Source organism: Taudactylus pleione, unplaced genomic scaffold (assembly GCF_031769625.1).
Source record: "Taudactylus pleione unplaced genomic scaffold, aTauple2 ptg000155l, whole genome shotgun sequence".
Lineage (NCBI taxonomy): Eukaryota > Metazoa > Chordata > Amphibia > Anura > Myobatrachidae > Taudactylus > Taudactylus pleione.
Genome location: NW_028284557.1, coordinates 3,360,982 through 3,505,160, shown reverse-complemented (window position 1 = coordinate 3,505,160; position 144,179 = coordinate 3,360,982). Strand labels below are relative to the sequence as shown.

At 44.8% G+C, this 144,179-nt stretch overlaps 2 protein-coding genes across 3 annotated transcripts; one reads left to right on the top strand and one right to left on the bottom strand.

Moving 5' to 3' along the window:
• The first annotated feature begins 80,157 nt into the window (after positions 1-80,157).
• PCGF2 (polycomb group ring finger 2) lies at positions 80,158-104,698 on the top strand. Its single transcript, XM_088474602.1, has 10 exons — positions 80,158-80,233; positions 94,038-94,183; positions 94,501-94,597; positions 95,423-95,478; positions 96,212-96,262; positions 96,717-96,828; positions 96,963-97,005; positions 97,168-97,266; positions 99,795-99,875; positions 102,873-104,698. Exons 2-10 carry the CDS (start codon positions 94,072-94,074, stop codon positions 103,179-103,181), a joined length of 960 nt encoding a protein of 319 aa, XP_088330728.1. The 5' UTR covers positions 80,158-80,233; positions 94,038-94,071; the 3' UTR covers positions 103,182-104,698.
• Positions 104,699-107,610: 2,912 nt separating this feature from the next.
• CISD3 (CDGSH iron sulfur domain 3) lies at positions 107,611-135,131 on the bottom strand. Of its 2 annotated transcripts, none has more exons than XM_088474707.1 (3): positions 134,906-134,991; positions 123,653-123,766; positions 107,611-108,161 (listed from the first exon to the last, which is right to left on the bottom strand). In XM_088474707.1, the coding sequence occupies exons 1-3, from the start codon at positions 134,927-134,929 to the stop codon at positions 107,982-107,984; spliced, it is 318 nt and encodes a 105-aa protein (XP_088330833.1). In that variant the 5' UTR covers positions 134,930-134,991; the 3' UTR covers positions 107,611-107,981. The 2 variants fall into 2 exon arrangements, with proteins under 2 accessions (XP_088330833.1, XP_088330832.1); XM_088474706.1 differs by lacking the exon at positions 134,906-134,991 and adding an exon at positions 135,013-135,131 and having other exon boundaries at positions 107,612-108,161.
• Between the last annotated feature and the right edge of the window lie 9,048 nt (positions 135,132-144,179).

Genomic DNA, 144,179 nt, shown 5'->3' with positions numbered 1-144,179 from the left:
GCACGCTTGGCACTATTTTGTTGATGCACGTGCGGCTACTGCGCACACAATTCACAAACACAGAAAAAATATATTTTTTTTTTAGCACTTGGGGGGAGCACCCCTGATGGACAGAGCACCCCCTGGACAACACTACAGCACCCCTTTAGGACTGGGACACTGCACAGGACTTTGGAGTGGACACAGCCCCTATGGACAACTGACTGCACAACACAGACCAGCCAGCCCCTATGGACTTTGAAGTAGTGGACACAGCCCCTATGGACAACAGCAGCGCAGCACAGCACTACACTACACAGCCCAGCCCAGCCAGCCCTAACTCCCACCCTCCCTCTTCACTGTCCACAGCCGAGTGAGAAAATGGCGCCAACGCGGGTACCTTTATATAGGATTCAAAACCCACGAGACCCGGAAGGCGGGATGATGAAGTTTTGCCTCGATTTCAGATCCGAGTCAGGCGGGAAAAGTCGAGCCTGACTCAGATCGGCCTCGGATCGGGGAGGTTCGGATTTCAGAAATCCGAACCCGCTCACCCCTACTTAGTATGCACTTTACTCACCAAGGAAATCCCATATTTAATTGCATAAATTATTGGACAGCACAATAGATCTAAGAGGCACTTCATCTGGTACCTTTTTAGTGGTTTTCTAATAGAAACAACACAATAAGGGCCTCATTTATTAACGAGCTTTATCACCAAAACGAGTGATAAATGTCACTGTGAATGATAAATGGTGCTCCAGCCAATCAGCTCCCAACTGTCATTTTTCTAACAGTTGACAGTTGGGAGCTGATTGGTTGGAGCACCATTTATCATACACAGTGACATTTATCACTCGGTTTGGTGATAAAACTCGTTAGTAAATGTAAATCTGTTACATGTCAGTTTATTCATCTCTATGGACCTCAGTGTGAGTTGCACACATGCGCTGACGCTTTTCCATGCAACTGTGGCAGGCTACTTATGCTAAAGTGAAAATCTGCCCATGTATGCCAAAGAGCTGTGCGTGGGCATGTGGAAGCCTAGTCTGCCCCCACTGTTTTGATGTTTGCAGCTGCAACCGTCATCATTAGAAGCTGGATGCAAAAAAATTGTCGCTGAAGTTCTGTTTGCATACTTCCATATGACAGAACAGTTCAGTGCAATTTCATGTTTGCTGCATACTTCTGAACAATAGAAATAAGTGCGCTGTTGGAAATTGCTTTATATACTATGTATGTGTATATATATATTTTTATATATATATATATATATATATATACATGTTCACAGGGGTGGCACTCCCATGAGCGCTAATTATAAGCCCAGGTGCCCTCCAAGTTAGGACCAACAAAAGTAGGTCCCCAATACAGATATCAATCCGGCGGCACTCTGCTGAAATTATGAACACAGCACAGGAATGTGATAATTTCACCGACGTTTCGGAGCTTTTTATTACCCCATGATCAAGGTACCTTGTTGGGGCAATAAAGAGCTCCGAAACGTCTGTGAAATTATCACATTCCTGTACTGTGTTCGTAATTTCAGCAGGGTGCCGCCGGATTGGTGTATATGTGTGTGTGTGTGTGTGTATATATATATATATATATATATATATATATATACATATACACAGTCAGGTGCATAAATATTGGGACATTGACAGAATTTTCATATTTTGGCCTCTATTCACCACCACAATGGCTTTGAAATGAAACAAACAAGATGTGCTTTAACTGCAAACTTTCAGATTTAATTTGAGGGTAATTACATCCAAATCAGGTGAACGGTGTAGGAATTACAATGGTTTCTATATGTGCCTCCCACTTTTTAAGGGGCCAAAAGTAATGGACTATCAACTCAAAAGCTATTTCATGGACAGGTGTGGGCTATTCCCTCGTTATTTCATTATCAATTAAGCTGGTAAAAGGTCTGGAGTTGATTCTAGGTGTGACATTTGCATTTGGAATCAGTTGCTGTCGACTCTCAATATGAGATCCAAAGAGCTGTCACTATCAGTGAAGCAAGCCATCATTAGGCTGAAAAATCAAAACAAACCCATCAGAGAGATAGCAAAAACATTAGGCGTGGCCAAATCAACTGTTTGGAACATTCTTAAAAAGAAAGAACGCATCGGAGAGCTCAGCAACACCAAAAGACTCGGAAGACCACGGAAAACAACTGTGGTGGATGACAGAAGAATTATTTCCCTGGTGAAGAAAAACCCCTTCACAACAGTTGGCCAAATCAAGAACACTCTCCAGGAGGTAGGTGCATATGTGTCAAAGTCAACAATCAAGAGAAGACATCACAAGAGTGAATATAGAGGGTTCACCACAAGATGTAAACCATTGGTGAGCCACAAAAACAGGAAGACCAGATTAGAGTTTGCCAAACAACATCTAAAAAAGCCATTACAGTTCTGGAACAACATCCTATGGACAGATGAGACAAAGATCAACTTGTACCATAGTGATGGGAAGAGAAGAGTATGGAGAAGGAAAGGAACTGCTCATGATCCAAAACATACCACCTCATCAGTGAAGCATGGTGGTGGTAGTGTCATGGCGTGGGCATGTTTGGCTGCTAATGGAACTGGTTCCCTTGTATTTATTGATGATGTGACTGCTGACAAAAGCAGCAGAATGAATTCTGAAGTGTTTCGGGCAATATTATATGCTCATATTCAGTTAAATGCTTCAGAACTCATTGGACGGCGCTTCACAGTGCAGATGGGCAATGACCCGAAGCATACTGCAAAAGCAAGCAAAGAGTTTTTTAAGGCTAAAAAGTGGAATGTTATGCAATGGCCAAGTCAATCCCCTGACCTGAATTCGATTGAGCATGCATTTCACTTGATGAAGACAAAACTGAAGGGAAAAATGCCCCAAGAACAAACAGGAACTGAAGACAATTGCAGTAGATGCCTGGCAGAACATCTCCAGGGATGAAACCCAGCGTCTGGTGATGTCTATGCGTTCCACACTTCAGGCTGTAATTGCCTGCAAAGGATTTGCAACAAAGTATTAAAAAGTGAAAGTTAGATTTAGGATTGTTTAGTTTGTCCCATTACTTTTGGCCCCTTAATAAGTGGGAGGCACATATAGAAACTGTTGTAATTCCTACACCTTTCACCTGATTTGAATGTAATTACCCTCAAATTAAATCTGAAAGTCTGCAGTTAAAGTACATCTTGTTTGTTTCATTTCAAAGCCATTGTGGTGGTGAATAAAGGCCAAAATATGAAAATTCTGTCAATGTCCCAATATTTATGCACCTGACTGTATGTGTATATATATATATATATATATATATATATATATATATAATATATATATATATATATATATATATATATCTCAAAACCACAGGTACTATTTACGGCACTACACTCTAAATTTCTGAATGTCCAAATATCCGTAGCAGAAAAGTCCTTCCACAATACACTTCCCACGTTATGGTGGCAGCTGTATATTCTCCAATAGAATCGTTGTTGTACAATCCTGAAAATTCTGAAAAACAAAAGGTGAGAATGCAGCGCCTCATAGTGTAGTAATAGTGAAATTACTTGGAATTTGTTATATAAATAAGAAATGCGCGTACCACATGAATTATGATCAAGTGCCCATAACACTATTCTCTATACCGGAAGATTCCTCTTTGGGATAATCACTCTAGTGGCATCAGTCCATCACAGTTTCATAAGGTGCATGATGTTAGGCATATATAGGGAGAGAAAGAAAACTCTCATGGTGCAGTTTTATACACATTTATTGCACAATTCATATGAAGTGGAAAAAAATGTAATTACAATTGGGAATATCTTTAAAAGCTTATCTGAATTTTTCCCCGCTGGAAATGGCTGGACTTCGTCAGGAGTGTGTCTTTGGGGGTCACTGTCAGCTCTTTAAATACCTTATGCACTGATTATTATGCCCATATAATATAATATATACACTCACTTTTATCCCCCCCAAAAAAGTGAGTGCATATATTTATTTTGTATGAAGCAGGCACCGCATCTTTAAATAACTTTTTTCAGGAGTGCTGTCTTGTCTCAAAGTGTGTGTGTGTGTTTGTGTGTGTATATATATGTATGTATATACATATATATATAATCACAATATCTAGTGTCAGTAGATTATAAACATATCCCCTTCCATCTTCCCCCTAGACCCTATCCCTTCACGTCTCCTCCGCTACCTCTCTCCTTCTGCCTGCTCCCATCTTGCCCACCTTCTTAATCTCTCCCTATCATCAGGCACTGTCCCATCTGCATTCAAACATGCCCTTGTCTCCCCCATTCTAAAAAAACCTACCCTTGACTCTAAAGCTGGCCACACACTAGACCAACTTACATCCAACCAGCCAACTTGTTGATTGGTTGGAATGAAAATCTGGTAAGGAATAGGAGTAACTGATGATCAGCAATTTGCTCCTAAATGCCAGAAAACAGATGAAAATGATTGTTCAGACAAGTTTGTTAAATGTTTGATCTAAACTATTTGTTCAAACAACATTTTTGGTCTATTTTCCGGCGTTTGGGAGCAAAATGCTGATTGTCATTTGCTTTCATTCCTTACCAGATTTTCATTCCAACCAATCAACTAGTTGGCTGGTTGGACAGATAATCTTTAGATGTGTGGCCAGCTTAACTCTCTCTCCAACTACCGTCCCATCTCTCTCCTCCATTTTGCCTCCAAGCTCCTTGAGTGTGTTGTTTACAACCACCTTACCACCTTTCTTTCCTCCCATTCCCTCCTTGACCCTTTTCAGTCTGGCTTCCGTTCTCTCCACTCCACTGAAACTGCCCTCACAAAAGTCAGCAATGACCTCCTTGCTTCTAAATCCAAGGGCCACTACTATCTACTCAGTCTCCTTGACCTCTCTGCTGCTTTCGACACTGTGGACCACCCTCTCCTTCTGCAAATCCTTCACTCCCTTGGTCTACGTGACACTGCCCTTTCCTGGCTATCCTCCTACCTCTCTGACCGATCCTTCTCTGTCTCCTCTCATGACTCCTCTTCTCCCCCACAGCCTCTTGCAGTAGATGTTCCCCAAGGATCTATTCTTGGACCTCTCCTTTCCTCACTCTATACATCCTCACGAGGTGAACTCATCAGCTCTTTTGACCTCCAATATCATCTCTATGCTGATGATAGTCAGATCTACCTTTCCTCCCCTGACCTCTCTCCCTCTCTCCTCAATCATGTCTCCAACTGTCTCTCTGCCATCTCTTCCTGGATGTCCCAGCGATTTCTTAAACTTAATATGTCTAAGACTGAGCTAATCATCTTCCCACCCCCCCCCCCCTACATAACCACACTTCCCACCATTTCTTTATCAATTGATGGTACAACTATCTCTTCTAGCCCCAAAGTGCACTGTCTTGGAGTTATCCTGGACTCCTCCCTCTCCTTCAAACCACATATCCAGAATCTCTCACAGTCCTGTCGTTTTCATCTTAAAAATATTTCCAAGATTGGAACCTTTCTCACCCACGATGCCACTAAAACCTTCATACACTCATTGGTCATCTCCAGATTGGACTACTGTAACCTCCTCGTATCTGGCCTCCCCGACTCCCTTCTCTCCCCTCTCCAGTCTGTCCTCAATGCTGCTGCTCGGCTCATCTTCTTCTCAAAATGCTCTGCATCTGCCTCCCCTCTCCTACAAGCTCTCCATTGGCACCCCTTCCCTTTTAGAACCCAATTTAAGGTTCTCACACTCACTTACAAAGCCCTCAGCCATTCCTCTCCCATTTACATCTCTGATCTCATCTCACTCCACTCTCCTGTCCGCCCTCCTCGTTCAACAAATGCACGCCGCCTCTCATGCCAATTGATTACTTCCACTCCCACCTCCAAGATTTTGCCCACCTTTGGAACTCTCTCCCGTATCCCATCAGACTCTCCACCTCTCTTCAATCTTTCGAATGGGCTCTCAAGACCCACTATTTCATCAAAGCCTTCCAGCTCTCATCTTAACTTGCTGCGACATACTCCTTCCTCCTGCCTACCCCATCTGTGTCACACCTTTCTTGCCTGTCCCTCTCCTTTAGAATGTAAGCTCCTATGAGTAGGGCTCTCTATCACGACCAGAGTTTCTCGCATGCTGGTCGACGGGTATTACCTGTGGGGTCACTATGGCGGTGGCACTGGTGTTTGGCGAGGGGCATTGGCTGTGCGTGGTTCTGTGCGGGCATGTTGTCACTTTGGGCTGGTGAGGCCTGGTGGTGCTTCCGTTCCGCTCTGGCATGGGCACCGCCATCTTCCCTCCGGTTACGTGACCTAATCGTCCAATCCTGATTTGTCACATGCTCTCTCTGGCCAGTCACTTGGTATTTAGGGAGGTTCAGCGCCTAACTTCATTGCCAGTGCAATGTGTTTCTCAGCATAGCTGAGAGAGAGTTCCCTGTGCTCACCATCTGTTCCTGTGTAACGCTACCTGCCTGCCTGCTTGTCTTCTCCTACCCCGCTGGACTACCCTGCATCCTCCTTTACCTTCCCCTTGCCTGAGAACCTGAGTCTGCTGTTCACCCTGCACCTTGCCTCCACTGACATTCTGCTGGATGATTTTCCCTCAGCCTGCATTTATCATTTCAACCACTACACCTGATTTCCCCTGCCTGTCATTAACTGGACATTTCCATATTAACCAGAAACTCACACTGCTGGACAAGTCTTTTTCACCACCCTCACAAGACCCGGATACTGGACTGCTCCTATCTGCCACTACCTGGACTTTTACTCATTGCATTCACCTCAGTTCCCATTTGCCCTTTAGTGCCATCCCTGGACTTATTTTCTCCCATTGTTCATGTCTGCCAAACCACTTATTAAAAGTTACACGTTTTGTTTTAAATCTGCTTCTGTGTTTGCTCCTATCACCACCCTGGGCCCACAACAAAACCAGGACTAAAGGAGGGTCAGGGGGGAGAATAGGGTTAGTTATACTTACCTTTGTAGCTGTCGGGATCTTCACCCCTGCCGGATTTCCGCTGTCGGGACTTGAACTTTACATACCGATTCCATCCGAAGTACGACTATCTTGCTGCTATTCCCACGTGTCTCAGCCGGTGTGTGTGTCATAGATGCGTGTTACTGGGAATAGAAACACCTTATTACGTGTTTCTTTGCCCCTTTCTCTAGCGGTTTCATCAGAGGGTAGTTCCCACTCATTACCAGTGTGTTATTTATTTATTTAAAATACCAATCACAGATTTATGGGAGTATCCAAAAAAAGGTAGGGAATTATACTTGATATTTTAACCATTTCTTTCCATTTTCAGACTTATTTATTATACTTATTTTTATAAGTAATGAAAAATAATAAAGAAAAATTATAATAATAAAAAGGAATGGAAACAATATTTCAATTAAACCAACCTTCCTAATAAAGGAGATACAGATAGACTAGGAAAAGGGACTATACCCATACAACCACCAAATTTCAAATAATCAAGGAACAGATTTTCTACTTCAGGGTCCATAGGGTATCCACAGGATACCTTGGGGTATAGGTGATGATGTCAGGCATCGGGCACCATAGAGTTAAGTTTTCAGCCTCCCAGGATGCACTAGGGTCCCCCTCCTATACCCCGCCCCCGAGCCAAGGCATCTCAGTTTCGTTGGTGCCCGGCCGGAGTCGGATGCACCTGTTTAGAGGGGGGCAAAGGATAGCCCCTGAAGTTTTCTACAAGGCAGCTGTAGCTGCACATCTGAAGGTACAGCATGGACAGTCATTCTTGACGTCCATGCTGTCTTGCCTACACACCTGCCGGTACCAGAATGCCGGTACTGATCCGGGGATGCTGGTAGGCATCTGGGGTCACAGCTAGCGGTGACCCCAGATGTTTGGGACCATGGCCGGATTCAAGGGGGACAGCAGGTAAGCAGCGGGGTCCCGCGATGGGTCCCCGCTGGAACATGGTCCAGAGTCCCCAGGCAGGGGGCTCCCTGGGGACTGGCTGCAGCGTGGAGCCAGGTTTCGGACCTGTGCTTCCACTACCCCCCTGGGACAGCGGACCGCAGCTGAGCGGTAGCGTTGCAGTGTCCCAGGGGTTAATTGCATGCCAGGGGACCGCGCCTTCCCTGTAAACAGCCGGCGCCTCCCCCGCTGCACACAGCCCTCTCTGCACCTGCCGATTGGTCCTGTGGCAGCGCTCCTTCCCCAGGCCGGCCTCCTCTCTGCTCCTCGGTGGCCATCTTTATGGAAGCATGGTGAACGCTGTTGGAAGCTGCTGATCGGTGGCATCGTGGGCTGGGTCCCCCAGCATACCTCTCCTCTGTTGGAACAGGTCTGTGTATGCAGCGCTGAGTCCTACCAGGCCCTGTGTCTGCATAGTTGAGGATCAGCGCTGATAGTGCAGGGATTGATTTCTTTGCATTGTATGTGAATGCTGCTAGTGTCTGCTGCCTGTACTTTCACTTTCTACTGTCAGCTTTTTCACTGTCCCTGCTCTTCTTCTGCTAAAGCCCTTGCAGTGCGGTGATTGCAGAGCGGTTCTCTCACTATACTAACGCGTATCAGTGAGAGGGGTCACATACTTGCCATCATGTCTGAAAGTGATTTTCCTCTCCAGCTTCTGTGTACTACATGTAAGGTACCTATAGCGGAGGGGGAGGGTAGCGCGGAGGGGCTATGTCGGCCGTGTTTTTTATTGACGTGGCCAATTACTGTGACGGCTCCGGTACAGGAACCGCCCTGGGCTTGTTTTGCTAAAGCGCTTACAACCCTAGTGGGCCAGTTAGCTCCGCAACCTGTGTTCTCTCAAATGGGATTGTCCCAGCAGTCAGTGGTGTCGTCACCCATGCAGGGGTTCCCAAGACAACTGATGGTACCCCACAGTCTCCCTATTTCCCCTCCTCAGGTCTCTCAGGAGCCCGCGTGGGTTAATTCTCTGACAAGTTCTGTGCAGCATTTGTCAGACATGTTACAAGGGGAGTCCGTGTTACAGCCTCACAAGTGGCCGGTGGCGTCTCTGTCCACTCCTTATGAGGATGACGAGGGGACGACCGATGATGGGGAGATTCTGGATCTGTCGGACCAAGAACCTCTCCGTACTAAAGAGTCGGATGCTAAGTCTAAGGTTTATATACCTGGCCTTATTCGTGCAGTCCGCACAGCTTTAGTTATTGAGGATGATGAACCTCCAGTATCAAAATCCAAATATGCCTTTTTCAAAGATGTTAAGGGTGACGCCACAGTGTTTCCTCTTTCGGGTCAATTGGTGGACCACTTAGAGGAAGCGTGGAAACATCCTGGCAGACGGTATCAGCCTCAAAAACCTTTAGCAGTGGCTTATCCGTTTGTGGACAATTATTTTGCTAAGTGGGAATCCCCGCCACAGGTGGATTCTCGTGTGACACGCCTGGTCCGAAGTGCCACGTTGCCCATGCCCTCCATGTCCTCCTTAAAGGATGCCATGGACCATAAGGTGGAAATCTGCCTGAAGTCCGTTTATTACCTCGCGGGGAGGGCAGCCAGGCCGGCTATGGCCATTTGTTGGGTACCCAGAGCTATGGACCGCTGGGCTGATAGTTTGGAGGCTGAACAGACCGAGTTGATAGGCAATCTCCGGGATTCAGCCACTTACATTAACGAAGCGGCTTTAGATATCAGTACCCTGACTTCCCGGGTTTCTTCAGCAGCTGTGGCGGCTCGTCGCACCTTATGGTTGCGATCTTGGAAGGCGGACGCTGATTCCAAAAAGGGTTTGGAAGCTTTGCCTTTTAATGGAGAAGTCCCATTTGGTCCGGATCTGGACAAAATTGTAGCCACGCTGGCGGCAGCCAAATCGGCATGTCTCCCGTCTGCTGCAGTTCCTTCCAGTTCAGGTACATCATCCTTTCGGCCTTACAGGGCCCAGGGTAGGCCTAAAGCACAGTCCTTTCCCCTTCAGGCTGGCCCCAAAAAATTAGCCAGGCCCCGGAAGCAGGCCTGGAGTACCAGACGTCCGGCACCTAAGTCCGATGACAAACCTGCGGCCTGACGGTCCGGGCCTCCCTTTGGGGGATCCCAGAGTGGGAGGCCGCCTGCTGCAGTTCGCCCAGTGTTGGTCGGTTACCACGACAGACACTTGGGTTCTCGAGGTGGTTTCTCACGGGTATGCCCTCTCATTCCGGCACAGGCCCCCGTCCCGATTCTTCACCACGGGTCTTCCATCAGACCGGAACAAAGCCATGGAACTGCGGAAGGTTTTGCACACGATGCTCCAGGCTGGAGTTATAGTGCCTGTTCCATTCTCCCAGAGGGGCCAGGGTTTCTATACCAATCTGTTTTTGGTGCAGAAACCCAATGGGTCGTACCGTCTGATCCTCAACCTCAAAGCACTCAACAAGTCCTTGCGGGTGCCGAGGTTTCGGATGGAGACCCTACGGTCCATCTTCCTGGCGCTGGAACCTGGGGATTACATGGTGTCGTTGGACATACAGGACGCTTACCTGCATGTCCCTATTCTTTTACACCATCAACAATTCCTCAAGTTTGCAATCCGCAACGCTCATTTCCAGTTCCGGGTGTTACCTTTTGAGCTGGCAACAGCACCACGTGTGTTCACCAAGGTTATGGCGGTCATGGCGGCTTCCCTGCGGCTGCAGGGAGTCCGCCTGTTGCCATACCTGGATGACCTTCTGTTGGTAGCAGGATCTCCAGAGCTCCTTCTACGCCACTTGGACCTGATGATTGCAGTACTCCAACAGCACGGCTGGTTAATAAACTGGCAGAAGTCCACCCTGATCCCCTCTCAGAGGATTCTGCACCTCGGAGCCTTATTGGACTCCGGACAGCAAAGGATCTTTGTGAAGATCTCTGCCTTACAGTTGAGGGTGCTCAGTTGTCTGCAGAGTCGCCGGGTGTCTCTACATTCGGCAATGAGGTTACTGGGCTCCATGGTGTCCGTATTCGACATGGTGGAATATGCCCAGTTTCACTCCAGACCTCTGCAGCAATTGCTCCTGTCCAAATGGAATGGACTGCCTCAGAGTCTCAAGTCCCAGACGATGGTGCTCACTCCGGAGGTTCGCCTGTCCCTTGCCTGGTGGTTGCAGACGACCCATCTCAACAAGGGTCGTCCGTTTTGGGTGGCGAACTGGGTCCTATTGACGACGGACGCCAGTCTTCGGGGCTGGGGAGCGGTCTCGGGTCCACACTTGTTCCAAGGAGCTTCGGATAAACATCTTGGACCTCCGCGCCATTTTCAATGCTCTCCAGCAGGCCCATCGGGTTCTCCACGGTCATCCCGTGCAGGTCCAGTCGGACAACGCCACCACCGTGGCCTACATAAATTGGCAAGGAGGAACCCAAAGTCGGGCGGCACTCGTAGAGGTGTCCCGCTTCCTGATCTGGGCGGAGCGCAATCTCCCGGCCATATCAGCGGTATTCAGCCCGGGAGTCCTCAACTGGAAGGCCGACTTCTCAGTTGCCAGGACGTTCATCCGGGGGAATGGTCTCTGCACCAGGACGTCTTTCAACTTCTGGTGGACAGGTGGGGTCTTCCAGAGATCGACCTCATGGCGTCACGGCACAACAACAAGTTGCCGGTGTACGGGTCTCGCACAAGAGACGAAAAGGCATCTCTGGTGGATGCTCTGTCCGTCCAGTGGACATTCCGGTTTGCCTATCTCTTTCCTCTGTTTTCCCTTCTTCAAACAGGAAGGAGGGACGCTCCTGTTGATAGCTCCCGCGTGGCCCAGACGGCACTGGTTCTCAGACCTTCAGGGTCTGTCCGTGGACATCCCTCTCCAGTTGCCGCTACGACCGGACCTACAGGGTCCTTGTCTTCACCCGGGCCTGACTCGGCTGTCTTTGACGGCGTGGCTGTTGAGACGGCCATGTTAAGGTCCAGGGGTTTTTCCAGCTCTGTAGTACGCACTATGCTGAGAGCTCGGAAACCGTCTTCTGCAAGAATATACCATCGTGTGTGGCATACGTTCTTCCAATGGTGTCGACCGAGGGGTTATGCACCTCGGGAGTTCCGTCTGTCTAGAGTGCTAGCCTTCCTACAGGCGGGACTAGACCATGGGCTTCGCCTTGCTTCTTTGAAGGTGCAGGTGTCTGCCCTGTCCGTCTGGTTCCATCGTAGGATTGCTACAATCCCTGATGTGCGCACCTTTATGCAAGGTGTTCTTAGAATTCAGCCGCCATTTGTTCCACTGGTGGTGCCTTGGGATTTAGCTGTGGTCCTGAGGGCTCTCCAGGGACCGCCGTTTGAACCACTGGGCTCAGTGGATCTTAAATGGCTGACAGCTAAAACAATTTTCCTACTGGTCATCACTTCAGCCAGACGTGTTTCTGATTTAGGGGCTCTCTCTTGTAGACCCCCTTTCTTGATTTTTCATGGGAACAGGGCGGTGCTGCGCACTCATCCTGATTTTCTTCCCAAAGTTGTTTACCGTTTTCATATTAATGTGGAAATCGTTGTGCCGGCTTTTAACTCACCTGACCTGTCAGTGGGTGAGACCACTTTGGACGTTGTGCGGACCTTAAAGATTTATGTTGACCGCACTTCTTCGTTTAGAAAGTCGGAAGCCTTGTTTGTCCTCTATGGCTTCCGTAAAAAGGGTTGGCCTGCTTCAAAGCAAACTTTGGCAGCTTGGATCCGTATGGCCATTTCAGAAGCTTATCTTCATGAAGGCCTGCCGGTTCCATCCTCTGTGAGGGCTCATTCCACTAGGTCTGTGGGTCCTTCGTGGGCAGCTCGACGTGGTGCCTCTGCAGTCCAGATCTGCAAGGCTGCCACGTGGTCCTCGGTCCATACATTTGTGAGGTATTACGCGTTTGACACCTTTGCCTCTTAGGATGCTTCCTTCGGGTGGCGGATTCTCCTTTCAGCACAGGAGCATCCCCACCCTTGAAGGATACTGCTTTGGGACATCCCCAAGGTATCTTGTGGATACCCTATGGACCCTGAAGTAGAAAATATGAGATATGGTAAGAACTTACCCTTGTTATCTTTATTTCTACGAAGTCCATAGGGTTCCACAGGACTCCCGCCCTGTCACACCTCTGCTGCAGATGGGCTTTACTCTGGTCACCGGTTTTACCATCTCCCTCTGGTGAGAATGTGATTCTTGTGTGTGTCCAGATCTTTTTTCTCTCTCTTCCTTCTCCTCCTCCGGCCTATTGCTTGGTACGTAACTGAGATGCCTTGGCTCGGGGGCGGGGTATAGGAGGTGGACCCTAGTGCATCCTGGGAGGCTGAAAACTCTATGGTGCCCGATGCCTGACGTCATCACCTATACCCCAAGGTATCCTGTGGAACCCTATGGACTTCGTAGAAATAGAGATAACAAGGGTAAGTTCTTACTATATCTCATATTATCATTAAGGGAGGCTAGAAATAATAATAAGTGGGAGGAGGTACAGCATTTTAATCAAGCTTGAAGGGACGAGGGCTTGTATCCATCTAGGAAAGGAGAGAGTGTGTGTGAACCATGCCAGCCGTCATGTGTGCGCACAGTCTCAGATTCCCATGGAATGAGGCCCAAAAGGGGGAGGGGGGATCTATGCAATTAGAAATTATTGAGTTCCACAGATTAATTTAGGCCACAAGGGTTGAGGCTTTTTATTTTAATTATCCAAAAGGCTTCTCACCTATAAAGGGAGGTGAATCTATCATGTCCTTTTTTGTGGTTTTGATTTGTTTTATAGCTTTTACTGTAATATTATGAATATTCCCCACATCACATCCTCGCACATGTCTGGATACACTGTGGTTAACACCAAGAATGTTTTTTCTGTGTTCCAGAAATCTCTCGTTGAGTATGCATATGGTTCGCCCAATGTACTGGGCCCCACACCCACACTCAACGAGGTAAATAACAAAAGTAGATGAACAATTCATAGAACATTCGACATGGAACTTCTCTTTTCAAACAAATGATGTGAAATATATACATTTTCTCAGTGTATATTTGCATGTAATGCATTTTCTCTTCCACATCTGAAAAAACCTTGTGGTTTATCAGGTAATTTCCAGATATTTTTGGCACCCTTTCCATCTTGCATTTTGTTCTTAAAAAGACTTGTGTGCCAAATTCTGTTTGAGGTTATTCGTTCTTCGATACACTATTTTTATGCCCTCCTCAAATCCAAATCGTATGTTTATAATCTACTGATTCTAGATATTATAATAAAATAAAGATTTAATATTTTTTCATATATATATATATATATATATATATATATATATATATATATATATATATAGAAACCCAGCAAGCTGGCACTCTGCAGGCAGCTGGAACCTAAAAAAAGACTTGCTTGGGTGCCTCCCTGGGGCTGATTCACCCCTATGCAATACAATGAACAGATGTGGCACTCCAAGTCTCTTTTCAAATGGTGAAAAAATAAGGTGCTTTAATCGACGTTTCGGGGTCCAGTCCCCTTCCTCAGGACACATAATAGTGACAAAAATGCGTAACAAACTTAAATACAAACACCAAAGAACTCACCCGCCTCCTCTGCCACTGGTCCCCGGCGCGCAATGTCGCACTTCCAGTCACGGACGCAATCTCACACCGGAAGTGACGTCAACCCCGCCAGGACAACGCGAGAGGAGAACCGGCCTAGCATACAATGCAACTTCTTGTGTTTACATCTCCATTTCAACCGCTGTGAACAATGTCCAACAGCATTGTTTACACAACTATGACAAAACATTCTAACCTAAAAATGACATAACTAAATAATGAAAAAAAACTGTGCATAAAACTTTGGCTGGAGTGAAGCATATCATACATAAAATACGTATACGTGGCTGTTTCATGTGTGTTCAATAACCAAAAAAGAAAAAAGAACCCACATGTGTACTACTACTAACCATCACTAACAAGCCTCCATGTGACTATAACTCACTCTAAACTGTAATATCAATAATTTGAAGCTATATACAATAGGGGATGTATTGGAAGGCCTATATATTTTGAGAGCTGGTATCATCTTTTATATATATTCCTCAATAGTATGCAATAATGGGTGTCATTTTTCTGTTGGTATTTTTTACCTGTTTCTTCTGCTTTTGCTTATATATAGCATAGTCAATATATGGATTTGTTCATATTTTTGATATTATAGTTTAGAGTGAGTTATAGTCACATGGAGGCTTTGTTAGTGATGGTTAGTACACATGCATAGCTCCCAACTGTCCCGCATTCAGCGAGACAGTCACGTTTTTGTGGGATTGTCCTGCTGTCCCACCCGTGTCCACAGTGTCCCGCGGAGGGGGGGAAGTTGGGGAGAGCATATACCACATATACGGATGTGCAGAAGGTGAACAGATGCACACGGCAGCTGTTCGGTGTAGGGAGAGCCTGGGGGCTGCCCAGCATCTCGGAGAATGCTGGGCATGCCCCCTATAGTGACACAAATGGAGGTTGCCGTGAGGCTCCACCCCGTTTTCAAGATGCCCCGCCCATTTTCAGGAAGCCCCGCACCCTTTACATGTGCGCGCCATAGGCACGCAAGGGGTCCCTCTTTGACTTCAAAAGTTGGGAGGTATGCACATGTGGATTCTTTTCTTTTTTGGTTATTCAACACACTTGAAACAGACATGTATCCGTATTTTATGTATGATATGCTTCACTCCAGCAGAAGTTTTATGCACAGTTTTTTTCATTATTTAGATGTGTCATTTTTAGATTAAGATGTTTTGTCATAGTTGTGTAAACAACACTGTTGGACGTTGTTCACAGCGGTTGTCATGGAGATGTATACACAAGAAGTTGCATTGTATGCTAGGCCGGTTCTCCTCTCGCGTTGTCCTGGCGTGATTGACGTCACTTCCGGTGTGCGGTTGCGTCCGTTACTCGAAGTGCGGCATTGCGCTCCGGGGACCAGTGGCAGAGGAGGCGGGTGAGTTCTTTGGTGTTTGTATTTAAGTTTGTTATGCATTTTTGTCACTATTGTGTGTCCTGAGGAAGGGGACTGGATCCTGAAACGTCGATTAAAGCACCTTATTTTTTCACCATTTGAAAAGAGACTTGGAGTGCCACCTCTGTTCATTGTATTGTATATATATATTGTGGCAGTATCACCAGAGGTGGTACTGGTGAGCAGCAGATTCTGTGTGAGGCAGGGGAGATCCGCCCACACAGACTAGAAAAGCATTATGGGAAGACTCCTAATTGCTGCCTTGTGGATAGAGCTCAGCTGTGGGCTGATGGGAAGGCCGTGGGAAAGAGCCTATGTGGGAATGTGGCAGCCAGAGAGCCCAGTGAAGCTGAGCAAGCCATTGGGGGCCAGGAGGCCTGTGTCTGGACTTTGCAGAAGGCAAGGGGGGACCACAACTCTCAGACTGTGTGACAGGAAGGCAGTGAAGCTGCAGGCTGAGGAGGCCATGGCCTATATCTGTATGATACAGGGAAAGCCATCAGGACTGACTGTATTTGTGTAGCTGTGGCAGCCAAGCCAGGCTGGAGCCGGCGATAGACCTGCAAGAAGCAGGAAGAGATTTTGTTGGCAGACTAGCTTCTCCACATTAGAGAGGGCTCAAGAAGTGAGTTAGACGCCCTAAACATGGGCTAGGTTATTTATTATTTTCTGGTCCTTGTGTTGTACCTGTTTTCCCTGCTGGAAGTAAAGCACCATCTCATTTGTTTTGCTTGAAAGCTGTGTGTGGACCCTCATTAAGCACCTGAACACTGCACCAATCCACCCTCTGCCGAGCTAATTACCCCCAAGATACCACTATATATATATATATATAATTTATATATATATATATATATATATATATACAGCAATTTTCAAAAGTGCATTTATTTCTATTGTTCATTTGTATGCTTCTAAAACAGGTGCAGAACCTGTTCTGTGAGTGCAGCAGTGGGTTGCTATGTGATTATATTACCTACATTAGTGCCAACTTTTCTTTTTAAAATTTTGCTGCCTACTCTCCCTAAACCTACTGGAGGCTTTTGATTCTTTTGGGTAGCGCCCCCGCACCCTCAGAGGGGTAAGCACTTCTCCTACATCCTGCCCACTTCCGAGTGAAGTGGGCAGAATGGGAAGAATCCTACTGGGAATCCACGGTCTGGGCTTAATTATGTAATTCTATCCTAGTTGTGTCATTTGACCCCGCCCTCTATTTAAATCTGCTTGATTTGTGGCATTTCATCATAAGGCATACTTACCGACATTCTGGCAGACCCCTCTTGCAGTGCATGGTGGCTAAAGTGGTCAGTGCGGGGGGGAGGGGGGCGTGTCGGCACGATCAAGTCAATGCGGCCCCGTGACCGCTTTAAAATGGCGATATTACCAGCATTATAAAGTAGAGGGCGGGGCTACGATGACGCAATACAGCGCAAAACGCATCATCTGACCCGCCGGACAGCTCATTTTCGCGTGCGGACACGAGTGCCGGCACCCATTCCGGTAGACTTGCCTACTCTTGCGGGGGGCTGGGAGTGGCACCCAATTTTCGAGAGGCTCCTGGCAGTCCTGGGAGAGTAGGCAAGTATGTCAAAAGGTGGCAGGGCCTAATGACACTAATAGTCTGCCCAGTGCATCCCTCCCCTGACATCTGGGGTGGTGAGGATTGCAGTGCACGCAGCGAAGTCACGCCTTGGCAAAAAAGGGGATGTGGCCTTGTGTCCCAAACCCCCATTTTAGTCACTCCAGGGTTCCCAGAGGTGCGGACTGCCCCCCGGGGACCACTCTGTGCGCAGTGCCATTCCCTCACTGTGTCAGGAGTCGAATGCTGCACACAATGCTACAGTGCAGCACCCGTCTCCTATCACCAAGGAGGAGTCGGCACTTTGGTATCACTCCTCGGTGGGTGACATCCGCTAGCGGACTGCACCTCCTTGTGGCCACGGAGTCTGCCCCAGCCCCCATTACTGTCCACCTGCATCTCATCTTCGGGCTTCTCCTGAAGAGAACATTTCAAAAGTAGCTAACTATGATTTGATGCTCAGTTACTGGCCAGAAACGCCCATTGCGCGGAAATTGTGGTCCATCGTCAATAAACCTGTGCGCACTAACAATCTCGTGCGTATGCCTGATCTGGTGCACATTCAGTCGTCAGTTTCTTACGCTGGAGCATGCACAGTTTGGTAAGATCCTTATGCATTTACACGTAAACCCTATGTTTTTTAGTATTTCTAGAATCTCTCTATTGCTTGCTTGATTGCTCATAATCTGTTTATGTATATAATTGTTCAATGTTATTTTTCCTAATCTACAGAATGACATCCAGTAACCTGACAATAACCTAGGTGTCCATAATGTTTTACTTTTTCAATTATTAATCCTCACAGTGTGATGAGTAAGAAGCCAAACTGGTTTATCTAGGTCAGCTGTACATTCTGGAACACGTCCTAGAGGGTCAGGTGCTTAATATTTAGTCTTCCTTCAGAGCAAAGCAATGCTACTTCAGAAAATGCTGGGTTGCTTGTAGTTTACTTTACACGCTGCACGTTGAGCATTCATTATAGAAAATCTTCAGATATTGTTTAGAAAATAAATCGTGAAAACCATTTTTTTTTAGAATTGTCAGGACATATGATGTTTTTGTCCAGGTACATTTTGAAATGATAATATTCTGATAATAGCAAAACAGTACAAGACATCGAACTGATCTTGTTGAATAATGTTTTGCTTATTAAAATAGATTAAAGGTTCCACCTGCACCTACTGATAATTTTACTAGTCAAAAGGTATTCCTGGGAATGCAGTTACCTACATGTCTGCTTCAGTTAGCTAAATGTAGACGATCATCCCTCTGTGTATTAAATGTCTGCATCATGTAATGGTTCCCTGGTTGCCATATGGTAGGTATGCTGCGAGACAGCTGTCTGAATCAAGTTCTACACCCTCTGGAACATTAAGATGGAGCTATGAGCTATTGTGCTCCTGAACACTTTGCTCTTTAATGTGAACGAAGTCGTTCACAGACATATACGATTTGCTGTGCAGCACAGCAGATAAATATATATCTTGCAGCTATATAATTTCACCTGCTGGTGTGTACAGGCGACCTGCCTATCGCCGGTACCCATGCTGCAGGGACTCGGCAGTGAGTGACAGCTCAACTGGGTGGTCAAACTTAAATGCCTGTCTGGTTGTGACGTCAGGCCAAACACATCGAGCAGACCAGTGGCGTCACAAGGGGAGTGCGGTCCGCACCCGCCGAGGGGTGACACCAAGGTGTAGACTCCCCCTCACTGACAGGGGCCGGGTGTTGCACTGTAGCATTAAGTGCAGCACTCTGCTCCTGTCACTGAGGGAGCCGGCCGGTACTCCACCCAGGGACCTACTACACCCCCCCTTCCTCCCAAAATAATAGGCACAGGGGTTCGGATCACGTGGCCATGCCCCTTCTGATGTCGTCACGCCCCCTTTTTGGCGTTGCGCACTTATCATCCCTCCCCGCACTGGGTGACACTGCTGGGAGGGACGCCACTGGGGCAGACGATTGGTATACTTACCAATCATTAGATAGGTCGGTCAAAAGTACTGACCCGTCGGTCTAGGGCAGTGGTGTCAAACTCGGGCCCTCAAGCTGCAGTGGAACTACACATCCCAGCATGCAGTGTCACAGTTTTGCTATTAGGGATTGCTAAAACTGTGGCAGGGAATGCTGAGATATGTAGTCCCACAAAAAGCTGAAGGGTCCGAGTTTGACACCACTCGTCTGGGGTGTATCCAGCTTAAGGCAAAGAATTAGAGAGGAGACACAAAGCCTGGACATAGTGCATCCGTTTACACTACATCCACTCACTGACTAACCACATATTACCTCTGCACATACCTTCAAACAGTAGTTTGGCCCTTTACACACCATCATATAGTCATACTCACTACGATGACTGCTCCATCCCTATTCAGTAACCAGCAGGAGTATTTATTGCATTAATAGCAATCTGGCACTTTAGTCTGAATTATAGATATAGCCATTATTTCCTCATTTTCCAAATCGTATACCTACCTGAAGCTCTATTAAGTTTGTAAATGTTTTCCTCTGGGACATGGCCTCTGTGGTCCTAGACGATGCAGCAGTCAAGGGACTGCTAATGCTATAGGTATGTCCTTGACAAACAAAAAACACGTCAGCACATCCTATGTGGTAAAACATGCTCTATTAAAGTTCTGAGAACCTTGCCCATCCCTTTCTTTTCCTTGCTTTGTGATCTATTGTAATTGTGTTCTTTTGAAAATAAAGGTGAGCTGAAGATGGCGGACGCATAGTTCCATATCAGACACTGTGTATAACACACATCACTACTTAATACCATTGTAGACCAGGTGTCCTCATCTGGTGTGCTCCCCAAGTCAGCCTCCCATTTTATCTTGTAGTTCAGGATGCCAGTTTTTTTGGGCAAAGGTTATAAAGAGCAGAGATAATACCCTTCCAAGAGTAAGCTATGAAAAAATGCTCTCCATTTTTAACACTTTGGGCTCAATCCTATTAACCGCGGGTTCCCTCACAGTGCAAGTAAAGTGCGGCTGTATGCCGCACTTATGGTACCTCTTGGCTCACAAATTGTTGTTTGCAGCCCCGTAGAGCTGCGAACAAAATAGTATGCGAGTCTGCGATGAAATCAGGCCGCAAGGGGGGCAAGTTGTAGGTACACAAACTTAACGCATCTGTAGGCAGTGCTGCGCATGCGCTGGTTTTACAGATGTAACAGCGCATGCGAAGCACTGTTTCCAGATGCGATAAGGTAGTGTAGGCAGGGAAAAGTATCTATTTCCCGAAAAGGTGTCATCGCAAAAATGACAGCTTTTCGGAATAGATACTTATGGAGAGGTGAAATGATGAATTCCACCTATAATTAGCTAGAACTCCATGAGAGTTCTAAAGCTAATTATCTCCAGAGAATTTTTAGGTTTAATGAATAGGCCCCATAGAGGGGTATTCAATATGAAACGTTAACTTCACTGTCGAAGTTAACGTTTCATATCGGAGTTTTTACCTGCGTTAAAGTATCGGGCGTGCGCCCGGTTATCCCCGTATTCAATATAAAAGTAACGAAAACGGGAGCCTCCGAAGTTGGATTTGCGTAAAGTTACGAATTTTTCCTTAAAAAAATTGTAAGACTCCCCTAAAGTTGTAAAAACATGGGGGATCACTATGGGTACCCCCGTTTAAGCCTTTAAATGAAAGTCGGGGATTTAAATAGCCGCAGCAGGTGTTTTTTCTCGACATTGTGATGCAGAAGAGAACTTAGGTTATTTTTTTGTTTTTTTTTAAGTGGTCCCATCAAATTTGGGGTACATGAATTGGGTAGTAGCATATTATGATGTCCCTAAAGTAAGTTTTTAAAAATTCTGCAATTGTGCACCTGCCGCTATAAATCTATTCTAGAAAACATCTGCCGCATACTTGCAGAATAGCCCTGAACCTATTTCCCTATTTTTAAACAATTTTTTCCCATTTTTTTTTTTCACCCCAATTTTTAAATTAATTTTTTGGGGTGTCCCTATTTTTTAAAAAACTTTTTTTTGACACAGTTCTTTTTTAAATGTCATTCCCAGGGGTGCAGGCTATTTTTTTTAAGCCTGCACCCCTAAACCCCAATTCTGCACTTTTTTTCGACACCTATTCAATGGTGAAAAGTTATCCCCGTTTTTAGCAAAGACTTTTCGAACCTGCGATAAGTCTTTGAAATTGAATACGGTGTAAAAGTCAAACCTGCGATAATGACGTCAAAAGTGCGATATTAACGCAAAAACGATGTTTTCGCTCCCATATTGAATACCCCTGAAAGTCTAAATAGGATGCAGCCTTTTCTTAAGTTTGTTTCACTAGCTTTCCAGTTTTGCTAATACTCTGTATCTAACCTAGACACAGCCACTCCAAATGCTCTGCTAGTCCTCTATACATAGGGCCATAATCAATTAGGCTGAGAAAAGCCGTTATCGGCTAAACTCTTTTGCCAATGAAGTCATTCTCGTTGATTTCACTTATCCCCGTATTCAATTTGTCTGACTTCTCGCCAGTACGAAAAGTCTAAGCATTGGGACCAGCTAAAAAGTATAACCTATGAATAGGTGGCGAGAACAAGTGCAGAATTGGGGTTTTGGGGTGCAGACTTCCCAAAACCACCCTGCACTCCTTGGACAGGCTGCCAAAGGTATTCTGTGTAAAAAAAATTTAAAAAAAGTACCACAGGACACCCCAAAAAAGGTGCTTTCATGTTGGGGGAGAAAACAAAAAAGTTGGAGAACAAACTTCTAAACTAGCGAAATAGACTCAGGGGGGGTCCCCAAGTAGGCCCAAGGTGTTTTTTTTTTTATTGCAGGTGGTTGCGACAGGTGGTTTTTTTCATGATTTGTAAAACTTCACATTAGCCACTTTAAAATATGCTAGTACCCATTTTCATGTACCTAAAATTTGATGGGACTACTTATTTTTCCCCCAAAAAGCTGCTAAATGCTGTTCTTCACCACTTTACCAAAGACACTAAATAGCACCTATTGAGACCATTTAAAAAGCCCAAATACCTTTAGCAGGGTTATTCGGGGGTACCCATAGTGAACCCCCATGTCAGAGCATCTTTAGGGGGGTGTCATGCTGATTTTCCCAAAAATGACAGCACTTTTCGCTTATTTCGTTAACGCCGGCTCCCATTTTCGCTGTTTTGGAATTGAATATGGGGATAAGCAGGGAATAGTGCGACGGGAAAACCTCCGTTGATGGCAAAAAGTCTGGCAACTGACTTTTTGCTTCAAATTGAATATGCCCCATAGTATGACTGCAGATGTTAGGCATAGTTATACCTGCAGCCAGAAAACCTGTACTGGAGTGGAAGGGAGCATGCAGCCCACTCCATATCTTCCACCTGCTGCAAGTTTCAGAGCACCTACTATAACTTAACCCAGAGGTTCCCAAACTGGGTCCTCAAAGCGCCCTAACAGTCCAGATTTTAAGGCTATCCATGCTTGACCACAGGTGAATTAATTAGTGCCTCAGTCAATTTGATTTAACTACCTGTGCTCAACCATGGATATTTCTAAAACCGGAACTGTTGGGGTGTCTTGAGGATCGTGTTTTGGAAACTCTGACTTAACCAACAATTTATTTCCCCCCAAAAAACGGTCAGAAATTTAATTTTTTTTATGTTTTAATTATTTAAAAAAAATGTTTTAATAAAGTTTAGAATGTATTTTTAAAAATATTCCTAGGTGGTGTTTTGTACCCCCTGTGTCCATGGGTCCCAGGGCCGGCAACAGAAATCTTGGGGCCCGGTACACGGTTATCTTTGGGGACCCCGCACCGTTACACCCACAACCTCGGCCACACACACACACACACACACATGTAGAGGAGGGAAGGTTAAGCAGTACATAGGGGGGGGGTTGCCAAAGTAATCTAGATGGGTGGAAAACAGTGGTGCGGATGGGGGGAAACAGAGTGGCACGGTTTGGGGGGACAGCGAAGTGGATGGGGGAAGAGAGTGGCATGGACATGGGAAGACAGGCAAAGACAGATTGGTGCGGATAAGGGAATACAGACTAGCACAATAGGAGAACACACAACAGTAGGGATTGGGGAAGACAGATTAGTGTGGATGGGTAGGAAGACAGAGTAGTGCGGGTGGGGGGAGGAGACAGAGTTGCACAGTTGGGGGGGACAGAGTGGTGCATATGGAGGAAGAAAGAGTGCCACAGAGGAAAGGAAGACAGTGGCGTGGCTTAGGGGAAGGCAGTGGTGCAGAAGGAAACAGAGTGGCACGCATGCAGGGCGGTGCAGATGGAGAAAGACAGATTGGTATGAATGAGAGAACACAGACTACCATAGTTCGGAGACCACACAGCAGTAGAGATTGGGGAAGACAGATTGGTGTGGATGGGGAGGAAGACAGAGTGGTGCGGGTGGTGGTGGGGGAGACAGAGTTGCACGGTTGGGGGATCAGAGTAGTGCAGATGGAGGAAGAAAGAGTGCCACAGATGAGACAGCAACGTGGCTGTGGAGAAGGCAGGGCGGTACGGCTGGGGAAAAACAGATTGGTGCGGATGAGGGAACACAGACTATAACAGTTGTGAGACCACACAGCAGTGGGGATTGGGGAATATATAGCAGCATGGAGGAGAAGAAAGTGTACATGCATAGATAGAGTATGATATTTTTAAAAATAAGGGAGCTGAACGTGTATTCTAAATTACATAAATGTATGCAGTGAGAAGAATGTTGGAAGCCAGTGAGATTGTTTTGGTGATCAAATGGGAAGATTGTGGGCACTGAGTGGGATGTGGGAGCCACATAACTTCTCAAATCTCAGTTGCATAGACTGCATGTGTGTATTCCAATGAGCACACAATTCTGTGAATTAGCAGCTCCACCATTTTGTGAGTGACAGCAATCTCACTCTGTGAGAGTGTTGAATCTGCCGTTAACCACAGGGTGTGATGGCATACCATATCTGTATTGCGCAAGGAACACGTACTTTCATTGCTTTTTGGAGTTTGAGTGGCAGAAAATCAAAAGGTTTTGTGAATTTTCAGATCATGTCTAAGCAGCCTTAGTGGGACATATGAAACCGTAAGGTTTTTTGTCTATGGAATTTCATAGCTTTTTTAAAATTTATTATCTATCAGGGTTTGGATGAGCAAACCGGGCCACCTCCAGGGGAGAAGGGCAACAAAATGGTACTCTAACGCAGGTGGAAGAGGGGACAGCACACAGGAGGTTGGTTTGGGATGTGCAGAGTGCGAGACGGCTGTAGGCGTGTGGGGTAGCGGCAGCAGCAGTGGTGCAGAGCAGTGGCAGCGGTGCAGTGCAAAGGGGGCATCAGTGGGCGACAGAGGGCTCACTGGTAGTGAGTATACACCTGAGAAAATAAAATCAATAAGTCATAGATGGACGAATGCAGCAGTGAGATTTACGCATTTATGTTAAACCCCCTAGAAAACAACCAGCCCCGGGCTTTGGAGCCCCAGTACTGGTTGTGCTAAATACAGGGGAAAAACGACATAGGGATCCCCTGTAATAAGCACAACCAGCACCAGGCTCTTGAGAACCTGTCCTGGTTGCCAAAATACGGGGGACAAATGACATAAGGGTCCCCCATATTTGGTGCAACCAGCACAGGGCTCTGAGCTGCTCCTGAATCTGGAAATACAGGGGGGAAAAAATGCATAGAGCTCCCCCTGTATTTCCCAAAAACAGCACCGGACTCCGTCTAGCAGGGGGGTGATGCCACAGCCAGGGGAGCCCTTTCACCGGGCCCCCCAGCCACAGCATCACCCCTGACCACTAGTCAGCCCAGGCTGGGGATCCCTGGGGAGTTGGGGACCCCCCCAATAAAGGGGTCCCCCTCCTCAGGGCACCCCAGGCCCAGGCTGATAGCCCAGGGCTATCCCCGGCACCCCTGGGCGGTGGGTGCCGGGTTGATTATGTATAGTGTGGTGCATAAGAAAATATAAATATTGTTTTTTGCAATAGTACTACAGGTCCCAGCAGGCATCCCCGCATGCTGGTGCTTGGAGAACCACAAGTACCAGCAGGCGGGGTATTAAGGGCCTGCTGGCACCATCAGTACCCCTGCAAAAGAAATATTCAAATAAAACACAGATACAGTCTTCTAAATCTTTTATTTACCGGTACCTTCACCTGGAGCACGGCGGCCAGTAAGCTCTTTTGCGCAGCCGCCGCTCATCCAGGGCTTCCCGTCGTCTTCATTCTTCAGCTGGTCTCTCCAGCTCTCCGGCCGATGACTGAATAGACGGGGCTCACGCTGCTGGTTGTAGTTAATCCAGCCGAGGGGGCGGGGCGTTGACGTCGCGAGCCGTGATTGGCTCGCGGCATCCATCTTTGAATTTCAAAAATGGCGCTGAGGCGCCATTTTTGAAAAGGGCACGCTCGGTTCTCACCATTGAATTCAATGGTGAGAACCGCTCATTGGCTGAGAGGCGGAAGGCGTATTTCTGTACTGAAATCCCGGGTGAAGCTGTCAATCAGGCAGCTCCGCTTAACAACGTTTTTTTTTTTTTGCCAAGACCCTGGATTGTGTGCAGAGGACCTGATCCACGCATAGGTGGAGTATGGAATTTTTTTTCACAGGTAATCCATTGGATTGTCTACAGGAGAAGAGGACAGATTGGCTTCAGGGATACATAGGTGAGTATGTGAGATGGTGTGTATGCATGTGTGAGTACATGTGTGTGCATGTATGTTTTAATAAAATTAGACTTTTCTACAGTGTGTGTTTTTTTTTCAATATTGCTTTTGCTGTGGAACTAAAGGTACCAGCAAGCCCGTAATGCCCCGCATGCTGATACTTGTCCTTCTCCAAGTACCGGCATGCAGGGGAGGCTTGCTGGGAACTGTAGTTCCACAGCAAAAGCCAATATTTATATTTTCAAATGCACCACACTTTACCGGGGATCTGGAGAGACCAGCTGAAGAATGAAGACGACGGGAAGCCCTGGATGTGCGGCGGCCGTGCAAAAGAGCTTACTGGCTGCCGTGCTCCAGGTGAAGGTCCCGGTAAATAAAAGATTAGAAGACTGTGTCTGTGTGTTTTATTTGAATATTTCTTTTGCTGGGGTACTATAGGTGCCAGCAGGCCCTTAATACCCCGCCTGCTGGTACTTGCGGTTCTCCAAGTACCAGCATGCGGGGGATACTTGCTGGGACCTGTAGTACTATTGCATCCCCCTCCATAAGGGTGTCCCTTTCCTCACGGCACCCCAGGCCCAGGCTGATAGCCCAGGGCTATCCCCAGCACCCCTGGGCGGTGGGTGCTGGGTTGATTGTGTTGTGTGGTGCATTTTAAAGAATATTTTCTTTTGCAGGTGAACTATAGGTCCCAGCACGCAGTGGCATATCTATAATGGGTGCAGTGTGTGCGGGGCACACTGGTCCCAGGTCCAGGGGGGCCCCGCACCGCACACACTGCACCCATATTATTTTAGACTTACCTGTCCGTGGTCCCACGTCGGGTGTCTGCGCTGCTCAGAACACCGGAAAATGGTCATCGTGGCCATATTCCAGTGTTCTGTTCATGCGCAGTAGACTACGGGCACTAGAGTGTGCCCGGAGTCTAGTGCGCATGCACAGAACGCCGGAAAAATGGCCGCCATGGCCATTTTCCGGCGTTCTGCACATGCGTAGTAGACTCTGGGCACTCTAGTGTCTACTCAGGCTCCGGTAGCTGGCTAGCCGCAACAGTCGGCTGCCGGCCACCAGAGAGAGAGGAGGGGGCCCCGCACAGGGAGTGCACACGGGCCCCCTCCTCTCTTAAGATGCCCCTGCCAGCACGTCTCCCTGCATGCTGGTACTTGGAAAACCACAAGTACCAGCATGCTGGGCATTGGGGCCCACTGCTACCTGTAGTCCACCTGTAAAATAAAAATATTAAAATAACACAACACACTTTAATATTGTAATTTTTTATTTTACAGGTCTTCACCTGGGGGACGGCGGCCTTTAAGCTCTTTTGCATGGCTGCCGCCACCCCAGGACTTAGGCATCTTCACCTGGCGGGTGCCAACCCGCCAGGGCTTCGGCGTTTTTTGCCTGGCGGGCGCCAACCCGCCAGGGCTTCGGCGTCTTCACCTGGTGGATGCCAACCCGCCAGGGCTATGGCGTATTCGCCTGGCGGACGCCAAACCGCCAGGGTTTCGGCGTATTTGCCTGGTGGGCACCGACGACTTCACCTAGTGGGCAGCCTGTGATAGCTCTTTTTCGTGGCTGCTGCCCACTAGGACTTCCGGCGTCTTCGCCTGGCAGGTGCCATTTTGCCAGGGCTTCAGTGTCTTCGCCTAGTGGGCGGCAGCCTGTGATAGCTGTTTTTCATGGCTGCCTCCCACTAGGACCTGGTGTCTTCGCCTGGTGGGCACCAACCCGCCAGGGCTTCAACGTCTTCACCTAGTGGGCGACAGCCTGTGTCAGCTTATTTTCATGGCTGCCACCCACTAGGACTTATGGTGTCTTCGCCTAGTGGGCACCAACTCACTAGGGCTTCGGCGTCTTCGCCTGGCAGGCGCCCACCTGCCAGGGCTTCGATGTCTTCACCTAGTGGGTGGCAGCCTGTGATAGTTCTTCCTCGTGGCTGCCACCCACTAGGACTTCCGGTGTCTTCGCCTGGTGGGCACCAAACCGCTAGGGCTTTGGTGTCTTCGCCTAGTGGGTGGCAGCCTGTGATAGCTCTTTTTCGTGGCCACCGCCCACTAGGACTTCCGGTGTCTTCGCCCGGCGGGCGCCAACCAGCCAGGGCTTTGGCGTTTTCTCCTGGCGGGCGCCAAACCCGCCAGAGCTTCGGCCTCTTCACCTAGTGGGCAGCAGCCTGTGTCAGCTCTTTTGCATGGCCGCCACCCACTAGGACTTCTGGTGTCTTCGCCCAGCGGGCGCCAAACTGCCAGGGCTTTGGCGTTTTCTCCTGGCGGGGGCCAACCCACCAGGGCTTCGGCCGCTTCACCTAGTGGGCAGCAGCCTGTGTCAGCTCTTTTGCATGGCAGCCCTCCACTAGGACTTCCGGTTTCTTCGCCCGGTGGGCGCCAACCCACCAGGGCTTCGGCGTTTTCGCCTGGCGGGCGCCAAACCGCCAGGGCTTCGGCCTCTTCACCTAGTGGGCGGCAGCCTGTGTCAGCTCTTTTGCATGGCTGCCGCCCACTAGGACTTTCGGTGTCTTCGCCCAGCGGGCGCCAACCCGCCAGGGCTTCGGCGTCTTCGCCTGGCGGGTGCCTGCCAGGGCTTCGGCGTCTTCGCCTGGCGGGTGCCCACCCTCCAGGGCTTCTGGTGTCTTCACCTAGTGGGCGGCAGCCTGTGTCAGCTGTTTTGCATGGCCGCCACCCACTAGGACTTCCGGTCTCTTTGCCCGGCGGGCGCCAACCCGCCAGGGCTTCGGCGTCTTCGTCTGGTGGGGGCGCCCACCTGCCAGGGCTTCTGGCGTCTTCACCTGGGTCGTGGCTGCCACCTCCCCAGGGCTTCTATGGTACTCTGCAGGTGCCACCGCCTCCAATGACGTCACGAGTCATGATTGGCTCACGGCGGCCATCTTTGAAAATCAAAGATGGCCGCTGCGAGCCAGTCACGGCTCGCAATGTCATCGTCGGCGGAAGCTGCGGGACCGGCGCCTGTTCGGGTGTCGGCGGCGGGCCTGGGTCTAGTCCCCGCCAACCATTCTGCCAAGTACGGCTGGTGGAGTCTGAATCCTCTCGGGGCCAGGCTCGCCGCCAACACCCTCACTGCTGCCGGACCCTCCGCCGCCGCCGGACCCTCCGCCACTAACACCCGCGTCCCCCACCGACAACCGCGACCCGCCACCGAGGTCCCCACCACCGCATCCATGTCCCCGCCGCTGCTTTGCCCGCTACCGCCCACAAACGACGGCCATCTTGCTGCACCCATGTGAAGCCACTATGACTACGCCTGCTGGAAGCTCCTACTGCGGCTGCGCAACAAGTTGAAAAGTCCTAGCTTTATAATGACGCATTCTTGAGGTAATAGTTTAAAAACGGTGACTTTCTAATTTACCTGAACCCCAAAAGCATGTACCCTGGCACAATAGCTAGCTAATAAAACAAACCCCAAGTCTAAATTCGCCCCCTACCCTGAGTTATGCCTTCCCAAAAATCCCCCATAGACTACTGCACAAAAGGGTTCCTAATTGACAATGTCAGAAAAAAGTGACAGTTACTTTACTTTTTTACTTTTTTTTACTTTACAGTTACTTTAGATTACTCCCAAATGCTCATTTTTTGTGTTTGCCCTGAAATTTGGCATGCAGCACCGAGCGACAGTTCTACCCGGCCATGCCAAATTTCAGATCCGTACGTCCTATAGCTTTTGAGGTGTAGCCCATTGAACACCCTGCCCCCCCTTCAGAATTCTCTATGGAGAAATCCGTTTTTTTAGATGCAGCCTTAATATAAGGGCACGACTGTGCCCTTATACACATAAATATATCTCACTGCATTTACAGTGACACGCAGGCATACTCAGGCTGCTGTGCTGCACTGTCAGTCACTTTGGCTCTTGGGCAGGGCTGCTATGCAGGAAGAGTGTCTGAAGGCGGAGAGTGCTGGGCATGCAGCTTCATGGTGTTGTACTGTCACGGAATCAGTACTATGCCCAGCGGGTCGTGTTTACTTCCTACTCCCTATTTCCTATTCAGCAGAGAAGTGCTCCTCTACTGTGGGTTGCGACAGCTGGGGAGGGCCAGCGCCGGCCACAGCGTCATGCACAATAACGTCACGCGTTGTGACGTCATTCTTATGCCGCACAGTGTCGGATCAGACCAACCCAATTGGCAGGGGTAACCAGTAATCAAGGGGTTTATTTTACCTACATATACATGTAGCAGCAGCACCATTCTAAATAACTGTTAGGCTCTACATACCCATTTTGTGCCCCTGAACCTCAGGGCCCCTCTGAACCTCGGGGCCCGGGACGAGTGTACCCTTTGTACCCTCCTGACGCTGAGCCTGATGGGTCCTATTGTAAAATCACTTCCCACCTCCCAGTAGAAATAGCCCTGCCACACACCCCCCATAGCAAAAGATCACCAACAGTATCACTCCCAAACCACTAATGGTAATATATCCCAGTGGCAGAGCCCCCGTCTCCATTGTCAATGGTACCACCTCTCCCCATGTGTCACTTTACATATAGTTGTATATTTGTAATATATTCCCCCAGCCAAAAATATTTTTTGTTAGTCATAACCCACATAACCCACCCTCCACCAGTGCCAAATGATGCTTTCTCCCAATTACCCCCCTCCCCATGTGGCATACCCTCGCCCCTCACCTTATTGCAGAGTACAGCAGAGTGTGGGTCAACAGGGGGCTGATAATCAGTCCCCCTGCTTAAGCTGATCTCTGCACATGCTTTAACTGACATATACCTACATTTTATATACAGTAGATGGTGTACAAATAGCAATGAAAACTGTCAGTTATGGTGGATATATGGATATCTTGGTATGTGGCTGAGATAATGGCTTGATGTATGATCCATAGCATACTTAAGCTGGTCATACACGATGAGATTCAAAAGTTGGTCAGATCAGTTGTACGATTTCCCTTGAAAAATCTTCCCTCAGGACGATTGGAATGTAAAATGCAATGATTTCACATAAGACAATACGATTTGATCAGTCACATGACATAATGTGTGTGAAATCGTACACGATCGGTTGAGGTCTCTCTGAAAAAACCGTCTGATCTGTGATCCAACTATACAACAGCAGGGACGCGCATCGGGGTTGCATAAGACTCAATATACAACTATTTTCAAACGATTGTTCTGTCCAACCTGTAAAAACTGCCAAAATCGTGTGATCAATCATCCCGTGTATGGCCAGCATATCTTAGAAATAGTGTGGTAATACAGTAAATAAAATGGATTGCTAGTACTTATTATGACCTGGCTGTAGGCCACAAATATTTAATCTGTGTATTTATCATATTTGTATAATTTTTTTTTTGCTTACGATTGTAGTGTATGGAACATCTATCATGTCCTTGTGACATATAACAACACAAACGCATATAAAGTAATCCCTGTAACCATTTAATGAAGGGGCTAATGTGTCTTTTCTTTAGTGATCACACAGCTCACATTAATCGCTCAGTATAGAAGCTACTTGGCGAGTGCTGTCATAGTCCTGTGAAATTTCTCCCATTGTCTCTGTACTGACTTTGGGGGTGATTCAGCATCGGACGGAATTGCGAAGCTACATGCAGGCAGCTTTGCAATTCCGTCCCTGCTAATATGTAAATGCAGCAGGAGGTGTATGACACCCCCTGCTGCATTTGCGATCTCAGCACTGTGACCGAGGTCCCAGGCTGGGATCACCATCGCGACCATTGGTGGTCCTTGGTAGCCATGGTGGGCGGCACTGGGCCTCCGGCCAGCTGAGTAAGCCTCAGCTTACTCAGGCTGGCTGGCTTGCGAGGCCAGGAAACTGCATCCGTTGATGCAGTCCCTGGCCTTGCCACTCCCAGAAAATGGGAACGCCGGCCGCCCCCGCACCGCTCCTTAAATGCCTCTGCCTGTCATTCAGCCAGAGGCATCGAAGGGGCAGCGTGCGATTACGCAGGACCCATTCTACACACTTGCAGAATAGGTCCTGCGCATTCGGTATACAAATAAACCTGTAGGCAACTGTATGGTGTAGCAGACTTTTATAACCTTTAGCTATTTATTTTTCATTCCTTGTAAACTGTACACAGCCAATACAAGAGGGATATAGCGCTGTGTATTTCCAGCTATAAAAGCGTAGCGTTCGATAGCTGTAAGCCACTCCTGTAGTGGCAAACTGAAATTAAAGAGAAATTCTCCTGTGCCCTCTGGCAAATGCAGGATTTCGAGAGGGGGTTTCTAAATGCTTGATTTTAGGGTGTGGCCAGTCCATGAATATGGCATAATTAGCACTTATCCAGCTATAATATGCATCATACAAAGTGTATTGTGTGTCATAATTCCAGCATATGCAGGACCAGCAAGCTATTCAGTAGGGCCATCCTGCCTGAGCTGAATATTTTTATTTCAGATGTGGGCTCCATTCTAGAGCATTGGAACAAGATCGGGAGTCTGGGGGAGCAGCAGAAGAACCAAGCACTGTCCTGGAGATATATGTACATAGTGACTTTGAATCCGTAAGGAAAGAAGGTGAATGTGCCGCTCTGCCTACCTGGGTGGGATTCAACTACCCAGTACTGATCACAGATAGTACATACAGAATTTTGACTATTTTTTTGAATATCAGAGGTACGAAATCTGCTACTTTTTGCTCAGAACCAAGCGTTTCCTAAGAATATCCATCGTTCCAGTATATTTGAGACCAATTGGAACTTACAATATGTATTCCTTTATGTGAAGGCACAGAGATTAACTCTTGAAGAGGGTAACTGTGTTTTTGATCCTAATTTGGTGACTACATCACTACGAATACATGCTTTAAACCTAAGGGTGAATCGTCCATGTTCAAATGTGGAACTTTGTAAACCTAATTAGTACCGTCTAAAAGTATATTGGTACTGTACAAAATGGTTTTTTTTTTGAATTGTAATAAATTGTATTATGTTTTTATAAGGATGTCAACAGCTTTTTGTCCACAAAAACTACTAGGTTTTTATATGTGAATGTTTGTATACTTCAATAGTAGTATTTTGATGTGTTTATCCAGAAAGGCCGTTCCTTTATTAATTCTCCAGTATAAACTATAAAGTTACTCAAGGGCTCTCTCAAAGACCTTTTCTCTATTACTCAGTCCCACTAACAGGGGACTCTGTATGAGTAGCTACTATGTTTAATTCTCTATATAGGCGCAGGATAAGGGTGGTTTGTGTATATATATATATATATATATATATACACACACACACACACACTGTATATACATACACACACACTAGCAGATGTACACATTTTCACCTGGGTAGACCATAGATATTTACTGTTTCCATTTAATCACTTTAGTAACACATTAATCCTTTAACTCTATAGTAATGCATCCCCTCCCTCACTGCTCTAGTAAGACACTACCCTCCCTCACCTCTGGAGTAACACATTATCCCCTCTCATCCCTGTAGTAACACATTCCCCTCCCTCGCCCATGTTGTAACACGTTCCCTTCCCTCACCCAATAGTAACACATTTGACATTCCCTTCCCTCACCTGTGTAGTAACACATTCCCCCATACCTGTGTAGTAACACATTCCCTTCTATCATTTCTATAGTAACACATTCCCCACTCATCTGTGTACTAACAAATTCCCCTCCCTTACCTCTATAGTAACACATTCCCCTTTCACTGCTGTTGTTCTGCTGCAGCCACAATAGGCTCCATTCAATTGCCCGCGATGTAAATAGCGCCGGGAGATATCTCCCGGAGCTATTCAATTGTGCGCGGTGTTTAGTCGGAGAATGCCCGTTCTCGAGACTAAACACCCTGTTTAAGGCGTGAGAACAGGCATTCCCCTACCTAACTTCCCGGCGCGATGCTGTTTTCCAGGTGCGATGGGCAGAAAACAGCCTTGCGCCGGGACTTTTATCAGATTTCTGCTCGCATCCCCGGAGGGTTGCGAGAAGAAATCCTTAGTCGGGGTTAACTGTGCAGCGTATTGAATAGCTCCAGGAGCTGATTCCCGGAGCTATTCACTTTGCGCAGAATAGAATCGAGCCCAATGAGATAGTAGGTCAGGACATTGCATAGGGAGAGGAAACATTTTAGCCCTTTTCACCCCCTTAGGAGTAGAATTTAGGAAATCCCTTTTTAGTGGGTACCTACATCATGGAAGGAATATTCTCCTCGAATTTCATGTTTCTATGTCCAGGGGTTTGGGCTGGGCTTTGATGAGTCAGTCAGTCAGGACATATATATATATAATGGGGTGATATATTGAGAGAGATAAAACCAACATGATTGGACACACTAGATCACATGACCATACATTTTTCCCAACAATCGCATATCTCAGGCCTAGTCTACTGTAATCTAAACCTCATCACAGAGCCTCAGCTGTATCACTGCACAAGTATAAAAAAGTAACATCTCTCAGAGACACTGCTCACAGACATACACATCACTGCCATACACATTTCTGACAGAAGCATTTCAAGAAATGGACATATTACTTCATTACTCAATGGACCTTATATTAGTCCTCACCATCGAACTTGAACAGGACAACCAGTGAGCAGACATGCCAGCCTTGGCCTTGAAGAGGCATTAAGTCCTTCCTGCCAGTACAAGTCACTGTACAACACATTTTCTTTCCAAAATGACAGTAGTCTTTAATGTTCAACTGTTTTATTCACTTACATTGTCATCCAGTTTAATGTTTATTCATTGAAAATAACTAAAATTAAACAGCCTATTCTAAAGTATTTTCTCCTCCTACTCTGTATCTGTTTCTCCCTACATCATCTCCACATTGAACTGTTTTGTCACAACAGGGACCATTTTATAAGATAGATATTCCACTCTTGGGTGTGCAGTCATGCTTTGGTATATGCACGACTTTGGTGGTTGAGTATATCAGAGTGCCCCATCTGCAACTGCACAGTTGCTGACAATTAGGAGGGGTGATTTGAGTGCTGGAGCCTGGGGTTCTGGTCTAGCCATACAACACACACTGCACTCTGTCTGTGGTATGCTAACTTTGAGCTGCATTCATCTGATACTGAAAAGGACTAATGGTGCATACACACGTAGCGATTTAAAAGGACGATTTGAACGATAACTATATCGTTACCGTTATCTATCAAATCGTCCTTTTAAATGGTCCCTACCAACTTACCTTCGACCAGCAATGCGTGGGCACATATGGGCGATAGCGATATCGCCCACCGTCCCTGCATGCTGGCCAACCTGCTTGATATCAAGCAGGTTACTATAGGGACCCGCGATCGCTGACCTCGGGTCGCTATAGTTGCTGGCAAGTTGGTATATCGTATCGCTGGCAGATCGCTACGTGTTTATGCACCATAATAGAATAGGACTAATTGTCCTATATGGAGATGTAGTCACAAATCTCTGTAACAAGCATTGAGCACTTTATACTATATAGGTTTCTGTATTCTCTTGCAGTTAACACTTGTCAAATTAGTATGTAGGCACAAATAATCATTACAGTATCAACTAAACGAGTCTCAAGGTTGGCGTACCACAGACAAAGAGCAATGCTGTGTTTACACAGAATAAGGCTCACTAACTGCTCTGCTGGAATAATACATTCATTATTTCGCTGATACACACAACAGGGAAATAGTGCAGATCATTTGTACAGAAAGAAAAGGGAGTAATATGTATATGAGGAAAGATGAGGATCTTGGAGATTACAATTTATGCTTAATATAACCAGTAAATCTACTTGCACTCTTTACAGTGAATCCAGGCTTCCAGTTTACTAAGGTAAAAATGTCTTATTTATGTTTTAAGCTTTTCTACCTTTGCAAATTGGAAATCTGGATTTGTCTTCATTTTTTGTTACTGGCTTGCTGCATGTAGCACAGGATCCATTCTACTACTGTATGAAGGCCGGAGGCGCTGGGTTACTTCCATGTTCCAGAGGTGGCATATAAGGGGTGGCAATAATGTTCCTACTACAGTATCTGTTTATTGAAATATGTACTCGCATCTTTGTTTAAATATACATAGCCTGCTTTCTTCATCCATGCTCTTTTTTTTCAACTACTTAAAAAAAAAAAAAACATATGTCACATGAAATCAGCCCATTGTAATAAAGGTTGATTGTTTGATGGGTGTGGTAGCATGGATATACGATCTGTTTCTTATACTTCATACAAAACAGAATTTTGTAAATATTGGTGCAGAAACACAAAGTATTATTAAGGAGTATCCAACATATGTCTGGGTAAAATGTTCTCTTAAGCTGGCATGCTAATATGTCGATAATTATTAATTAATATGGGGTCGTATTCAATTAGCCACGATAAGTCAGTTTCTGCGGAGAAGTATTGCCGGTGACGTCATTTCGCCATGCGAAAAGTTCCTCCGTATTCAATTCCAAAGATTCCAAAACTCAATGCAATGGGACCTGCGATAAATTTTCTCTTATGAATAGGTGTCGAAAAAAAGTGCAGAATTGGGGTTTTGGGGTGCAAAGCTGCGGGAACCCACTCTGCACCCTTGGGACAGTCTCCCTAAGTAAAATCCATTAAACAAAGTTTTAAAAAGTACTTAGATCACCCCAAAAAAGCACTTTTGTTTTGGGGGCGAAAAAGTCCAAAGTTGGGGGACAAACTTAAAAACTAGCGAAATAGACTCCAGGGGGGTCCTCAAGTATGCCCCAGGTGTTTTTAAGTTTGCAGCTGCTTTCGGCAGGTGGAATTTTTACTAATTTTAAAAGTTCAATTTGGCAACTTAAAAATATGCTGGCACACGTTTTCATGTACCCCAATTTTGCTGGGACTATTTATTTTGAACAAAAAAGCCTTGTAAATGCTATTCTTCACCACTTCTGCAAAGACGCGAAATAGAAGCTATTGAGAGCATATAAGTAGCCAAATACCTTCACCAGGGCTATTCGGGGGTAGCTACTCTGATCCCCAATGTCAGATCATCTTTTGGGGGTGTCAGGCTCATTTCCCCAAATCTGACAGTACTTTTCGCATATTACAGTTTTGCCAGCTCCCGTTTTCGCCGATTTCTAATTAAATACGGCGGAAAGCATAGCAAACCAGCAAAGTGGTTGAAAGTACTGCATGCGAAAAGTACGGGACTTTTCGTCTGGAATTGAATGTGGCCCTTAGTATCCTATTAATGTGAACCAAGGAAACTGGAAAACCATTATAAAGTTTTTGAGTTTTTTCATACCAATTAGGGTTACCACATTTTCATGTTTAAACTTTAAATCAGGACAGGGGACATGGCCAAAACTTCAGTAGGGTTACCACCATTTTATATCTCAACTTTAAATCACCCCCATGCCCCTTATATGCCATCAGAGCCCCCATATGTCCCTTTACATGCCATAAGAGCCCCAGCATGCTTCTCTATATGACATCAGACCATGCCACATGCTACTTTATATGCCAGAGCCTACTCATTCCCCTTCTCATGCCGCAGAGCCCCCTCATGACAGTGTGTACAGTGTACTCCAAACAATTGCTCGGTTCTTCTGAATGGATGTATTAGCTTGCCTGAATTTGCAGGAAATTGCTAGAATGTGTGTGTGTGAATGTCATTCACATTTCATGTACATATCATTTCTAAGCATTTTACGTTAAATATCTTTAAAACCCAATATTTTCATTGAATGATGACTATATGCCACTCGTTAAATATCTTTCCATAGAGGTCACATCCTACTACATTGCTTCTGAGTCGGGACTCTTCAGTGAGCCATCACGTTGTCCGGATCTCCAGCAACACCCATAATACAGCAGACCCTGACCCCTGAGTGTGCAGAGGAGAAGAGGAGATAAGTGGGGATTTGCAAGCAGGAGGACATAAGGACATGCAGTAGCAGGAGGACATAGAGACAGGAGGCTGGCTGCGGGACAGACTGGAGTTGGAAGAGAGGGCCAACTGGTGACATCAGTGGTGCTGCGCCCCGCCATACGATTTCAGGACACGACCCTTCCGGGATCAGCAACCCTCTGGACTCCGGACAGCACTGTTGATTTCCGGTCTGTCCTGAGGAATCCTGCATAGGTATCAACCCTAATACCAATCCAACCCTTGGGAGATAGAAGTCAATGTTTATTAGGAATACAATGTTCAGAGATAACTGTTATCTTCAGACAAATATGTATTTTCCTGCACTATTTTGACAAGCACTTGGAAAAGCACAGTGCTTTTTGACTTCTTTTTTAATACAAGCTTTGCAAAAGGTGCAACATTCCTATAAAAATGCATGATTGGGAGAAAACAAATGCTGAGTGAGACCCTGTGCATTTTTGTGCCTTTTTGCTGCTGAAGTCGCAAATATAAGCATGCAAAATGATGCAAATAATATTTTTTTATGTTCAAGCACGGCTTGCAGTTCCATGAGCCTAAAACACTATTCTTGCATTGTACAACAACTACAGTAGGGAAATGGAACAAATAATCTACAGTCAAATTTTACAAGAAAACTAGTCACAGATTGAAAGTACAGCATGTTAAAATATGAACAAGCGCTCCCCTGTCAGGGTAATGAAAAGCAACAATAATAATAAGAATGTTCAACAGTATAACAGTACAGTCAGGATTGTTCCATAAATATCTCTTCTCCGGATGTCCAATCACCTCAAAAAGATAGAGATAATAATTCATGGTAATCAAAGATATGGCGTGTCATTTTCTCCTTTATGGCGTGTCATTTTCTCCTTTCTTTTCATTTTCGTTCAAGCCTTCGCACACTATGCTTTTATGCTAGTGTATTATGGGCCTGATTCATCACGGATCACAACTGTAACAGCGTACTCAGATCGGTCGATGGTGATTACTGCGCATGCACTGCAGTGCGTGCGTGAGTTGGCATTACGATCGCAGTGCGATCACCTATGAAGATAAAAAAACCATTGCAGATCAAGGGACTGGATGTCTGCATTTGGGGGTGGTGATGGGAGAGTGGTAAGAAAAACGCAGGCGTGCCTGTCCGTTTCAACGCCGTTACATGGGCATGCATAAATTAGCCACTGTGACGGCATAGGCAACTTTAGTACTTACTGCGTGTGACAAGGTTAGTAATTTTTGAGTAAGGTCAGACCTTTTGTAATTGTGCGTGATATGAATACCCCTAAATTGCTAAATAATTGCTTTCCAGACTTTGATTGTGGTTCCAAAGCACAAAAAGTTCTTTTTGGAACAAAAAGTAAGTTACACACTTTGATCTATCACAATTAGCGCATAGACAATTAAATACAAAAGGTACAGCTTGATACATACGCATGTGCATCGGTCCCAGTATACAGTCGTCAATCCTGAGGTCTGTGGTCATCCAAGAGAATGGCTACTGAATGGGACCGGTGCGCAGGTTATATACCCTACAGATCATGATAACAACAATGTAGACAGACAAACATAATTCCATTGGTTCTTGCTCTTGGTCTTTGTAGTACGCTGTAGTTCATAGGACAGTTCATATGTTGTCACTAGGGGTATGTCCCAATTCTCCAACAATGTCTTGAGATTACATTGTCTTTCTTTAACTTGTTTAAGACACTACATACAAAGTATACATTCTAACCAATAATTTCCTATAATCCATAACCATTGAATGCAAGATGCGACTCCCTCGCTGATAGATTTGAATATATGGAAAAAAACAGGGTGTCAGCATAGTACCAAACTTGCCATGTCTACCGTGTTGTATACCTTAAATATCATATATGCACACTTTATACCATAATGATTGTCTAATAAAACCTTTTCTATATGTGCTTGCATAAGTAAGTGAGATATTTACAGAAATACATAAGTATGCGTTGTGCGTCTGAGCACAGCGTAAATGTTGCGGTGCGTGTATGTATTATGCACAACGCAATTATGCCCTGTGTGTTTGTGCATTTTAGCTTACATACGCTAATTTATTTATTTATTAACAGTTTCTTATATAGTGCAGCATATTCCGTTGCGCTTTACAATTGGAAACATTTATAGACCAAAACAGGGTAATAAACAGACCGACATAGAGGTAAGAGGGCCCTGCTTGCAAGCTTACAATCTATAGCTAATGTGCGTTGTGCGTCTTCATATTAAAATAGTTACAGGGTATGTGCGTAAGCATAAGGGCGTCTGTGTGTTCACATTGTGGATACACATGCGATTGTCTATGTGTATGCATGTGTGTGCAAATGTACATTAGTGTTTGTGTCATGGATTAAAATTATATATATATATATATATATATATATATATATATATATATATATATATATATATTAATATATAGATTTAGCTTTATCCAGTAACTGGTATTTTTGATATTATATCCGTCTGAATCTAATTACAAAAGGTCATATAAAATGAAGTTTGTCCTGCTCACAGGTGGGGCAAGCCTTGGCCATAGTCAAGAAGTCTGATAACTTTAACAAAGGCTTTCTTATGCTTATTTAGAATACAATTGTCAGTACTGCTTAACCACATCAGCATTGGACACAAGGCATACATTTGCTAATGATAATCAAACTTCTGACAATTGTTTCTAACTCTACATTCAGAATACTTCCTCTGAGCATATCAGTGTCTGTGTTACACTTCAATTGCCACAGACATACTGTATCTGTATGCGGAGCTTCTCAATATATATGCAAACATTCACAGTATCTTTGTAAATTTTTTAATTACTTGTCACAGACATACTCCTGCTTCTTACACACTTGACTAAACCTTGAATGACATATTTCATGACATATAATCTTGAATTTGTGCGAATTGGCTTGCTTCCAACGCAGAGTAGTGTCCGATTTACTCTTTATCAGCCCATAAACGACTAGATCATCAGATAATAATTATAAACAATCATAACCAATTATTTGACTTCGACAGTGAGGGGCCGGTGTTACCGATGTATACGCAGGATTGCAAGGTATTACGAATGTCAGATAGCGGTAATATCTCTCTGCTGGCTTTGCGATTACAGACATTAGCATATTTTCGCAGCAGACAATCGCAATAGCAATCTGTAGTAAATCAGGCCATATGTTCGTGTCTTTTAAAAATGGTCGGACACATTTACTCTTCATCCTCTGTCTGTTTTTATTTACCATTCTTTGTACTTACACTGCATCAGCAGCAATACCTAATGTTATATCTGTTGTTTTCTTTTGTGTATTAATATACTTGATTTAAAAGTGTACTTCATTTTAAAAACCCATTAGACAAACAAAACAGTATAGTCCGAGCACACTTCGTCCTCTACATATAATGTATAGGTGGAGACTGCCAGGAGAAACGAACAGACCTGTACCCATGACAATTGGTGGGTCTGAGTCCAAAATCCTAAGTCAATACCACATTGTGATACAAAAACATTGCCAGATCTGTAATCTCACAGATTCAGAGAGAATGGCAATGTAACTTTCCCAGGTAAGGAACAATCTATCAACATTTGTTTCTTTATGCAGAGATGTCGTTATCCAGTCCATTCTAAATATATGGTATAACTTTGCACAAAATAATGGGAGTGGAGGGGGTGTACTCTGGGGTCAGACCTGTAGGACAATCTTTCTAGCTACTGCCGACACAGAGCAGTTTCTGACAGCCCCGATAGATTTTTTAACACTCAGTGAGGAATTCCAAACTCAGCCCACTCTGAGGACAAAGGAAAAATATACACCAAATGATCCTTGGTGAACTGCCAGATCTGGTACTAGAATTTTTCAATAACTTGGCAGTCCCAAAAACAATGTGCCAAATCAGAATTGGGAGGTTACATTTTGGCCAGGAATGGTCATCGGTTTACCCAACTTGGAAACATTGGAAGAGTGACAAGTAATCCCTGTGGTAAATATTGAGAAACATCTCAACATAAATCATTGACGGGAGAAGCTTGTACGAGTGCGCCAAAGAGCAAAGTAATATATTAGGTGATAGTTAGGGGAAATAGGGTGTTCATAGTGAAAGGCCAGATTTAGAGGAGACATAGTCAAAATCTTGGCGTAGTACTGAGTTATGCAATGAAATCACTCTGCGCCTTAGGACCAGCAACTAATTTATTGAGAGGGTTGTCCCAATATATCAGAGAGAATCTACATAGGATGGAGACTGTCAAAAAGCCAGACGGAAGAGCCAATAAAAGTAAATTTATCCCGGGTTATAGCAAATGTAAGAGGGAGTTGAGAAGACTTATCTAGAAGTTGTGAGATGGAGTAAATACCCACTGCATCACAAAAAGTGAAAGGATTGGCCACCATGTAGTCTTGTAAATCAGGATCTCCCAACAAGGGAGATAAACAGATACAAACAAAATTTGTGACGCAATGTTTGCCATAATTTTCTAATTGAAATAAGGAGGGAAATAAGGAGGGAATTATCAAGGCAGTGGTTGTGTAGGTCCTGATTGTGAAGATAGAGGACTGACGTTAGACTAATTTGAGGTAGAAATTTTGATCTAGAGAGGTGTTAGAGTATACTTCTGACCCTTGGATCCAGTCCCGCAAATGTCACAGGAGTGTATCTCTATTATATAATGTCAGGTTGGGTAAGTTGAGGCCCCCATGACTCTTGAGCTATTGCAGTTTAATTTTGTGACCCCAAGTAAATTTATGTAAAATCGAATCAATGTGTGCTGAGTCTCGTCTCATTAACAGGATAGGTAACACTTATAATGGGTATAGTAATTTCAGAAATAAGATCCTTTTAAGGAGACTAACTTTACCCCCATAGTAGATACACAGGTGACCCCAGCCCCCCACAATAGACTCAACCGCTGTGAGCATACGAGAGACATTAATGTGCTATAATTGGTGGATATTTTTTGGTAAACCATTCAGCCCAAGTGATAGTTATGTCATGTGAGCAAATGAGACAAGTTACCACCTGCTGAAGAAAAAGGGAGCTCGATTTCTCAAAGTTTACCGAGAAGCCTGACACAGTGCCCAAGTCTTCCAGTCTTCCATCAATGGTCAAATGGAATCCTGAGGGTTCGATATATAAATCATGATGTCATCAGCGAATGCAGAAAGCTTGACTTCTTTATTAGCAATTGGGATGCCCTAACTAGCTTCTGCTAGTTCTGAAGCACCCGCAGAATAGAATACAAGACCATATTAAAAAGGAAAGGGGATAAAGGGCACCCTTGACAAGTGCCCCTATAAATAGTTATAGGGTCACCAATCAAATTATTTACTAAAAGAGACGTTATAGGTGAGTTATAAAAAAAAACAATGGTACAAAACATTATAAAGAACAGGTCAAAATATAGAATCAAATACCTTCTGTGCTCCAAACTAAGCAGCATATGGGATGAGCGACCAGTCAAGGATGCCACAATTGCCGCAATAGCAGTACAAATCCCATGTACTGAGTGTCATCCAGAAACAAAACCAAATTGTTTATCCGTTAGAAGGGAGGAAATGATAGATTGCAATCTGACAGCCATAATTTTGACCAACATTTTACAATCCAGGTTCAGGAGAGTGATAGGGCGGTAGGATAAAGACAGCCGGTTTCAAAATCAATACGGTATGAGCATGGTTAAAATATGGACAAGAGGGAAGACATATAATAATGGACAAAAATAGTTCTAACAGTGAAAAGGACCCCATAACTTCAAGGTGGGGGTGAGCGGGTTCGGATTTCTGAAATCCGAACCCCCCCGAGCCCCCCCGAGCCCCCCCGATCTGAGTCCGATCCGAGTCAGGCTCGACTTTTCCCGCCTGACTCGGATCTGAAATCGAGGCAAAACGTCATCATCCCGCCTTCCGAGTCTCGCGGGTTTTGGATCCTATATAAGGTACCCGCGTCGGCGCCATTTTCTCACTCAGCTGTGGACAGTGAAGAGGGAGGGTGGGAGTTAGGGCTGGCTGGGCTGTGTAGTGTAGTGTAGTGTAGTGCTGCTGTTGTCCACTACTTCAAAGTCCATAGGGGCTGGCTGTGTTGTGCTGTGCTGCTGTTGTTAATAGGGGCTGTGTCCACTACTTCAAAGTCCATAGGGGCTGGCTGGACTGTATTGTGCAGTCAGTTCTCCATAGGGGCTGTGTCCACTCCAAAGTCCTGTGCAGTGTCCCAGTCCTAAAGGGGTGCTGTAGTGTTGTCCAGGGGGTGCTCTGTCCATCAGGGGTGCTCCCCCCAAGTGCTAAAAAAATAATATATTTTCTGTGTTTGTGAATTGTGTGCACAGTAGCCGCACGTGCATCAACAAAGTAGTGCCAAGCGTGCGCCTGTGTCATAAGTAAAGGGCCGGCTGGCTTGACCGTTAAAGGGTGCTGTAACCCCCAAAGTACACTCCAAACCAAAAAAATATATATTTTCTGTGTTTGTGAATTGTGTGCGCAGTAGCCGCACGTGCATCAACAAAGTAGTGCCAAGCGTGCGCCTGTGTCATAAGTAAAGGGCCGGCTGGCTTGACCGTTAAAGGGTGCTGTAACCCCCAAAGTACACTCCAAACCAAAAAAATATATATTTTCTGTGTTTGTGAATTGTGTGCGCAGTAGCCGCACGTGCATCAACAAAGTAGTGCCAAGCATGCGCCTGTGTCATAAGTAAAGGGCCGGCTGGCTTGACCATTTTTTCTGTCTTTGTGAATTGTGTGGGCTGTAGCCGCACTTGCATCCTCAAAGCAGCAGTGACAAGCGTGCGTCTGTCTGTTAAAGGATTACATCGGTGACAGCATCCAAGTAGGCATGTCAGACAGTCCGTACCTGTACTGGCAGGAAAAAGAAGCAATTTGGAGGTCCCTGTACAAACTGGCTCTATTTTACCTGAGTTGCCCCCCCTCCAGTGTGTACTCCGAAAGAGTGTTTAGTGCAGCCGGGAACCTTGTCAGCGAAAGGCGTAGGAGGTTGCTTCCACAAAATGTGGAGAAGATGATGTTCATAAAATGAATTATCAACTCTTCCAGGGAGACCAGCCTCCAGAACGTACAGAGGGACCTGTGGTTGTGGATTCCAGCGGGGACGAATTAATACTCTGTGAGGATGAGGATGTACACACTGAAGAGGGTGAGGAATCGGTGGATGAGGATGACATCTTGCCTCCGTAGAGCCAGTTTGTGCAGGGACAGATTAATTGCCAGCTTGTTTTGTGGGGGCCCAAATGAACCAATCATTTCAGCCACAGTTGTGTGGCAGACCCTGGCGCTGAAATGATTGGTTTGTTAAAGTGTGCATGTCCTGTTTATACAACATAAGGCTGGGTGGGAGGGCCCAAGGACAATTCCATCTTGCACCTCTTTTTTTTCTTTGCATTATGTACAGTTTGGGGCCTAGTTTTTCAAACTGCCATCCTGTCTGCCACTGCAGTTTCACGCCTAGATGGGTCACGTGTTTGTGCCGCCCACTCGTGTCGCTTAGCATAGTCATCCAGCTACCTCGGTGCAACCTTTTGGACATAAAAACATTATTGTGAGGTGTGAGGTGTTCAGAATAGACTGGAAATGAGTGGAAATTAAGGTTATTGAGGTTAATAATAGCATAGGAGCAGAAAAACCTACAAATTCTGTGATTTTAGCTGTTTTTATGCTTTTAATAAAAAAAAAAATACAGATCCAAAACACAAAACCCAGAACCCAAAACACGGAAGGGTGGTTTTGGCAAAACCAATCCAGATCCAAAACACGAAGAAAGATCCAGATCCAAAACCAAAACACAAAACACGAAAAGTGGCCGGTGCACACCCCTACTTCAAGGCAATTAAAGTATTCAGATATGAGGCCATCTGGGCCTGGTGCCTTTTGAAGACATAAATTAGAGATAAACAAAAGGTACCGAGACGTCTGCATCCAATTTTTCCCACTGTGCAGAAGTCAGGGGATTAGGTGGAGAAGCAGAGTATCGGGAAAAATAACATTTATTAAATTCTGCTGATATGGCCTCTCATCACCAACTTTAAAGTTTCCCAGAACAAGATGGGACCATCCCAGTGTGCCAAATTGTCATCCACATAATCAGACCACTTGAATTTGAGAAATTAGTGGAAATTATCTGAATGATAAAGATGCGCTGGGAACCTTTAAAGGCGGGAATGACTTCCAGGAACAGTAATCTGGGGGAGAGATCTTGCTTATTGTGTGATTAGAGATTCTGGAACTCTCTCCCTCTCCCTATCAGACTCTCCACCTCTCTACAAATCTTCAAATTGGCTCTCAAGACCCACTACTTCATCAAAGCCTTCCAGCTCCCATCCGGATCCACTGCTACACAACTTACCCCTCTTCCCTAACCAACAAAACCTACCTTAATTACTAGAAAAAACTTTCTGTCTTTAACATAAACCCCAACCCAGAAAATGAATGAATGGCCCACTATCCACGTGTCTCTGGCCAGGCCCTCAGGATCTGAAACAGGAAATGATGGTCAATAACAAGGAAGCATAATGCAAAGAAGCTCCCTAACCCTTGATAACCTCCACTAATGAGTACACACATGAGGTTCAGAACCCATAGAAGAGATGACAAACCTTAGGTCTATTAGGTCAAATTAATAGGAGTAGCAAATTTATATTGACTCAAGTGAAAAACCCCTCCAGAAGATCCCCCCCAAAAAATCCCAATATGCATGAACATCCATCTGCCTATTTGCCGGTCTATTGTAACTTCTACACAGTATGAAACCAGAAAAATACCCCAATCGCTTTAATATGTAAGAAAAAATGTATATCATGAAAAATGTATATAATGAATACAATATATATATATATATTAGGGGTGAGCAGGTTCGGTTTTACTCGGATTTACTCGGTTCTTATCGCCACTTTACTGCAAATTCGGATTTATTATATTGGCTATCCAAAACACATGATAGGCGATAGCCAATAAAATGCCGTTTAAAGATCCGAGTAAATCCGAACCCGCTCACCCCTAATATATATATATATGAATACATTTTAAATGCAGCAGCAGAAAAGCACATTTTAAAGAAAAAGCTCCCAAATATCGGTGCAAAACTAGTCAGAGCTGGGACACTGGACCCATATTTGTTATCTGCAGTCACCTGCCATTACCCCAGGAGATCCGGAGAGACTTTTACCACACAGCTTAATTGGACGCTCACTCAGCACTGAGGTCGAGGCGGGGATGCAGACGCGATCTACAGGACTGTTCACATATGCAAGGTAGTCACGGCCCCCGATCCTCCCAATGGAGATATTGCCTCCCTCACATGTACCTATGTCCAGCTTGAGCGGTTACCACTAGCAACATCCACTATTGTTGCCGGATACCTCCCATCGGAGAAGTGACAGTGTTCAATTTATTTCTTCTCTATTTCTCCTCAGTTGATGACTTCATGTGATTTGGTCTGGAAGCCTATCCATCCAATTATTATGTATGACATACAGAGACATACTATCAAGTACACTACTATTTGAATGCGACTCTGGTCATACTACAGGTGCGGATTATAAACTCTTGATTACTGGTATATACCAGTTCTTTTGTAGGATCCACCTCCTTTAGATATACTAAAGCTATTATCTGTGATTTATTTTATTTTTAAACTATTCCATTGTAATGTATATATTTTTTTTGTTTTATTTTGACCGGTCAAACAGATATATTGTATTAATGTCTGTCTGATATTAAATAATTTTTTTATAAATTATTTTTATTTTTAGACATATTTTCCAGTCATTTTAATTAGCGCATAGAATAAATTGGAGGTCTATTGTAACTGTTGCTTTTCCACCTCCCGAGAGTCTTGATGTTACTAATGGTAACCCTAAGACGACAGCAGTAGTTACTGCTCCATTCCAAAAAGAGTTAGAACCAAAGTTCTTAATATCCTACCTCAAGTATGAAATACATTTCTTGAACATCGCTAGGAATCAGAATTTGGTCCGAGGTGCAAAACAACCAGACGGACCTGTGGGCTTACTTTATAGATACATAATGGGTTGCCAACTGGAGTGGGCAGATATCTTGATTCTCATGAGGCAGGGAAATCCATTGACCTCTGCCCATCTGATCAGTTTTGGACCGGTGAATGTTGCATAAAACTTCAGACTCTCTTATGATGACATTAACACATAGTAAACCTATGTCAGTTGAGGCCCTGGAAGAAGCCACCAGCTCCCCATCCGAAAAGCTTCAAAGTAAAAAAAAAAAAGCCAAAGGGCAACCTCAAAGGGGCTGCTAGCTAAGGCACCAATCAAATATGATATGTTTGGGTCAATAGGCCTTTTAAATCTCTTTTTCAGGGTTGCACCTGCCCCAGCCATTCAGAGCCTTTGAGATAAGAAACCACTTAGTGACATCCTTCTGACCTTTTAAATACAGGAAAAAAGAAATACCTGCTAGTTCGCCAGCCAAGGATGCCTTAGAACACACAAAGCTGTAACTCTTCTGGATGTAGTCTAATAGCGCTTGCTTGCTGGCTTTACTTGGGTTCACCTCTAGGATCTCTAACTATGGTTTCCAAGCAGCACTGTACTTGCTGGTACATGGCAGGAGCTAAGGAATTAACTGCAAGGTCTTCAATGTCAGCTTGTGGATCTGCCAAACATGAGATAGAAATCCCTTGCCAACTAAGCAGGCTGAAGGAGCTAGGTGCCAGAGCCTATCCCATTGAAACTTAAACAACGCATCTGTCGCCAAACAAATGTTGCACTGTAAACATAGCATTATTCATCTATCATCCATCTGGGGGACACTGCAGTAGTACTTAGAGCTGGGGTTAGAGTCTGGCACAACGAGTTTGGCACTAACTAGTTAAAAATATAGTTCAGCCCCCCTACCACCTCCATTGGATCCTCAGTTTTTAGTTTAGAGTCTCAGGAGCAAAGCACATTTTTTTCAGCTTAGCTTTTAGTTTAATTTACCTTTTTCTTGGTCAGTGGTTCAGTCCCTGTTCACAAGTGACTCATTGGTCTGGTGGAGTGGGAGTTACAGGGTTAGTGTGCACCCCAGTCTCGCACTGCCTCCTGCCTCTGGGGGAGATCACCAAACCAGCTCTGTTGGTCTAAGGCTCTACTGTGCCAGGACACACTTCCGAGGAGGCACTTGGGGCTCTATTTATTAACATTATTTTTACTAAAATAAAGTGAAAAAGGGCGTTTTCACACCCTTTTCACATTATTTTAGTATCACCTAAAGTTACCAAAGGGCAATTGGAGTAGAATTCGTAAAATTCTACTCCAAGCCCTAATTTTCACTTATTTTAAGTAAGCAGATCGTATTTCCCATAATTGTAATGGGAAATGTGATCTGGCCAAAGTTACTAAAAATAAATTGTGAAAAAATACCAGGGAAAGTCCTGTGATAATAATGCCACCTGGAGGTGGCGTAATCCAGGGTCTTCCCCGGTTACCGGACTCCTGCTCAGCTCTAACGGGCAGAGCAGAGCACGGAGCCGGCCCCAGTGATCAGCTGTGTGGTCTAAACAGACCCCACGCTGATCTCTACTAAAGAAAAAGAAAGAAAAAATTGTAAAAAAAAAAATAACTTACCCGAGTCCAGGGACCGGTGATCGGGGCTCCCGTGATGTCTCCCCTCCGGTTAACTGGTCTCCCAGCCTGCACTGGGGCCCGGTCATCACCTGACTGGGTCCCAGTGCAGGATGGGCTGTCAGCTGACCGAAGCCACGGAGGACATCCTGGAGCACCGATCACTGCAGGTAAGTGTAATTAAGGGAGGGCGGGGCTTAGCGACGGTCGGTCGGCGCATGCGTCGGCACTTTCACGGTTTTTGTGAAAATACCATAAGTGTGCGGAGGGGATTCGCAGGGACAGAGCTTTATCGCAAGCTCTGTCCCTACAAGGAATTTTTAGTAAATCCCTGTGATATTGCCTGAATTCGCAATGCGAATTCAGTCGGTAATATCACACTACAATCTGCATTCAAAATGCCCTTGGTTAGGTAAGAGCAGCCACAGGCTACCCTGGTAGTGATGGGCTGTGACCCTTTAATTGCTGGACCTTGTACACAGCGCCGCATAGGTCCGTGACCAGAGGTCTCTGCCACTTCTTGCTGCTCACTCCGCTGTAGCTGCTCTGCTGTTGGGACGAGTTTGTTGACTGGGAGAGGGCTATGACATGTAAAAGAGCACCATTATAAACCCTGCTCCCAGCGGTGCACAGCGCTTTGGTCCACCCACATCCCTCCTTGGCAGGCTTCTGGGAGTCTGTTGAGCACCATTTAGCGGATGAGAAGACCGTATCAGCAGACTGTGGGGATGCTGCGGTCACAGATCTGGCAATATGTGGGATTTACAAGCACTTGATTGTTAACCTGCATATTTATTTCTGTGACATTAGCATACTTACATGTTCAACTTCTAACACCTAGGATAGACAGAGAAGAAAAAGTGGACACAAGAAGAATGCACCAGTTATCCCATCTCAGAGCTTCCAGGCTGGCAGTATGCCTCCTCCCTCATCTCAGGGCAGTCCCTTTTGGTTGGTGCTTAAGCCTCAGACATGGATCAAAGATGCTGACTTTTTAGCCATTTCATAGAACGAGAGACTTAAGCATTAGCTACTAAGTACTAGATCTGGTGCTGGTTATAACAGATGTGCACAGACCCCGTGTGTTGGGTTTGGTTCTAAATAATCATTGTGTTTTGGTTTTGGAAAAACCACCATCAAGAGTTTTGGTTTGGTTTTGGATTTTTTAAAAATTTAAATAAAAACAGCTAACATCATGTAACTTGGACTTGTTTTTGTTCCTATAGCTGTGGTTCCCAAACTTTTTTGAACCATGGCGCCCTAGAGTATCAGCAGTGTTTGGACGGCACCCCTCAGTTTAAGTTTGTTATTGAGAAATTCTGAAAAATAGAAAAGTGAAGTAAATTGTGCTTAGCTGTCATCCTTAGGTTCAGTTATGTGGTGGTGGACAGGTTTGCACTTCTGTTTGTTTACTTGTTTACATATTTACATTGACCATACATAATTTGATTTGGTGCTGGATCACCAACCTGAGGCACCCCTGCAAGTGTCCCAAGGCACCCCTTGTCAGAAACAGGGTTTCGCGGCATGGAGGTTTGCGGTCCTTACCGGTGAGGGCGCTGTGGCGCGGTCCTTCTGTTGGGGGAGCTGGCGTGTGGAGACTGGCATTGGCTGTACGCAGAGGTCTGCCAGCATTGGGCCATCCTGGCAAGGGTAAGTCTAGCGGCATCTCTGTGTCACAGATGTCTGGGCGCCACCATGTTGTCTTTGGCCATGTGACATAGCAGGCCAATCATCTGTAGGTCACCTGCTCTCTATTGCCTATCACGTTCCGCTACTGGGTACTTAAGGGTGTTTGGAGCTCTCTGCAGTCGCCAGTGCAACGTGTTCACAGCGTAGCTGTGAGAGTTCTCTGCGCTCCTGTAACTCAGACTTGTGCTCCGTTGCTTGCCCTAGCTCCTTGTCGGCCTCTGGCTCCCTGCATAGCCTGCATCGCTCTGCCTTGCCTTGCTCTCTGCTAAGATCAGCCCTGCACCTTCCACCAGACCCACTCCCGCCTTAACCTGTCTCCTCAGTTAACCCACTCCTACCTGAACCTGTCTCCTCAGTTAACCCATTCCTGCGCAGCCATCATCACAGCATTTCCGGATTTCCCTTTCAGCTATCATCACAGCATTTCAGGATTTCCCTTTCAGCCATCATCACAGCATTTCCGGATTTCCATTTTAGCCATCATCACAGCATTACCGGATATCCCCTTCAGCCACTATTCAGCAAACCAGGATATCCACTTCACTCTCACAGTCTATCTGGATTCATCTCTGTCACTGATCTGGACATTCGTTTACTCCCATTCACTACAGTTCCCTTCAGCCACATATATCAGTTCGTATATTACTGGACTTTGTTTGTAGACATGAACAATAAGATAAACTAGTCACATTAAACAACCCACCTTTCAGTTTAAACCTGTTCCGGTGTCTGCTCCTGTTACCACCCCAGGTCCACAACAAACAGAGTCGATCTCTAGATACAAGCGGTCTCTCTGATTGAGGGCGGCCGCTTGTGGTGTGAAGTGCGGCCTCCTGGTCACTAGCTAAGCTGTTGGTTACCACCCACAGCTCTAGCGAGCGACCAGGTTGATGGTCGTGATGGTCAGGACCATCGCGACCATCGGGGCTTGCGACGAGACCCTAAGGTTGGGTCTCGGCAAGCGCAAGCCCCAGAGAGCTTCCTGCTCTGATCGAGCAGAAAGCTCCCCACTGACATCATTGCTGATGTCAGTGGGGCCCCCCAAACGGCAAGCGTGCCTCCGTTTGGCCGGCCACCCCCCCTGCCCGCCTCCCAAACGGGGCGAGCTGTCAATCACCATTGACAGCTCACCCCCTTTGATGCGAGACCCGTAGCGACGGAGCGCCCATCGCTAGCCGGGTCTCGTGCATTCGTACGTCGGAGCCGGCTCCGACGTGAGCATGCCCAGTGGGCAAACATCGACCCGGCTGCGAGCGCTCAGCGCTCGCGACCGGGTCTGAATAAGGCCCACAGTCCCTAACACCCCTATAGTATTATTAACATTAATTTCCAGTCAATTTTGACCACCATACAGCACCTGAAATAATGAGGGAGAGACTTAAATGCAATCCTAAACACGCAAGATCTGGATTTTAGATCCGAGTGTCAAGAAAACTCAAGTCGAGGCTCAGTTCTAATCGGAATCCCAAGGTGATCCAAGCCGGGACACGGTTCGACTCAGAACCCCAAAGTTCAGTTGTATTCATCAAAACTGAACCGCTCATCTCTGCTTTAATGTGTTCAACTAAGTCATAAAAATAGATAAAGATAACCCAATGAATCAAATAACATACACAAGACACTACGATGATGTGATTCGGTGTGAATCACGTAATTGGCTGTCCGAACTGCCCATATAACTCATGGGTGGTGCTGGTGGAAGCAGTGTAGGACTGGGAGATTTGAATGCTTTTCCGGGCTGCTGGGAGCAACACCCAAGATTCAGAAGCCTCTCAGCTTTACTGGGAGAGTAGTTAAGCATGTTGTAATAGTGTCAGATATCAGTAAGATCACTTTAACCAGAGCCAGCTTATGTAGTGTGAGACAGTAGAAATGTCTAACGATATGGAAGAGGTGTGAGTGGAGAATAACAGAAACAGAAGAAAGGGGGGATGCAGGGCAGGGGGGGGATTTCATAACCTTCAAGAATTAAACATTGAGATACCGCAGATGAGACTGTAACACAACAAACTGACTAAGGACTCTATTTATTAACATTATTTTGACTAAAATAAAGTGAAAAAGGGTGTTATTTTAGTATCACCTATAGTTATTACAGGGCAATTGGAGTAGAATTCGTAAAATTCTACTCCAACCCCTAAGTATCACTTATTTTTAGTAAAGCAGATCTCATTTCCCATAATTGTAATGGGAAATGTGATACGACCAAAGTTACTAAAAATAAATTGTAAAAAAATATCAGGGAAAGCCCTGTGATAATAACGCTACCTGGAGGTGGCGTCATCCAGGATCTCCCCTGGTCACCGAGCAGAGCCGGGAGTCGGTCCCAGTAATCAGCTGTGTGGTCTAAACAGACCGCAAGCTGATTACTGTAAAAAAAAGAAAAAAAAAAATAGTAAAAAAAAAAATTTACTTACCTGACTCCAGGGACCGGTGATCGGGCCTCCGGCGATGACTCCCCTCCGGTCAGCTGGTCTCCCATAGTGCACTGCTGCCCGGTCATCAGGTGATCGGGCCCCAGTGCAGTATGGGAGATCACTTGACCGGAGGAATGGAGAACATCACCGGAGGCCCGGAACATGCAGGTAAGTGTAATTAAGGGAGAGGGGGGTCGCGGGGGGGGGGGGTCACGGGGGCGGGGCTTAGCACCGGGGGGGTAGTAGCGGCGACCGGTCGGCACATGCGCGGGCACTTAATAATTTTCGCAAAAAAATACTGTGCTAAGGCTCCGAAGGGGATTTGCAGGGACAGAGCTTTATCGCAAGCTCTGTTCCTGTAAGGGATTTGTAGTAAATCCCTGTGATATTGCCTGAATTCGCAATGCGAATTCACTCGGTAATATCACACTACAATCTGCATTCAATATGCGGATTGTAGTAAATAGAGCCCTAAGTAAGCAGTCATAACCACATAAAGTACATTGACGTAACTATAATATCCAGATGTATGGATGGGAGCATTAGTGTAGGAGGAAAAGGGCATAGGGTAGATGGGGATGTTAGTAAGTGGAAGGAGGTGACAGGGATGAAGGGATGAGCTTTACAGTATAATAATAAAGCTGGTTACCCAATGAGACCAGATATATGGAATTTGGAAAGGTGTCCATGGATAATGCTAGCGACTGACTTTAAATTAGGGGTGAGCGGGTTCGGATTTCTGAAATCCGAACACCCCCGAGCCCCCCCGATCCGAGTCCGATCCGAGTCAGGCTCGACTTTTCCCGCCTGACTCGGATCTGAAATCGAGGCAAAACGTCATCATCCCGCCTTCCGAGTCTCGCGGGTTTTGGATCCTATATAAGGTACCTGCGTCGGCGCCATTTTCTCACTCGGCTGTGGACAGTGAAGAGGGAGGGTGGGAGTTAGGGCTGGCTGGGCTGTGTAGTGTAGTGTAGTGTAGTGTAGTGCTGCTGTTGTCCACTACTTCAAAGTCCATAGGGGCTGGCTGTGTTGTGCTGTGCTGCTGTTGTTAATAGGGGCTGTGTCCACTACTTCAAAGTCCATAGGGGCTGGCTGGACTGTGTTGTGCAGTCAGTTCTCCATAGGGGCTGTGTCCACTCCAAAGTCCTGTGCAGTGTCCCAGTCTTAAAGGGGTGCTGTAGTGTTGTCCAGGGGGTGCTCTGTCCATCAGGGGTGCTCCCCCCAAGTGCTAAAAAAATAATATATTTTCTGTGTTTGTGAATTGTGTGCGCAGTAGCCGCACGTGCATCAACAAAGTAGTGCCAAGCGTGCGCCTGTGTCATAAGTAAAGGGCCGGCTGGCTTGACCGTTAAAGGGTGCTGTAACCCCCAAAGTACACTCCAGTCCAAACCAAAAAAAAAATTATTTTCTGTGTTTGTGAATTGTGTGCGCAGTAGCCGCACGTGCATCAACAAAGTAGTGCCAAGCGTGCGCCTGTGTCATAAGTAAAGGGCCGGCTGGCTTGACCGTTAAAGGGTGCTGTAACCCCCAAAGTACACTCCAGTCCAAACCAAAAAAATATATATTTTCTGTGTTTGTGAATTGTGTGCGCAGTAGCCGCACGTGCATCAACAAAGTAGTGCCAAGCGTGCGCCTGTGTCATAAGTAAAGGGCAGGCTGGCTTGACCGTTAAAGGGTGCTGTAACCCCCAAAGTACACTCCAGTCCAAACCAAAAAAAAAATGATTTTCTGTGTTTGTGAATTGTGTGCGCAGTAGCCGCACGTGCATCAACAAAGTAGTGCCAAGCGTGCGCCTGTGTCATAAGTAAAGGGCCAGCTGGCTTGACCGTTAAAGGGTGCTGTAACCTCCAAAGTACACTCCAGTCCAAACCAAAAAAAAAAATATTTTCTGTGTTTGTGAATTGTGTGCGCAGTAGCCGCACGTGCATCAACAAAGTAGTGCCAAGCGTGCACCTGTGTCATAAGTAAAGGGCCGGCTGGCTTGACCGTTAAAGGGTGCTGTAACCCCCAAAGTACACTCCAGTCCAAACCAAAAAAATATATATTTTCTGTGTTTGTGAATTGTGTGCGCAGTAGCCGCACGTGCATCAACAAAGTAGTGCCAAGCGTGCGCCTGTGTCATAAGTAAAGGGCCGGCTGGCTTTACCGTTAAAGGGTGCTGTAACCCCCAAAGTACACTCCAGTCCAAACCAGAAAAAAAATTATTTTCTGTGTTTGTGAATTGTGTGCGCAGTAGCCGCACGTGCATCAACAAAGTAGTGCCAAGCGTGCGCCTGTGTCATAAGTAAAGGGCCAGCTGGCTTGACCGTTAAAGGGTGCTGTAACCCCCAAAGTACACTCCAGTCCAAACCAAAATAATATATATTTTCTGTGTTTGTGAATTGTGTGCGCAGTAGCCGCACGTGCATCAACAAAGTAGTGCCAAGCGTGCGCCTGTGTCATAAGTAAAGGGCCGGCTGGCTTGACCGTTAAAGAGTGCTGTAACCCCCAAAGTACATTCCAGTCCAAACCAAAAAAATATATATTTTCTGTGTTTGTGAATTGTGTGCGCAGTAGCCGCACGTGCATCAACAAAGTAGTGCCAAGCGTGCGCCTGTGTCATAAGTAAAGGGCCGGCTGGCTTGACCGTTAAAGGGTGCTGTAATCCCCAAAGTACACTCCAGTCCAAACCAAAAAAATATATATTTTCTGTGTTTGTGAATTGTGTGCGCAGTAGCCGCACGTGCATCAACAAAGGAGCAGCGCCAAGCGTGCGCCTGTGTCCCATAAGTAAAGAGCCGGCTGGCTCATTTCTTAAAGGCTGGTGTAACCCACAAAGTGCACTACTCTCCAGCAAAAATAAAGAAATATTTTCTGTGTTTAGCCGCACGTATATATCAAATCGATATAACATAAATGGAGGACCAAACTTTCTCCGATAAAAATAAAATAGAGAAAGATCAAGAACCACTTCCTCCTAGTGCTGAAGCTGCTGCCACTAGTCATGACATAGACGATAACATGCCATCAACGTCGTCTGCCAAGGCCGATGCCCAAAGTCATAATAGAGGGCACATACAATCCCAAATGACAAAGTTCAGGAAAATGACCTTGAAAAAAATATTTAAATCAGCTGAAGATAAACGTAAACTTGCCAATATGCCATTTACGACACGGAGTGGCAAGGAACGGCTAAGGTCGATCCCTAGTATGTTCATGACTAGTGGTTCAGCTTCACATGATGATGGAAGCCCTCCTCCCACTAAAAAAATCAAAAGAGTTAAGCTGGCAAAAGCACAGCGAAGAACTGTGCTTTCTAAGAAGATATCACAAATCCCCAAGGAGAGTCCAAGTGTGGTGGTGGTTGCGATGCCTGACCTTCCCAGCACTGGACGGGAAGAGGTGGCTCTTTCCACCATTTGCATGCCCCCTGCAAGTGCTGAAAGGAGCACCCACAGTCCACTTGCTGATATGCAAATTGAAGATGTCACTGTTGAAGTACAACAGGATGAGGATACTGGTGTAGCTGGCGCTGAGGAGGAAGTTGGCAAGGAGGATTCTGATGGTGATGTGGTTTGTTTAAATCAGGCTCCGGGGGAGACAGTTGTTGTCCGTGGGATGAAAAAGCCCATCACGGTCATGCCTGGGCAGAAGACCAAACATTCCACCTCTTTGGTCTGGCAATATTTCTATCCAAATCCGGACAACAACTGTCTTGCCATATGTACCTTATGCAAAGGTGGAATAAGTAGGGGTAGGGACGTTAACCACCTAGGAACATCCTCCCTTATACGGCACCTGCAGCGCGTTCATAATAAGTTACTGTCAAGTTCAGAAACTTTGGCTAAGACCGTAAGCAGTCCAGGGACACCTAAATCCCGTTGTCCTGTTGTATCCAAGTGCCTGCAAACCACACCGTCAACTCCCTCCTCGTCAATTTCCTCCTTAGTCAGGATCGGAAGTAGTCCTGCAGGCCATGTCACTGGCATGACTGACTCTCCTATCCCGGATTCCTCCGGAGGATCCTGCATTGCTACGCCTCCTGCTGCCGCTGCTGCTGTTGCTGCTGCTGGGAGTCGTTCATCATCCCAGAGAGGAAGTAGGAACACCACTACTTTTACTAAACAATTGACCCTCCAACAGTCCTTAGCGAGGAGGATGAAGTACGACAGCAGTCATCCTGAAGCAAAACGTATAACTGAGGCCTTGACTGCTATGTTGGTGTTAGACGTGCGTCCGGTATCCGCCATTAGTGCAGTGGGATTTAGACAATTGCTGGAGGTAGTGTGTCCCCGGTTCCAAATCCCGTCTAGATTCCACTTCACTAGGCAGGCGATACCGAGACTGTACAGAAACGTCAGAAAAAGTGTCCTCAGTGTCCTGAAAAATGCCGTTGTACCCAATGTCCACTTAACCACGGACATGTGGACAAGTGGAACAGGGCAGACTAAGGACTATATGACTGTGACAGCCCACTGGGTAGATGTATCACCTTACGCAGCAACAGCAGCAGCGTCACCAGTCGCAGCATCTCAGAAACGCCAGCTCGTTCCAAGGCAGGCTACGCTGTGTATCACCGGTTTCAGTAAGAGGCACACCGCCGACAACCTCTTAGAGAAACTGAGGGAAATCATCGCCGAGTGGCTTACCCCACTTAGACTCTCCTGGGGATTTGTGATATCTGACAACGCCACCAATATTGTGCGGGCATTACATCTGGGCAAATTCCAGCACGTCCCATGTTTTGCTCACACAATAAACTTGGTGGTGCAGAATTTTCTGAAAAGCGACAGGGGCGTGCAGGAGACGCTTTGGGTGGCCCGAAAAATTTCAGGCCACTTTCTCCATTCAGCGACTGCGTGCCGAAGACTGGAGCGCCAGCAAACACTCTTGAACCTGCCCCGCCATCACCTGAAGCAAGAGGTTGTGACGCGGTGGAACTCAACCCTCTATATGCTTCAGAGGATGGAGGAGCAGCAAAAGGCCATTCAAGCCTATACATCCACCTATGACATAGGCAAAGGAGGGGGTATGCACCTGACTCAAGCGCAGTGGAGAATGATTTCCGTGTTGTGCAAGGTTCTCCAGCCCTTCGAACTTGCCACACGTGAAGTCAGTTCAGACACTGCCAGCTTGAGTCAGGTCATTCCCCTCATCAGGCTTTTGCAGAAGCAGCTGGAGAAAGTGAAGGAGGAGCTAAGACGGAGCGATTCCGCTCGGCATGTGGGACTTGTGGATGAAGCCCTTCATTCGCTTTGCCAGGATTCCAGGGTGGTCAATCTGTTGAAATCAGACCACTACATTTTGGCCACCGTGCTCGATCCTAGGTTTAAAGCCTATGTGGTGTCTCTCTTTCCGGCCGACACAAGCCTGCAGAGGTGCAAAGACCTGCTGGTGAACACACTGTCAGCTGAAGCGGAACGTGACACGTCAACAGCTCCTTCTTCATTTTCTCCCGCAACTGGGGCTGCCAGGAAAAAACTTAGGTATCCTAAGCAACCCGCTGGCGGTGATGCAGGGCAGGCAGGACCAAGTTTGGACATCTGGTCCGGACTGAAGGACCTGGCAACAATTTCTGACATGTCTACTGTCACTGCATATGATACTGTCACCATTGACAGAATGGTGGAGGATTACATCGGTGACAGCATCCAAGTAGGCATGTCAGACAGTCCATACCTGTATTGGCAGGAAAAAGAGGCAATTTGGAGGCCCCTGTACAAACTGGCTCTATTTTACCTGAGTTGCCCCCCCTCCAGTGTGTACTCCGAAAGAGTGTTTAGTGCAGCCGGGAACCTTGTCAGCGAAAGGCGTAGGAGGTTGCTTCCACAGAATGTGGAGAAGATGATGTTCATCAAAATGAATTATCAGCTCTTCCAGGGAGACCAGCCTCCAGAACGTACAGAGGGACCTGTGGTGGTGGATTCAAGTGGGGACGAGTTAATACTTTGTGAGGATGAGGATGTACACACTGAAGAGGGTGAGGAATCGGTGGATGAGGAGGATGAGGATGACATCTTGCCTCCGTAGAGCCAGTTTGTGCAGGGACACATTAATTGCCAGCTTGTTTTGTGGGGGCCCAAACGAACCAATCATTTCAGCCACAGTTGTGTGGCAGACCCTGGCGCTGAAATGATTGGTTTGTTAAAGTGTGCATGTCCTGTTTATACAACATAAGGGTGGGTGGGAGGGCCCAAGGACAATTCCATCTTGCACCTCTTTTTTTTCTTTGCATTATGTACAGTTTGGGGCCTAGTTTTTCAAACTGCCATCCTGTCTGCCACTGCAGTATCACGCCTAGATGGGTCACGTGTTTGTGCCGCCCACTCGTGTCGCTTAGCATAGTCATCCAGCTACCTCGGTGCAACCTTTTGGACATAAAAACACTATTGTGAGGTGTGAGGTGTTCAGAATAGACTGGAAATGAGTGGAAATTAAGGTTATTGAGGTTAATAATAGCATAGGAGCAGAAAAACCTACAAATTCTGTGATTTTAGCTGTTTTTATGCTTTTTTAAAAAAAAATACAGATCCAAAACACAAAACCCAGAACCCAAAACACGGAAGGGTGGTTTTGGCAAAACCAATCCAGATCCAAAACACGAAGAAAGATCCAGATCCAAAACCAAAACACAAAACACGAAAAGTGGCCGGTGCACACCCCTACTTTAAATAAATGAGAGTAAACTCACTATTAGTTTATTGCACCTAAAATGTCACAATGAGTAACCTCAATTCTAAATGACTTACTGTAACATATAAAAATAAAACATGACAACAGTGCTGGCGTTAAAATTATGTCAAATTTGATTGAATAGTAGTAATCCAAATTGGTGGCCGTATTAAAGGACGGACAGGACAACAAACGTGCACACAAAGCCAAATATTAGTGTTCAACTCACCCGCTCAGGTGGTGTACTCCTTTCCAGGACAGGACAATAAGCCAACAATTTTTCCCACAACAAGGAGAGCGCACCTATTAAACCTAATGCATGACTGTAACCAGATTACTATTTCTTACTGCCATACATAACCACAATGACCGAACCTAAATTGGAATGGGAGGGAGGTAAAACTGGAACAAAGAGGCAGTTAGTCGGCCTCACACCCACTAAAAACCAAAACGTTTACCCACACATAAATTCTATAGGCTGTTGCAACAAAATGAGGTTTATAAAAATGTAAAGGAGAACCCACACCAGCACATTTAAAGGGGTAACACTTACACCTTTTAGTTTATTTTCCACCGGTCTTTCAAAACAGCTTTTAGTTACACTATACTTTGTATTTCTCATGTCGTACCAAAAATGTCACAATTAAAAACCTCACAATTCTAAACTACTTCACAAATAATAAATCAAAATGGTGGTGGTATTAAAGAATGTACAGGACAACAAACATACACATCAAGCCAAATGTTGGTGTTAAACTCACCACTTATCATAAAACCCACCTATTTAGGTGGTGTAGCCATTTTTCGTACAGGACAGTAAACTACAATGTATCGCCATGCAAGCAGAGTGCACCCACTAAGCATAATACTTAACTTTAACAACCAGAATACTGTTCTTTACTTCCATAGCCAGGCCTAAGCTGATGCACAGCCACCATACTAAATCTCCAATACACCTAAATAAATCTTCATCAAAAATGGTCATACCAACAGAACTCAGATGAACCACCAGACCAATATAGTTGGGCATCCTTAAAATGAATTAAATCATGCTCCACTACAATGCCATTGTTGGCAAAAGGAAAACACACCATTGCTGCATTCATTGTTTTCCTGGCAACATCCAACCTTGCCCCCAAAATGCAGTATCAGAACCTAAGCTACTCCAAAAGACTGCATAGCCTCTATCAACTTCTTTTGCAATAAATGCCAACACATACCGCCAAACAACCCATGCCTGTGGGAATGAACTATAATCATTAGTCATTGGATTTGGAAGCCCATAAAACATAGGAGTGGTCCAAAACCCATACCAGTTTATTATCAAATCCAGATCACATAAAATTACAAACAAATCAGAACCACAAGGAAAAATGGGAAAAGAGAAAATACAGTGGCCTCAATCATACAAACAAGCATTCAAGACAAAGACACCTATGGGAAGTTGGGTGGTGGATTGAAGCATAGGTAACCAGGCCTGAGGCAATAACATAAAAAACCCTGGGGTGTATTAAAGAAAACCATTATATATTAAATTGTTTTTCCAATTAGGCACCCGGGAGAAAAATAAAATTCCTCATGGACTCCCGCAGTATGTCAGCAAGTAGTTAAGCCTCCGGTTAGTTATGAAGAAGAAACAGACAGAAGGAATGTAAGCCTTTATATTATGTGAAAATTCTATAAAAAATGTAATGAGAAAAAAAAACAGAAGGAAAAGACACAGATAAACCTGATCAAGTATAGCGATGAAACGCATATGAATGGCACTGACCCAGAGATTAAATCACCACATCTGAAAGAACCGTGGAAGCTGCTAAAGTAGTGGCTCCTATATGAAATGAATGAGTACAAAACTCACCCATAGAAAAACCTAACATGGAAAGGCAGCGTTTCAAGATCTGACAAAACTGGTACTTAGTAACTGGAGACCCCAGTGGTGCACACAGTGAGGGGTTCTGAGCACCTAGAAACGCCCCCTGTACCAATCCACTGCAAGTAAGGTGCCTGCTGTGTGTTTATATTAAAAAATAATTACTGTTTTAAAAAGTGGATATGTTCAAAAGATACAGTGGTGCTTGAAAGTTTGTGAACCCTTCAGAATTTTCTATATTTCTGCTGAAATTTGGCCTAAAACTACCTTAGATTTTCACACAAGTCGTACAAGTAGATAAAGAGAACCAAATCAAACAAATGAGACACAAAAATTAGACATGCTCATTTTTTTATTGAGGAAAATGATCCAATATCACATATCTGTGAGTGTCAAAAGTATGTGAACCTTTGCTTTCAGTATCTTGCATGAACCCCTTGTGCAGCAATTACTGCTTCTAAACATTTCTGGTAATTGTTGATTTAGTCCTGAACATCGGCTTGGAGGAATTTTACCCCATTCATCTGTACAAAACAGCTTCAACTCTGTTTCCTCCCATGAACTGCTCGCTTCAGGTCTTTTCACAACATTTCGATTAGGTTAAGGTCAAGACTTTGAAATGTCCATTCCAAAACTTTAAATTTATTATTTTTAACTATTCTTTGGTTGAGTGACTTGTGTGCTTTGGGTCATGGTCTTGCTGCATGACCCACGTTCTCTTGAGATGCAGCCCATGGACAGATGTTCTGACATTTTCCTTTAGAATATTCTGGTATAATTCAGAATTCATTGTTCCGTCAATGATGGCAAATCGTCCTGGGCCAGATGCATCAAAACAGGCCCAACCTTGATAGCACCACCACCATGTTTCACAGATGGTATCAGGTTTTTATGCTGGAATGCAGTGTTCTCTTTTCTCCAAACATAACGCTTCTCATTTAAACCAAAAAGCTCTATTTTCCACTCATCTGTCCATAAAATATTGTGCCAATAGTCTTCTGGCTTGTCCAGGTGATCTTTAGCTAACTGCAGGTGGGCAGCAATGTTCTTTTTGGAGAGCAGTGGCTTTCTCCTTGCAATATTGCCATGCACCCCATTGTTGTTCAGTGTCCTCCTGATGGTGGACTCATGAACATTAACCAATGTGAGAAAGGCCTTCAGGTGCCGAGAGGTTACTTTGGGTTCCTTTGTAACCTAGCAAATTATTAGACGCCTTGCTCTTGGCGTGATCTTTGTTGGTCGACCACTCCTGAGGAGGGTAATAATAGTCTGGAATTTCCTCTTTTTGTACACAATCTGTCTCACTGTTGAGTCCAAACTCTTTAGAGATGGTTTTGTAACCTTTTCCAGCCTGATGAGCACCAACAACTCTTCTTCTGAGGTCCTCAGAAATCTCCTTGTTTGTGGCATAATACAGACTTTGATAGATCCCTATTATTTTATAGAGACAGGTTGTCCACTCACACTTGATTGTCATCCCATAGATTGAAAATACCTGACTCTAATTTCATCTTCAAAATATCTGCTAAGCCTAAAGGTTCACATACTTTTGGCACTCACAGATATGTGATATTAGATCATTTTCCTAAAAAAAAAAAAATGAGCATGTCTAATTTTTTTGTCTCATTTGTTTGATTTGGTTCTCTTTATCTACCTTTAGGACTTATGTGGAAATCTGAGGTAGTTTTAGGCCAAATTTCAGCAGAAATATAGAAAATTCTGAAGGGCTCACAAACTTTCAAGCTCCAGTATGTATGTGTGTATGTATGTATATATATATATATATATATATATATATATATATATATATGTATATATATAATATATATCCCTTCCCCTTTGCCATATGCATCAGCTATGCTCCTTTCTGCTTCACTCTAATTTGCAAAAATGCTGATGCCAAAGGATGCAGAAAGAAATAATAGTTATAGTATACTTACCATTGATAAAAAAAAAAAAAAGGGTTAAGTCCATAGGGTCCACAGGGATACCATGGGGATAATGTGGTTGGAGTGATCCAGGCACCAAACAATTTCAGCTCCCAGGATGCCTCTGGTCCTCTTCCATATATACCCAGCCCACAGACATTCAGTTCTGTAAACAAGCCCAAGGCAGGAGAAGGAAAGAGGAGAAGGAAGAACAATCGTACACCAGAAACTCTCTCAGAAAATGATGGAATCTGTGCCCGAAAGAAAAATTAGCCAATGAAGTGAGGTGTGTCAGGGTGGGTGCCCTGGGGACCCTATGGACTTTGAAGAAAAATAGTTATCAATGGTAAGTCTACAATAACTCTTATTTTCTTCTTCAGGGTCCATAGGGATCCACACGGATACCATGGGGATATCTTAAAGCAGTTTCTCTAAGGGTTGGGGATGCTCCTGAGCAGAAAGGAAAACTCATCGCCCAAAAGGAAGCATTCTGAGAGGCAAAAATATCAAAGGCATAGAACCTAAGAATAGTGTGGATGTAAGACCACATGGTTGCCTTGTACAAATGTTCAACATAGGCACCACGATGAAATGCCCACGATGGTTCCATAGACCAGGTAGAATATGCTGTTGCCGTGTTTGTGACAGGGAGATCAGCCTTAGTGTAAACCTGGGAGATAGTCATACGTAACCATCGAGCCAGAGTTTGTTTGTTGGCTGGCCAACATTGTTTGAGGAAACCATATAACACAAAAAGAGTGTCTGATTTTATAGCAGAGTTTGTACGCTCCACATAGATATGAAGAGCACGAACCATATCCAGGAAGATTTCACCTAGAGAAAGATCTGAAGACTGAAAAAGCTGTAACCACAATTTCTTCATTCACATGAAGACGGAACACTACCTTAGAAAGGTAACCCTCCCCTGTACGGAGGACAGCTCTAACATAGTGAAAAAAATCATAAAATGGGGAGCAACAATAAAGTGCTGCCAAATCAGAGACTCTATGTGCAGAAGAGATAGCGAGGAGAAAAATATGTCTTAACTGTCAACCTCTTCCATTCTACAAAGTCCAGAGGTTCCAATGAGGGAGCTGGTAGACACTTGAGAGCCAAAGACAAATCCCACGGTTCTACTGGTGGTACTAAAGGTGGCTGAACTCTGAGAATCCCCTGAAAAAAAGAATTTGATCATCCGGCAAAGAAGCAATTCTCTTCTGGAACCAGACTGACAGCGCAGAAACTAGCCACCCTGCACTCCGAGGGTGGCTAGGCAGAGACCAAAGTATAACCAGCCTAGAAAAAATAAGTACCTGGGAAAACCTAAAACCTTAGGGTCATACTTTCTTGTGGGAACACCCAACAGAATGCCAAACTCTGTAACAGATGCGGGCAAAGGAAGGTTTTTGTGCCCTAAGCATCGTTTAAATCACAGAGCTGGAGAAACCTTTGGCTCTTAAGATGGAAGCCTTAAGAGCCACCCCGTCAAGGACAGACTAGGTAAATCCAGATGCAGGCAGGCACCCTGCACTAACAGATCTGGCCATAGAGGAAGAGGAAACTGACTATCTATGGATAGATTCCGTATGTCAGTGAATCAATGACATCTAGGCCAAGCAGGAGACAATAGTATCACTGTTCCGCCTCCCTGTTGGAATTTCCTGAGGATCCCTGGGAGGAGGGAAATCGGAGGAAAGAGATACGCCAGCATGAAGTCCCATCTTACTGACAGTGCATCCCTGAAGGCGGCTGAGGAGTCTTTGATCCTGGACTCGTACCTGGAGACCTTGTGGTTGTGACATGATTCCATTAGGTCTATGTCTGGTAGGTCCAATTTGTCCACCAGGAGTTGAAAAACCCCCAGGAGGAGAACCCACTCCTGACAACTTAGGAAGTCCGCTTCCCAATTGAGGAATCCTTGGATGAATATTGCAGATATAGTCAGAAGATGACGTTCTGTCCAAACCAGAATGTTTGTCACTTCCCTCATGGCTGTATGACTTTGCGTGCCTCCCTGATGATTGGGATAAGTTACTGTGGTCGCGTTGTCGGACTGGATCTGGACCAGCCTGCCCTGAAGCAGGTCCTGTTCCATGACGAGTGCTTTGTATACTGCTTGAAGCTCCAGAATGTTTATGGGCAGATAACTTTCCTGATTTGTCCATTTTCCCTGAAAGGTGTGATGACCTGTCTCCCTTCCGCATCCATGAAGACTGTCGTCCGTGGTGAAAAGCACCCCATCTTGGATCCAGAATGGTGGAGTCGCAGTGCAAGCATTTTAATACAGACGCTCAGCACTGCTAACTAAAAAATATAGAAAATAAAACATAAAATAAAAGCTTGGGACTGCCTGAGTGTCCCCTGTTACAAAGGTGCGTCTGAATCTTGCTGCACCAAACGAACAACTGAATGCCTGTGACCAGGAGCGGGGTATATATGCAGGAGGACCAGAGGAATCCTAGGAGCTGAAAGTTTAACTGTTTGGTGCCAGAATCACTCCAACCACATTATCCCCATGGTATCCTTGTGGATCCCCATGGACCCTGACGAAGAAATTTTACTGTCAGAGCATGGTTGATGTGAAAGCTAGCGCCCTTTACCAGCCTGGTCAGTCTTGGAACGCCGAAAGTTGCGCATAAAAACAACGGGTTGTACTAACCACATCTGAAAAAAATGAGAGGTGACTTGGCAAATTTAGGGGTTCCGGACTGTAGATAGACAGTAATTAGATAGACAATGTCTAGATAGACACCAGATGTTAGACAGTCAATAGGCCTAAAGGGACAAGAGGTCGACATGTAAGAAAGTCAACATGTACAAAAGATCGACATGGTCAAAGGTCTACATGGAAATGGTCGACAAATAAATGGTCAACATTATTTTTTTTAGGGTTAGGCACTTACCCCATGGTTAGGGTTAGGCACTTACCCAGACGGTTAGGGTTAGGCACCAAGAGGGAGGGTTACCGTTAGGCACTTATCGGAGGGTAAGGGTTAGGCATTTACTGGAGGGTTAGGGTAAGGCACTAGAAGGGACGGTTAGGGTCAGGCACATACCCCGACGGTTAGAGTTGGCACCAGGAGGGAGGGTTAGGTAGCAAGGGGAGGGTTAGGGTTAGAGTTAGGGTGATCTTTAGGGTTACAAAACAAAAAACATTTGTAATGGCCTGCCATTACAAATGTCAGCTTCGTTGACTTGATGAAGAAATACAAGATGAAAACAAGGTATGCAGATAGGAAATGTCGACAAAATAATTCTATACAGCCAGAGTCAGTTTTTAACATATTATTTTTGAAACAGCAATATGATAGTGGCATGTGGTGCGGGCACAAGATTTACCTCACAATAAATATTAGGAATATTTTGTAGTCCTATCGGTGCTGGCTGTAATCTTGTCAGTTCTGATGCATGTATCACCTCAAAGAAAGGAGAAAACAGTAAATGTAATATTATACTATATGTTCTATAAATGTACAGTGGCAGCAGTCTCTCCCCCCAGCCCAGCACAAGATGCTGTGTGCTGGACTGTGGAGGGTCCATGGAGGCTGTTGCCGTTTAGCAGCAGTAGTCTCCTCTCTCTCCCTGGAAGTGTTATGTAGAGAATGATCACACTGATCATTCCCCCCCCCCCTCAATCTACCCTGGCTGAAAGGGACAAATCCACACCCTTCCCAAAAAGTTTTCTGGGGGAAGGTGTAGGGCCACACCTCCCCAATTTGGACACGCATCCCCTGTACCCAGGCTCGTCACTGCCATCGACGGCCCTGTTCCCCTATGCATTTTTATGAAGTTCTACCTAACTCTACCTAATGGCAAAAACTAAAGCAATCAAATTCATAAATGAAAATCCTCCTCTGTGCATGATATTTTCAAAAAAGTGTAATTTTTTGGGGGAAAAAAAAATTGCGATGTTTGGTAATATTTTAGTTTGAAATATTACATGGCAGATATCTAATGCGTTAACCGTTTAATACATAATGTAAAAAAGAAATAAGCATGGAGACATTTTCACAAAAATTGCCCTGATACACCTGTCCCAATATGAAAAACTGATCTAAGACTTAATTTACTGAACAAACATTTTACTTACCTTCATTTCCAATTAGCTTCCTAATTCCCTCTGGCTCATTGCTGCTGGTAATAAAATGTGAAATAAAGAGAAAGGTAGTTGCACAAAAAATAAAAGTAAAGAAAGAAAAGCACAGATGTTATTGTGCACTGAGCTCCGGTCCCTGGTGAGTCGCTGGAAGCAGACATTAGTGTGAAAACTCGTTCTCTTTTGTGAGGCCTTTCTCATTTGTCAGCAACAGCTTCAACTGAAGAAATGCCAGTGACATAGGCGTGCGCTGGGGTTTTATACCCGGCCCATGCAGTGGGCACCTGATCATGGAGAATGTTGTTTACATTTAAATATGGCATGCAGGTAGCAGATGGTGATGGCTGTGCTTCACATCAGCTCTCTGCCCTATACCCCACATCATTATCTTTCCACTGACATTGCACAGTTACACAAGTGGGAAATCAGTGGGAAATTACAGGTTAGTGCTGTGGAGTCACCACACTAAGGGCTCTATTTATTAACATTATGTTTACTAAAATAAAGTGAAAAAGGGTGTTTTCACACCCTATTCACATTATTTTAGTATCACCTACAGTTACTATAGGGCAGTTGGAGTAGAATTCGTAAAATTCTACTCCAACCCCTAAGTATCACTTATTTTTAGTAATCAGATTGCACTTCCCATAATTGTAATGGGAAATGTTATCTGGCCAAAGTTACTAAAAATAAATTGTAAAAAAATACAGGGGAAAGCACTGTGATAATAACGCCACCTGGAGGTGGCGTTATCCAGGGTCTTCCCCCGTTACTGGACTCCTGTTCCGCTATAACGTGCAGAACAGAGCCCGGAGCCGGTCCCAGTAATCAGCTGTGTGGTCTAAACAGACCGCAAGCTGATTACTGTAAAAAAAAGAAAAAAAATTGTCAAAAATTTTTTCTACTTACCTGACTCCAGGGACCGGTGATCGGGCCTCCGGTGATGTCTCCCCTCCCGTCAGCTGGTCTCCCATAGTGCACTGCGGCCCGGTCGTCAGGTGATCAGGTCCCAGTGCAGTATGGGAGATCACCTGACCGGAGACATGGAGGACATCACCGGAGGCCCGGATCATGCAGGTAAGTGCTATTAAGGGAGGGGGGGTCGCGGGAGGGGTCTGCGATCATGGGGGGCGGGGCTTAACAACAGGGACGGGGCTTAGCGCCGGGGGGGTAGCAGCAGCGGCCGGTTGGCGCATGCGTGGGCACTTTGTCACAGTATTTCTTGAGAAAATACAGTGATTAGTGTGCGGAGGGAATTCGCAGGGACAGAGCTTTCTCGCAAGCTCTGTCCCTGCAAGGGATTTGTAGTAAATCCCTGTGATATTGCCTGAATTAGCAATGCAAATTCAGTCGGTAATATCACGCTACAATCTGCATTACAAATGCAGATTGTAGTAAATAAAGCCCTTAGGGCTCTATTTACTACAACCCGCATTTGTAATGCAGATTGTAGTGTGATATAAATTCAGGCAATATCACAGGGATTTACTACAAATCCCGTGCAGGGACAGAGTTTGCGAGAAAGCTCTGTCCCTGCGAATCCCCTCCGGAGCCTTATCACAGTATTTTCACAAAAAATAGCGTTACAAGTGCCCCGCCCATGCATCAACCGGCTGCCGCTGCTAACCCCCCCGTCGCCAAGCCCCGCCCCGTCGCTAAGCCCCCCGTGATAGCGGACCTCCACCCCACGACCCCCCTCCCTTAATTACACTTAATTGCAGTTATCGGCCTCCGGTGATGTCTCTGTCGCTCCGGTCAGGTGACATCCCATGCTACACTGGGACCCTGTCAGGTGACGACCGGGCCCCAGTGCAGCATGGGAGACCAGCTGACCGGAGGGAGGACATCACCGGAGCCCCGAACTTTGGTCCCTGGACTCAGGTAAGATTTTTATTTATTTTTTTACTTTTGTTTGCAGTGTATCAGCATGTGGTCTGTTTAGACCACTGCTTACTAAAAATATGTGATAATTAGGGGTTGAAGTAGAATTTTACGAGTTCTAAACTCCAATTGCCCTTTAGTAACTGTAGGTGATACTAAAATAATGTGAAAAGGGTGTAAAAACACAATTTTTCACATTATTTTAGTAAAAATAATGTTAATAAATAAAGCCCTAAGAACAAGGTTGTTTAGGGTACCTACCAAAACCATTTGAGTTCCGCATACATTTCAGCTCTGGGCCCATGCAGACCTTAACCTGGTACTGCTTCCTCCATGTGGCTCTGCTAAATGTATAAACTGATGATTCAGTGGAGGTGGGAGGGGCTAGAGTGGAGCAGAGTTATCTTTTTAACTAGTTAGTGCAAAACTCCTTCTGCCAGACTCTAAACCCAACTGTAAGTACTACCGCAGTGTCCCCCAGCTGGACTTCGAGGAAGGGATTTTACGGTGAGTACAAAAAAACTTACATTTCCTAGGTCAAGCCAGAACTAGGTGCCTGACATGGCACAATTCTAAAGGGGAAGCTTCTCGCTGGTTGTTACTTCTATGTACCACTCCTAAGTTGTCACATCAGAACACGTCTTGCAGGCAATCGATCCGAAGCTCCACTGCAACTACTATGGGGAAAAGCTCCATCACCAATAGGTTCCTAGCTAATCCCAGGGGCGCCGAGAGGGGGGGGGGAGCGGGTACAGATTACCGGGGTCCGGGCTTCCTGAGGGGCCCGGCAGGGGCCCGGGTCCGGCGCCGCTCCCCCTCCCTCACGGCAGCCCAGCACACAAAACTGCACAGCCAAACCGACTTGGGGCCGTATTCAATTAGTTCTGCACCTGCAATACTTTTTCGCATGACACACTTTTCGACGACTTTGTGTTTTAGCCGTGGAAACTTATCGTGATTGACTCCTCTACTCGCCGTATTCAATACCAAAGGATGTGAAAACGCGTCCCGGCGAAACTCTAACAGGTGAAAAGTGTTGGCAGAATTGGGGAAATCAGCCTGAAACCCCCAAAAGATGCACTAACATTGGGGATCAATGTAGATGTCCCCGATTAGCCCTACTGAAGCTATTTGGGGTACTTAAGTGCTGTCAATTGCTCAAAAATAGCGACTTTGCACAAGTGGTGAAGAATAGCATTAAGCAATTTTTTTGGGTGAAAATAAGTAGTCCTGACAAATTTGGGGTACTTGAAAATGGGTGCAAGCATAGTTAAAGTCAAGTTTTAAGTGCTGCAAAAAAACGTACCTTCACAAAACACCTGCAAATAAAAATACACCTCCCTCATACTATCAGAGCCCCCAAAAGTCTATTGCGCTAGTTTTTGCATTTGTACCCCCACTTTGTACTTTTTCGCCCCCATTTTCAAAGTGCTTTTTTGGGGTGTTCCTCTTTTTTTTTACGCAGTTATCCTGCGGGTCTGTCCAAAGGGTGCAGAGTGGTTTCCGTACCTTTGCAACCAAAAACTGCAATTCTGCTCTTTTTTCCGCTGGCTATTCAGAGGCGAAACTTTTTCGCCGGGTACATTGTATTGACTTTCCACATTGGCGAAAAGTCACAACAATTGAAAACGGCAGAAACTTTCCGCCTCACTCGCGAGACTTTACTGCGGATTCTGACTTTTCTGAATACGGCCCTTGGTGGGGTAAATCCTTAGCAGACTTACGGTTTCTAGGGGATCCCATCCAAATTATTGCCGATACGGGTAACTGGAATCCGAAACTATACCTCTCCAACAAGAAGGCGGCCATCTGCTAATCCGAGTACCAGACAAGACATCTGCTCTTCAGAGCCAGCAGGTTATTTGGGGATTTGGCCAACTGCAGGCGGCCCTCTGGCACCTCTCTTGTACCTTTATACACCTGTTCTGCCTCTATCTCAATCTTTGGCAGGGTATCACGCTCTCAATTGTGCACACATGTGCTTAAAGTTACATACTTTGCCAGACTCACATTGGCCCCTGTTGAAGGTGAAACAATGCCCTTGTTTAAAAGTGGGCCTGTTGGGCCAGGTTTTATTCAACACATCCATGTCTCGTAACCCAAAATCTCTGTATGTTCTTCTATCTTGTTTTTTGTCGTATAATAAACATATCCCTGGCTTTGTGGCATGCATGTCATGTATCATATGCAAGTAACTCAACAGTTTCAAGTCCTCACCAGCTCTGTTCCAGGTAGCAGGAGGAGAAAACAAGCCTCTCCCCCACCCAGCAAAAGAAGATCTTGTAGGCCTCCTCGCCAACAGCAGCTTTGAGGCCCAGTCTGCCTGTTTCAGAAACCTCAAAAATGTTAATGTACTCTCCAGGCCTAATTTTATCACTGGCCCTGTGGCACAAATCCCACAAAATGACTGTTTTGTCACACCAGCTTCTGACCTACTCCCGCATTGCCAGGTCATGGTCTCTCCTGCAGGCTGTACAACAGCAAGCACATAAGCTTGTGCAGATGTTCGGTAGAACGCTTCAAATTACCCGAGCCGCTGTACACTGATGGGTCTATGGGCCAGTTTCTGAAGGGGACAAATGTATTTTACAGTGATTTTTTTGTGGGAGGGGGCAATGCTGTGTGTGGCCTCCCTGATTAGGCCACACACCCTCAGTATCCAAGCCTCGTTGATGTCATAAATACATTATACAGCCAATAGTCAGTCTATTATAGCAGTTGGATTGTGTATAGTTTTTGGTGTATGGTACTAAGAGGACACAGGGTTTGCATGTGCCTTACCGCCTTGACAAAGGTAAATTGGGCTTCCAGTATCAGATTTGTTATAAAACATAAAAATAAGCTTAAAAAAAGCAGCAAAAGTGCATTAGGACACAACACAGAAAGCCCTAGGTGAAGGCTACACTGTCCTATGTAATCAAAATTCAGTTGCATTGAGCACCATCTGTGTCTATCTGTGTCTAATTTTATATGAAGGCCTTTACTACAAATAGTTATGAAACACTAAAACATCCCACTTACAGTAAAACACAAGGCTATTGTAAATTGTGTATTTAGAAAACAGTCTAAAGCTGAATCCATTAGTGTACCAGGGAGACGGAGTTCTCTTTTAAAAAGGGGGTCCCTGCAATATTCAGTTCTGAGAACTGGCAGCAACCAGCATACTTTGCTTGGTGCATTAAATAGCCATTTGTATTATGGAAATAGACACTTTGAGGAGCCAATGAAATCACAAAAATAACTATATAGTATTCACAAGAAGAAGAAGAATACAGAGAGTTGGGAAGTACAATGGAATTTGCACAAGGAGGAATCAAATAGAAAAGCAGTTTGTATGTATATATGTACACTTTGTACATTAGAATTTCCTAAAAACAATTGTTACATATGCCTCTCATAAATAATATCAACACATTCGCCCCTACAGGATTATTCACTCTATAAATAAACAAACAGAACATATTTGTTGCCATGCATTTAGGGATACCAGGTCAGCTATTTCAAACCACGTGCTGTGTTGCAATTAGTTTAGATGGATTCCGCCAGCTTCTAGATGTTACTATAGAGGCTTGCATCTGAACTAATTGCTAAACAGCTTGCGTAGTTCATAAGGACATGTACATGCAGGAACTTTTCAGGATACTTTCCTTAGAGGTGTAAACTAATGCACAGTAAGCACATCTGTAATACACAAATCTGACCATTAATCACTGTGGTAAATGCAATCACACTACACACAAGCCTTCACGTGGAAACAAAATGGACCATTTATGCAATCTATTTTGGTTCTGCATTTTCAGCCACCTCTGTGTAAAGGTCCTTGTGGGTTCAAATCTAAAAGGCAAATACATTAGTGGGATTAGACCACATTTACTGATATTATGGTTGAGGGGACACCCAGATGGTAAATGCAGGCCCAGGTACCAGGGGGCGTGACCAAATCTGGGAGGCTGGCCACCACCCCTCACCCAAAAATATGCTGTGCCGTGGAGCTTAGCACAAGGGGGCAGCTCCAGGGGAGGCCCACTACCTCTGGCAGCATCTGTATAGCAGCACAGGCGCTGTGACAAACTGGGTAGTGAGAGGAGACTGCTGCAGTAGCAGTCTCCGCTCTCTTACTGGCTGATGTGCTGCTGCTCTGCCCACTGCCCAGTGGCAGTGGGCAGAGCAGTGGGGGCCGGTTGCAGGTATTTAGTATCTGCTCCCCCACTCTTGTTGCCCTTGGGTAGGTGCATGGGGTCATGGTGTTTGGCAAATGGGAGGCTGGCCTAATCTCCATCGGAGTCCAGAAGAGCCACCTGAAATTTAGGAATCTCATAGACATTGCGGTAGGTAAGAATGGGTAAGATTAGATATATGCTATACAGGCTTGCACTGGAATCAATTTATATATAAATAAGTCTAATTCAGCAGGGTTAACTAAAACTGCATTTTATTTTATTTTTTTTATTAATTATTTATTGGGTGCCACAGAGCTCCATAGCACCCTACAGGCGATTGATTCAAACAAGGTAAAGGCATTTAGGTGCTACATGTGCTCCAACTGACAGCAACCAATCAGATATTTACTATCATTGTCTAACTTTCACAAGACAGATGAAACCTAATTACTGACTGGGGGCCTGATTGACCTCGGATCGCAATACTGCGTACGCACGCAGTTCAGTTGCGAAAGCAAGCCAAACCACTGAGATTGCAATGCAATCTCAGCACCACATAAGGTAGCCCACTTTACCATACACTCATCCATAATACTTAGCAGAATAGCAAAACCATCAGTACAATCGAGTACCATTGGACTTATACGCACACTTGCACAAGCCCTGACAGGAATTGCTAACAGCCACGCACGCAATGAGACCTCACACTGCGTATGGGATCGCAGTGGATAATTTATGCACACCCCTACACCAGCGTGCACTGGCACGCTTGCGTTCGGCTGACCACCCCCCCCATCACCACCCACAAACAGCGGCACTTTCTGTTGATCACTCTGCGATGGGTCTGCATAGCCTCTGTGATCGCAGTACCCATCGCAGTGGCTGGTGAGCGCACGCGCACTGCAATGCGTACGCATGCGCACGCAGTGCGCAGAATGCGACAATCACCCGATTGCACACGTATTAGCAACTGCGATCCAAGCTGAATCAGGCCCTGGTTCCTGTGATTCATTGCAAATGCTGCATCTAAATGCAATGTTAGCAAATGAGGAGGTGTATATATTTCACTAGTATTTTGGACCCGTCATTTAACAGGAGGCTAGGTATTGTCTCTGTTCTAGGGATGGACATTGGAAACCATTGATTAACCAATTAACTGGCTAATATTTTGAAAAAAAATGGCCCCAAAATTGCCATTTTTTTAAATTAGCAAATTATGTAAATAAGAGCTATTTAAACCTGATTCAATATATTTCTTTTTAACAAAAATTTTAAATCACGTTTAAATAGCGGTTAATGTGATGATAAAAAAATGACCATTTTAGGCTCGTTTTTGAAAAAAATTAGTTTATAGTTAAAAAAAGACCTGTTAGCTGGGGGGACAGAGTGAGGGACAGGTATATGTGTCTGTCTGTCTATATTATATATGTATGGGTTGGGTATGATATACCGACGTGTAGAATGCCGGCTGGCAAAACACTGACAGCGGCTTCCTGATGGCTACAATCCCGTCAGGACAACGGTAAGTAGTGTTCCCCTGTCCTATTTACCCCCTGACCCTCCGTTCCTGCACCCTAACACTAACCCACCCCCCTCCCAACATCCAGCACTGCCTGACCCAACCCCCACCTTGCCCTCAATACTTCCCCAGCTGGTATCTACCCTTGCCCCCTCCCTACCTACCCCCAGTACTGCCTTCCCCTAACCCCCTCCTTGCCCCCCAGTACTGCGCCAGCTGTCTGCCCTTACGCTACCCCCAACTTCTCCTTGCCTTTACCACCAGCTCTACACCAATTCCTACTTGTCCTTAACCCACCCTACCTCAACTGTTACCTGACCTCAGCCTGCTCTCACCCCCCATAATATGTGATTTTAAAGTGAGGGATCCCCGGACTCACAAATTTTTCACTACTTATCCAATGGCTAACAGTTTTCTGTGCAGTTGCAGACACCCAGAAATGGTGTCCACAGCTCTACTAAGCTATGACTGCTTCTGCGCATGTGCACCATTGATGGTTTTGATGTGATGGCTAGTAGCCATCGCATCACTGGATTTGCTGAAAGAAACCCAGCAAGCATTCGATGTCAGGCTTCCGATGTCCATCCATCAGCTACCCATATCCCTTCTCCTATTCCTGCCCCCTATTCACTGTACCATCTACATGCCGTCTCCCCCATTTCTCCCCGCTATGCACCTTCCCATCTCCATTACCCCCTATTACTCTGCTCTCTCTCTCTATTCCTGCAACCTATTCACATTACCATCTACATCCCGTCTCCCCCATTTCTCCCCGCTATCCACCTTCCCATATCCATTACCCCCTATTACTCTGCTCTCTCTCGCTCTATTCCTGCAACTTATTCACCTTCCCACCTCCCCCCTATTCCTCCCCTCATTAAACAACAACACAGACAAAATCACTGTATGTTTAAGTACAGGTTTGAGTTTGTTCTTACTCTTTTAGATGCCATTTATCTTTGCGACAGAGAAGTTTCAGCTGTGTAAATACTCATAGGCAATAACTTTAGAAAGCAAACGCAAGTTATTTATTTAATGCTGGGCACACACTATACAATTATCGGGCCGATCAGCCCAATATCGGTGGATCGCCCCGATAATTGCACTATGTGTGCGGCTGACCCAAGCTAAATATTGATCAATTGGGCATTCCGGATCATCCAGCATACCTCTCTGAAGCAATATTTTGTAAGTAAAATGTCGGACGCATGGGGCAGTGTATGCCCAGCCGCTGGCGACCGACAGACATTTCTCTTGTTCCTTTACAGATCAGGGAAATGCAACTGGCCTACTCATAACCAGTTTATTTTGGTTTCACTCAGTCATAGAGGAGTTAGTATAAAGCAAAGGACCCGTTCAATGTTATAGACAGACAGACAGACAGGCAGGCAGGCAGACAGACAGATTCAAAATAAAGGGGCACTCACCAGAGCTCAAATGAAAAAGGCAAAGTTTTATTTCCTACAAAATTGAGTCTATATCCAACTCAACATTTCGGTCATAAATGACCTTTCTCAAGACCACCAACAAAGCATCAGGTACAAATAAGCACAAAGATCCCTTCCAGGGGCAGATCACATAGATCAGGGCCAACACACTATGAGATATCTCAGTGTATGCCCGTTATATCTGCAGGGTGTCAGGCTGCCAGATAAATATTGATTGGTGTGAGAAGCATTTTATCTGGCAGTGTATGCCCAGCATAAGTAACAAGAGAGTTTTCCCCCTTCATGTACAGGTGAGTTAATATATTTGGTTGAGTCAGTAATGATCCCACCTGCATGCCAACATGTTACTAATGTGATATCCAGCATTGTAACCCTGTTGTCTTTATAACTTTATTTAAAGGTGTCAAGCCAACACAGTTACAATGCCGCATTAGTAACATGTCGGCATGCCGGGTATGAAATCACGCTGCCCCTCTTCTGATGTTGACCTTGTGAATGTCGATCACGCATACCCATTACCTAGTACATGTTGAGAGATCAGCGGAACTCTGCGCTGTCTCCTTCATGTTTATTTGAGGCAGCGGTCACTAGGACCAGCTGCAGCTCTCCCTGGAGGTCTCGCCTCCAAAATGCACTAGCGCATGTCTCTCTCCTCCAACGTCCCTCATACAATGATGCACTCTGGGCTCCCCGGACCCTGAAACAGCTACAAGGGTTATAGATCTTCACTATTTATTTATTTATTATTTATTACCAGCTATTTATATAGCGCACACATATTCGGCAGCGCTTTTACAGAGAATATTCGGGCATTCACATCCGTCCCTGCCCCAATGGAGCTTACAATCTATATTCCCTGGAAAGGAGCCCTAGACTGCACACCCTGAATATATATATATATATATATATATATATAAATAATGGGAGGTGCTACCTGTGGAGACTATTGTTGCAAACACAAAAAGAATTACAGATGCTATCTAACACCTTTTTACACTTCATCTTTCCTCATTAGAGTGATGCCCTGGGGTGGCTCAGCTGGGCTGATTTGGGGGTGTCTTGCGCTCTGGATTTCAACTCCAGTATGTTAGGGACCTACCCTCAGAGGTTACCTGGGCGCGGTGAGTGGGTAGCCCAATAACCATGGCCATGATTATGCCAAAACCTCTATTATTTGCAAAATTCATTACTATATATAATGAGTAATGTTGGAGTTCTGCATCTGTAATTCTTCCTTTTGTGTTTGAAATCTATATTCCCTACCACATGCACACACTATGGGTAATTTTGTTAGGAGCCAATTAACCTACCAGAATATTTTTGGAGTGTCTGAGAAAACCGTAGCACCCCTACGCAAGCACAGGGAGAATATACAAACTCTACACAGTTAAGGCCATAGTGGGTATCGAACCGACTTCAGTGCTGTGAGGCAGTAATGCTAACCATTACACCATCTGTGTTTCACTATACCACAAGCTCCCCTCTGTCCACAACAGTAAGTGGAAAGCCTGATGGTGCATTCTGCACCAGGCACACTACTACACCCAGCATATTCTGTGTGCTGCACACTGCCATTGTATGTCTCCTATACCACTGTGTATATACAATTGCTGTTACCCTCAATAAACCACCAAACCTGCTTAAGGATAAACGGTTTGGACTAACCTACTTTTCACATTCCGCTGGTGCCTATTGTTAATTGTTCTACGCGAATAGTACATATCAACAGTACAGTGGATTTATATAGTAAATAGAAGCATTCAAGCCATTATGAATGCGGAATTGTACGCCTTTAATTCAGTGCATTGCATTTTGTTTTGTATGGCCTAAACTGTATTAAACTCTACTGTGCTTGGACTCTGCTCACTCATCAGCCTCCTTCCCTTGATAATGTGATGTGCTTGGGGCCGGAGCTCGTGGTCAACCTTGTGTCCACCCCCATTGTCAGTCCCAGCTCTCTGCACCGGGTCCTACGTCCGCAGCTCTTCCCTCTGTTCTCCCAAGCTATGGCTGCTTTTAGTTACTCCAGGTGATCAGACAGGCCCCGCCAAGCGCTCTGTCCTTCAATGCATACCAATGTGAGCGGTGAGAGAAGGGTTTCACTCAGTTTTTCCCTAGCAGCCAGTGAGATCTGTCTGTTACTACCCAGTTTTGTTTTATTATTGTTTTTGCCCCCAGTTGTGAAGTGCAATGGACTATGCTAGTGCTATATAAATATTGATAAATAACTGTAACATTCTAATGGTGGGTGGGTACCATTGTATAATCTTGATACAGCATGCTTTATGGATGTGGTTACTTTTTCCCTCCATTTTTTGGTAATTGGAGGGTCGTCAAATGCATAAAACTAAGTTTTTCCTCTTAAACCCCACTGGAACAGCTTAAACATTTCATAAGAAAACAGCATAATTAAATATTGCAATGCATGCCAAGGACATTAGATGCACATTAAACATTAATTAAAAAGAATACTTAAAGCATGGTCCTTTCCATGCATTTAAATCCACAAACTTACATCAGATATAAAAGGCCATTTGTGGACCTGCCTACATTGAAGTGCATACGGATGCTTACAATGATACTGTAATTCTAATGTATGGCTTTATTTCAGAATGGAATAGGAGGGTACCTGGAAATTGGGCCAGGTTACTTAGCTCAAACTACTTCTAGCAATGTGAAAGCAAAGAACAGCCAGAGAGGGATAAATCTGGGGAGACACACACACACACACAGTCTGGCAGTGTCTCACTCTTTGTCCTCTCTCTCTATACACATCCCATCTCCTGTTTTCCATCCCTCCTCCTCCCCCTTGCTCAGTCCCCAGGGAGGAGATCACATGATCGGGGGCGTGGCCTGCCCTTGTCTGCAAAAAAAAAAAAAAAAAAGCCATTTTGAGAGAGAGAGAGAGAGAGAGGGAGAGAGAGAAAAGCCAAAAAGAGAGAGAAGAGAAGAAGGGAAGAGAGGGAGACAGAGACAAAGGTGGGGGAGACAGGGCTAGGGGAGGAGAGCAGCGAGAGACTGGGCTGCTGCTGGAAGAGAGGGGGGGGGGCACACAGACGGAGGGGGAGGGGAAAAGCCATTGGAGAAATAATCTTAGAGACAGGCGGACCACAGAGGGAAGCAGAGCCAGCATCACCAGGTAAGGCGCCTGGGGGCGGACCCACGAATGCTGTCCCCCTGTGGGGGTCTCATGGCAGAAAGGGGGTGTCATTTTAGGGGGGCCTGTTGACCCCCTTCGCCCCCTATATACGAATAACCAGAGTCCCGCTTATCTCAGGTATATACAGAAGTATCGGCCAGATGTGACCATGTTCTAATCTAGAGCGACCCCCCCCTCCCCAAGTCTTCTGCCATGGGGGGGCTGTACGTTCCGGTCTTACTCTGGGGGCTCACGTACAGCTGCTCTACAGTCTCATATTCGTGTGAACCCTCCTATACCCTGGATCCTGTTGGGGGGATGTATCATGTAATACACTGTAGCCACATAATCATCTGGAAATCTCCCTAGATCTTTTTCTTGGGGGATTTTCCCCTACTGCACTGTAATTCCTGCACCCCTGCCCTGTCACTGGGGCACATAAGGCACAGCGCCACGGTTTTAGGGTTCAGATAAACCTCATGTCTCTCAATTCTTCCTCCCCCCCATAGTCTCGGGTTATATGCTGTGTGCAATATTTTATTCCTAGATATGAGGGGTTGCATGGTGGTTATGCAGGATGGCAGCTCTGCACATTTGTTACAGAAATATTATTCAAGACCGTCATAAACTAATAGCTGATTTTTCCATGATTGTGCTATTACAATGTATGTGTGTCTGCCTGTAGTGATGTTGTGAGATCCCATCATGTGTCAGACTGTCACCTGCACCCAGGACTGACAGAGGTGCCACTGACTACATGCAGGAAACTTATTTGTTCATCACTAAAAACATCCTAGAGAGAAACAATGACTTACCAGCATGGGACAGCTGTCAGGTCAATTTTGACCAGTTACTTATAGTTTAAAGGCTATATACTATGTAGGGACCCTAATTAACTTCCTTTATATACTCTGTACATCCCACCTGCCACTCTGTAAATACAGTCTCATATATAGTTTGCTGCTATTTCACTGTTAAGCACTTTGTTGTCATTACAAAATATTTCTACAACATAATAGTCCTGTATGTGACATCTCTGCAGGGTACTGTTAATGATGAACAATATTTTATACATTTACCATATACACATTCTGGTATTTTGGCACTGTTATTTGCCAAGTATGCACATATATGTGACAATAGTGTGTAACTCACAAAGCATCCACATAGATGTGACAATAGTGTGTAACTTGCATAGCATCCACATAGATGTGACAATAGTGTGTAACTTGCATAGCATCCACATAGATGTGACAATAGTGTGTAACTTACAAAGCATCCACGTATATGTGACAATAGTGTGTAACTTGCATAGCATCCACATAGATGTGACAATAGTGTGTAACTTACAAAGCATCCACGTATATGTGACAATAGTGTGTAACTCGCAAAGTATCCACGTATATTGTGACAATAGTGTGTAACTTGCATAGCATCCACATAGATGTGACAATAGTGTGTAACTTGCATAGCATCCACATAGATGTGACAATAGTGTGTAACTTGCATAGCATCCACGTAGATGTGACAATAGTGTGTAATTTGCATAGCATCCACATAGATGTGACAATAGTGTGTAACTTACAAAGCATCCACATATATGTGACAATAGTGTGTAACTCGCAAAGTATCCACGTATATTGTGACAATAGTGTGTAACTTGCATAGCATCCACATAGATGTGACAATAGTGTGTAACTTACAAAGCATCCACGTATATGTGACAATAGTGTGTAACTCGCAAAGTATCCACGTATATTGTGACAATAGTGTGTAACTTGCATAGCATCCACATAGATGTGACAATAGTGTGTAACTTACAAAGCATCCACATATATGTGACAATAGTGTGTAACTCGCAAAGTATCCACGTATATTGTGACAATAGTGTGTAACTTGCATAGCATCCACATAGATGTGACAATAGTGTGTAACTTGCATAGCATCCACATAGATGTGACAATAGTGTGTAACTTGCATAGCATCCACGTAGATGTGACAATAGTGTGTAATTTGCATAGCATCCACATAGATGTGACAATAGTGTGTAACTTACAAAGCATCCACATATATGTGACAATAGTGTGTAACTCGCAAAGTATCCACGTATATTGTGACAATAGTGTGTAACTTGCATAGCATCCACATAGATGTGACAATAGTGTGTAACTTACAAAGCATCCACGTATATGTGACAATAGTGTGTAACTCGCAAAGTATCCACGTATATTGTGACAATAGTGTGTAACTTGCATAGCATCCACGTATATGTGACAATAGTGTGTAACTCACAAAGCATCCACACATGTGACAATAGTGTGTAACTTGCATAGCATCCACATAGATGTGACAATAGTGTGTAACTTACAAAGCATCCACGTATATGTGACAATAGTGTGTAACTCGCAAAGTATCCATGTATATTGTGACAATAGTGTGTAACTTGCATAGCATCCACGTATATGTGACAATAGTGTGTAACTCACAAAGCATCCACACGTGACAATAGTGTGTAACTTGCATAGCATCCACATAGATGTGACAATAGTGTGTAACTTACAAAGCATCTACGTATATGTGACAATAGTGTGTAACTTGCATAGCATCCACATAGATGTGACAATAGTGTGTAACTTGCATAGCATCCACATAGATGTGACAATAGTGTGTAACTTGCATAGCATCCACATAGAAGTGACAATAGTGTGTAACTTGCATAGCATCCACATAGAAGTGACAATAGTGTGTAACTTGCATAGCATCCACATAGAAGTGACAATAGTGTGTAACTCGCATAGCATCCACATAGATGTGACAATAGTGTGTAACTTGCATAGCATCCACATAGAAGTGACAATAGTGTGTAACTTGCATAGCATCCACATAGATGTGACAATAGTGTGTAACTTGCATAGCATCCACATAGATGTGACAATAGTGTGTAACTTGCATAGCATCCACATAGAAGTGACAATAGTGTGTAACTTGCATAGCATCCACATAGAAGTGACAATAGTGTGTAACTTGCATAGCATCCACATAGAAGTGACAATAGTGTGTAACTCGCATAGCATCCACATAGATGTGACAATAGTGTGTAACTTGCATAGCATCCACATAGAAGTGACAATAGTGTGTAACTTGCATAGCATCCACATAGAAGTGACAATAGTGTGTAACTCGCATAGTATCCACATAGATGTGACAATAGTGTGTAACTTGCAAAGCATCCACGTATATGTGACAATAGTGTGTAACTTACATAGAATCCATGTACAGATATGTAGCCTCCTTGCACGTCAAACAGCCCTTCTAGTTGCACCATGCTGTGAGCGTCTTTTCATGCTACCTTTTCCCTCATTCACAAAGTGATGCGTCTAGGACGCACAAGCAGCTTCTGCTGATTACGATGATATGTGGCATACCTATATTCTGTGTGATTGCGGCTGTTTCTGCATGCAAAATGCGATATTACAGTGCCAGCGGCTGTAACGTAGCATTTCACATGGAGAAACAGCCGCAGTCGCACACAGAATATAGGCATGACACCCTGTTTTGCCATAAGCCCCATCATTTGCTTGTGTGTCCTAGCCGCATTGCTTTGCAAATAAGACGCATTTAAGGAGAAAAATGATCACGAAAATACGCTTGGCGCTACGGAATCACACGGCGCACACGAGTTATGTGTAACACGACACTTGTAGCGCACGGAGGATGTATGTGGACACATCTGTATATGTGACAATAGAGTGTAACTTATAAAGCATCCATGTATATGTGACCGTAGTATGTATCTTGCAAAGCACTGGAATGTCTGTGTGGTAGCACTGTACATTGTAGTGAGTATACAGCAAATTGTTTGTGACAGAATCACTGAAACTGCTTTTGTTTGAAATTGTAATTTACAGTAATAAAATATTTGCATAATATAAGCATTCAGTTGCTAGCAAGTTTAGAGGTGGTTTCACCTACAAAGTGGTGATTAGTGTGATAGAAGCAACCTAGAGATAACTGGTGGTTGCAGTATATTGAAGTATTGCAGAACTTCCCCTATATTTGCTGCAACTCTGAAAACTGTCAGATTACTATTGGATAGCTATTTTTTTATTTTTATTTAATGTTGTCGGTACTTGTGCACTTTATGGACTCATTGCAGAGAAAACCCAAGCTTATTATCCATCATGGTAATGTCTAAATCCCCTTCACAGAGAGGACCCTGACGTCATCAGCCAGTGTCCAGCGTCATTCCCAGTGTCCAGCGTCATTCCCTACCATCCAAGTGGGCATAGAGGGGGAATATAACCTTGTAGCGAGCCACCAAGCCCGAAGCGTGGCGAGCGGACAACTTTCTTCTTTAGGTGGGGACAACTTTCAATACTTGTGTAGATAAAGTACACAAGTACCATTTAAAACATTCATTGGGTTCTCTCTGCAATGAGTATGTAAAGTACACATTTCCATTTTGTCAAAACAGTTGTGAACACAAAGTACAATATAAATATTCAATAAAAACGAAAACTGAAAAGTTGAGATATGAAGCCATGAAGATTAAATACATTGTGCAATGTTAGTCGGACATTCCACTGAATCTCTTATAAAAAAAATACAGTATTCCCCACAATCACAACTCCATGTAATATAGGTGAAAACGCAGAGTATGCATCCATGGAAGTTGCGGTGACAACACTAGGCCTGCCCATGTGTATGAATATACACCAATTCACACACAGAAAGTCTGCCAAGATATCACTCACACTGTGTATGGTCACCCTCCTAACATGGAAACTTGGGGCAAATGAATTAAAGAGTATGGTTAACCTGGTTAAAGACAATGCAACCATTAGTTAAAGTTGCACTAGCACCTGCTTAAAGTTGATAGTGCTGGCCCGCAGGCCCCCACCATCATCACAGGGCTACTACAGGCCCAGGCGGGGAAAAACAAAAGTTGAGAGAGAGGACATATCACAAGTGGTCGGCCTACCCAATCACACCACAATTCTGCTGCCATTTTAAGTTGGTTAACAAAATTAATTTGCCTGACCTGTGTTGTAGAAACGGCAGAGCCCCAGGTAAAAGAACTGCAAATAGCAACCTCTGTATAGTACCATTACTTGGTCGTTAAGCTATAATCGGATACAGATTGTACATTACAATTTCTGAGCCTCGCTTGTGCTAGTTGTTCAGGCACCCACAGGTTTGTATATGATAAAGCCCACTCTATAATTATTACTGGACAGTCATATATTTGGTCTTCATAATGCTGAAATCTTGGCAGTATTGTTTAGAAGATACAGGTTGAGTCTTCCATATCCAAATATTCCGAAATACAGGTTTTTTTTTTAGCATGACTAAGATAGTGAAACCTTTGCTTTTTGATGATTCAATGTACACAAACTTTGTTTAAAGCACAAATTATTAAAAATATTGTATAAAATTACCTTCAGGCTGTGTGTATAAGGTGTATATAAAACATAATGGAAATGGGAGACTCAACCTGTATAAAAATATCATTATAGAACAGCCCCTAATTTCTAGGTTTATATCTGTTTAACAGATTGTAGGCCCAGCTGTGAAACACTCACCATGGCATTATAATCGACACCCACAGTTCTAAAGCTTGGAAAAAAGAATTAATTATTGGAGCCATGGGAAAAGAGAATAGCAATAATATTGGGTGCCCATGTGGGAGGGTCCCTACCAAGTAACAATAAGTGGTCTTAAACTAGCCACCCCCCTTTTATGTTATTAGGCAAATGTTTAGGAGTCTACTGCCTCTACAGTTGGGTTTAGATTATTTGATTGCACTCCACACAAGCAAAGCAGCCATTCTGTGGGCTGAACCAATATTCATGAGAAGCCAGGCTATCCATTCACCAGGAAGTAGTGACATGCCACAATCAGCCCACAAAATGGTTACCTTCAGCAAAACATTTGCTACATATTTGTATATATCCATAAGTGTGAGCTGTTCTGTGATTTGCTAGGTAATTTAAGTTGACATATTGTCCATAGATGCATAATGTTAGCATGCAAATGGCACAGAAAAATTAATCTTCAGCCAATTGCTGTGGTTACCCTTTCTCAGCTATGTCACAGCCTGACTGTATGATCTGTCCTTTTTCACGTATTTCAGTTTTGCCTCGGATTAACAACACATACTTATTTTTCTGTCATTCAAATGTACATTGGTTAACGAGAATCATTTTAACAAATACTATTTACTTCACAGTTGGCTTAATGGTTAGCATTATTCCCTCACAGCACTGAGGTCTTGGGTTTGATTCCTGCCAAGGTCTATCTTTGTAGACTTTGTATGTTCTACACTTTTTTACTTGGGTTTCCTCCGGGTGCTCCAATTTCCTCCCACAATCCAAAAACATATAGGTTAATTGGGTTCTGACAAAAATTCACCCTAGTGTATGTGTGTACATGTCGTAGGGAATTTAGATTGTAAGCTCTCCTGGGAAAAGGACTAATGTTAATGACTATTCTAATTAAAGTGCTAATGAATATATTTGCATTATGTAAGTAACTTTTAATAATAATTCGCTTGGCATCCAGTGGAAGCAATAATGAAATGCTTTGTGTCTTGTAAGTATCCAGGTTTGCTGGAATCCCAAACATAAAGTTGCATTCATGAGTAATCTTTACATTTTTACCAAACTGCTCCTTCCTCTTATGGATACCCGAGAAACCATTTTTCCCAGTGTATGGAAACTGCTAATACAGCCTAGGGGATGTGACTGTTTAGTCCAATAAGCAGCCATAAGTATGGAGCTTGCAGCTACTGCTGGTCCTCAGGCCACACCTACTTACAGAGGCCATCATAGAATGAGAAAAAAGCAACTTTTGCTGGTGTTGTACTAGAAAAACAGCAGAGTTCTGGGGAAAACTGTTTCAGCACCTAGAGCAGTGTTGGCTAACCTTGACACTCCAGCTGTTATGGAACTACATAACCCAGCATGCACTGCTACAGTTTTGCTATTAGGGCATGCTAAAACTGTGGCAGGGCATGCTGGGATATATAGTTCCACAACAGCTGGAGTGTCAAGGTTAGCCAACACTGACCTAGAGGGAGATGTATTATAGCGGCATGTATCGTGACACTATAACTCTTCCTGCACTATCTCTTTACCGAGGCCTAGCAGGAAGCAGTACCGATAAGATGTATTAACATCTCATCTGCCAGAGTGGGCGAGGGAAAACTCCCCCCTCCAGCGATCCCACCAGAGCACACAACACATATGCCTAGTGCTGATGCGATGTGTCCCCCTTCCTGGCCGGCTGCACTGGGCAAGCATCGCAAGATCTTGCGAGCAGCCCGGCAGCCAGGGACAGTGCAGTCCCTGCTGTGGGGATAGGGGAACAGCAGCTGTCGATATCGATAGCTGCAGCTGTGGGAACAAACAGTGCCACTGACCATTCACACATTGGGTGGCACATCAGCGTGCTATCTTATAGATAGCGCCGATCCGCCCAACCCCACATTAATGCATGGTGTATTAATACATCTGTATCAGTGCAACGTGCGCTACCACTTCTCCCGCATATCGCTGGGTCATACATCACCCCCCTAGTTCCCAGGGCCCACTAAAGAGACAGTGCAACTCAGTGAAAATGTTACATTTAAATGGGAATTTTACTTTAAAGAGAACCTGTGCCTCCCTATCAGCTTATACTGCACCCCTAGACCCAGACCTAACAGAAGGAGAGCCAGGAAGTGTAGAGGAAGAAGTCACTCCAATAATGATCAGTCTTATGACTTGACTGTACACTTAATAAATTTACTTCTGGAGGAAGCTGGCTTACCAGACAGAAAACAGAGCATAAGGGACCACATTAGAGCCCCATACTTTTATTTTTGCTAAATGAATAATGCAGTGAATGGAGAACCTATTAATTATTATTATTATTATTCTATTGCATTATGGCATTTGGAAAGACTAACTCTTCCTCTATTCTTAACTGTGGAGTCAACCATTTCTTCTTCTTTTTTTTTTTTTTTTTTCTAAACAAGGTTTATTGAAAGGTCACAGTGAATACAGACATTGATGTAGATAAGCAATATAATAAAGAAAAGATGTAATACAGTCTGCAGCGATCGAAATATAGATTACAGTATGGTGACCAATTTTATGAATATCGGAGGGGGAAAAGGGAGGGATCGAGTCAGAAAGGGGGAAGGTGTGTGGCAGACTATGAAGAAAGAAGACAATGGACAGATAGAGACAAAAATATGAGGAGAGAAGAAATGAAAGATCCTAAAGTGTGGTTACCAATGTAAAGGATGAGGTAACTCATCCTAACTCATATGGGAAGGGAGTGTTTTGTGAGGCGAGCCGGGGTCCCAAACCTTGTCAAGATTTGGTCATGTAGGAGGCAGCCATTTCATAGACTAAACCAATATACAGTCTATTCATTCACTAGAAAAAGTAGTGCACAATGCATGAAGCCGCAGTCTCCTGATTATGAGGTGACTGTCATTCAGCTTCAGTCATGACCACAGAGATACCTGTTATTTTTTGGTAGTGTAAGTGTTAATGTAACCAAAAACAGACCAATCTCTTTGCAGGCAACTAGACTATTTCAGTCATGAGTGCAAAGTATGTGAAGCTTTAGTAAAAGCGAACACTGTGGAAGCAAGAGTTCATATTCAAGTTTAATAGAGGTTTTGCAGACACAAAGGGATTTTGCTAAAATAAGCAGTGGATAAAGGGGTTTCCTCAAATGGCGCATACCTTAACCTGTAGAGTCAGGATCAGTTTACAGACACTGGAAACCATCTCTGAAGAGCATGTGACATCCACTACATGCTCCTAGGCACAAACTAAACTTATTTAAAAGTTTTAGTTGTTCATTAGTAAATTGTGTTTTCCACTAATGTCATTCTGCATTTCATTCAAAGGGTGTTGTGATTGTGGACCATACCCCACGTTTCATATGATCTGTCTTGCTTCATAGGAACACACTCAAGACCTCTATCTCTAGAACCCTTTCTGTCACAGCAGTAACATATAGCCTGGAGTGAGGCAAATGTTTCAAGCATTAAGGGACACATCAGTTATTACTTACTGTGAAAATATTAGCAGCTTGTGTTCTTGTTGAAACAGAAGATAACATAGCTGAAAAAAAGCTTTATCCACTGTAAGCAGTCTGCAGTTTGTCAGACATTCACTAGATGGCACTGTTCTAGTAGTGATGTACCGCAGCAAATAGCAGTGCTGTGCGTAGTGTAAATATGGTGCACATCACCTGTAGTTGCCAGCTGTCCCTAATTTCAAGGTATGTACCTGTTTTTTAATGTTGGCCAACTGCACTATTGTAATTTTGCAAGTGAACACTTGACAGTTAGTGGAGTGTCTTCCATTGATATATCCAACACTCCATCAATATTTGATGCAACAGCAAAAGTAAACAGTCCTAAGAAACTCTCCAAGTCCATTTTTCACTCATTCATTGCTGTAATTCTGTAGTAATGTAATATGAGCAGAGCACCTTAGTGATCATATCTTTTCCGGTTACCTAGTCTGTGTAGCGTTCCCTATTACTTTTTGTTGTCTCATAACTTCAATTACCCTATTTTGAATATGCTCTATAAGAGAATTTAATCTACTATAAGGGGTAAATTATGCAGTACGTCACAATTCTAACATTTCTTACTATCCTTATCAGTCCATCAGATTACTTGTGTTGCTTTCATATGGAGCCATGCTTATTTATCTCATAATTTATTGAAAATTACATTTATAAATATGATATTTGTTGTTTTTACCTTTTTTGTTGTTAACCTGCCACTTTGAAGGATAACCCCCCCTCCTTTCATTTAAAATTGTGGTGGTGGACACTTGTGGCTGCTTCAGCTTACAGCCACATTGATGCATAGGCCCGTTTTAAATTAGGGGTGAAAAGCCGCAATCGGCAAAAAGTTTTCGCCGATACGCAGTTTTTGCCTGTTCCCGAAGCATCAACTTATTAAATTCCAGGATGTAAACTCCATAAGCAAAAGTAAGCGGAAAAGTTTCTCCACTGAAAGGCGGGTGAGCAGAAGTGCAAAATCCATATTTTGGGGTACAAATGTGGGGACTTGGTTCAGAACCCTTTGGACAACTCCCCTAATGATTAATTAGGCAAAAAAAAATAAAAAATAATCTTAATTCACCACAAAAAAAGACATGTCATTTTTGGAGCGGAAATGTAAACAGTGTTGGAAAATGGGTTTAAAGTACTGAGACAGGTATTTGGGGGGCTGTATGGATGGGACAGGTGTTTTTAGGATTGCAGGTGGCTGCAGCAGGTGTATGTGTAACTATTTTTAAATCTGCACTTTATAGACACAAAAATATACTAGCACCCATATTAATGTACCCCCCCCAATTTAACTACAGCAATTATTTTTCCCAAAAGAAATGGCTTTCCATCATTTTTCCACACATGCAAATATGCATAAAACAGCCCTTTGACTCAATTGAAATACCCTAATTACTTTTATTAGGGTTATTAATACACTTCTGTATTGATTCCCCATGTCAGTTATGCTTTTTAGGTGGTATAGACTGATTTCCCTAAAAAAAAAAAAAAACTGTTGTCTTTTTTCGCTATTTGCCGCATTCGCATATATGCGTTTTTGCCTGTTTTGCAATTGAATAGGGCGAAAAGCGGATGCGCATTGTGAAAGCACGAAAACTTTGCTGCGAAACATTGCACTTAATTGAATCCGGCCCATAGTATGAAATAAAGTCCCTGGAAGGCGTCTGTCTGTTCAGGCTAATCTTGAGAATCACTGTACGGATTTTGATGCAGTTTTCACTATTTTATAGAGCATTTGTTGAAGACGGTTTGTTTAGATGTTTGAAACATGAATGTATGACGGAAGGGAGCCGAGCAGTGATGATTTATGAATGCCCTGTTTACCGATACAAAATTTCAGTTTTTCCATTTATTTTAGCATCCAACTCACGGTAAGAGTCTGCTTTGGCATGTCAATAAATAAAAGCACAGGACAGACACTTAACGTGACTGGAGATTACCTAAATGGAGACTGTTTTTCAACTATACATGGCCATTTTGACTTCAGGAGGAAAATCATCTACAAAGCAATCTTATAAGACCTTGGTTAAAAAAAAAGACTATCACCGTACATTTAAAATTGCTCCTGTGCAAAGTTGGGGCGGATCGCTAGCACTATACCCATAGGGTGGCAAACCAAACACACTCCGGGAAGAGTACATTAAACAGCTGAGGTTGAGTGGTAAGAGGACCTTTTAATTATTATTATTCAGAGGAACATTCTGTTTCTTCAAGGTTCCCAACAGAGATTTCCACATAATACCACTAACCCAATTGTGGTATTAACCACTAACTGCAGCACATTTACATTGGAGGGGCACAGATTGCTATTACATTAAGGATTTCTTGCAGACTCTGTTGTACTTCAGATCCTTTTTCAAAGCAAATGGGCATTCCCTGTATCGTTAGGAAAAAAAATCTAAATATTTTTAATTTTATCATAAAATGTGGCGTTACTTAATTCTATTTACTAAAGTGCAGATTTTTAAAAGTGGAGTTGTTGCCCATAGTAACCAGATTCTAGCTATTATCTTCTAAAAGGTGCTAGATAAATAAGTAGAATTTGATTGGTTGCTATGGGCAACAACTCCACTTCTGAAAACCCGCACTTTACTAAATATACCCCCAGGGTTTTTTATTTTATTTAAACTGACAGAAGGGGGTGGACCAAAAACGAAAACACTAGACAAAATCGGGGTTGGAACGGTTTGCATTGGCTACACTGCAAGAGCATTAATTGTTCAGGTCTGTTGTCATTCTTTTGTTTGTTTATGCTGTATAGCTTTGGTGTCAATTAAACATTGTGGTGAGTATTAGTCTGTGTGGAAGTACTGTAAGAATGGAGCGCTGTCACATTTAAACAAGCACATGTAGCTGGCGCATAAGTGACAAAATCGGCCACTCTAATTGGGGTATTCAGAGCAACAGTTTCCGAGGTTATGACGGCATATGTATAGCATGGTAAGACTTCATCAGCTAGGAGAATTAGTGGCCACAAGCCAAAAACTGTGCTGAACAGTAAATGTGACATCAGAACTCAATATTCATCTTGAAGACCCAGTTCCTACAAAAACAGTGCGATGAGCTTCTCAAATCCAACATCTATGATCGAGCTTCAGTTGTCAAACTTCTAAAAGGCCAAAAAAAATGGTGTAATGGTTATAAAACCTGGAAGTGTGATGCTTGCAAGCTCGTAATATGGTGCAATGAGTCATTCTTCATGCTGTTCCTTATATCAGGCTGAATTTATGTAAGAACACCCGTGGAAGGCTACTGTCCTGAATGCCTGGTTCCAATTGTTAAATGGAGGTGGGACTGATATGGTTAGGGCAGCAACATCTTGGTATTCTGCCAGTCCTATAATAATTCTAAAGGGCCAAATTACTGCAGTGATTGGGTATTTTGGACAAACAGGTGCATCCCATGCTTCAAATGTTTCCCAACAAAGATCCCATAAACACAGGCAAAAGTGTTCAGACTTGCTTTGAGGAGCATGAAGATGAACTTCAGCATCTTCCCTGGCCAGCAAAATAGTCACTTACATTTCATTGGGGTGCTTTGGGCAACAATAGAGGATAGAGTGAAAAGCAGAATCCATCCTCCGTCATCTCTCCAGAATCCTGAAGACATTATTCATGAAAGGTTATATAGCATTCCACTAGATACTATTCAAAATTTATATGAGTCTATTCCAAGAAGGTTACAATCTGTATTACAAACACGTCACCCAACTCTATTTTAATAAATAAATGTGTGTCATTCTCGACTGTTTCCGGGGTTTTCTCTCCGCCCCCTTTACATACTCAAATAATATTTAAAAGGTGTTGTTTTTTTTTCTTCTCTTAACGCAAGTTTGCCAGGTAAGTCTTACAATGATGACAGCTTGTGATTGTCTAGACTGTCATCTGTGCATTCACTTCATTGCTTCTATCAAATTTTACAAGAAGTTGATGGAAGGAAGGGGTGATGCTACTGGTTCATTGGCAGATTGTGATGACTATTGGTTCATAATGGTTGCCGTTGCTGTAAGTATGCACTGTAACCACTTGCCCTCCAGCTGATTCATTTTATACGGGTTGGGTATGAAATATCGGCAGTCGGGATGCCTGCTGTCAAAATGCAGACAGCGGAATCCTGATACTCGGTATACCGACAGGGGTCGGGTAAGAATAGTAACCCTCCCCGTTAGTGCCTAAACTTAACCTTCCCCCCTTGGTGTCTAACGCTGACCCCCAACCCCCTAGTGCCAAAGCCTAACCCTAACCCCTGGAACCAATCAAAATAAACTATAAAAATTTCCAAATGCCTCTTGGCCCCTTCTCCAGTCCAACAAAAGTGTAAATTCTGTATGATCCTAAAGCATTTTGACTGGATGACGCAAACCAAATCTAAATTATGATCAGAATTGTTCTCCATCTTCATTATGTTGACTTGCAATTATATCCAAAACCTTTAACGTTTTACTGAAGTACTTATTATCCCAGACAGCTATGAAATTTTATTGAAAACACTGCTTATATGATCCAGCTGCACACCCCAAACTTGTCTGTGTAGACAGGTGTCATTTACAATAAATTTAGTGATGGTAGGATGGCAGTGACATCAGATTTCTTACTATCTCCAGCTGTCCCAAATATCCTTTCTTCTGTACTGTAACTCCTCTATTACTGGCATTCTTGGTTTGCAAAGCTTTGACAAATATCTGTTTAATTATTCTATTCTCTCCCTTCTTTCCCAGAGTCCCTCCCCACATCCCCTTCCCCTGCTGCACAATGCATCGGACCATGCGGATCAAAATGACTGAGCTCAACCCGCACCTAATGTGTGCCCTGTGTGGGGGATACTTTATTGATGCGGCCACTATTGTAGAGTGTCTGCATTCCTGTAAGTCCACCTTTAATCCCCTGTTTTGTAAACCTGCATTATTCTATTTCTGACAATTCATTCTTTACTTTCTTTTGTTATTGTGCTGTGGCAGTTCTGAGTCTATTTGAGATTTTAGCAGTTATGTGAGCAAAATCAATGTTGCATAAAAAAGAAAAAAAAAATCCAGTTAGTTTATTATCTCCATCCACTTTAAAATAGCCAACCGGCTCTTATACCTTTCCAGGATGTGCCAACATTAAGCATGTGTTACCATTTCTTGACTATGCATACGGTCTCACTCTTCAATTTGCCTGTCCTTCTCTGTCTTCCCACAGTCTGCAAGACTTGTATCCTGCGCTACTTAGAAGCTCACAAATTCTGTCCCATGTGTGACTCCCAGGTGCACAAAGGACGTCCCCTTCTTAGCATCAGGTAAGTGCTGGGAGTGCTCTAGCGAGAACTTGGGACAACAACAAACTAACCGATGTAGGATACTTTAAATTCTTATCTGGAATTAATATGCTAAACCTCTTATCTTTTTCTTTAATTTAAGATGCACATCTCTGTGGTTCAGTTAAAATTATTTCATTAATTTCATTATAATGTGACTGTTAAAATTGCTTGTTAAGTTCCCCATACATCAGCAATTGATTGCAGCAATCGTGCATTTTGCAATCGATTGTGTATAAAAATCTTTCCCTTTTTCAATCGATTGCAGAATTGCCACAATCAATTGAAAAAGGGAAAGATTTTTACATACATTCAATTGCTAATGTATGGGGGTCTTTAGAGTGCATTTCTTCTCTTCATGTACTGCTGTATTATTTTTAGCAACAAAGTAAAAATGTCTATAAGGGGGAGGGGGGGAGTTGCAGGAGCATTTAGAACAACATATGTCACCTAATAACTATTAGAATGAAGCATACTTTATTTATCTTTAGAGATTTTAAAAGTATAGATTGTCTTTCCTATGAATACAGTGGAGCTTGAAAGTTTGTGAACCCTTCAGAATTTTCTATATTTCTGCTGAAATTTGGCCTAAAACTACCTCAGATTTCCCACAAGTCCTAAAAGTAGATAAAGAGAACCAAATCAAACAAATGAGACTTTTTTTTTTTTTTTTTAAGTGATCCAATAATCACATGTGACTTCCAAAAGTGTGTGAACCTTTACAGCAAAAATATAAAGGGATATTTTATTGTTATTATGTTAATTGCATTCTTAGTATATTTACAATATATTAATTTACCTGTTTAGGTCAGACAAAACATTGCAAGATATTGTATATAAGCTTGTTCCAGGACTCTTCAGAGGTGAGTAGATGTGTGTGGCTTTGGTTGTGTATGACCTCTTAATACACTTATTGCTTGTTTCCATAGTTTCTACAACTTACATATTTCAAGTTGCTGTCAGATTATATACATCCTCCGCACAATTATGGGTGTTGTACATTCACTACATTCGGCTACAGACCTTTTACAAAGCCTGTGTTTCCATTACTCAGTTATTGTACTAGATACCCTATTTTGCATGTAATCTTGTTTAATGGCATTAAACAAAGTATGTAAATGTTAATTCTGTTCACAAAACGGCTCCCTCTACTCTGTGTAGGTGAAAAGTCCTTTAACTAAACAATGGTATGTACAACTACCCTATCACTCTACTACCACCATGAGAAAGGCCAGTGCTTCCATACAGACAAGGATTCCTAACAAATGCAATGTTTGGGGTTTTTCATGCCAAGTAGATCACCTTCATATCTGCCATTACAGAAACACATCATACCTGTCTACACATTGCCGTATATGAGGCTACTATTATTGCTTTCTATTGATCAGTCAACATCTTATTACTCAGTGCCTTACAGTGCCCATTGATTGTGTAGAGGGCGAAGTGACAGAGTTAGTGATGAATGGAATGAGGTGCTGAGTAGAGGAGTTAATGTTGGGTACTGGCAGTTGTATCTACATATGAGACTAGTACATTGACTATGGCCACAAATCCAATAGAACTGTAAATCTGAAAAGAACTCTGTCTCCACCACAGATGAGATGAAGCGACGACGGGATTTCTATGCATCTTACGCACGTACAGATGGTAAGCATTGCCATGTGCTCTTCATACAAAATAACATTTAATAGATATAAATATTTACTTATCCATATATGAACATTCACATGCCTTGGCAGAGTTAAAACTCCTTATATATAGTATTTTGATTGCCTAGACACGTACATGCACATCACCATTATAGGCTTATGGTTGGACATACAGAAAGACACTCAAGGTTAAATAAATACAATGTCACTTACTGTTCTGCAGATAGCATGGTGAAATGGTTTCATGTACATTACAAACCTCCTTATGTATTATACAAACATCAAAACATTTTTACTTATATGAATGTTGCAAATAGCTTATCCATTCTTGGAAACTTGTGTCCAGTACAGCGTTGCCACTTTTGATGTCCACCACATGTGATTGATGTAAACGCATGATAACAGCTACTGCTGTCATGTGATCGGTGTGGATTTTTTTTTCCTTTTTACAGCTAACAGTAGTTCCAGCACTGAGCAAGGGGAAAAAGCCTCTGAGAGCGGAGAGATGCTGGTCCATGAGGAGGAGAATATCAGTCTGTCTATCCAGTTCTCAGAAGATGCCCGGTAGGAAGGAGAAAGACTGATGGGTGGTGCACATTCAATAATTTTGTTCCTGCTGAATGAGGGCCCTGACATGGTCATACACATTGGTGGCTAGCTGATATTTTATGGTTGTTGTTTTTTTTTTATTTTACCAGTGATGAAATGCGGGATTCAGTGGAAAGTGAAGATGTAGAGAAGGTAAGCGAGATGCAGATAACATTTTATAACAACTCATCTATGCTCTTAGGCATCATAGGCATTTAACCTTATCTTGCCACAATGTCTAGGTAATGAAAAACAGTTATGCTTAGGGGATACTAAATAATTTATGTAATGGAAATTTCACATCTCCCCTGACAGAGGAACAGTCTTCGGTTCCTACGCTGTCCTGCAGCCATGACTATAACACACCTCGCTAAATTCTTACGGAACAAGATGGATGTTCCAAGCAAGTACAAGGTACCAAGACTGTGAAATAACGCATATTTAAAGAAGATGATGTAAGAAATTCAACTTTGTCATTAACAGCTAATTTTACTGTACTTTAGTTTTTTTTTTATATATATAAAATTGCGCTTTTTTATAAAATCTTTATATTTTCAACCAAAAATGCACAATGAGCAAAATAAACAAGGCAAATGGCTGAAGTATAAATACAAATAGAAATTTGTCACGGATGGATAAAACAAATTCAATAAACCAGACAGATACAGAGTACAATAGGCACAGCATAGAAGAGGAGCAGAGTGGCCTAGTATTGTAGCAAATGGAACATACATTGGAATCAATACAAGCCCAGCAGAAAGGAACAGCGTATAAATAGCCAAAATAGGGGATACCGCAACACCCAGAACCTACAGAGAAGTGATAGAGTACATAAATATCAAAACAGCAAATATAAAGCTAAAAAATTACACTGTACATATCGGCCAGTAACCTGAATAATGGACATTGACACAGAACAACCACCAACCTCCCTTCATTACCCTCCAAACTATATACCATACCACCAGCCATAGCATATTTGGATCCCTAAACAACACAGTTCCCCAAACTACACTATACAACCAAACTCAAGAAAATGAGGGAAACTACATGTATCTTAAGGCCATAGTGCATCCAGCCCAGGAGAAAAGGGCAGAGACTCCCAAAAGTAACAAAGTAAAATATCCCAACAGAGTATAAAATTTAAACCCAAACAAACAGAAAATCCAGGAGAATACGATCACAGATTAAAGATTAAACGCTGAAGGTAATTAACTACTAGCAGATAAGAAAAAGATTAAAACAGGATATAAACACAACAAAATATTGAAACAGAATGTAACAAATAATAAATAAGGCAGGCAAACTTAATCAAACAAGTGTAATAAAGCAAATACAGTTAAGACAGTCTAGGCGGGACACCCCGTCCCGGAGTCCACAGTTCGAACCAGATCAATAGATGTTCTCAGAGGATCCCCTGACGAAAGAGGCTATGGAAAGATATTGCGAGCCCGTAAACGAAGGAGGAAAAAAACATCTTTCAGTCGCAACAAATTTTTCTGGACACAACATCCCCTGATACCCTAAGGGAGTCAACTGGCCAATGACAGGATATCACAGTCCTCCAGGGTGGAAATACAAATGTCAATCACAGCAATCCTAACCTGCATTTGTTGCTTATCTTGACAAATATAAGACAACTCCAAATACAATCCCACCACTTGAGCTGCCACCCTCCTTCCTGAGTTGTTCCATGGGCCCCACAGAGGGTACAGTCACAGCAGGAGGGAACTGTAACAGTAGGTAAGTATCAGCAACCAAATAAAAGTCCAGAGGGTAAGTACTGAACAGAAGACCAGGGCAGTGAGGAACTTAGAAAGGAGAGGACTGCACAGGAGACAAAAGTAAAGGTCAGCAAGATAGCAGTTAAGAGACAATAAGGGTAGCCCTGAGCAGCAGACTGAAGAGACCAAGGCAGCCCAATAGGAAGAATGAAAAAAGTACCTTATCCCAAGCAAGCTCCATACAACAATATAGCGAGTAAAACGAGATAGGATAAGTAACGGCAGCAGTCTCACTGGGACTAACAGCTATTCCCCAAGATGGCGGTGGACAGGCGGCCCCACAGGGAGGCCAGCACCGCGTGTCCCAGTACAAGAGCAGCCACCAAGGAGCAATCTGCAGCTAGGAGCTGTTAGGCAAGGAGGAAGGTCCCACAAACCATGGGGGTAGCGGAGCAAGCAATCCTCTGGTACAGTGGCAGGGAGCATACTGACTGGAGAGCAGCATCCAAGACAGTCACAGTTTGTGGGATATCTGTGGAGCGAGCCGGCAGTGCAGGGACCGAAGAGACACAGGAACACGTCAGCGGAAGGACTCTGCAGACAGTCTACCAGCGGGCGAGACACTCACAAACAGTGAGGAAACTGGCAGGAGGAAATAAAAGATTGCGTCTCGGAATTCAAACCAGGAGAAGGCCACAAGAGACAGTATAGAACAGCAGGGAGAGGCACACAGCCACCAGAGCCTGGTAAAAATCACCCCCAGGGTGCCAGGGGAGATCCAGCACTAGGGCGATCAGGATTAGTAGCAAGACTCGCGTTTCACTCTCTGTCCAAGCCACGCCCCCTTTCTGACGGTTTACAGTAAATGTATCATCAAGGCAGCATAGTTTATATTTGCCCCGTATTGTCGGTTAAAACATGGCGATTCAAACTCGTGATCGATCTGTATATAGTAAATTAAGCTCCTGATTGAATAGGTGACTCCTAACACCATCCTCTATACTAAAGTCAATTTTTGCAGCAGCATTCTGGTGTCAGTGTCAGGTCCCCTAATTAGAGAGCATTGAATGCTCATGGAAAGGTCACATTAAGATATGGTACTGGAAACAGAAATTAAGCAGAACAAGTATTTCCACGCACTCTGTCCCAGTAAACACACAGTGTTTAGTAGTGCGTGTTTTCTGTTTATGATAAGTCATCCATCTGTTTTGGTTGCAGGTGGAGATTCTGTATGAGGAGGAGCCGTTGAAGGATTACTACACACTTATGGATATTGCTTACATATATCCCTGGGGACGGGTAGGTTTTTTGGTTACCCACTGCTCTCTATGAAGTATCAGCACTAAACTCACTATGTGTTAAATGGGGTTGGGTATGAAATCCCGGCTGTCGGGATGACGCTGGTCAGAATACTGACAGCGGTATCCCGACACCCATAGGAATGAACGGTAAGTGTTTTCCTAACCTAAACCTCCCCCCATAGTGCTTAAGCCTAACCTCCCACTCCCCGCACCCTAAACCTATCCCCCTCCCCGCACCCTAACACTCTCTCCCTGGTGCCTAATCCTCCCCTTAGGGGGAGGTTAGGGGGCGGGGTTAGGCACTAACACCTTGATACTTACCTTTGGGATGCCAAAGGTCGGGATACTGGTGCCAGAATCCCGACCTGTCGTGATTTCGGCACATCCCGCACGCTGGGATCTTGACTACATCCCTTTAAATGGATGCAGTTTAGTTCTTTATGGGGTCAATCCCATTATGTGCGAGTTGCCGTTGCAACGGCGTTAAAACGCCGGCAACGGACCAGCACCTAGCACATTTCACAGCCCGCTCTGAGCTTGAATTAGCAGAATTTTGCTCGCAACTGAAGGGGGCTGCGAGCAAAATTCATCGAATCCAGGCTGTCTTAAAGTGCGGCCATTGCCACGATGACTCGCACCGGCGAGATCATCGCGGCTAATAGGATTGACCCCTAAGAGTGGACAAGTCACAGAGATAGCAGGTCATATTAAGCACAGGCTATTTAAATCTTGTTGGGGGAGAGAAAGGGGAGGGGCCATTATGATGTTGGAATTTTCCTAGGTGGGTGACAGAGCTAATGGTCTACCTAGCAGCTTTCTGTTCCTCCTTGCTCCGAGCCTGCACGACTGACCAGCCTGTGAGCCACCAATTTAAATATTGTTGACTGTGAACTTTATAAAGAAAAAAATATATCTGCTGAGTGTTTTCTTTACTGACACATGTATACTTTCCTAGTGTAGGAGAGCACTAATACTAATTTTCTGGCCTGTTTAGCATGCTGATTGCACAAGCCATTCCTGGGATTGGCTTTTTGGTTTTGTTCTCTAAGATCGAGTGATCTGCAGATATATCTGCAGATGATGGTCATTCATACACACTGAACGGCCATCATCTGCTTGTGCCCTCAGGGTCGGGGGGGCGGGACCCGGCAGCCGGGTCGGGTCAGATACGCAGACATATCTGTTCATCGGCTGTGCAGCACAGCCAATGCCATATGTCGGTGAACGCACTGAACACACTGCCAGACGGGCAGCAGATACATTGGCCGATCAATTGATCGGCCAATGTATCTGTCAGTGTGTACCCAGCTTAAGACTACATTTTATGCAGAGCCTTACTTTGCACAGAGGTGACTATGTAAGTTTAAGAAAAAAAAATATTGTCCACACATGGGAGAGTATTGAATGGAAGTGTGTACCCTGACTCTGCTTAAGAGGCGGGATCCATATTTATCTATACCCTTATCCTGAGTGACTTCGTTCAGGAGCTCACAAGGCAGTCATTGGCAGGAAGCTGATTATAGATCAGTATGTGGCCGGACACACAAGCAGCGTTATGCCATTAGTATAGAACTCACCCTGTGTTTTTCAATGCTCTCTCTCCTGGGGTACCTGCTGCCTGGATACAATTACATACATTTTATAGAACATAGCAGGTAACCCCCTCCGCTTCCTTTAACCTGTTATGCTCCCCATTCCTCCTTCCGGACAGCTCCTCTCCTTGCAGTTGCCATGCTATACAGGTACTATTCAGCAGCATAATAGAAAATATTTACTAGACTGCTTTTGGGAGTGAAAAGACAATTACAATAGTTCTCATGTTCAACACTGCCAATAAGAGAAGAAAAAAAAAAAAAAACAATCACTTGAGGGTTTAAAAACACCAATGTACATTTATCCAAGGGTGTTTGGTTCAAACCTTTAAGATGGGTTTGGCATTTACAGAGTAAAGGCCGGTACACACTAGATGATGTCTAGGGTGTACCGACCTCGTTAATGACGGGACCCGGCGAGGTTCTGGCATCGGCAAGTGCGTACACACTTGCCAATGCCGGGAGTGACAGCCAGCGTGGCCCCTGCTGACTATATTGCTCATGGGAATTGCATGCGGGAACGCGCATACAGTCAGCGACATAGCAGGTACAGCCATGGCCAAAAGTTTTGAGAATGATACAAGTATTGCTATTCACACAGTTTGCGGCTTGAGTGTTTTTAGACCTTTTGTCAGATGTTACTATGGTATACTGAAGTAAAATTACAAGCATTTCGTAAGTGTCAAAGGATTTTATTGTCAATTACATTAAGTTTATGCAAAGAGTCATTATTTGCAGTTTTGAACCCTTTTTTTCCCCCAAGACCTCTGCAATTCGCCCTGGCATGCTGTCAATCAAATTCTGGGCCACATAATGACTGATGGCCGTCCGCTCTTACCTAATCAATGCTTAGAGTTTGTCAGAATTTGTGTTTTTTTTTTTTGTCCACCCGCCTCTTGAGGATTGACCACAAGTTCTCAATGGGATTAAGGTCTGGGGAGTTTCCTGGCCATAGACCCAAAATTTTGATGTTTTGTTCTCCAATTTTACTTCAGTATACCATAGTAACATCTGACAAAAAGGTTTAAAAACACTCAGGCGGCAAACTTTGTGAAAACCAATACTTGTGTCATTCTCAAAACTTTTGGCCATGGCTGTATTGGCCAGTGTGGCCGATGTACCCGACATGTCGTCCAATCCCCCGGATCGGACTACATATCGTCTAGTGTGTACCTGGCGTAACAATCAGCCCATGCAGTTTAGATGTTAGACTCTGAAAATTATGAACTTGAAATTATTTATTTGATTATATATTATAATAAAAACACAATACTTAAGGTGAATATGGTATGTTCTTATAGCAAAAATAGATTGGGGAGGCTTTTATGAAAAGATAAATAATGTGCTAAGTATGTCCTAGTTTTTGGGAAAATGTGATCAAAATACTTCACTTAACTCCATAGACTGGTCCTCTCCCTCTCAAGTATCGAGTGCAACCAACCTGCAAGAGGTTACGATTCAGCCGTCCAAGAAGCCTACAGGAGCCAAGCCGTGGAGTAACCTCAGAAGGGGATTCAACCAGTGACAAGGCCAGCAGCCCAGCACCAATTCCCTCTACTTCCTCCTCCCTCCCCAGCCCAGCAACTCCTGGCCAGAGCTCTCCAAACCCCAACAATGAACTTCCCCCTGCCTCTGCCCTCCTCAATGGGCACTCCGCCAGCCGAGGGCGTAAAGTTACTCTCAATGGGGTTCCTGGGCCACCCCTCACCTGAAAAAAGTGTGTATATCCAGAGCCTTTTATACATATGTATATAGGAAAAAAAAGGACTTTTTTATTTTCTATGGACAAAACAAGAGTAATTTAATCCCTACTATCCACAATCTTTTTGTAATGTTTCTTATTATAATTTATAAGAGGGTAGGGCAACACAGCACATTCTAGTTTGAATGCAGCCCTTCCCTGTCCGTTTAACTCCAGTTTAATTCCCAGCTTCTTATATGTTTGTACTGTGAATGAAGGGACAGTTTAAACATTGGTCTAGGGATGAGGAATCCCTACTGGATCTTTCCATAAACTACAGCGTGACTAAGTTATTTTAATTGTTTGGACTTTGATAAAACAGGATTAGGCAGTACAATGACCGGAGGTCTTGATTAATGCTGGCCATTTATGTACAGTGTGCACTCCAGGGGGCGTCGCTGTGTTTGCTGCTCTACTGAATGTATATTTTATAAGTGCCCTCCATTAAAACAGAAATTGGTCAACATGATAATATGGCACAAAAGGCCCCTCCCCTTTTTCATACTAACCGCCAAACATTTTGTGTCCACAGTGTGGGTGGGATTTTAGGGTTGTGGGGTGTCTCTTTCTGTGAATATTAATAAAGACATGCAAAATAGTTTATTTTTTTTCTTTCCAAGTAATAGTTGATGGAAGCTGCCCTCTTACTAGCTTCATTGTATGTTACTGTATACTTTTACCTGTGTGCAACTACAGTATTTTGAAAATAAGAAAAAATAGTGGTCTTCTATTGTCATGGAAATATTGTTGTACAGAACCATTTTTTCAGATTAATCATTACGTCAACTTGATCGTCAAAAGGCTGAGATGAAAGAATAAGGCAGAAGTTCCAAAATGCGGTAACCCAACAGTTTAGCTTTGAAGGTGGGTACACACTAGACAATATGTTGGCCGATCCAGCAGGTAAATAGTCTTGTGCGTACCCATCATATGAGAAATTCTGGGCCCAGATACAGCAACATCCTGTTTGACCACAGCATGTTGGGCATGGCTGCACCCATTTGTTTGTGGGTCTAGCATGTGAGATGCAGCCACTCACAGGAGCATGGCATAGCACCCAGCAGCTGGGACTAAAGTATTCACTACTGTATTAGGATGGCGGGACAGTCCCATAACAGCTGCATTCTTAGCAGGATGTATGTAGATGCTAAAATGGAACACACAATAATTAAAGCGCTACATCTCTTATAACACATAAACATAATCTATTTTCTGTCATAGGGATAGATGTTATGTCAAACTTAAATTCTACATACATCAGGTCATCCTCTACACACACATTCCGCAGCACGTATCCTAACCCACTGCTCCATGCTCCTTCCTCACTATCTACCCCATCTATGTCGCCTCTCCCCTTTAGAATGTAAGCTCTCGAGCAGGGCCCTCACTCCTCACGTGCTTCTCCTCCCCCTACTTATAGTATCTTTTACTCCTAACTCCCCAATTGGCACCTAACATTTGGTTGTTGGGGTTCTGCTGCTTGTGTTATGCAGCTATGTGCATAAACCATGTCCTTGTCCTGTATTGTTTATATTACTATTAACTGTTTTATTTTGTGTGCTCATTTATGTACTGTGTAAGGCGCTGCGGAACCTTTGTGGCGCCATATAAATAAAGGATAATAATAATATGCGCGCTTCTGCTGGTCGTTAATGACATCACCCATTGGCCCTACTGCAGGGCCGATGGAGGATGATGTTAACGATGTCATATGTCCCAACCCCCGTCGGGGCCAGCATCAGCGAGTGCGCATGCACTTGTCGATGCAGGTCCCGGCGATATCGCGTTGGGTACACATAAGCTAATATCCATGGTTGAGCACAGGTGGCTAAATCAAATTGACTGAGGTACTAATTAAGTCACCTGTGGTCAAACATGGATATCCTTAATTCCTCTACTGTTAAGGCCCCCATACATCAGCAATCTGAAAACCACAATTGAACAATTTGAAGATTTATTGCTCGATCTTAGGATTTCCCAATCTAGCAATCTGCGCCCATACATTACAGATCTTTTTCAGTGATTTGCAGATCGATTGCAGCAAACACAGATCTGCCAATCTTGAAAGGCCCATCATTTTACTAGTAACGGTATGCAAATCTGCTGATCATGGCCATACACTAGCAATTTACAGTCCCAATTGATCTGTGAAATCCAACATGTTGGACAATCTGATTTAACAATTCCAATCACTTTTTGGTTGCAGTCTGCGATCTGTGAAGCCCATACATTGCAGATTTTTATACACAATCGACTGCAAATTGCAGAATTGCCACAATCGATTGCTGATGTATGGGGGCCTTGAGGACAGAGTTTGGAAACCTCTGGAAGAAGGCAATCGCCAAACATGTTTATGATAGAGACACATGAACTCGGCAATAGCTGATCCAATCACTTCTTACTAATCTTCCACGCAAGCCGTGGTGCTGTGATAACTAGTAGTTTTGGCTGGGCTGCCATTTTACAGGTAGTGGCACACAGGTGCTCTCCACTCCACAAATCAAGCGCAGCATCTTATCACTGTAACTTGCAATCATTCATCTAGGAGTAAAACGGAGAGGATGTCACACAAGTTGTTTTTCTTTTAAAACCTTCATAGTGTTTTGGACAAAGTATCCTCTCCATAGCCATACCCACTATTGTGTGGATAAGTCCCCATCTTTATTACAAACTCTCCAATGCTGGGATACGTGCCAAAGGGTAAGTCGTTTACCACTGAATCATATTGGTAATACTGGCTGCAGGGACTATGGATAAATAGGAAAAATGTAAGTGTGCAGTGCTAACTAAGGGCCTGATTCAGACCCACTCGCAAGCGGCTGTCTGCTCGCAAGTGGGTCGATGGTGTGCTCTGCGCATGCGCCAGACGCGACGAGCGAAGGACTTTCCTTTGCTCGTTGTGTCTGATCAAAGGGGGCGTGCTGTCGATGTTGATTGACAGCACGCCCCCTTTGGTGGGCGTGCCTCCCTGACGGGGGCGTTCCCACGGGAACGCCTCCCGTCAGAAGCCGGCCCACTGACATCACTAGTGATGTCAGTGGGAGTGATTTTGGCTCTGATAGAGCCAAAATCACTCCAGGGGCTTGCGGTTGAAAACCTCAACCGCAGGCTCCGGCTCGCAGTTTCGATGGTCACGACCATCGCGACCATCAAACTGCACGCTCGTATAGGCTGTGGGTGGTGACCCACAGCTATACGAGCGTCCAGGAGGACGCTCCATTTTTATGGAGGGCGGCCCTCATTCAGAGCGTGCGCTCTGTTCAGAGCGTACGGCTCTGAATGAGGGCCTAAATCCATTCCATCCTGCTCTGTGATAACCTGCTTCTATTATATTCTGCACAGTACTAGAGATGGCTTCCAGGTCTGAAACAGCTGATATCATAATGGAGCAGGGGTCTGGAGCAGGAACTCAGCTTCTGTAGCTGCTCTTTATGCACTAGATTACATTTTTTTAATTGAATGCAAAAGTAGACTAATATGTATATACAATTAACACTGGTAGACAAACCTATCAAATATACTGTAGTTTTACTGACAATGGAAACAAAACAAACAAATGAAAAAACAATAACAGTACAGAGCTGGATTTCTAGAGAACCACTGTAGATAAAGTTGCTCCTGATCCAGAACGGGTCAGCCATGCTACTCAGGATGATGATAAAACCGTGTTTGATGTGAGCAGAATGAGGCTTTCTGCCCAAAAATGGTGGATAGACCCATAAGAAAGACACAAGATTACATACACGTTGTATACGTGGGTACAAGTGTGAACCATGGGTCAGACTGAAATGTTGTAATTCATGAATTACAATGACAAGCATGTGAACAGCACACATACTGATGTCCCCAGATCATGGAGTCTGCAGCATTTCCAGGGCAGTTTACTTGTATCCCTTCTGCTTGGTGGTGAGAGGGACCAGAGCTCAGTGAATATTTTAGCTTCCCGGTCTTCACTGTCAAGAATAATCTAAAACAATAACTTTTTTACAATTGTGCACCACTAACAAGTTGCCAAGGTGTGTTGTAGTATGCCATGTCACACACATAGCAGGACTAGAGCTACATATTGAGGGCGATTCAAATCAGCGGCAGTTACATAGCGCTGCGAGGGAGCCCCCAGAGCTATACGATTCATCACGATGAAGCGGGAAGCAGCTAAGTCGGAGAATGCCTGGGTGTTTAGTTGTGAGAACTAGCTTTCTCTGACTAAAGTGCCGGGCGCTAGGCTGGAAAACAGCCTTCTCGCACCCTCAGGAGGGTGCGAGAAGAAATCATTAGTCGGACTAAACAGTGCACTGAATTGAATAGCTTGGAGAGCTTCCTCCTGGCGCTATTCAATTCACGCTGAAATTATTCGCCCCCATAGAGGCCTTATGGAATGCATAAACGCATGAAAGTTTTCTGCACGTGATTTTATAACCGATTTATTTTTCATAGCATCTTCACAAAAACATTACAGTTGAACACTTATTATGTGCTAATTTAACCACACAGTAGTATGATAGATGGAAAATGTCAGCAAGAAGTGGCATTTTCTCTGCTTATTATTTTTCAGAATTTATACATAGATAAATACTTATACATACACATTAACAAACAAGTAGGCCCTCCCAGGAGCAAATACTAGAGGCTGTCTGAAATGCTTCTTCAAATCAAAGTGTAATTACCTGTATCTCATCCTGAATAATTAAGGAAGTTAAACTGGCTAAATCCATGGCTGCTGCATTAGATTGGCACTACATGAATACATCCAGATAGCAGCCCTTCTTGCTCATTGGTGAGCTTCCACAGTAGCGTTTTGCACATATTTCTCCTTGTGTGTGCCATCACAGTATGGTGGGGTTTTGGTTAGTTTGCAGCCACAGAGCCACATTTCCTTATCCTCTGTTGGAGTAAACCGCAATGGTGAGCGGCCAGGGGCTGCCTTGCGATGGGACCCGTCACAGAAAGGCTGGAGGTTAGATAGAGAGAAAAAGTTATGAAGAAGTCCTAAAGAGGCTACACAAACTAACATTGTTCCAGGTTGCAAATGCCACATTGTGACTAAAGAAAAAGAGAAACTGATCATCAGCTTGCAATAATCCCACTCTTTTGAAGTGGGGCTTAATCAGCGCATCCATCCCTATTTGATCACTTCTCTACATGTGCATTATGATACGTGAAATATACTTCATATATTAAATATTTCATATTGTTATTAGTTCACAGATATATTTCTTCTTCAGGATCCGTAGGGCTCCACAGGGAGACATTGGGGTTTAGGTGGAACCTGGAGGACCGGACACCAACAGCAAAGCTTTTCAATCCCAGAATGCTCCGGTCCTTCCCCCTATACCCCACCCACAGCCTGAGGGCACTTCAGTTTTGTTGGTGTCCGGAAGGAGCTGGACCACCATTATAACAGAGGGCTGCATTAAGCAGCCCAAGCTTTAATTTTATGATTTTATTTACTTTTTACCAAACGGGCGAGCAGCACCAGACTGTCCTCCCGACATCTGTGCTGCCGCCCCATCACCCCTCCACAACGGCGTGACACCAAGCCTGTGCTAGGTACTCCCAGCGGGGCTCTGAGGGGGACTAGCTAGCAGGCTCCCCGGACCCCAGACTGCAGCCCGGAATCCAGGAGACAGGTAAGGCCGAACCCCGTTCGCGGGGACCCGCATCTTAGTGTAGTCTTGCCTTCGGTCTCAGGAGACAGACGGGAGGTGCTGATGTGGACACTGGCTCGCCCACAACTCCAATAGACCACCAGGACATAACGATACTGTCACAGAGGCATATTATAAAGGCCAGGGGTAAGGCGCTCTCACTGCAGCCCCTAACCCAGCTCAGGGCACCTTTCCACTGCGGTCTTGGTGTTATCTGAGCTCCTCCTCCCTCAACCTCCGCCCCCTCAGAGACGCGCGGCAGCCATTTTAGGCAAGCAGGTCTCTGGGAAACGCTGGGTCCAGTCTCCTCATATACCTCTCCCACAGGCCAGGTTATACAGTGCTATATTTTACCAGCCACTGTGGTCTGTGTAGTTGATTTTAGTGCCCTTTGCAGACATGTAATGTTTTTTTCTGCCTTTGTATGTGACTTGTGCTAGCGCTAATCTATTTTCTACACTGTCAGTTTATACCTATCCCCCTTTTCTACTATACCCTGACATACTAAGGTATTTGGGGTTCATTGTACCTCATAAGTGTGAGGACTATCAGATACTATATAGCGCGGTTGCACACTACACTGTGCCATATATAGCGCGGTTGCACATTATATTGTGCCATATTACACATAATTGCACTGCATCATACGGTGTATTCTATTATTCTTGTGACTATGTCTGGCAGAGGTAACAAGCGGCCTGTTGCTGCTCCTCCTACTCTGATATCTTGTAAGTCCTGCTCTGCGGGCTTTGCCTCATTCAGGAAGGTCTCTGTATTAATTGTTATACAGCCCCAGGTCCATCAGCCCTGGTGTCTCTCCCTCAGGACTCACCCTGGGCTGCCTTTTCACAAATGCTGGCAAAACTTGTGGACCAAGTAGCAGTCCCCGGGGTAGCTCCCCCTATGGGATGGCCACAGCAGGTACCCTCTGCAAATCCTTTGCCTCCCCCATGGATAGACGTACTACTGTCTACCTAAGTACAGAGTTTGGCTAATACCTCTATGGTTTTTCAGCAAATGCTGAAAAAAGATAAACCTTTACCTACTAAACGTACTATGATATCTTCCCAATCCACACAGTTATCGGATTCTGAGATATCATTCAGGGAGGCAGAAGATGCAGATTTCTCTCACTCTGACTCAAGAGAATAGGAATCTAATTTAATTCTCTGCGCTAAATAAAATGAGTGAAGAAAATATGGCTAAAGATAAATAATAATTATAAAAAATAATTTTATAATAAACGGACAATGACATAATATATCAAAATGACCGGTCAAAAAAATAATAAATAGAAAAGAAAAATACAGAGACAATAAAATAATAAAATAAAGAACATCAAAGTTATCATATAAAGTATAAAAAGTGTAAGAACTCACAGAATTATCTTTCTATAGGAGGTGGATCCTAAATTGTCCGGTAAATACCAGTACTAAAAGATACTCAATATATGTAGTCCACACTTGCAGTATGACAATAGTCTCATTCAGATTCAACGTTGCTCAATATTGTATCTCTGTATACCATATATATTTGTAAAATGGAAAAGTCTCCAAACGGAATCACATTTAGTCATACAGGGAGAGACAAAGGAGAGATGTAATGCAGTAATCACTTCTCCGGTGGGAGATATCAGGCAACGGTACTTTGTGTTGCTAGTGGTAACCGCTCAAGCTGGACGTGAATGCAGTAGAGGGAGGTAAATTCTCCAAAAGGAGTAACGGGCCACGACTACCTTGTAATTATAAAGAGTCCTGTAGATCGCGTCTGCATCCCTGCCTCAACCTCAGTGTTGTAAGAGCGCCCAATTCAGCTGTGTGGTGTGAGTCTCCTGAAGTAAAAGCGGGTATCTGAAGGTAACAACTCGGGTCCAGTGTCCCAGCTCTGAAGCATTTCGGCCCACTATTTGGGGGCTTTTTCAAAGAATTGTATAATTATAATTTATCTTTAGCCATATTTTCTTCACTCGCGCAGAGAATTAAATTAGATTTCTGTTTTGCACCTGTTATACAGGTGCTTTGTTTGGTGTGCCATCACGAGCACACTTTGCTTTTCTGCTGCTTCAATTTAAATTCATTCATATATGTGTATATTTATTGATTCTTTTTTTATACATATTATTAGTGCTTGGGGTACTTTCTTTTGTTGTATCAACAGAATAGGAGCCACCCTCTAAAATAAATATTCCTGCTCTTGAGAGAGCTGATTAAAAACTATTCTACGAAGAGGATGAACACATCCTAAGAAAAAACATGCACTTTTTAAGCGACAAAAGGTTGCTTTACCCGAGTTTCCTCACTCTGGCCAGCTATCTGATCACATGAATGAAGCTTGGAATATGCCCGGTAAAATGTTTCAAATTCCAAAATGGTTCAGTTCCTTTTACCTGCTTCCAGCTACTGATTGTACTATATTGCAAGTTCCCCCAACGGTGGATTCTCAAGTAACACATCTGGTTAAAAATGCCACCTTGCCCATTCATACTGCAACCTCCTTGAAGGAGACCACAGATAGACGTATAGAAGCATGTCATAAATCTATATACTCTCTTACAAAAGCTATTACTCATCTTGCCAGGGCTACGGCCTGGGTGACAAAAGCCATTGAGAGTTGGGCAGAGGCCCTAGAAGAGACTTTTCCCCCTGATGCTTCGAGGGAACAGCTGTCCTACATACTGTATCTCATATTAGAGATGCAGCCTCCTACTTAGGTGAAGCAGCTATGGATACGTCTCTCCTGGCCTCCATGATATCTCCCACTTCGGTATTGGCCCGCCGTATTCTTTGGCTACGTTCCTGGAAAGCAGATTAAGAAATAAAAACGGGCTCTAGAGTCTCTGCCTTATGCAGGAGACATCCTATTTGGTCCAGAATTGGATAAAATTGTGACTACTTTGGCGACTAACAAGACAGCGTTCCTGCACTCTGCATATAATACAAAGCCGCAGACGTCATCCTTTCGCCTTCAAGGCAAAGCCAAGTGTAAGTCCTTTCCATGGCAACAGACATCAGCCAATGCCTACAAGCCTAGGACAAACAAGCCTGGGCTGCTAGCCGTCCACTTGCGAAGCCTGAGGACAAGCCTGCAGCCTGACGGAACGGGTCTCTCCCTGGGAACCCAAGGTGGGAGGCCGACTTCTTCAATTCGCCCAAGTTTGGCATCAAACCACATCAGATGCCTGTATAAGAGAAGTGGTCTCCAACGGATATGGCCTCTCCTTCTTGAGGCGACCCAACAGTTCTTTTTCACAGGTCCTCCATCGGACTCAACCATGGCCATGCTGCTCCAAAAAGCCATTCAGTCCTTACTGAATTCAGGAGTAATAATTTGGGTCCCCTCCTCACAAAGGGGCAAGGGCTATTATTCTAACACTTTTCTTAGTTCAGAAGCCATATGGGTCTCATCGGCCTATCCTCAACCTCAAATCTCTGAACAAGTTTATCAGGGTGCCCAGGTTTCGTATGGAAACCCTCCGTTCTATTATCCTAGTTATGGAGCCTGGAGATTTGGGTCTTTACCAAGATCATGGCAGTTATGGCCGCCTCTCTTCGTGGTCAAGGGATCAGACTGCTCCCGTACTTAGACGATCTCTTGCTGTTGGCAAACTTCCCAGAGACTCTTCACAGCTATCTGCAGGTAACCATTGCCTTTCTACAAATGCACGTTTTTTCCTGATCAACTGGAAAAAGTCTTCCCTGACACCCTCTCAAAGGATGGTAAATTTGGGAGCCCTCCTGGACTCTCGAGTTCAGAGAATCTTCCTAATGGCAGACAAGATTTCAGGAACTTCGAGCCATCTACAGAGCTCTCACTCTGGCTCAGAATATTCTGAAAAACAGGCCAGTACAAGTACAGTCCGACAATGCCACGGCTGTGGCCTACCTCAATCACCAAGGGGCCACTCGAAGTCAGTCAGCTATGACAGAAGTGTCCCGCATTCTCACCTGGGCCGAACGCAATTTCCCAGCCATCTCCGCAGTGTTCATCCCGGGGATTCTCAATTGGGAGGCGAATTTCCTCAGCCATCACGAAGTTCATGCAGGAGAATGGTCTCTACATCCAGAAGTCTTTCAGCTTCTAGTGGACAAATGGAGTCTTCCGGAGGTGGATCTCATAGCCTCCACAAACATCAAACTTCCAATTTATGGAGCCAGAACAAAAAGGACCCCGATGCGGCTTTCCAAGACGTATTGTCGGTGAAATGGAACTTCCATTTAGCATCTCTCTTCCCTCCAATTTCCCTGCTTCCTCGAGCGCTTTGAAAGTTCAGACAGGAGGGAGGCACAGTCATGTTAATATTTCCGGCTTGGCCCAGACGTCACTGGTACTCCGATCTTCAAAGACTCTCTCATAGACGTGTTCCTCTTCAGCTTCCTCTACGAATAGACCTGTTGTCTCAGGGTCCATGTCTACATCTGGACCTTGCCAGTCTGTCTTTAACGGCTTGGCTCTTGAGACATCCCTCCTAACGGCAAAGGGTTTTTCCAGCTCTGTGGTCCAGCACGTAAACCAGCCTCAGCCAGGATTTACCACAGAATATGGCATACATATTTCCAATGGTGTGCTCCAAGAAACTATGACCCTCAGGTTTTTAAGGTTTCTAGAATTCTTGCCTTTCCTCAAGCTGGATTGGATCTACGCCTCCACCTAGCATCTCTGAGAGTGCAGTTCTCTGCTTGGTCTAGCTGGTTTCAGCGCAGAATTGCTCCTATACCAGATGTTCATACCTGCATGCAGGGTGTTATACGAATACAACCTCCCTCTGTCCCTCCTGTGACTCCATGGGATTTGTCAGTGGTGCTCCAAGCACTTCAGAAACCTCCAGTCGAACCCCTGGAAGCAGTGGCTGTCAAATGGCTCACTGCGAAAACTCGGTTTCTTCTGGCTATAGCATCTGCCTGTAGGGTATCAGACTTAGGGGCGCTTTCATGTTGCTCCCCCTTTGATATTTCATCAGGACAGGGCTGTTCTTCGAACATGCTCAGGTTTCCTTCCCAAGGTGGTTTCTCGCTTCCACCTGAATGAGGATATTGTGGTTCCGCCTTTTATTCACCAGACCTCTCGGCAGATGAGGCCTCTTTGGATGTGGTCCGTGCTCTAAAGATCTATGTGGACAGTACTACCTCCATCCGGAAATCGGACTCCCTCTTTGTCCTATATGGATTTCACAAGAACTGATGGCCAGCTAATAAAAACAGACTCTAGCCAGATGGATTTGCATGACTAGCTCACAGGCTTACACGCAGACGGGCCTTCCTGCGCAGAATACAGTCTCTGCTCATTCTACTCGCTCTGTGGGTCCCTCGTGGGCAGCCCGGCGTGGTGCCTCAGCTGAACAGTTATGCAAGGCGTCCACCTGGTCTTCTGTCCTCACCCTTCTTTATGCATTTGATACATTTGCCTCTCAGGAGAACCGTACACCCGAAGGAAGCATCCTATCAGCTCAGGAGCATTCCCGCCCTTGAACATCTGCTTTGGGACATCCCCAATGTCTCCCTGTGGAGCCCTATGGACCCTGAAGTAGAAAAGGAGAGTTATGGTAAAACTTACCTTGGTTAACTCTCTTTCTTCGAAGTCTATAGGGTCCACAGGGCACCCACCCTGATGCTTCTATGGGTTTTCTTCTCCTGGTCACTTGTTTCGTTCTCTGTTTGAGAGTGTGATTCATCAGTGTACCAGTCTTCCTTCTCTCCTATCCTGCTCCTGCCTTGTTAACAAAACTGAAGTGCCCTCAGGCTGTGGGTGGGGTATAGAGGGAAGGACCAGAGCATCCTGGGATTGAAAAGCTTTGCTGTTGGTGTCCGGTTGTCCAGGTCCCACCTACAACCCAATGTCTCCCTGTGGACCCTATGGACTTCGAAGAAAGAGTTAACCAAGGTAAGTTTTACCATAACTCTCCTTTTTAAACTTTTTTTTGCAATATGTGAAACAGTGTTTACCTACTATTTTCACAGCCCATAGACTGGGCACCACACAGTTAATCTGGTCAGGCACAGCCCAGGCTCCCTCCTCCCCCTATATCCCACCCCCAGCCCACAGGCCAACTCAGTTTTTTGTATGGTGCCTGGACAAGGCACACCACTGTAGAAGCTGTGTTAACAGCTTTATAGCTTTTTATTATTTTGTTTGAGTAAGCAGCGCTAGGCGTCCTGTAGGACGCCCATGCTGCTGCTCCATCACCCCACCGCCAGGGTGTTCAGCCGGAAGCTCCAGTTCCGGGGGAGCTCCAAGCCGTAGCCGGCATAAGTACGGCTTCCTGTTTACAGGCAGCCGCGGGATCACTGCTTATCACCCGCATGTGGGAAACACCGGGAACCTAGGAAATCTCCGCATCCTCCCTAGATCACCAGGGCTGCAGGCAGCGGGGTGGGTCTCACCCTAATAAGCGTTTCCCAGTTTCCAAGCATATTACTACTTTTTATCCTCTGCCGACTGCAGATCGGACTAGATGGGAATCTCCTCCACCGGTTGATGCGCATGTTACTCGCTTGGTTAAGAATACTACTCTTCCTCTTCTGAACTCGGCATCTCTTAAGGATCCGACAGATAGGAAGTTAGAGAATTATCTCAAGTCTATCTACTCCAATGCAGGCTCCTTAGCTCGCCCAATCTTTGCTTCTGCTTGGGTTGCTAAGGCTATGGGTAGATGGGTTGAAGCCCTGGAGGTTGGCCTTATGTCCGGTGTCCGTAGAAATGATCTTTTGTCTCTAGTGGAGCATGTCAAAGAGGCGGCTTCTTATATTGGTGAGGCTGCCATAGACATGGGGATATTAACATCCAAGGTGTCGGCCTCTTCAGTGTCAGTCAGGAGAGCTCTCTGGCTACGTTCCTGGCGGGCAGATTCAGAGTCCAAGAAAGCCCTTAAGGCTCTCCCCTTTTCTGGGGATGTTCTATTCAGTCCAGAGTTTGACAAAATAGTGTCTCCTAGGTCGCGATCTTCAAATTTTCGGTCCTTTAGTCGCAGGGTAAGGCTAAGGGGTGGTCGGTCTCTAGGTCCCAGGGTTCCTCTGCCAAAGGTTCTAAACCTGCAGGTAAGCAGCCATGGGCCTCCAGACGGCCTGCTGCTAAGCCAGCCGACAAGCCTTCTTCATGACGGGGCGGGCCTCCACCTGGGAGACTCCAGGATGGGAGGTGGGATTCTTTTTTACGAAGCTTGGAGGGCGACCACTGCAGATGCCTGTGTAAGAGAGGTAGTCTCCCATGGGCACGCCCTGACCTTTTGGGAGAATCCTCTAGCACCATATTTTGCCACAGATCTTCCTGGGGATCGGGAGAAAGCAGAAGCTTTGAGGGAGTCTATTCACTCTCTCCTGGCCTCCAGAGTCATTGTTCCAGTTCTCGCGGGCTTGGGCTTCTATGCCAATCTGTTTTTGGTTCAGAAGCCGAACGGATCATTCCGACCAATTAATGAACCTGAAATCTCTCGACAGGTACTTAAGGATTCCAAAGTTCCGAATGGAATCGCTCCAATCCAATCTAGCCATGGAGCCCGGGGACTTCATGGTTTCCCTGGACAACCAGGATGCCTATATACATGTTCCCATCCATCCCAGTCATCAGTAATTCCTCAGGTTTGCAATTCTGGAGGATCATTTCCAGTTTGGAGCTTTGCCATTTGGACTTTCCTTGGCTCCTCGTGTGTTAATGAAGGTCATGGCTGTCATGGCAGCTCATCTTCGGAGCAGAGGAATCCGAATTTTTCCATATCTGGACAACCTGCTTATCCTGGCCCAGCCCCCGGAGATTCTCAGAGAGCACGTCCGGGTCACAGTGGATCTTCTCCAGGTTCATGGTTGGGTCATCAATTGGAAGAAATCTTCTCTGACTCCCTCTCAAGAGATGGTGCACTTGGGGGCCTTGCTGAACTCCAAGGTTCAACGGGTGTCCCTCCCAGCAAACAAGGTACTGGAATCCTGCAATCCAGGATTCGTTTTGTTTTTACAGCACCGTCGGGTGTCAATTCATTCTTGCATACAGCTGATGGGCTCTCTAGTATCCACCTTCGACATGGTGGAGTATGCCTAGTTCCATTCCTGGCCTCTACAGTTGAAAATTCTAGCTCAGTGGAACAAGTTCCATCTTCAGCTCAAGTGCCAGATGATTATTCTTTCTCAGGAAGTTCATTATTCTCTGTTGTGGTGGCTCCATGAGTCCCACCTAGTCAAGGGACGCCCATTTTGGCTGGGTCCTCCTCACCACCAACGCAGTTTCCTGTCAGCAGACCTTTCAGGGGCTGTGGTTGGACTGGGAGAGTCTGTTACCAATCAACAGTCTGGAACTCAGAGCAGTTTACAGAGCTCTTTGTCAGATCTTGCCTCTCCTTCAGAGTCAACCTGTGTAGGTACAGTCCGACAACGCGACGTCTGTCGCATACATAAATCATCAGGTAGGCACTCGCAGCCGTGCTGCCATGTGGGAAGTAACTCGTATTCTCCAGTGGGCAGAGAGACATCTTCGTCCTGTCGGCAGTGTACATTTCAGAGGTACAAAACTGGGAAGATGACTTCCTAAGCAGTCAGGACGTTCACTCAGGCGAATGGGCCCTACATCCGGATGTTTTTCAAATCCTGGTTCTTCGATGGGGGTTGCCAGACATCATATGATGGCGCCCCGGAACAATTACCACGTGCCGAGATACTGCTCTCGCACCAGAGATCCGGAGGCCTTTCTGGTGGACGCGTTGGTAGTCCAGTGGACATTTCCGCTGCTGTACATCTTCCCTCTAATCTCTCTGATTTCTCGGGTCCTCCGCAAGTTGAAGTTGGAGGGGGACATGGTGATCCTAGTGGTTCCCAATTGGCCGCAAAGGGCATGGTATGCAGACCTTCAGGGCCTCTCGGTCGATGCCCCTCTGCGACTTCCACTGCGGTCAGATCTTCTGTCCCAAGGCCCTTGTTTTCATCCGGATCTTGCCCGTCTAGCTTTGACAGGGTGGCTCTTAAGACATCTGTTTTAAGAGCTAAAGGATTCTAAAAGGTCATGCTTAATGCCCGCAAGCCCTCTTCTAGTAGTTTACCATCGTGTTTGCAGGACTTCCTTTGACTGGTGTTCAACTAGAAGTCTTAACCCCAGGTCATTTCGAATTCACTCTTTTTTGCAGGCAGGGCTGGATTTGGGCCTATGTCTTGCTTCACTGAAAGTGCAGGTTTCAGCTCTCTTGGTCTCTTTTCAGAAACAGACTGCGCTGTTGCCTGATGTTTGGACTTTTCTTCAAGGGGTTCTCCATGTACAATCTCCGTTTGTACCTCTGGTGGCTCCTTGGAATTTGTCTCTGGTTCTTAGGGCTCTGCAGGCTTCACCTTTGAGTCCTTGGATACTGTGGACATTTCTTGGCTTACCTGGAAGACTGTCTTCCTTCTGGCAATAGCTTCTGCTTAAGTGATTTATCCTGTCGCTCTCCGTTTCTTATCTTTCACGAGGACAGTTACTGTGGCACATCTTCCTGCACCGACCGTGGTGAGAGCTCATTCTCCACGGTCGGTGGAAAGTACGACGTGGGGCTTCTGCAGCTGTGTAGGGGACCATGTGGTCTTCTGCCAATACGTTCCTGAAACTTTAATTCCTTTGCCACACCTGATATGGCTATTGGGCGAAGGGTTCTCAGCGCAGCCCAGGAGCGTCCCTTCCCTTAGGGGATTAGCTTTGGGACGTCCCAGCGTAAAGCCTGTGTCCTTTATGGAGGAAGAAGAAAAGGAGATTTATGTGCTTATCTGTTAAATCCTTTTCTTTGATTCCATAGGGGATACAGGGCTCCCACTCTGACGCACCTGGCTTGTGGAGCTTGCTCTATTTTTTGGTTCTTCTGATCACATTTCTTGTGAGCTTGGACCTGAGTGCATCCTGGTCTTCTCTGAGGCTTGTTAATTTAACTAAGCTGGCCTGTGGCTGGGGGAGGGATATAGGGGGAGGAGGGAGCCTAGTATGTGCCTGACTACTTTCCACCAACCTATACCCCAGCGTAAAGCCTATGTCCCCTATGGAATCGAAGAGAAGGATTTACCAGGTAAGCACATAAATCTCCTTATTTGCTATCTACCACACTGGTGACATATAGGAGATCATTAGTGAATGGAGTAGAGTCACAACTAAGGGCTGGCACTGCTGTAACCTGTACTATAGATCACTTTTTTTTGTCCACAAAAGTGCTGTTTCAAAATTGTGGGGTCTACGGGCCTGATTCAGAGCTGGACGCTCTTCAAGAGCGCTCGCTCTGAATCAGGGCGTTTTTTTTTGTTTTGTTGCGGCCTCCTAGCCGCTCGCTAAGCTGTGGGTGGCCACCCACAGCTTTTGCGGGAGGCCAGGTGATGGTCGCGACCATCGGGGCTTGCGACGAGACCCTTGTGGTAGGGTCTCGTCCGTCGCAAGCCCCAGAGAGCTTCCTGCTCTAACAGAGCAGGAAGCTCTCCACTGACATCACTGGTGATGTCCGTGGTGCCTCCCACAAATGGCAGGCGTTCCTTCGGGAACGCCTCTGTTTGTGTAGCCACCCCCCCGCCCTGCCTACAAAACGGGGCAAGCTGTCGATCAACATCGACAGCCGTCCCTTTTGTAGTGAGTCCCGGAGCAAGAGAATTTCTCTCTCGCTCCGGGACTTGCACGTGCGCAGTACCCCAACATCGACCCACTTCCGAGCGCTATGTGCTCACGAGCGGGTCTGAATCAGGCCCTATGTACTAAGCCTTGGAGAGAGATAAAGTGGATGGAGCTAAAGTACTGACCAATCAGCACCTGTCCAGGGCCGGATTAAGGCTTGTGGGGGCCGCCACCAAGCCACACGGAGCCTACCCCTACCCACCCCCCTCCCCCGATTACTTGTCTTCTGTTAAACACACACACACTAATATATATATATATATACACACACACATATATATATGCGCAGCAAACCTATATTTTATATATAAAATACACACTAGCACACATATACAGTATGCACACACATGAACTCATACAAACACACTAACACTTGTACATACACAGTATACACACACACTAACACTGCATATACAATAACACACACACACACAGAAAAACATACATACACATATACACACTAACACATACATACACATAAAAACAGTACACATACACACTTACATGCCGGAGCTGCTGGTTGCTAATGAAAGCGGGCACCTCACATAATTAAGGCTTGCCGTATTGGCTCCACCCCACTTCGGCAGGTGCACTAGAGGTGGGGGCTCCTCTGCATGTGGGGGCCCCCGGGACGACCACCCCTGTCGCCCCCCCACCTGTCACTTTACAGGCTGTGTTTGAAAAGTGACAGGGGAAGATAGATTGGTATATAGACCCCAATTTATGTCCTACTAAGAAATGTTAGCTGCAGGTGGTTTGTCATGGGTGTCAGTTGCGAGGTAGGCCCTTGCATCCATAGTAGCTGCAAGTTGATGTCCTTTCACCATACTTTCATCCTAATATGATTTTAACTGATGTTTCTCGGGAAATGTTTCATTAGCAAATTAAGATTTATAGCTCCTTCCAAACTTGCTCCTATATTCAAGCCTCCCTTAAAGTCACTGAGGTCCATCTCGCAGCCATAGTAGACACATTGGGCAATTATGCCTTCCAAGCATTTTTATACATGACCTAAAGCATTATGGGATGTCAGATTACTATAACTAGTAGAAGTGATAGATTTAAACTTTTCTTATTTACTCAAGTATTTAGTTTCAGTCCTAACCTCTCCATGGATTGTTTGATCCTTCATCGAGTCCAGGCAGAAAACAGAATAAATATGGGTTAAGATTGCCTTTTTTTTCTTATCAAACTGGTTGTCAACCTTAATAAGAAGGGGCATTAAGAAAGGTGCTAATATTTGGTTAGAGACTGGTGAGTTTTATGGTGCGTACACAAGTAGCGATTTAAAAAAGCAATTTCAACGATATCGATATAGTTACCGTTCAAATCGCACATTTCAAATGACCTTACCAACTTACCATCGACCAGCATTGCGCGGCCACATATGGACGATAGCGATATCGTCCATCGGCCGTGCATGCCGGTCAACTCGCTGGATATCGAGCAAGTTACTATAGGGACCCACGATTGTTGATGGCGGGTCACTATATAGTCATCGGTAATAGGTGGTGTGCTGGATGATCGATATCAATCATCCAGCACACCAGGGAGGGTGCATAACGATCAGCCAGCGATATTGTATCGCTGGCTGATCGCTACGTGTGTATGCACCATTAGTCTGGTGAGTTGCTGCTTTACATTTGACAAACTTGACAAAATCTCTGCAGTTTCAGAATCCCGCGCCCGGTTACATCTGCTGCATTTTCTATTTACACATCAAACAGTAACAACCCAGTCAGGTGCATGCATTTTATCCAGGTCCTCAAAACATACTGGAAAGTCTTCCCTTAATTTTTCCAGGTAATTTATGCACATCTCCAGGTGGCCATCTGAAACGTTTTGCTCAGTTGCTTTAAGTTTAAAAAAAAAAATTAAATACTGAATACCTCTACATGCCAGTGAAGATCTAAACAGCCCTATCTTTATTTGGCAGTCTAATAGTTTGTCTGGGCTTGAATCATTGTGACATCTTTACCTTGCAGAAGGTTCTGTACTTCATTAAATTTTAAATACAAGTCTGCCAAATTGAACAGATGCTTCTTATACTTTATCAACTAGTCACCTCCGTAAGAAACTACACCATTGAGTGAGACAAGTTATTACCTCTTGACACTGTGCCTCATACCTCACTGTGTAAAAGTAATTGGTTAAACATTTCATAATTTGTATTTTTCACAAAAAACATTGCAAAGAGTAGCAAATGATGGGGATGTGCTTTACTTATTAATTAATCTGATTCGCACTTATAAAGGTATGATGCAATTCATTGCAGAGTATCTTGGCTACAAGGTGTATCTGTGTAATGCCCAGTGAATAGTACGTACAGCCGGAACCTTTTCCTTCAGAAAAGTGGCAAATCCATTGTATTGACCAACCATTGCTGGTGCACCATCAGTTGCCTCTATATTGTCTTTATTCATATACATTGTACATTTGTCTTTGATAAGATACAGTACATTAACACTGCCATGAGAATATCTGAACTGCCAAAAGCAGACTCATCAAGATGGATGAAGTACTTGCATTATAGACAGTCAGGCACCAAGGTTTTGTACATAGCATTGTCCAATTCATCAGTACGTAGTTGCACTGTATTTGCACCTAAAGATATGCATTTTAAAACAGGAAGTTGCACTAAAACCCCCAAAATTATTTTAAGTAAAGAGCAAGAAGAAACTATTTAAAACTAGTATTGGAAAATCTCAGGAGCAAGATTTGGAAGTGTTCATTTAATGGAACAGTACGTCCAGGAGTATATGAAAAGAAAGAGCAAAGGCATTTTTTCTAGAAAGCTAACCATTCCTAATAAGTGAACAGAATAAGAGCCGTATTCAATTAGCGACGATAATATCGGCCGATTATCGCATGGTATTATCACACCCGCGATAATCGGAGAGACTGAAACAGGCAATAAGATTTCACCATATAAGAACTTAAGAATAGGTGAAAAAAAAAAGCAAAATCCCTATTTTTGGATAGAAATGTTGGGATTTCTTTCAGAACCCTTTGGACACCACCCGAATGATAAATTATCCCAAAAGTTGTTTGTAATTTGCGTAATTTGGCCCAAAATGACCTGTCAAGTTTTGGGTGAAAAAAATAAATAAAAATCGTTGAAAATGGGTATGGTGTTTCGGGGGGATGTATGGATGCGACAGGTGTTTTAATTATTTTTTTAAAAGTGTGCTTTTATAACATCAAAATATACTTGCACCCATTTTAACGTACCCCCAATTTACGTGCAGCAGAAATGTCCTGGGGAAAAAATTGCTTTCTATTATTTTTCATATATGCAAATTACAGCCAACCAACGCAATTTAAGTAACCTAAATACTTTTATTATGGTCAATAATACACTTCTAAATTGATTTCCTACGGACGCTAGCATTTTTTTGGGTTACAGATTAATTTTCCAGAATGTCCTGACAGTTTAGCTTGTTTTCGGAGGATAAATTATCGCACCTACCTGTTTTCGCTTGTTTTTTGGGCAAAAAACAGGAGCACGCATGCCAGAATCGGCGAGATCATCGCGCAAAAGTCTGCAAAATCGGACGATATTATTGCCGCTAATTGAATGCGGCCCTAAATGTTTTTGTTATCGGATTCCAATGCTAGGATCCTACCTATAATGTTACTTGACTGGTGCTTCAAGTGAAATCTAAGTTTAGGTGTAGTGGTGCAAATGGTGAATGAGTTCCTTCCATCTTGCAAACAGTGAACCTTGCACTAAACTATGACATCACAGTGACAGAGGAGGAGTTGGAGGATGCCAATGGAAGGCACCACGTTAGGGTGACAGCATTAAGGAAAATTACTTAGACAAACAAACAGTAATGTAGTAAAGTTATTATTCTCAGCTATTCAGGTGTTAAGAGATTCTATGCGGTTCCATTTAGTAATATATTTACTTCAGGCAAATCCCTTCAGCTATTATATAATATATTCTCTATGGGTTTTTTTTGTTTTAGATTTATAAGTTTAGTCCTGTAAGACACCATCCTACCTGCACATGACCAGCAAGTGTGCATTCCACAGAGCATTGTCCCGTCTTGTCACTAAAACACAAATATTATTTCTTTTGATCTAATATTGTTAAAAAGGTTTCCTGGTTGGTCTCTCTGAAGAAAAGAAAATTCCTGCTACTGACAGACATGGGATTTATCATGGCGGATGCACTGTACAGATGTTGTACACTTACCTGTTTCTTACTGTGTCCACAGCTACACCATGGATACACTTTCCCTGCCTTTAACTCCACTTTGAATGGATGTTTGGCTGCGATCACTGGAGCCGGCTGTACTGTGCTGCATGCCTGTTGTGATATGAGAGAGATGTGTCAAATTACATGCACTCTCTGTTAACCTGAGACTAGGATGCAATGCTTTGGGTTTTATATGGCACTTTTCTACAGTTATCATAAAGCTATATGTATGGAACAGCAATGCAGAATATGGTAGTACGGCAAGTGAAAGAAGCACAGCTTTATTATTACACACAGTGGTTGGAAACAGAATATTGCTCAGGTGTTTCACAAGTGGCCCTTGTTCATGCAAGGTGGACATATTACTTTTGTGGGGTTGCATCTGATCACATAAGGTCTGAGCAATAGTGTGAGACACTTATACAGTACACACTCAAGGTTAACCTATGGCTGCTGAGAAGGACATTACCTGTGTTTACGGCATCAGATTAACCAGAAAGAGGTGTAAAGAGAAAAGGGCGTGGGCTGGAGCAGATCCCGGTGAACAACCAGGTACTAGTCTGACCTACAGTCAGGTCCATAAATATTAGGACATTTACAGAATTTTCATATTTTGGCCTCTATTCACTACCACAATGGTTTTGAAATGAAACAAACAACATGTGCTTTAACTGCAGACTTTCAGATTTAATTTGAGGGTAATTACATCCAAATTCGGGTGAACGGTGTAGGAATTACAACAGTTTCAATATGTGCCTCCCACTTTTTAAGGGGCCAAAAGTAATGGGACTATCAACTCAAAAGCTATTTCATGGACAGGTGTGGGCTATTCCCTCGTTATTTCATTATCCATTAAGCAGGTAAAAGGTCTGGAGTTGATTCTAGGTGTGACATTTGCATTTGGAATCAGTTGCTGTCAACTCTCAATATGAGATCCAAAGAGCTGTCACTATCAGTGAAGCAAGTCATCATTAGGCTGAAAAATCAAAACAAACCCATCAGAGAGATAGCAAAAACATTAGGTGTGGCCAAATCAACTGTTTGGAACATTCTTAAAAAGAAAGAATGCACTGGATAGCTCAGCAACACCAAAAGACCCGGCAGACCACGGAAAATAACTGTGGTGGATGACAGAAGAATTATATCCCTGGTGAAGAAAAACCCCTTCACAACAGTTGGCCAAATCAAGAACACTCTCCAGGAGGTAGATGTATATGTGTCAAAGTCAACAATGAAGAGAAGACTTCACAAGAGTGACTATAGAGGGTTCATCACAAGATGTAAACCATTGTTGAGCCACAAAAACAGGAATACTAGCTTAGAGTTTGCCAAACAACATCTAAAAAAGCCATTACAGTTCTGGAACAACATCCTATGGACAGATGAGACAAAGATCAACTTGTACCTGAGTGATGGGAAGAGAAGGAAAGGAACTGCTCATGATCCAAAACATACCACCTCATCAGTGAAGCATGGTGGTGGTAGTGTCGTGGCGTGGGCATGTATGGCTGCCAATGGAACTGGTTCCCTTGTATTTATTGATGATGTGACTGCTGACAAAAGCAGCATAATGAATTCTGAAGTGTTTCGGGCAATATTATATGCTCATATTCAGTCAAATGCTTCAGAACTCATTGGATGGCGCTTCACAGTGCAGATGGACAATGACCCGAAGCATACTGCAAAAGCAACCAAAGAGTTTTTTAAGGCTAAAAAGTGGAATGTTATGCAATGGCCAAGTCAATCCCCTGTCCTGAATCCGATTGAGCATGCATTTCACTTGATGAAGACAAAACTGAAGGGAAAATGCCCCAAGAACAAGCAGGAACTGAAGATATTTGCAGTAGAGGCCTGTCAGAGCATCACCAGGGATGAAACCCAGCGTCTGGTGATGTCTATGCGTTCCAGACCTCAGGCTGTAATTTCCTGCAAAGGATTTGCAACAAAGTATTAAAAAGTGAAAGTTAGATTTAGGATTGTTTAATTTGTCCCATTACTTTTGGCCCCTTAAAAAGTGGGAGGCACATATAGAAACCGTTGTAATTCCTACACCGTTCACCTGATTTGGATGTAATTACCCTCAAATTAAATCTGAAAGTCTTCAGTTAAATCACATCTTGTTTGTTTCATTTGAAAGCCATTGTGGTGGTGAATAGAGGACAAAATATGAAAATTCTGTCAATGTCCCAATATTTATGGACCTGACTGTATGACTCACAGCGCAACAACTGGCAACTATAATACAGGTGACACTATACTCCGATGTATGTGGACTTTCATTGCATGCTATAACTTCTGCTCCAACGGCTATTATATCGACAGAGGAATATCTGAGTGCCAATTGGATTCCATGCAGAGGTTATTTGTGGAAATTACCGATTCAGTGGTCCCGCAATTCATCCCTATATAACCTCTATCTGCTCCGATATGTGGAATTATCCGTGTTCATGCATAGATGTGTGATTTGTATATTTTATTGTTTTTTACTTTTCTGCAACAGATTACATATTATTAATTAGTGTGGTCACCACTATTTTTCTCTTGTTGTTCTGATTTTTAACAGGTGCAGAACCTGTTTGTGTGAGCTGCTTTGTTTTTTCATGGGGGTATCTTCTGATCTGTCAGCGCACCTGTCTTCTAGTAGCTTGGAGAAGGCAGCACTTTCTCGGCTCTGCTCTGAAATCCTGATAAATATCCTGTGTTTGTCTGTTTCCTCTCCGGAGTGAATGTACATTGAATGTATAAAGTCGCACGAAAAGACGCTCTACGCTACAGAGTCTAGATGGTCTGTTCAACATGCTAGGGAGTAAGATTATGTGGACAATTCTGTACCTCAAAGATGGATAGTTCTTTGTATCAGATCCTTCATGCAATTACAGTATCTACCCCAGAAGACTGTCAGTAAGGGCCGTATTCAATTAGAAGCGAAAAGCCAAGATCCACTAAAAAGTATCGCCGATTGCGACTTTTCACCTGTCGGAAACTTATCTCTGTATTCAATTCTATCCGCTTTTCGCGTACATGGAAAGTCAATGCAATGTAATAGGAGACAAAGATTCGCCTCTGAATAGCAGGAGAAAAGGAGTGCAACATTTTAGTTTTGGGGTGTAAAGGTGGGGAAACCACTTAGAACCCTTGGGACAGCCCCACAATGGACACCCCAAAAAAGTACTTTGAATTTGGGATGGAAAAGGACAAAGTGGGGGGACTACTTCGCAAACTAGCGAAATAAGGTTCTGGGAGTGCTCTAAGAAGGGGTCAAGTGTCTTTTGGATTGCAGGTGCTTATATGAGGGAGGAATTTCACCTTCATTAAAACTTCACTTTAGAGACATTTAAATATGCTAGCACCCATTTTCAGGTAACCCAAATTTGCCAGGATTTCTTATTTTCTCCAAAAAATACTGCTTTATGCCATTCTTCACCACTTGTGCAAAGGCGCTAATTAGTGGCAATTGTACCAACTTAAGTACCCCAAAAAGATTTATTAGGGCTAATCGGGCACTACTACATTGATCCCCAATGTTTCTGCATCTTTTTGGGGGGTACAGGCTAATTTTCCAGATTCTGACACCACTTTCCGCCTGTTCTGACTTTGCGTGTCGCCGTTTCCGCGTCTTTTGGAATTGAATAGGGCGAATTTGCCTATATCTTCTGCTCCTGCTAACCTTGGACCTTCTATAAAAGATTATGTTTTGGACTTATGCTTCCCTATGGCTGCAGACTTGCCTGAGTGTGTCAACTACTTTATGTCTAGGAGTGTTGCGTTTACTGTGCTTTGTCAGAGATCAGTTCTTTATTCCTAAAGGGAATGATGCTGAGGCTCCAAGATTTCAATTCTCACTCAACTATTTTTCTTGTTTTTCTGTTTGTTTTTGGGTAGGCTCTGGACGGGACTGTTCCTTTGTTTTTATTTCCGCAAGAGGTTGAGGCCTGACCAGACTAATGTTATATAGATTATATAATTCTGTCTGTTACATATTTGAATGTGTTATGCCAAGTATTTTCTTCTATGGCAGGAGTTTAGCCTAGCTTAAAGTAATTTTGTTAGTTGGCCTAGTTATTCATATAGTTTATTATCCTTTATTTGGAGGGGGGAGGTGTCTTTAGGTAGTTAGAATAGATTGGGGGAGAAGCAAGGGTTGTGGGGTGGTTTGTTTTGGGTGTATAGTTTTATTTTGTTATTTTTATTTCTGATATTTCTTTTGTTGTGCTTGTTATTTTCTTTGTCCCCTTTTAAGGTTCAGGCTACGGGTATCCGAATGGCGCCTTTGGGTACTTGTTATATCCTATTGTTTGTTGGGGATTTTGTGTGTATCCTGACTGCTCATTTATGTCCTTCAACCATACTGTTATGCCATATGACACTGTCAATACCGCACTTCTTTTCCTAGTCTACCGCACAAAATTAATAAAAAAATACTCAAATAAAAAAAAAATAATAATCTGCTCAGGGGGCAACATATTGTCAACCTCGGAATACAGCCTTGGACCCACCACAAGAGTGCAGATATTGCATAATGCAGAAGACACAGTTAAGTATCTGTTATAGGTAGACATGATCTGAATAATATTAACACAATAAGCACTGGTTTTTGAGAAGATTAATGAATAGTCAGAAAAAAATGAAAGTACAGACTGTGGATAATGGTACACTCCGTACTCAAGATGAAAAACAAGAAAAACAAATTAAATTCTAATTAAAACAGATATATCAGGCATGACAACACAGTCATTTCAGCAATGTAATAATGTTATGCTCCTGTTTTTTTACAAATGAAACATTCTAGGCTTAAAAATAAATAATTCAAACAACCGATGATTTTGCAATGCTGCATGTCAGTGTTATAATATCCTCCACCCAAACCTGTAATTCAGCATACGCTAATGCCATTGGACCTTATGTGGGGTAAACCAGAGACTAAAATGATCAAAAAATTCCAAAGGGTACACACATTGATCATGTTCAAATGTATTGTAACTGTAAACTAAGGTCCACTTTGCCATTTTCATGTTTTGCACATTACTGAATGCTAACCATAGGACACGACTTTGGGTTCATTACATCGATAATAAAAACGGTAGACAGTGTATATGTCGACACCAAATGGTCAACAGTCAATAGGTAGACACAAACAAAATGGCGTCACACAAAAGGTAGACATGGGTATGGTCATTCACTTTTGTTTTCTAACCCTAATCTTCACTCTAACATTAACCTTCCCCTTGGTGCCTAACCATAACCGTCGGGAAGGCGCGCCAAGAGCAACGCCGGGCCCGGTTGAAGGGGGCGTGACCTAATTGCGGGAGGTGTTGCCACGCCCCCTTAGGGAAGAAAATAATAAAATAAGAGATATGGTAAGAAGTTACCTTTGTTATCTCTATTTCTACGAAGTCCATAGGGTCCACAGGAGACTTTGGGGTATAGGTTGATGACACAGTCGTCGGGCACCTCAATAGTTAATGCTGTCCTCCCAGGATGCACCGGGCCCCTCTCCTATACCCCACCGCCAGGCCAAGGCACCTCAGTTACGTAACAAGCCAATGGCCGGAGGAGAAGAGAGAAGAAAGAAATTCTGGAACACACAAGCATCACACTCTCACACAGAAGGCGTAGGAAAAACCATTGACAAGAACACAGCATATCTGCAGCACAGGTGCGACAGGGTGGGAGTCCTGTGGACCCTATGGACTTATAGATAACAAAGGTAAGTTCTTGCCATATCTCTTATTTTCTACTGCAGGGACCATAGGGCTCCACAGGAAAGCTGAACAGCCGAGGCGCCACGGCGAACTGCCCACGAAGGACCCACAGATCGAGTAGAATGAGCCCTAACAGAGGCCGGAACAGGAAGGCCCTCATTAATGTAAGCCTCAGAAATCACCATGCGAATCCATCCTGCCAAAGTTTGCTTAGTGGCAGGCCATCCCTTCTTACGGAAACCATAGAGGACAAACAAAGAGTCCGACTTCCAAAATTAATTGGTACGATCCACATAAATCTTTAGAGCACGTACCACATCCAAGGAGGCTTCACCAGTTGAGAGGTATGGGGAATTAAAGGCCAGCACTATCATTTCCATCATACCACCTTAGGTAGAAAACCAGGACGAGTCCGAAGCACTGCCCTGTCCCTATGAAAAATCATAAAGGGAGGACGACATGAGAGAGCCCCCAAATCTGACACCCTTCTGGCCGAAGCAATGGCCAGAAGGAACACAGTCTTAGCTGTAAGCCATTTTAAATCCAATGAGCCCAGCGGTTCAAAAGGCGGTCCTTGGGGAGCCCTCAGAGCCACAGCCAAATCCCAAGGAGCCACAGGTGGGACAAAGGAAAGCTGAATACGAAGCACATCTTGAATAAAGGGAATAGTAGCAATCCTACATCAGGAATAGTAGCAATCCTACTCTGAAATCACACGACAGGGCAGAAACCTGCACCTTCAGGAGAAGCAAGGCGAAGACCGCGATCAAAGCCCGCTTGTAGGTAAGACAAAATCCTGGATATCTCAAATACCTGAGGATCATAACCTCTAGGGCGACACCATTCAAAGAAGGTGTGCCACACTCTGTGATAAATTCTCGCAGAAGCAGGCTTCCGAGCTCTGAGTATGGTGTTAACCACAGAGCTGGAAAAACCCCTGGACCTTAAGAGGGCTGTCTCAGCAGCCACGCCGTCAAAGACAGATGACTCAGGTCCGGGTAATGGCAAGGACCTTGAGATAACAGGTCCAGAAATTGAGGCAACAGCATCGGAGTGTCTATGGAGAGACTCCGAAGATCTGAGTACCAGTGACGTCGGGGCCATGCTGGAGCCACCAGCAACAGCGTGCCTTCTTCTTGCTTGAACTTTCGAATCACTCAAGAAGGGTTCACAAACTGGTGGGTCCAACTGACCAACAGACCATCTACCAGAAGAGCCTCCACATCTCTTGTTCTTGACTCGTACACTAGCAACTTGTGGTTGTGTCAGGATGCCATGAGGTCTATTTGGGGATACCCCCACCTGTCCACTAGAAGTTGGAACACTGGATGCACATCTTGAGAAAGCACCAATGTCTGGGTTCGTATCCGACGTGGAGATCCGTCCCACCTGCAGAGGATCAGAGACTGTAGAGGCCGGGAATGAAACTGGTCATACTCCACCATGTCGAATGTCGACACCATGGAGCCCAGTAACTGCATTGCCAAGAGAATCGACACCCGGCGACGGTGCAGGCAGCTGCGAACCCGCTGCTGCAAGGTAGATATCTTGTCCTTGGTCAAGAAGATCCTCTGTTGTTGAGAATCCAACAATGCTCCGAGATGAAACATCTGCTGTGAGGGCGTCGCAGAGGACTTCTTCCAGTTGATCAACCACCTGTGACTTTGTAGCACTGTGATTGCCAGCTGTAGATGCTGAAGAAGTAAGTCTGGAGACCTGGCTAGCAACAGCAGGTCGTCCAGGTAAGGCAACAGACGGACCCCTTGCAGCCTCAGCTGGGCCGCCATAACTGCCATAAGTTTGGTGAACACCCTGGGTGCCGTGGACAGCACAAATGGTAGGGCCTGAAACTGGAAGTGTTGTTGTAATACTGAGAACCTGAGGTACCTCTGATGAGCCGAAGCTATCGGAACATGCAGGGAGGCACCATAAAATCCCCAGGTTCCATAGCCAGTATAATAGACCGCAGGGTTTCCATCTTGAACCGAGGCACATGGAGAAACTTATTCAGGGACTTGAGGTCTAGGATAGGCCTGTATGAACCATTTGGTTTCGGAACCAGAAAGAGGTTGGAAAGGTACCGGAACTATAACTCCCGCCAGGATATTAGAACGTATAACTTTCGGAAGTTCCAATGCCTTGTCCTGATCCATCTGAAATCCCGTAGGGAAGAATTGATGAGGAGGTCTGCTGTGGAAGGAGGGTGTATCCGTGAGAGACCACTTCCCTTACCCAAGTGTCTGTGATGGTGCGACACCAGCACTGGGCGAACTGAAGAAGTCGGCCTCCCACCTTGGGGTCCCCCAAGGAGAGGCCCACTCCTTTAGGCTGAAGGTTTAGCGTCGGGCTTGGTAGCTGGATGTCTGGTACGCCAAGCCTGTTTCTTGGGCTTTGTGACCTTCTTAGTTTCGGAAGGTCTGGAAAAGGACTGGACCTTGGACTTACCCTGAGAACGGAAGGTCCGAAAGGACGAAGTTCCAGATCCCGACGGCACCGGGGCCGAGGGCAAACAAGCAGACTTGGAAGCCGCCAAAGTGTCTACAATTTTGTCCAAATCCGGACCAAACAAGACCTGGCCATTCAAAGGTAAACTCTCTAACCCTTTCTTGGACTCTGCATCTGCTCTTCTAGATCGCAACCAAAGAGAGCACCTGGCTGACATCGCAGCCGCCGAAATGCAAGATGTTAAAAGACTAACATCCAAAGCAGCCTCATTAACAATTGTAGCCAAGTCTCTGAGGTAACCCACCAGTTCAAGCTGTTCACTGGTAGCTTCCAAGGGCAAGGACGCTTCCAAAGCAATTGCCCAACGTTCCATGGCCCTGGTCACCCAGCAGATAGCCATAGCTGGCCTAGTGACCCCCCCCCCAGAGAGGGAATAAATGGACTTTAGACACACCTTCACTTTTCTGTCCGTAACATCCTTTAATGATGACATGGACGGCATAGGAAGGGTCGCACTTTTGACGAAGTGAGTAATATGAGAATCGACCTGAGGAGGAGTTTCCCATTTAGAGAAATACTTTTCCTCAAACAGATAAGCGGCCTCCAACCGTTTCTGCGGTTGAAATCTCCTGCCTGGTGTTTTCCAGGCCTCTTCCAAGTGTTCAACCAGCTGATCAGACAGAGGAAAAGCTGTTGCTGAACTTTTAACTTCCATAAAGAAGGCATGTTTGGATTTGGCAGACGGGGTATCCTCATCCCCAATATCCATAGCCACACGGACCGCACGAATGAGGCCGTGCACGTAAATTTTGGACTTAGGCTCTGCCTCTTTTTGAGGGAGCTCTGACTCAGATAAGTCCCGAATTTCCCCATCATCAGTGGACACATCATCCTGATACTACGTGGACTGAGAAGACAGCACCTCTTTCCTAGCTGAATGCAGGAGATAGTCACCCTGTAAAATCTCTGTCAGGTTTTGCACCGTGGTGGAGAGTGTATTAACCCAAACAGGTTCAGGTGACACCTGGTAAGGTGTAGATTGTAAAGGCATATTTTGAGGCACAACCAGCAGTCGGGGGGTCCCCTGTAAAGATGGCATAGCCCTGGACGGCTTTTGAGAAGAGCTGAGCCCAGCAGGTAAACCTGCATTCCTGGCACACAGGGTACACAATCCTCCCACAATAATCTCCCCTTCCCGTAGACCTGCAAAACATTTAGTACAGGACTGCGTGAGGGGAATATCAGCCTGTCCAGAGTCACTTCCAGACATGATGAATGTATGTGTCACACTCAGCAGATCAACAAACTGAACTGTGAAGTAAACTAACACCCTGACAGCATCGGTCACTGCAAGGGCTAGTGAGAACAGAAAGTACAGGGATAGTAAAATGGCTGACAGAGGAAAGAAATACAGTCAGACAGCGCTAGCATCGGACACATACAATGCACGAATAAAATCTGCACTATATTGCACCGTAATCAACTGCTAGACCTACAGTCTAGTAGGAACAGTGCTACATACACCGACCTGCTTGGAGGAGAGGTATGTAGGGGGGCTCAGGCACCGCAACACTCGGTGAGACCAGCGTTACTGCACAACAAGATGGCTGCCGGAGGACTCAGAGAAGGAGGGCCTGTGGGAAGAGCGCTGACAACCGCCAGACCGCAGTGGAAAGGCACGCCAGGGGAGCCGGCCAGCTCCCCTGGCGTGCAATTAACCCCTGGGATGCCGGCGCGTACCTAGCGCTATAGCCCCATAACCCTGGTGGTCTAGTGGGACGCAGGCGCAGTGCCTGGTATCACTTGCCACCTCTTCCCAGGGAGCCCTCAGCCCCGGGAAGTTAAAAATCTGAACTGTGCCATCAGCGGGCGCCCGCCCGCTGCTTACCTGCCATGTCCCTCGTGACATCCGGCCACAGTCCTGGGCGCCTAGGGGTTTTTGCTAGCCAAAACCCCTAGACTCCCGCCGCGATCCCTAGCGCAGTGCCAGCGTCTCGGCGTTGGCGGGGTGTCGGAGTGGCAACGTGGGCGTCCTCCGGACTGACCATGTTGATCACTCAGCAGGAACCATTTCTGGGGCTGCTTGCGCAGCCACTCTTGAAGTGAACCGACTCCGGCCGGACACCTATGAAACTGAGTTGCCTTGGCCTGGGGGCGGGGTATAGGAGAGGGGCCCGGTGCATCCTGGGAGAACAGCTTTAACTATTGAGGTGCCCGACGACTGCGTCATCAACCTATACCCCAAGGTCTCCTGTGGAGCCCTATGGACCCTGCAGTAGAAAAATAATATTTTGCAGCAGCGCTGGGGATGGCGGTGCTGTGAGCCCCCTGAGCCTAGCCAGTGGGGGGCACGATCAGGGTGATCGCTCCCCCCACAGGCATAGGAGGCTGCTGCAGCTGCTACTTAGCATCCGCGGGCAGTCTTTCAGTGCAGCCCCGCACACAGCAGCGTGTTCTGGGCTGCTGTAATGAAAGAGGGAGGGGGGGGCCCTCCAGGAAGCCGGGGCCCGGGTAATTAGTACCCACTGCCATCTGGGTAAGTGCCTAACCTAAACCATCTGGTAATGCCTACCCCTAAAATAAAAATCAAAACATGTCGACCATTCCCATGTCAACCTAAACCCATGTTGTTCTTTTGTGTTGACCTTCTGTACTTGTTAACCTATTGACTTTCGACCTTTTATCCGGACCCAGGCAGAAATAATGTTGCTTTATGCACCAGACACCCAAGAGCCTACAAAGATTTGCTGACAAATGTAAAATGTCTGATGCGGTGCTAGACACATGCTGAATACTCGCGCCTTCTCACTTTGAAAGTTTTCGAGATTCCACCTACTACAAAAGGATTCTTATTTATTATAAAAAGCAGGTGCACTTATTTCTGTATTATTATAACAGTGCAAAGGGGACTGATTTTTACTAACATATCTTTTCTTCTTATGAATAGCAGAGATGTGGCTGACTTTCATTGCCAGTACAATCCCTTAAGAGTCGCAAAACTGTTACGTAGCCATTGGTGATAGGATAGCAGGCAACATAGAAAAATTAATTCAAATGTGACTGTATATTGTCATGCCTAAGGCTCTCCAGCAGCATGTCACACCTTTATATGCAGAATAAGCTGCATTCAAGTTTCTTCCTTCCTGCAGTGTGTGTGTAGGGAGAGAAGTGCGGGAAGGGCTGAGCCGGGCGCACTATATACTCACTTACCCGGGACACTGACACTAGGACTCGCACTCTCTGCACAGACAGCATGTTGTGCTGTGGTTGTGTCGCCGATGTGTATAAGTCCCCCGGAAACACTTTCCCGACTGCTATGTTCCGCTTTGTGATTTCAAGGTAATAATCTATAAGTAGCCTACATCATTTAGCGAGCGCCAGTCATTGTTATTATGGACATGATATACTGTATATATAGTATTAGTAAGTGACCCCACGTTACTATATATGGCAGAGCCACCGGCAATATTCTCTGCATTGTACATATAACAGTCGAGATAAGAGGTGAAGCGTTTAACTTTAACAAGATTTATTGAAGGTCAAAGCTCAGTGCAGTGCAGCGCCTCTATGGGCGATCCTAGGGCATTGCAGATTGCACTCAGTCCTCAGAAGCCCTAGTGTTCTTCAGTTTTATATTTTATATAAAATATAAATATTTATATATATATATATATATATACACACAGGAAACATACAACATTCTGTGTGTGTCCTGCATTTATTTATTTGTACAGGTGCCAGCGGGCCCATAATGTCCGGGCATGCTGGTTATGGACTGGGGGGGAGACCCCACACTTTTTTTTCCCCTTTTTTAACTTCAATTTGCCGTCGGTTTTGATTGGAAAGGTCAAACTGACTGACTTTTTGGGGCTTATGTAATACGCAGCCGCTGCGGGAAATCGTGCAAGTATTCATGTATTTTTAAAGCGACAGTCAGCTTGGTTTTGCCTTTAAAATTATTGCTGCTTTAAAAATCCGTAAATACTCGCAGGAGTTCCTGCAGCGACTGCAGCTCATAACTTATTACATAAGCTCCCAGAGCAGTCTAAAAATGATGGACATCAATGTCGGATTTCAATTGAAGCTGAAACCCGACAGATGGTAAATCCTTTTTTTTTTTTGTAGACAGCAATACGCCATCTATATCCGTCAGGTTTGGAATAGAACCTAAAACGACAGTTAGTAAATTTACCCCATAGTATGATAAATGCAAGAGAAATTACATTTGTAGTCTCCGATGTCCACAGTTTTTCTTTTGTGTAGTGGTGGTAACAGGGGTGAGATAAGGCATATATTGCACCAGGGCCTACCACTCGCTAGTTCTGCCACTGGACATGACAAAATATAAACACTTCAGGTAGAATTAAGGGGGGGGGGTGGAAATAGGGGTGGCAGATAAAGGTAAAGGGAGGTCATTCAAGAGAGGGACGTCTTATAGGTTATAGAGTATAAGCAGTCCATGATATTCATATGGTAGCAAATTTGTGCAAGGCCAGACGCCCACTGAGATTTTATTACCCTGCAGCGCCGCAGTAGCCGGAGGCTGGAGTTCTCTCCTGAACTCTAGCTTCCGGCTCTCCCCACGGGTACTATGGGAGAGACGTCATGATGTCTCTCCCATAGTTCCTAGGAGCAGCCGGGCGGACCAGATGGCGGCGGACGTAGGAGCGGGGTTTATGGTAAGTATTTTTTTTCTTTGTGTAAGTGGCATTCCAGGGGCATTACTATGGGGGCATTACTATATGGGCATATCTACAGGGGCATTATTATAGCTGCACTGCTGAAGGGAGCATTACTATAGGGGCACTGCTGCAGGGGGCATTACTATTGGGGAATCACCAGGGGGATGCCAAATTACTGTCTTGCCCCGGGTGACAAAAATCCTAGTTTCGGCCCTGATATTGGCACGAGCACCGGATTGTACTAGAGACGCCAATGGTAGGGGAGAACTTGACATTACCGGGAGTTTTAAGAGCCCCAGCGTTTTGGACAATTGAGTCCATTATGCTGGCATGTGCTGAGGGAGTGAGGGTATAAAAGGCACAGAGCTGGGGATAGTTAAACGTTTCTTCGGCAGTGATCGGTCAGGAGAGGAGTGCGCTACCTGTATCGGTGCGGTCTTGTTTGCGGAGCTAAACAGGGAACCACAAAGATGGCCGGAGCCTATGGGTAGTGCCTGGAGGTGCTGCGTAACTACCCGGACAGAGAGCAGAAGTGAAAGCCGACAATTTAGCCACTGAGTAAGAAAGGCGTGATTGGAGCGGAGCTGATACTGGCAGAATACCACTCGGAGAGGCAGCTCCCATTCGGAGGTGGGGTGAATTCATCAAAGGCGGAGCAAAGAGTCGGTGTTAGCCACACGGTGGTAAGCAGAAACACTAAGGGCCTGATTCAGACGCGCTCGCAAGCGGGTCGATGGTCGGGCAGTGCGCACGCGCGGTCGTGCGCGAGCCCCGGAGCGAGTGAAAACTTCACTCGCTTGAGGCTCGCAGCAAAACGGGGCGGCTGTCGATGTTGATCGACAGCTTGTCCCGTTTTGTAGGCGGGTCGGGGGGGTGGCTGCACAAACGGAGGTGTTCCCGAAAGAACGCCTGCTGTTTGTGGGCGGCCCTACTGACATCACACGTGATGTCAGTAGTGAACTCTATTAGAGCAGGAAGTTCACTGGGGCTTGTGGTGGATGAGACCCTACCACAAGAGTCTCGCCACAAGCCCGATGGTCGCGATAATCGCGACCATCACCAGGCCGCCCGCACGGGTGGTCACTCACAGCTATGCGAGTGGCCTGGAGGCAGATTTTTGTTTTTTAAATCCGCCCTGATTCAGAGCGAGCGCTCGCAAATAGCGAGCGCCTCTGAATCAGGACCTGAGTCCCTATTTGAAGACCCAGCTCAGCAATCCGCAGATATACGCAGTACAAAGACAGCTAAAATACCACTACAAGTTATTTCCCAATTAAGTCTCCAGACCACTCCCCTCCTCTTTAAAAATAAGATTGAAAGGAAGTGAAGTGTAATTTAAATTCAGCTATCCCACCTCTCTAAACCAGACAGGAATAAACAGAGAGAAGTATACAGTAGTTTCTAGAGAAATTGAGCTACCCGGGCAACGTTGTGCACCATCCAAGTGATCACTCTGAATTTGCCATTAGGGTGCCTTGAGGACCGAGTTTGGGAACCTCTGATTTAGGGCAAGCAAAGAGCAGAGGCGAGCCCCAGGCCAATGTTCCCCACTGCGGTCAGGGCTGATACAGTTACTGCACTGGTGACCACTGACCTTATGTTTAATTACTATTAGTAATAAAGTGTCAATTATATAGTATATCGATATTGTTAGCATATTAGTGGTAAGCAGTGGCGGCTCCAAGGGTGGGCCTGCAGCGCAGTCCAAAATTCAAATAGGGGAGCCACACCAACTGCCAGTAAGTCCCACTCATCTATGTTTGGCAGCATTTGAAATAACGGTTGGTGTGACTCCCCTATTTGAATTTTGGACTGTGCTGCAGGCCCACCCTTGGAGCCTCCACTGGTGGTAAGCATGACAAATAAATTGCTATGAAAAAGATAGCAGAAAGAAAAAAGCAGTAAAAGTATAATTAAGTCTTAGGCAGTTAAGTAATAGGTTCTGATATTATGGAACCGGCAGCATTTCAGCGAGTTTGCCACTAAATTAAAATCGGTAATCAGTTAAAAGGCAAAACCAGCCATATGGCTGAATGCAGTGAGTTAAGTTGGTACACACTGACAGATACATTGGCCGATCAATTGATCAGGCAATATATCTGCTGCCCGTCGGCCAGTGTGTACCTGCGATATGTCGGTGTCACCAGCCGGCCCTTTTTTCTGCTGAAGCCCGCCCTGCAGTTGTAACTCCGAGAGTAGCTGGTAGAATTGAGTCACTCAGGCCGAGCTAGAGAAGCTAATAGTTACCAGATGGCGAGTACATCTTCAAGTTCTTCATATATATAATATGATGCACCATTTGGAAGGGTTAATTAGCCTTAGAGGACAATTATTTAGTCTTTCATAAACAATTATTATACAGACTTTGGAATAGTCTGTAATATAGCAAAATCCACCACTAAGATTTATCACTGATTGCATTAATTCTGGAAGATTCTGGACATTTGGTTTTTTTTTGGTATTGCCGATTTGTGATGTATACTGGTATTAGCCTATTTTAAGTTAATTACCTGTGTGCACCAATCCTCCTCCTGTGTGTGTGTGTCACCCCACTGTGTGTCTAGGTCTCATTAGTATATGTGTGCACTCCACCCACCACCCTGTGTATGTGTCACTCTCCCCCTTGTTTCTGTTTAATCATTATCTGGGTGCCCCCCTCCTCTACGTGTCTCCCCTTACCCCCGATATCAGACTATCCCCTGTGCCCATCATGACACACATTCCCATTTGATCCACATCCTTCTGCCATGTATGCCCTTTTCATCCCTTACCTCCATCCTCCCCATCAGCTGATGTCACTGAAGTACTGCCAGGAGCAAATCAGGACCTGAGGATGGCCGGTCATTTTTTATATTTTTTCCCAATAGAGCCAAAGGCGTAAATTTACTAAAGTGAGAGTTTTTAGAAGTGAGTTTTAAAAGTGATGTTGTCCATAGCAACCAATCAGATTCTAGCTATTATCTTCTAGAAGGTGCTAGTTAAATGTTAAGTAGAATCTGATTGGTTACTATGGGCAACATCACCATTTCTAAAAACTCACTTCTAAAACTCTCACTTAAGTAAGTTTACCCCAAAGAATCTTATCACCATCGATAAAACTGGTGGCAGTAAGATTCACCATGCAATCTGTGGATCCTTTTGATCCATCTCCGGCCACTTTGTGGGAAGAAGCCTATAGGCTTTTATATGAAATGCCATCTAGACATGGCATAAGCATTAAAAAGTTATGCATTCTGGAGCTTAATGCATATGGACACATTGCAGCCCCATACAATTATATTGAATGGACCTTTTTAATACATAGGGGATCCATAATTATTGCGGTAAACCTGCAGTTTTCTGAGGTTTTGCCGCATTTCTTACATTAACATGTCCTGCCCTATGAAACTTCACTTTTGTAAGTGAAGTATAGGAAGGGACGCCGTAGCCGTAGCATGCACATGCTCATGTTCACGTCTCCTCATTCCCTGCAGCTGCAGCGTCTGCCCGCTGTGACAGGGCTGCCTGTCATAATGCTTAAGGGGCATTACTCTGTGCGGAATAATGAGTTAGGGGCATTACCATGTGCGGCATAATGTGAAAGGGGCATTACCATGTGCAGCATAATGGGTAAGGGGATTACTGCATGGCATAATGTGTTAGAAGGGGTACTACTACAGTGTGGCATAATGTGTAAAAGGAGTACTACTGTGTGGCATGACATACAAACAACTGTGCTGCTGTTCCCAATCCCTCTTCTGGTAGCGGCTGCATCCACCTTCTGCTGGGCGTGTTTCCTAAAGTGATGAACAGGGGGCGTGTCACACTGCCTATTCGGGAGCATACCGTGCGTAAAGAAAACACCTTTGGGGGCGCCAAAGGGAACTCTCGCCCTGAGCTCCACAAGGTCTAGTTGCTTTTGGTCTCCCTGGTGGTCTCTTCCTCAGTTAGCTAAGGTAAGTATATTTTATTGTATACCCTGCCTGCCACATGTCTTCTATAAAGACGTTGGCTGAGGATGAATCAGCCCAATTCTTTTCTTCAATACCACGGGAACAAGCATTGCTTCTTCACTTCTTCACACAGTGTAGTTTACCATGTGGGGTTTGCCAGATTTTGGTAGTAATTGTCCTTAGCAACCAATCAGCTTCTAGGTATAATTTATCTAGTTCAATGTATAAACTGGTAAGAGGCTATTTATTAACAATATTTTGCAGGGTAGTTTCAGCAAAAAGCAGTTTTCAGAGGTTTCCAGCAGAAATGAAGTATCCCCTTAATGTATGAAGTGGTGACCAAAGTAGATATTGGCATTAGTGCAAGTAGAGTAGTACGGGCTGGTAGAGCGTACCATTAAGAAAGTGGATGCCAGTACAGGCGTACCAGCCCCTACCACCATACTGGCGTGAGTGACCAGGCAAGTCCAGCAGCTTCCAGAGCTATATACTGTACATAGATAGGGCGCCAAAGTGGTGTGGCAATGTATAAACTGCCGGTGGCACTGATCGTTCCGACAACTGCAGCTGTCGTTGCCACACCAAAGCACTGTCCCTGGCTGCTGGAATATTAAGCTAGGGACCGTGCTTACCAAATAAAAAAGAAAGGAAAGTTTTATTTTTCAATAACAGCTCGGATGCTGCTGGGGATTTTTGACTGGCGCTGGTCAGATGCCAAAAAAGGGTTAGTGCGATTCACCAGAAAGGTAAATTAGCACTCTCCCTCTTTGGCAAACCAAATAATACATGCGGACAGTGTCTGGACCTGCTTCACCACGACAATAGGAGAAGCCGGTCATACATCTCTCCCTCAGTTATTAATGACTGCATCTAATAACTCAGTTATTAGGGGATGCGGTCATAATACTGCCAGTCAGGATGCCGGCGCCGGCATCCTGACACCTGTCAGAATCCTGGCACTGGCATCCCGATGGTAAGTACTGGGGTTTGGAGTAGGGTTAAGTATTAAGGGGAAGGTTAGGCATTAAGGGTGGAGGATTAGGTTTAGGCACTGGGGGGCAGGTTAGGTTTAGGCAGCAGGGAGGGAGGGGTAGGGAAAGGGGGAGGCTAAGTATACTGACCGACAGACAGCAGCGGCTCCTGGCCTCTTACCTGAGGGGGGCTGTTGCTGCTGGCCTGGGTCCCGGCGCCTGCTCAGTGAATCGGGCAGGCATCTGGACCTGTGCATGCGCACGCCTAACACCAGCTTCTCAGGGCTGCATTGTTTGCAGCACCGAAAAGTCCTGTAGGGCAGCCTGGACTGGCAGTCCCAGGAGAAGGAGACACCTTCCCCTGGCTGCCTGTCTTTAGCGTGACTGGCAGGAGGAAGCCACCTCCAGTCACAGTGAAGCTGGCTCACTGAACAGTAAAGGATTTTACTGGGGGGGGGGGGGGGCTGCAGCCTCGCAGACCCTAGGTAAGATCCACCAGTGCCGAGAGATGTCAGTATCCTAAACCTTTTGAGATGCCGGTGTCGGGATTCTGACCGCCGGCATCATGTACCCAACCCGTTATTTGACTGCAAGCATGTGTGGAAATAGAAAGAGAGAGTTACTGTATTTAGAGATGTACACTTGATGGATTCTGTTTAAAGATATCACAATTGTTTATACAGTGCTCAATAGGTAAATGTAAATGGATAACTTTAGCAGCCAATACAAAAATGAGGTATCCAGACCTAATTAACAACTTCAGATTAATCAATAGAACAGACCAGCGCTCAGGGGTATCCTATATTCTGGTCAAAATGCACCTTTTATGTGCTGCTATAAATGAATTATCCTGTGTACTTCAGGACTAATAGTAATGATATAGTATTAGTATCTGTATGGTAACAGATATCTCTTGTATAGTTTGCAAATGTTCCACTCACAATCTTTTGTATCATTCCAGTCCTGACCACTCCACTAGTTCATAATATGTGAATTATGTCCAGCTACTGTGTCCATTTTCAGTCAATTGTGTATCAGATCAGCCAATTCCAATGTCCACTATTTACAGCTCGGTCCACCAAATACACCCCTTTTTTCATGTGCCACATGCCTCAAGTTTATAGCACAGCACCTCAATTGTAGAAGGGCAGTTGCAGGCATTTACAAGACTCCTTCTCTGCTTTTTGAGCTACAGCTTGAGTGGTGGTATATGGACAGTGGGGGAGATATATTTTAGTGGCAAGCATCGTGCTGCTATAACTCTTCCTGCTTCGCCTCATTACCGAGGCGAAGCACGAAGTAGTACCGATGAGATGTATTAACATCTCATCTGCCGGAGTGGGGGGGGGGGGGGTGAAAACTTCCCCATCCAGCGATGCCCACCAGAGAACACAGCGACTGTCTCACCTCCCCCTCCACTGGGCATGTGTGAGAGCTCGCAAGTAGCATGAGATGTCACTGCGGCAGCGCTGCAGCAGGGACAGTGCTGTCCCTGCTGTGGTGATGGGGCAACGACAGCTGCACCTGTCATAATCTATAGCTGCAGCTGTCTGAACGGTAAGTGCCACTCATACATTGGGTGGCACAACGGCGCGCTATCCTGTAGATAGCAGCACCAATAATGACAGGCAGCTGTCATTTACCACTCAACCCCACATTAATACTTGTGCTGATACCACTAATCCCCCTAACGCTTGATAATACATCTCCCCCAGTGTATGTTGCAACCAGGGGCACCACAACATTTTTAGGTTGGCGCACCTGCAGCCTTTATTTGTTTATATTGTCCTCACCTATAACCCTATTCCATTGATCCTGAAAAGGATCCCACTGTTTGTTAACATGCATGCAAACAGTGGCGTAACTACCGTGGGTGCAAGGGGTACAGCTGCTATGGTGCCCGAGCTATCTCTGTGGCCCGCTGCTCCTCCTGCACCCAGTCACGCACACAAGGTCCATAGAGGGGGACCCGGGTGTCAGTGATGTTGATTTGTTGCCAGCCTGCCGGCTGATTACAGCATTGGCTGGCAGGCAGTCATGGAGAAATAGTGCCACCGATCACGAGGCAATTGGAGCTCGCAGAATGGTGCCAGATTCAAATTTCACCGCCGCTGCCTGTCCATGTCTGTCGCTGCCTCTCACTGCACCAGTTGTAATTAGCTGGCGGCCCGGCAAGAGGCTGCTGGAGGAAAACGGGGTGGTGAGTTGCTGGGGGGCATAATGTGTAAGGGGCACTACTACTGTGTGGAATAATGTGTTTTATGGGACACTACTACTATGTGGCATAATCTGTAGAGGGCATTACTGTGTGGTTTAATGTGTAATGGGCATTACTGTGTGGCATAATGTATGAGGGGCACTACTACTGTGTGGCATAACCTGATTGGGCTCTGTGTGGGGGAAAATGTATGTGTTGTTTTTTTTTAAATCTGGAGGTGGCCTTTTAAGATCTTGCTATGTGGCCCACAAAGTTATAGTTACGCCCTTGCATGCAAACACAGAGGTTCTGGATTTAATATGAACTTGTATGAGTCATCAAGTTTGCTCAGACTCAAGTTAAAATTATACATTTGTAGCTTTCTCACACGTTTTTTTGGCAGACTGCAAATTTCCACTTGAGCCAGCCCCGGAACCTATGTAATTTAAGTTTCCCCATTTTTAAGGATTGTGTGAGAGTGTGTGGCCCTGATGAAGTTCAAACCTAGGCAAAAACCTAATCCTGTTCAAACTACACCACCATGCCAAATTTTGTGGAGCTAGGTCCAAAACTCTAGCTATGCATAAAGGACAAA

What these genes read in the sequence shown, in the direction of transcription:
- PCGF2 (XM_088474602.1), top strand. Translation starts at nt 94,072, where the DNA reads ATGCATCGGACCATGCGGATCAAAATGACTGAGCTCAACCCGCACCTA. An exon ending in TGTAGAGTGTCTGCATTCCT is followed by an intron (nt 94,184 to 94,500) that starts GTAAGTCCACCT and finishes GTCTTCCCACAG; the next exon opens with TCTGCAAGACTTGTATCCTG. An exon ending in TGTTCCAGGACTCTTCAGAG is followed by an intron (nt 95,479 to 96,211) that starts GTGAGTAGATGT and finishes TCTCCACCACAG; the next exon opens with ATGAGATGAAGCGACGACGG.
- CISD3 (XM_088474706.1), bottom strand. Translation starts at nt 135,057, where the DNA reads ATGCTGTCTGTGCAGAGAGTGCGAGTCCTAGTGTCAGTGTCCCGG. An exon ending in TCCTAGTGTCAGTGTCCCGG is followed by an intron (nt 123,767 to 135,012) that starts GTAAGTGAGTAT and finishes ATATCACAACAG; the next exon opens with GCATGCAGCACAGTACAGCC. An exon ending in GTGGACACAGTAAGAAACAG is followed by an intron (nt 108,162 to 123,652) that starts GTAAGTGTACAA and finishes TCTAACCTCCAG; the next exon opens with CCTTTCTGTGACGGGTCCCA.